We start from the raw sequence: 144,179 nt of genomic DNA on the forward strand, positions 1-144,179 counted from the left end.
TCTGCGGACCGAACCGAAAACATGAAAGTGATGAATCTCCTCTTTAGTACTTACCGAACCGAAAAGTTACTCACATTTACTCAGAGTTACTCACAATTACTCACAGTTACATATTATCAATTCAATTGAATTCAATTCAGATGTAGATCACTTCAGTCTATTCAATTCACTTCAAATAAAATTAAAAATTTCATTCCATTAAATTCGATTCAGAATTCAACAATCCAAACCTCATCAAATTGATGCGTTTGAGAAGAATCATCAAAATCGCACTCATTCAACTGATTTGAAGTTGATTCATTTATTGTTTCAATTCAAAAGTGCAGATCGAAGAAAAAAATGAAGAAGAAGATGAACGACAAAGATAATTGCGTTGAATCAATCCAGATCCATAATGCAGAGAAGAAAAACCCGAAAGAGGAGAACAACGAATTTAATTAGGTTGAAGGAGAAGAAGAAGAAGAAGAACGCGAAAAGAGGTGGTTAACCGGAAACCGGTCAGCTAGCCGGTTCAGTCCACCTACAAAACTGCGCTGCAAAAAATCGGCAGAAAAACTGGCCGAACCGGTGGTTAACCGACGAACCGGGCAAACCGGCTCGGTTTCAGAAAGTACCGGTTCTTCCCCGCAGCTTATGAAACGGTGTCGTTTGGCTTTTTTTTTAAAAAAAAAAGAAGGCTGAAGAAGTTCAACGCGTGATCCAATTTACCCTAAATCCCTAATCCCCCAAGATCTTCGAAGAACACTCCCAGTCTCCCACTCCCAACCCTAAGCTCGAGGCTGGAGCTTCTGCAGACGACGGACAACCGACGCCGTGAATCGAAATAGACGCCGGAGCAAGCTCACTGTTGCGGGTCGTCGCTCACCGTTGCGGGTCATCGCTCACCGTCACGGGTCGTTTTGTTCTCTACTTCGAGGCTCGAGCTTCTGGCCTTCGATTCTCTACTTCTCTTGCGATAAGTTCTGGCCATAATTATCAAACCCGACTCGACCCAGCCGGTTCGACCAAAAATCCGGTCACCCGATCACCTGGCCGGGCCGAGCCACTCGTCGAACCGGACAAACAATGGACCCGGTAAAACCGGTTTGACCCGACCAGTTTTTTATTAGAGAAAATGACAAATAGGTCCCTGATCTTTTGCCCCGCGGACATTTTCGTCCCTGACCATTGAAAAATACTTTTAAGTCCCTGACCTTCACAAAACTTGGACGGATCAGTCCCTCACGGAGACATTTGAACGGATCAGTCCTTGACGGAGGCATTTGGGCGGAGGGACTGATCCGTCCAAGTTTTGTGAAGGTCAGGAACTTAAAAGTATTTTTCAATAATCAGGAACAAAAATGCCCGCAGAACAAAAGGTCAGGGACCTAGTTGTCCTTTTCTCTTTTTATTAAAACCGGTGACCCGGCCGGTTAATTTAACCCGGTCCGGGTCATGGTTTTTTTGTTCAAAATGCCTGAAATGGGGCGTCGTTTCACTCCAGTCCTTCACCCCCTGTTGATTTGCATGAAATGAAAGCATGAACCCTAATGGCTAATGTCCGTAATCTGAATGGAATTGGAATCCCCCTAACCCCCAGCCAGCCTTGTGTCTCTTCTCTCTCGAGCTCGACAGTCCATCACTCATGGCGGCTCACGGTGGCTCACGGCGTCACCTTCACTTCGTCACTCACTCGTCGCTCCCCTCACCTCGTCGGTCGTCACACTCAGTCTCTCACGGCCTTACCTCGTCGCGGTCTCGGTCTCTCACCTCGTCCCCTCACCTCGGTCGTCGTCGCGGTTCCGTGCACCTGCGCTCGCTTCGTCGTCTTCTTGCTTCTCAAGGTCTCTGTCTCGCACCTGGTCTCGATCTCTCCCTTCCATGCGCTCTTCGTCGCCGGTAGCAGAGGCAACAGATCCCGGTGGGCTGATCTTTGTTGTCGGCTTCTTGCTTTGAGCCTTGCCGTCAGCTTCTCCCTCGCCATCAGCTTCTCCTTCGCCGTCAACTTCCTTCGTGCAACACGATTTGGTGAGTTTCCCCTGGTCTTTCTGCTTCAATTTTGGTGCTGCATCAATGCACTTTGATTTTGTTGCTGAAAGTAATTTGTTGCTGAAAGTTGAATGTGCTGCTGAAATTTGTTACTGATTATCATGAACCTTGAATTTGTTGTTGACATGCCAAAATAATCACTTAGCTTAAGTTTGTTCATCGCCGAAAATCATTGCTGAGTTTATTGAACCTTGAATTTGGTGCTGTTTTGCAGAATAATCACTTAGTTAAGTTTTGCTTCATCTCTCTGCCCAGGTGAGTTTCAGCTTTGGCCTTGTTATTTGATGCTGAACATATCATGAATGTGGTTGTTGCTGAAAGTAAAATTTGTTGCTGGATAACTGAGTTGAGTTGAATTTGTTACTGAACCTTGTTGTTGTGTTGCTTAAAAAATGCTAAATCTTTTGTTGATGTATGTTAAGGGATAAGAGATAAGAGAGTTGGTCACTAACAAAATTAGTTTGGTACAGTTAGTTAGGGTTTGTTATTCTGATTTCTAATCTTTCTCTCTTTTCCAACTCTGTTATAAATGAAGCTCTTGCATCCCTCTAAGAGGTATGTAGAATTGATTCATTGATGGAAGAATAAGATGAAATTAATTTAGTTTGCTAGTTTGTTGTAGCTCTCTCTTCAAACTCTTCTTTCTTTGTTTCTGATGTTCTGCATAATGCAGTGTTTCTTATGGAAGATATAGATGTAAATCAAAATGAGAAAAATGTTGATCAAGCTCCAAATTTGTCCTATGAAGATATAGATGTCGATTTTAAGATCACTTGGACTTGATTTATCGATTGTGTTATCTTTTGCTTGTTCTTGTTTATTTAAATGGTGAAAGTATTTTGTACTAGAAACTAGTTTATTATCTCTTTTTGCATCATTAGTTATGTCTAAAAAATAATATTTGATTATTATTATGTTTGTAAAGACTTGCATTTTAAGTTTTAATACTTAATTTTAATTTTATTTATATAATTTGTATTTTTTTAAATTATGACCGGGTCAACCGGGTGAATCAGTGACCTACCGGTTGAACCAGTGACCTGGTGACCCAGTCATATGACCGGGTTGATTGCCGGTTCGGTTCTGATAACTATGAGTTTCTGGGTTTCTGGCTTCTGTTCGTGCTGTTTTCGTTTTTTGTTCTGGGCTTCTGTTCTTCTATTTTTTAATTTTTTAATTTTGTTTTTTATATGATTAATCAAATGTTGAATAAACTTGTTGTATGTTGAATTTGAGAATAAATTTGATGTATGTTGAATTTGAGAAGTTTGCTCTGCTCTGTTCTTCAATTTTTTTTATCTTTTCAATTCTGCTCTGTTCAATTTTTTGTTAATTTCAATTTTGCTCTCTTGAATGCCATATGAATTGTATGAACTATGAATTGATATATTGGTCTGGATTTTGGAAACCCTATCAGAGCTGCAGCCACCTTAAAAAACTTGGCTTGTTATATTGTGGTTGTACTTTACAGAAAGAGTGCATTGTAATCATGGTCCAGTGGCAAAGGCATTTCTTGCCAGTTTTTCGTCAAATTGCACACTTTGCTACCACCTCATCTCCCCAAGGTTGGTGATTTATGTTTTTAACTATTTCCTTCTTGCAAACTATGTGAAGTTGCTCATGCTTTACTCTTATTTTTTTAGGTTTTATTAAATACTTTAGAAAACCTATTTCTGTACATCGTAGGTAAGGGTCTGACGACGTTGACAGCAAGAACAATACTATTGCCCTCAATTTCAATTCGTAGCCCTGTTTATCATTCTTTCCAATCCCAGGTTTTGATTTACATTGTGACTGATCATATCACGTTATAAGCTCTCTACTTAAACTCTATTGAGAGATAGTTGGAGTTTACACGGTTCTTTTGTTTTAGGGAATTTCGGGTTCTACCTGTTTACTTTCTAAGTCATCAGATCTGGAATAAACACCAACTTCCTCCCCGTTAGCCTTAACTTCCTTTTTGGGTAGCAAAGAAGCTCAAGACCAGAAGCAGACACCTGTTAAGAAAGAAAGAGTTCAAGCAGTAATGTCAAAAATAAAGCAGGTTTGTTTTTTTTCCCTTGTGTAATTCTGTTATCTTGTATTTCTTAAGTAATTGCTCAATTTACATTATGGACATGACACAAATCTTTTGATTTCATTGGTTTTCTTTAATTTATGCTAAAGAGTACTTATCATTCAAATAGTTTAATTCCATTTCATTTTAATAAAAAAGCATGTCTATGATTTCTACTTCTGCCTCTGACTCTGTTTTGAAAATGGTACTTCTTCCAAAAGCAACAACAAACAAACCCCTTTATTAAGACAACCCTATTATGAAGTAGTCTAACAGAAAATGAGAGGACTGAGAGATGCTTCTTATAAGAGAAAAAAAAAACAATAAATATGATTGAAGCGCAGGTTTCTAGTGTCTAAAAACGTCTGAGAGAGAAACTCCTATAAAACATCAATCTTTCATCCTGAAAGGTGCTTTTAACAAAACTATTATGATTTAGACAAGGAAATTGTTCCTGCTTAACAGGTTCAGTCACTGCCATTGTGCTGACTGTATTCATTTCTACATCGATTTATCAGTTTTTGTATGTAATATTCTTTATAATAATTATTTCCATTTTATCTTGAAATAAGATTTTCGAAGATTCCTGAACTTTTGAAATGCCTTATAACCATTGGGCACTTCATGCTTGATGATATGATACACAACTCAACTCAACTCAAATGCTTGCACTAACTATGAAATGCCTTTCATGCCATTCACAATTATTGTTATATTATTATGGATAATTCAGTTTTAACAACATAATATTTGGTGCTGCAGTGATTTTGTCAATGCCAAATTGCCAATATATCGTGAATTGCTTATGGATATCATTTTTTCCCCTGTTAATATGGGTCATTCTGAAGTAACTGCTTAAAATACAATGTTAGCTAGTTCAGACTGCAGCATAGCAATAGTTTGAAAACTGAAAAGTATAACATGATCTGTTTCATCCTGAGACTATTGGTTGAGCATCTCTGAACGTGCCCATAGAGAATACCAGGTCACCAAGTCAAATGGTGCCTCTGCCTACTTTTTGAGAAACTTTCTGTGTTTCTTCAGTCAGCATAATTTTCTGGTCAATGAAAAGCCACCCTTGGATTGAATGCTATGGAAACATGATCATAATTTCTGGGTTTCTGTTTTTCTGTGGTCCAGTTAGCATATATGACTGATTACCTTATTTTTCAACGTGCTTTCTCAGAGTCCTAAGAAGGTCAACTTGGTTGCTGCTTTGGTTCGTGGTATGCTGGTTACAGATGCATTGCTGCAATTGCAAGTGACAGTAAAGCGAGCTTCAAGAACTGTATATCAGGTAATAAGTGGTATTACACTGTATTTTCATTTCTGTGTGTAGACAAAACTAAGAGTATTCAATTGCTTCTTCTAGAGCACCATACAGCATCAAGGCTAGGCTGTTGATTTATCTGTCCTCATTGGTTTCTAACCAAGAGTTCGTATTTCCTTAGAACAAGTTCAGCTGTTGGTGTAGTCGGTCATTAAGCCTTGTATCTTAGCAATATATCTGCAACTCTCTAAAGTCACAGATTCATTCATTCACAAAATAGACCATAAAGATCAACTTCTTTCTTACCTTTAGATACTTTCAGTGTTGTTGTGCTTTTTCTCTAGCTACCTTATGTCCTTCTCTATCATTTTCTACATTCTTTTGGCTTTCTGGATTGTCCAATTTTTTCTCCTCCACTTCGGTCCACAATTTCAAGGGCCTTATTGTTGTTGTTGTTGAGTTGTTTCCGTGTGGCCTCAAGGTCACGGTTTCAAGCTGTGGAATTGGCTACTTATGTAATTATCAGGTTAGGCTGTCTACATTACGCCTTTTTGGTGCGGCCTTTCTAGGATCCTGCATTAACACGAGATGCTTGTCTACAGAGCTGCCTTTATTATTATTATTATTATTACGCACTGCACTTGTAGTTTGTTTCCTACATATATTTCAGCTCCCAAATCTCATCACTTCTTCCCCTTAATATTACCATTATCTAATTCTATGGGATTGTTCCTCCTTTTCCATGATCTGTGCTGGTAAATGCAGAATTGGAAACTTATGTTTTAAAGTTATAAGCACTGCAGGGTATTACTCAAGCCCAAGGAAATGCCGTAAATAATCATGGATTGGATGCAGAGCGCCTCATTGTTGGTACGCTTCAAATTTTGCAATTGTGTAACTTAATTTGTTTAGCCACTTTGTTTAAATCCGTGCTGATGCTGTTTCATATTTCTTGCAGCCGAAGCGTTTGTTGGAAAAGGATTATTCCGGAAGAAAGTTTCTTACCATTCCAAAGGAAGAGCCGGCATCAAAGTCAAACCGGAATGCAGGCTAACAGTTGTAGTAAGAGAAATAACTGCTGAAGAAGAGGCGAAGATTGCGAGGTTGAAGGTTCACAATTTCCGCAAGCTCACGAAGCGTGAGAAACGGCTTGTGCCGCATCAGCTTATTGTGTCCAATCCTGTTTGGGGCCGCAAAAACAAATCTAGCGATCGAAACTCGAGTGCCACTGCTGCATGAGCTTCTTAAATATTTCAGAGTTTCAAAATAGTTGTTTAATGGTTGTGGCATATTCTTGTTATCCATCTTCATGTGATAGAAATAGTTGTTAAGAAATATCCTGGCTAGTTTCACATCGAGAGTAACTCCAAATGTTAGGATATGTATGGAGAAATTTGTCTACCCCTTAATTCTAAGGTGGTTACTCCAATGAAGACATTGTGAACTGTTAGATAGTTTAATATATTTGATTGAACTATTTAACGGTTCATAATATCATTTTCACAAAAATGCTTTTATGGAAACAGCCACCTCATTCGAATAATAAAATTGTGTTTGAACAATTCCCCTCTTTTATTATTATTTCCCAATTCATCCTTCTCAAAATATCCCAGGATTCCTTTCTCTTGTCCTTTCGTTTTAACCCAAAAACCAATGGCACAAAAGGCTCTTGCTTTTATTTTGAATTATTTGTAAGGGGTACTATGTAATTTTATTGAACATGAAGTAGCAAATGGCTTTTTTATTTTTTTGTCATGGTAGCAAATGGAGAAATCTTGTTGGACCGTGATGATGGGTTTGCAAAAATACTTTTTGGATCTTTAAAGAAAGTAAAAACATTTTGGAATAGAGGAGTGAACTGACTGGCTATAGAAAGTTTCAAGATACATCTCTTTAATTTTGTTGGTTTGCATAAAAATCTGTTACTTCCTCTCTTCTCAGATTCAGCAAAACCTAAACTCTTTCACAGATTCTCTCCACTTCTATTACCACCGTCCGCCACCCTCCTCCTCCCTCACCGCCGCGCTCTCCCTTCTCACTGCTTCCTGCTTCCCCCTCTCACTCTGAAGGTCACCGCAGCACCGTCGTCGTGCACCTGAGAAACATGTTCGAGGAGAACGTTGTCATCGCGTGCCTCACCCAGCCCGAGGAGAATCGTCATGTCAGAGGAGAATCATCTTCATCGCCGTCAAGCAAGATCGTCAGAGTTAGAATCGTGTTTGTTCGTTCTCTATCGCCGTTGGCAGCCTCTTCTCTGTTGGCCGCTCTTCCTTCCGGTAAGTCAACCTCTGTGATTTTTGTGATTTTCATTTATCTTGAAGTATTTGTTAATTATTATAGCATTGTTGTGATATCTGTCATTTTATATTTCTGTGATTTTTTGTGATTTTATATTAGTTGTTGTCTATGTCCTAATGATGAAAATTCTTGCTTGTGATACCCAATTTCCGACAGATCCGGATCACTGCCAGTCATAAGATGTTACTTCCCAGTAGCCCTATAAAACTCTAGACTCGATAATATTTACTACATATAAGCCTTTCGTATTAACGGAATCGCATATGTTAACTTATTTTTATCATATAGCTTTTTTTAACAAACCTATTAACAAAACCATGAACATCTTCAGAGATATACAATATAAAATAAACACCAGACTAACAGCAAAGTCAAATAACAACAAGATTACAGAAAAGATTTCATACATATATATGTCTTAAGTTAGTTCATACAAACTTGACATGCTTAGATAGATATATATATATACATATAGACTTATATACAACTAACAACTTTCCAGATACCTGGTTCATAAAGAAAACTCCTAAGCTGGTACCCGGGCTAAAAGAAAAGAAAATATCAAGTCCTGTCCCTCAAAAATGCTACAGAAGTGAGGAAAAGCAAAGTCTAAGGAATGAATACCATCTATCGTACATTCTTTCTACCGTCGAGGCACAACTTTGCAACCATCAGCTCAAGACTAGTTTCGAGCATCTCCTGTAGGGTCCGACAACACATGCTCCTCTGGTACCTCTCTGAATATAACTCCTGTGGTGGTGATTAAGTCTGGATCTTCCATCTGTGGGGAAAGGGAAAAGGAAGGGGTGAGAACCTATATGGTTCCCAGTAAGGTGACATCGTGAAAGCGCATCTCTCTCGTGAAACCTAGAGTTTTGTCTCTATCGTAATAACTCGCTTACTAAGTCTCTCGGCTACTTCCGTATCGTGGGCTCTGACATAACTCTTTCTTGGCATCTTTCTTTGGGATGAATGCCGTTCTCACGCTATTCTCTATGACTATTATTCCTAACTCTATTATCTTATTCTAAGCTTTGAGAAGGTTACGTCATAATCTTAAAATACAAACAAGAATCAGAAAATAGAGAATTAACAAGAAGCAGATGACACATTACAGAAAGAATGAACAGTAAACAATCACAATCAAATGTGCAAACAATTTATGATGCATGCCTGTTCCTAGTGCAAGTCATGAGCTCATGCGTCAATTGTCTACCCGCAACCTGACATTACTCGGGGTGAACCCCGAATATGGTTCCTTTACTGTGTCAGTTAGACACCTTGGCATCACGGTTATCCGTGTCAGTTAGGCCTCATCATAATAACATTTTAATGTGTATCACAGTAAGAAACAGTGCTATCAGTTAGGCAAACATTTTCGCATTAGCAATCTCAGAGTATCAGTTAGGCGGACACTTTCGCATTAGCAATTTGGCACAAAGGCCCATTCAACATACAATATGCTATCAGTTAGGCAGACAACCCGTAAGGGTGGTTTTAGTGCTATTTTAGAGGAGATTATGTCCGAATTTCTATAAAAGTTCTGGAACTTAGTTAAATATAAATGTGTAAGTTGTCCCTAAGAAGGTTTAAGGTTAATGGGTGATGCGAAGGTATGTATAATTAGACGGTGGTGCGGAGGTATGTATAGTTAGGCGGTGATACAGAGGTATGTTTTATAGTGTTGGTGATGCGGAGGCATGATAAGAGAAAGTAAATGAGAAACCATGTTTGAAAGAGATAATTGAAATGAATAAGTAAATTATGAAAAGTGTATGTTGAATGGGCCTTGTGCCAAACTGCTAATGCGAAAGTGTCCGCCTAACGGATAGCCTGAGATTGCTAATGCGGGAATGTTCGCCTAACTGATAGCACTGTTCCTTACTGTGATACACATTGAAATGTTATTATAATGAGGCCTAATTGACACGGGTAACCGTGATGCCAAGGTGTCTAATTGACACAGTAAAGGGACCATATTCGGGGTTCTCTCCGAGTAACATCGGGTTGCGGGTAGACAACCGACGCATGAGCTCATGGCCTGCGCTAGGAACAGGCATGCATAATCTTGTTTGCGCATATGAACTTCTTGTGAATTATTTACTGCCAACACCAATTAATAGCACAAGAAACAGATCAACACACAAACAAATTGCAAGAAGACAAACAGCAGAATCATAGAGAAACAAGAAAAGCAAACACAATCGAATGCAAATGTGCAAACAATATGATGCATGCCTGTTCCTAGCGCAGGCCATGAGCTCATGCGTCGGTTGTCTACCCGCAACTCGACGTTACTCGGAGTGAACCTCGAATATGGTTCCTTTACTGTGTCAGTTAGACACCTTGACATCACGGTTACCCGTGTCAGTTAGGCCTCATCATAATGTGCATCACAGTAAGAAACAGTGCTATCAGTTAGGCGAACATTCCCGCATTAACAACCTTAGGCTATCCGTTAGGCGGACACTTTCGCATTAGCAGTTTGGCACAAAGGCCCATTTAAACATACAATATGCTATCAGTTAGGCGGACATTCCTGCATTAGCAGTCTTAGGCTATCAGTTAGGCGGATACTTCTGCATTAGCACTCGGCACAAAGGCCCATTCAATATAATTCTCAACTCTTATTTCATTCCTTGTTCCTCATTTTTCTTTCTTCACTATATCTCTCAATATCATTGTCTTTAATTGAAGCTATAGTATTTGCTTTAATTAATCAATTCTGCACTATTATCCAACTAATTACTAATTCATGCACAGCGGCTGAAGGAAAATTGGAATTGAATGGTTGAAGTTATTGTGGATTTGTAATGACAATTGAGGATTATTTTTTTATTTTAAATTTTTCTGTTTTTTTTTTTCGATTTTCTTTAGCTTTTAAAATACGCGGATAACTTTGGAGACTCCGATCCCCGACGGATACCGACGCCCGATGCCCGATGCCCGATGCCCTAGGCGGGGGCGGGACCGGGGCCGGACTATGGGCTGCATTTGTTTACAGAGACAGGGACACTGAGACACAAAATCGTGTTTGACAGAAGAGACGTGGACAGAGACAATGTGTCCAGAGACACTGAATTAGTGTATTTTGTGTCCATCCTGACAGGAAGGACACATAGACACTAGCAAGGGACACAACTTATTTTTTATTTTTTCTTTCATTATTCTTGTTAATTTTTTATAATTATATTTTTTATTATTATATTTTTCATCTCAAATTTTTTGAATAAAAAAAATGAGAATAAATTGGATTTTCATAATTTGTTTTAGTTTATCACCAAACAGAATACAAGAACACAAAATTTTGTGTCTTTGTCCATTAGTGTCTTGTCCTGTCCTATTCTCAATGTCTTGTCCTGTCCTGTTCTCAGAAACAAACACAGCCATGGGGACGAGACGGAGTATGTCCCCGCCCCCCATGGGACCCATTGCCATCACTAGGTTCTACGGTGCCATTTGAGCCGCTAGTTGCATTAAAAGAAAAAAACTTGATAACGCAAAATAAGGATTCGTTATATAGGTTATAAGAGGTGCGTGTAAAACAAACGGGGTGTCGGGCGTGGAGTGAAAGCTATTTGGATACCATCTATGTAATTTTTACATGGATGTAGAGCTTTTCCCATAATAAAAAATGGTCATGAATTAAAAAATCTCTTTGTTTTTTTATGTGTTAATTTGTTTGAGAGATAAAAAATATGACAGTATTATCTATGTAAATTAGTAATTTTGGAGTTAATAAATTGTGAGTATTATATTTTTAAGAGAAAAATTTTTGAGGATCAATAATTTTTAGTATTTTTAGCTATTATTTGATCAACATAAATACTAAAATTTTTTTAATAAATAAATTTTTACTAATTCATATGTGCAAAATCTGAAAAATTTAAGTACAAACTATATTAATTTATGTGTGTAAAATTTTTGGTAAATATTGGTGTAAATTATATATTTCTTGTGTGTAAAACATTTATAAATATAGCCAATGAGTTATAGTTCAAATGATATAGTCTCCCCATACTCATCTAAGAGATTGCGGGTTCGAGTCTTCTATTTTTGATAATGTATATATATATATATATATATATATATAGATGCAACTGTTGATCAAAAATGATAATATTTACTAACCATGTAGCATTGCTCTTTTTAATATAATAAATCAATAAATTTTTTATTTTTTATTAGATTAAATAATTTTACTATTTAAATCTTATTACAATTTTATAATTTATGCATTTAATTTATTTTATCTAGATTTCCTCTACCTTGCACGTAGATAAAACACTAATAATAGGATAAAGATTAAAGAGAGCATAACAATAGAATAATAGAATAAAATTATTAATTTCAAAAGGAATATATTAACTTTTTGAAAAGGAAAAAAATTTAGAATATTTGACTAAATTTCAAATTGTGTGTTATAACAAGTCTTAGCTCTCTGCTTCTCCCACCATTACTTGCTCTCAGATTCTGATTCTGATTCACTTTGTCTCCAATCCCAATCCCAATCCCTCTCTTCTCTCAACCACTTCTCCGCCTTCGATGTTCGCTTCAATTTCCTTTCTTTCTTTTCTTTCATGTTTCTCTGTTTCACTGCTTTTGGCGACAATTGGCGGGAACCAACTGTGGATTCCTATACCCTTTGATTCCATTCACAAGGTTAGCCTCTAAAGATTCATTCTTGGAATCTTCTAAGAAAAGGGTGCGTTTCGTTTCAATGGCTACCTATCCTCCTTCTTCCTCCTCCTTCTCGCACTTCAGTGCTTGGAACCATGTTGTTCCATCACCATCTTCCTCATGTAGCTATGGCGGGAATTCCATGGCTCCCGCCGCTTCCGCTTCGGCCATAGAGCAGACTCTGAGGCACATTCCTGGTGTAGCAGTTGAATGGAACCTTGAAGAACAAGCTATTCTTGAAGATGGACTTGCTAGGTGAGTGATTATGTTACCCTTTATTGATCATATCTATGGTTTTTTGTTTTTGGTATCATAATTAATATACGTATCTATGTTTAGAATGATTTCCTAATTTATATGCAATTTGGGATTCAAACGTTGGGTATGAAGTTGTGTTTAAACTTGGAGAGAACCAAAAATATATGCAACTTTGTAAGTTATTTTGGCTGCTTAAGATGAATATTGTTGTTTCATGTGACGATGATAGTTAATATCTGTTGAGTGGTTCAATATGTTTGACTAAATTGCGTAATATAATGCGTGTTAACATCTTAATTATCGTCTTTTGTACCCTCCAAGTTTGGATTGCATTTTGAGCTTATGTCAAATTCATTTATTTTGTTGTAGGTATGCTGGTGTTGGTTCTAACGTAACAGTCTATGCGACCATAGCACAACAGCTGCAAGATAAGACAGTTAGGGATGTGGCGCTTCGAGTTCGGTGGATGAAGGAAGTAAGCTATGTAATGTTTTTTTCTGTCAATGGTTTATGTAATTGTGATGTGAATCCCAAGAAATTATGTTGCGTGTTGACAATTTTGATGATGATGATGATCCTTTTTTTAATCAAAGATTGTTATAGAAGGCATGAGAATTTCATGAGATTGCTTTAGAATTACTTTTTGCTGGTTTTTGATTTAATTGATAAGAGCCAGTTCTATAGTGACATGCTTAGTTTATATTTTACAGAAAGAAGAAAACATTCAAAATAGCAAGAAGAGGAAGGATGATCTTAAGTTAACCAAGAAAAGTAGAAATAGAAAGGTATTGCATCACTCGATCCTCTTTTTCATTTTACCTTCTTTTTGTTTGGTTATATAGCGCTAGCTCTTTTTAGTTTTTGTTTTCAGTGGAGACACTGTTAACAAGCAGCATGCATTGTTGTTGTTATTTTGCTTATTTTTCTGAATGTTAAATAAGGGGAAATTTCACATGTTGAGTAATAGAATTACTAAGAAATAGTGTGACAAAAAGGAAGTAAACAGAATATACTTTCATAATTTTATTTTGTAGCAGTGGAAACTCAAGTTTCCCTCTTTTTTTTTTTTTGTTTCTTTTGCAGGAGAAAGTTTCAGGCCGTGCAGTGCCTTCTTCTCGCCTTATTGCTCGATCCGATGTTGCCTCATCAGTGCCACGAATGGCTACGATGAAAAGTACTGATTGTACCTCTTACAAAAGTCTGTTTCCATATCATTTTTCATTTTATTTGCCTCTAGAAATGTTCTGTATTTGCATTCCTTGCTTTAATTTTCAAGCATAAAGAACCTCCTCTGAACTTTGCTCTTTTTTGCAGCAATTGGAGGTCTAATAGGTACACTCATGGAGCAAAATGCACAGGCCTTCAACCAAATCTCAAAAAATCTTGCTTCTCGTATGGTGAGTCAAGGGTGTTTGTAACTTGTTGAACAACCTAAGGTGTCTGAATCCTATGGATAAAAAGGGTTATTAAAGCATTTTTTCTATTTAATGTTTATATCAATGTTTATGTATACTCTAATATATTCCCCTGTGAAAACTGCTGAGAGTTGTAATATAGTTTTATTTATGAGACTTAATTTTCTAGTTGATTAGTTCATCATTTCCATTCTTGTTGGCTGCAAAATTAACATATAATTTTTTTTATTCTTTTCAAATTTGTTTACAGCATGGGAAGAATATTGAGATTTTCCACCAAGTGAGAGAGAACTTCAATAAAATTATGAAAGAGTAAGTTATAAACAGCATTTTGACTATGCTTAAGACCAATGTTACTCATAAACTTTTCTGTTCTGCTTTTATTTTTCATTGCAGTTTGAATGAAACACCAGACCCAATGAGCCTAATGCCGCCCCTTCCGAAGTTGCTTGCGTTAGATGAGATGGAAAAGTTATCCAACCGCAAACCGCCATATACCTCTATTTTTCAAGAAACGGATTTCATTTTGTTATAGTATTACTGTAATTTCGAGAATAAGGTGTATGGGGATAGTTATCTTATGATGAGTTGCCATGTACTTTAGCAAAGTTAAATCATTAAAAGATTAAAATACAACTGTCTCCATGCAGTATTGAACTTTGCTCATTTATCAAACTAATTATGCTAATTTAGGGATGACAGAAATTTGGTCTAATTCTTGGTTAGACATTGTCAGTAAGACAGAAAGTGAGTTAAAAGCCAACTCAGACTTAGACTCGTTAATAGCTCAATAAATTAAGATCATGAGTTTGTGAACTTAACTTTAGTCGGAATTTTAGCTAGTATATTAAATGAGTGGAGTTTTAACTTGGATAAACTCTTATATATTGTTTATTATAATTATTTATATTAATAATATAATATGAATGTATACTTTTAATTTATAGTAATAATATATAATTTTAATTACATATACATATAATTTTTACATATAATTATAATGGATGATATAAATTATAATTGATAGATTGACAATATATATAATTGATAATTTTTTTTATATATGTTATAATTTATTTTTTTTATTTAGATTATATATATATCCGAAAAATCCAAAGATATTAAATTTATTCTGTACAGAATCTAGCAACACTAATCACAAAAGAAAAAGAAGGGGGGTGGTAGGTTGGGTAAATTTGCTAATTAATTATAGAATTTATCTATTATGCATTCACACATTAAAATTATAAAATAAAAATTTTTTATTAAAAATATAAAAAATTTAAATTTTTTATGTATTTATTTTATATTTATTATATAAAAATATTTAAAATTTTCTATTAATAATAAGTTTATTATGTGTTAGCTAAATCCTTAATTATAAAAGAGTATAATAAATTTAAAAAAACTCTTGAGATCAATAATTTTTAGTAATTTTGGTTATTATTTATCTCGCATAAACATTAAAATTGTCTTTAACAAATTAATTTTACTAATTTATGAGTATAAATTTAAAAAAAAATATGAGTACAAATTATATTAATTACTGTATATAAAATTTTAATAAATATAAATATAAATTATATATTTTTTGTATATAAAATATTTATAAATATAAATATAAATTATTATTAATTAAATATTAACAAAAAATAATAATATTTACTAGTTATGGAGCATTGTTCTCAATCTATTGCTTTACCTTTTACAATAAACAATAGAAAACTGGATCTTCACATATTAGATTCCAACTTAGCCGTTATTAACATATTTTCTCCGACGCTCCTGTTTTGTTTTAGTCTTCTAGATCAGAAAAAGGGTATTTGGGGAAACTCACCACGAAATTCGACCGTTACATCTGAATTATATTGAAAAAACCCCTAGCACCCTCTTCCTCCTATAACTTCACAAAACTTTCTTTTCCCTCACACTGTTACACTCTCAAATTCAGAATCCCTCTCTTCCTCTCTCTTCAATGGCTGATACAGAACAGAACAACACAGTAAGAAGAAACGCGTCCATAATGGAGTGGAAGCAAATGCACCCACTCCACCAAATCGCAGAGACACCAACGCACAAACTCCTACTAAAGCAATGGCTGAAAGAAGAAGAACTCATCCATGGCCGAATCGCACTGAAAGAAACCCAAATCGACTCGGTTCGCAAAGAAATCACAATGCTCCACATCTTCTTCTTCCTCTTCCACTCCCTGACCCTCATGCTCCTCTTCACATCCTCTTCCTCTGTGTCTTTCTCAGAATCTGAATCTTCTTCGTCCGCGTGCCAGCGCTGGTGGATCCCTTCGCTGTGCTCCTTCGTGTTCTCATTGGGCCTGGTTTGGGCCGTGAGGTACAAGAGCGACGTGGAGAGTCACATGGAGAAGGCGCTTCAGAGAGAGAAAGAAGACAAGATTCTTTTGGGGAAGTGCGTGGAAGAGCTGAAGAAGAAGGGTCTGGAATTCGATCTGTTGAAAGAAGTTGATGCTCTCAGAAGAGCAAAGAGTTTGAGGGTTGTTGAAGGGAAACATCAAGAGATTCGGAAATGGTCTTCCAGAGATTTCGTCTCCTTTTTCTTGTTTTCTATGGCTTGTTTGGTTCTTGCAGTTACCAAAGTTATCTTGTGCGGTTAATTAAAGCTCGGAAGAACAACCGTGGTTTGTTTTGAACTGCGATTGCTAACAGTGTTTACAATTGGGAAATGTGTGCAGAATTTACTGGTTCTGCATTTTATTTTTTGGTGTATTTTGAAAAGTATCAAGTTAAGTTGATGGAATAAATTTACCTTTTGATTTGTTGTTCTATGTTCTGATTTATATTTGGACTTTGATCTTATATGATCAAAGAAGAAAATTAGCTTTTGTAAGATAAAACAAAGCAATCTGGTGTTGTTCAAGTTTCTTATTTAGGACAGGCAGAGAGGAAATTGTAAACAAATATATGAATATAATAAATTGTAAAGAATATATGAGCAATTCACCTATTACTTGGCGACAAATTAAAGCTTATGTATAAATTGGAGAAAAATTCAGAGTACAATTTTCCTCACATAGATTCTGAATATATTTTATTACATATTTATGTACCAAAATGATAAAAAATGTGGTACATTTACTCATTTAGCCACAACATAATTTTCCAAAAATCAATAAATCATGTAATTGTAAAGATATGAAATTTATAACAAGGTGGGTGGGTCACTCGTTTCATTTTGATTTAATTTCCTCGGAATTTTGTCCTTTCTCATCAATGGCAATTGTTGGAGCTGATTGCATGGTACTAACACTATGTTCCCTCAATGTGTTTGTATCAATAGCAACTTCTAAGTCATCTTTTTCAACCTCATCTTCCTCATCCAAAGCATCAATATTGTTGTTATTATTATTCTCTGAGGAACTCAAATCACCTTCTTCAGAGAGATATGCTGATTGGTTGGATTGGCTCTCATGTAACTCTCCTTCTTCATTGTTAACTACACTCTCTTTTGGTTGCATAGTTGTTTTCTCAATCTCTAGAAGCTTTTGAATTGTTTTAGTGGCTGCATCAATGGCCCATCCATCATTATCTGCATCTCTGGAAAATAACATAATGAAACAAATTTGTTGCTCAAGGTCAAGAAGGTGTGAAGTCTAGTTTGCCTTAAATATCATGATATAACCTCTTTTGATTATTGCATGCTTATCTTTTACACAAGAAATTAAATGGAGTAGTACAAATGTAATCACAATTGCATGAAATAGAATTGAGAAGGACTTGAAAACTTAAATAATAAAGGATGAAATCAAATTAGCGCATTTGAAAATTGTTGGTCCATTTTTACATGAAGCTATATTTCCATTATTTTTTCAGTTTAAGAAACATATGTGGCCTGAGATTTTTAAGTTTAAATTTGCAAAACTATGAACAATAAATGATTCTGAATTTTTCAATCTCTGTAACTAGGAAAGCATTACTTGAAAGGGTCAAGTCCTGCAGAATTAAAGGTTGACTTCATGAGAGTGAGAAGAAGCAAAGGATCATTGGAGAAGTATCCTCCATGCATTCCAATCTCCACCAGGAACTGAACATCCATGACAAACTGTACATGGAACAATGAAATGGATGAGAACCACTTAAAATTAGAGGAAACAAATATTGATATTAGTTGTCTTCCTAATTGCCATGGCTTTAGTTCATAGCCTCTTACTATTTAAACATAACCTTATCAAAAGATTTGTTGCTACTTGCTAGATCACTTAGGCTAATATCAGATAATTAGAGAGACCTATTTTTTATTTGCGAAAACATAAATATTCTCTTGTTAAAGACAACTCTATACTCGAAACTACTGACAAATAGGAGTATTTGCTGCCTTAACCAACCATGTGTTTGTACAAAAATCTATGTTTATTATGTCTAAATAGATAGTTTTCCCATTCAAAATAAATGTTACATTTTTTAAATTCAATTTCATCCAAAATAGTTGTTCATTGAAAATCCTATACAATGTTAATTAATTTTTTTCTACTAGCAACCTTATTAAAAGATGGGGGAGAGAGAGAATAAATGGAAAGAAAAAAGTAAATATAAAAATAAAATAATAGGTGTATTTTAAAATCAATCACTAAAATTAACCAATAATATAAAATATATATTGAAATATAAATACAGATTGAAAATGAAATGAACAACACATGTATTTATACGAAAATACATTGGTGACTAATTTTAGTATACAAATAATATTTTTGTATTTTTTTAAATTTAGGTATGTATGTAATTATAACTATATATTTATTTCAAATGGATTGGAGAAAATACACTCTTTTGAGGAGAAATAGGATAAATTATATCATAGAAATTTCTTCAATGAAGACTAAAGTTGGATAAAAAATGAAGATTGTAACTATATATTTTAGAGAAGTGTGTATATTACTTATGATGTCTTTATTTTTTTGGTTATAAAATGAATAATCTTCACTCTTTTATTAAAATTTACTGTTTTCCATATAATTACCCTTATATAATATGCTATTTTGGAAACTGAAAAGCGTGCAAATTACACTTATGCATTTTCTTCTTTAGCCTGTCAGCAAATACACAAAGATTAGGCTAATGAGTTATAGCTCAAATGGCATAGTCTTCTCATACTCACTTAAGAGGTTGCGGTTCGAGTTTCCCTATCTTCGGTAAAAAATAAAATAAAAAAATACACAAAGATTGGACAGAAAAGAGGGAAATTGAAAAAAAAAAAAAAAAACCTGGTTGGTTTCTTGAGTTGCATAGATGTCTTTGTTGTTGGAAATCCAAATAAACATAGATTCCATCAGCTCTCTCAGTAAGCCTATCAACCAATTCACTTCAAACATATTCTCTTCATCAAGTCTTTCTATTTTCCTCAGTTCCAGAAATAGAACCTGCCAAGGACCAAAATATAAGGGATCTTGCATAAGCATACTAGCAAGCTGATTAAAAATTATATATATATATATATATATATATATATACACACACACATTTGTACTATTTTTCAGTTTCAAACTTGTTTTAAGTAGGAGAACGAGAAATTCTATACACTAAGCAAAAGAACCTATGATTAGCTTCTTCGGAAATTTCCAAATAAACAACTTCAATGAAATCATTCATTGTCTCACTATGTTCAACTCTATGCATTTCAATATTTTTATTATAGAATCACTCTTTTCACACACCTTGAGAAGTCTTAGGATGTTATGTGTAAAGATAATACCTGAAAGATACCAGAGGGCATGGTATATTGGATTCTGTTATCATCAAATTGATCAACATTTTGAATAGCTGAGAAAATCTCATGGCTATGGTAAGTAGCCGATACTTGCGCAATTAATTGCTGGCAAAACACAGTTCTCAGCTTATGTGAGCTCTCTTCAAGAAACAGCATGAACTCTTCAAGTTCTTGACGCTGATCAAAATCTAAATTTTCTTCCATTTCATTAGAATCTTTGCCACCATCATTGCTGCTATATATTCCCTTAACCATGACGAAGAGAAGCTTTGTTAGCGTCGACATATTAGCCAAAATCGAAACCTGCTGCGCAACCGACTCGGCTAACTTGATTCTTGGACTAACTTGATGATCTCCTCCTCTTGTGTCATAGGTAAGAGCTCTTTCAAGAATGGTGACATACTCTGTGATGAGGTTGCTGAGTGCACCAATGATTGAATTTCCCATTTGAAGAGCAACTAAAGGAGAAATATCTTCCACAATGGCCTAACTAACATAGTCACTGAGATATATCATGTCTCATGTGCATAAATAACAAGCTTTATGGTTTTATTTTGGATGATGTTATGAGAAACTATAACAAAATAAAGTTGCACTCTTACTAACAATTATAGCTTTCAGTAATGCTAGAGAGACAATAACCCAAAGTTACTTTATTTAAATTATCATTCATAATTTCATGCATGTAACATCTATAATTACACACTTATTACACCTAAAATTATTCAATTATTCCAGTGGTAACTAAGGTCTAAGGAAAGCAAAATAAGGTAAGCAGTAATTGAGGAATGCAAAATAAGGTCATTTTGAGCTGTTTTGTGCTAATTTTCTATTGTCTCGCAAACATTGTTGTATAGCTTTTGGCCTAGCCGTAATAAGCAACTGATCCAACAAAACTACTTTTCTTTGGTACAAAGAAAAATTTGAGTTGAATCAATGTAATAAGGGCAGGGGAATATTGCCTTTATATGGTAAAAGTAATTGATAAATAATATGTGCAGTTTTAGATTTCTTACCATGTGAAGACATGAATATGATAAACACTCTTAAGAACTGTTGGCATTTATATAGACCAAAGATATAACTTTATGGCTATGGAATTCCATGGCAGTTCCTCTTTTGGTTATACATATCTGATCAAACATATCTTGCCAATGTGGCATTAACATGGTTCAAAATTTCTCATGGCAGTTACTCTTTTTGGTTAGAAAGTAGGTATTTCTCAACTTTTACATATTTTATCAAGGACAAAATTTCTAAATTTACTGGTTCATAAAGTTAGTTGACCAATAATGCACTATGCATTAGTTTCTTTTTGTCTATTTTTATTACATTAGTTTGATTCAGATACATTGATTCAAGAATATACCAAAAGTGACCGAAAAACAATGAAGGTGACAGATAAAGGGAATAGGAGAAGCAGAACATACCTGTAAAAGTGTGAGAAATTTCCGGCCGCTGGTAGTTAGCACGCAATATTCCGGTTGCTCCTCGACATCAAGATTTAAGGATCCTCCACCGAACACTCCAGAAACAAGGTATTTCTCCAGACCCCAAGAATCACTTACTGAGAAGATACCAACAACTTTCTTAAAATGGTTTACATGTGTATTCAGAACCTCTTCAATGCAGGGACATAGAAGCATCACCAAGTAAGGCTGCAAAACCAAACTTTGATCCTCCAACAAGGAACAATACAACACCGCGAACTTCACAGCTTTTATGGCATATGACAAGCTACCATTAGTCGCCGAGATCTTCTTAACATACTCGTCGAACCAAGCAACAAATGACTTTGTTTCCTCACATGACCACATCATAAGTTCTGAGGCATAAGGAGAACTCTCTCCGCATAACATCACAAAGCTCTTAGCTGCTTGTGAAATAATAGAAAACACAAACCTTGCAAGTTCTCTTATATATGCTTCATTCGAAGAAGATTTAGACCACTGCAAATCTTTCGTTCCATCCATAATCCTCGAATGGTAATATTTTAGCAACAATTCTATAGCGAGTTGAGTCTCTCCAAGCCTGCATAGCCCTGATAGCACCTTTTGTAGCTCCGGTCCAGCCATTCTATCATTCTTAGCTATCTGTATCAACCTTTGTTTCAGCATTGACATCTTCTCAGAAATCACAGAGTTGTATAAGTTTATGTCAGAATCCGAGTAGTCTTCAAACTGGATTCCTTGGTAATGTGCATCAGCAGATTCTAGAAGCTCCAAGGCTTCATCTACCTTGTTTTCTGACATGAGAAGATCAAGCTTATCTGAAACATCGGTAATGTGAGCCTCGAATTCACTACGAATTAATGAAGGTTCATTATCTATGTGATCTTCAATGTTTGAGCTTAAGGACAGTATATTTGGATATATACGGTCTATAAGATCCCTCACTAGTCTTTTATGTGAAACAAAATGGTTCTCTAGTTGCACAAGTTCATTTTCCACTCCTGTCACTTCCTCTAGAATTCTACACATATGAGAGCATATATAAATTACAGAACCTCAATAATAATAATAATAAGCAATTCAATTTTGCAATATCAGTATCTAAAAAGTACATCAACAATTATGCTCACTAATTTTTTTTTCCACTTAAATGTATATACTTTCAACAAAAGTTGTTTCTTCGGAATTCTCCACAATATATTTGGTTTCCTACGGAATCCCCAACCTGGGGTCAAGGACTAATCTGTCGCAGATCGGAACTCCATTTAAAGGTTTGCCGCTGTCCAATGAGTTGTTGCATACACAAGGCGGGATTCAAACCCTCCGATATTTGCTTAAGAGGACTAATAAGCTAACCACTAGACCAACCCAAGTTGGCTCTCTCCACAATATATTTGACGTAACCTAACACTAACAATTATTGTTATTTGTTAGAAGTAATCCCTCCTTTGCACAAGATTCAACAAGTATGCCACATTATTTTTGTGATTTTGTAGAATTGTTTAAGATGGAGCAAATATTGTGGAAAATAAAAACAAAACATTACCTAAGGAAGGAAGAATAATTAGCAAAGATGTTTTTCTGCAAATCCTCACTTGCTGCTTCCTTAAGCTCTAAAAGTTCATCACACAGATGCTTGATTCCCTAATCATCAATAAATCAAATTTTTATATTTAAAAAAGAAAAAAGGAAAAATAAAGTGATCAAGAATAACAACAGCAATTAAGTTTTGTTCTACCAACTAAGTTCAACTACATGGATCAGACCACGTTACTATATCTTATATCGACATCATAAAGATTTCGACAAAATCTAAAATTGGCACATTAAGGTTACAAAAAGCGTTTGGACAATTAAAACTACCCTTCCAGTCATGGACTCAATTTCGCGTTCATCAGAATCATGCAGTGAGAGTGCAGAAACATCAGAACTAGGCTCTGATGATGGCACAGAGTTCTGAGATTCAGGTTGGGAGTGGTCTCTGAATCTGAACCTTCTTTGTGTTTTTGATGAAGATTCCATTGAAAGCTCAAAATGAGATATTTCGGAAAATGGAGAAAATGAAAGGGAATCAAGTAACTAAGAAATCTATGAGATATATACAGTGCTTTTTATCGGTGCTTTGGTATTTCCGATTCACACACTGAAGTTTTCATTCTTTATTTTGTCGTTGATGATGTCGTTATTAGAATCAAAACTTGTACTTCAGTTATGAGTAGTATCATTGGTATCTCCACCAAATAGCAATTATCTCAAAGATATTATATAGAGGACACCAAAAAAAAAAGAGAAAGATAATTATATACTCCATCCATCTCAAAATAATTGTTGCTTTCACTTATAAGTTCATACACATTCTTTCAAAACCTTAGCTTAATTATTTCTGGTTTCTCCTATAATGGCGGCAAACAGTGGCAATCGAGATGCCGACTACTTTACAAGTGCCGCCGACAGCATCAACCTCGCACCAACACTTGCGAAAACGTTATCTATGTCCCAACAGTTTGTACCGCCGCTAGATGCTTTTCTGGCTAGGATCGTCTTTGATATCTTGACGAGGCTCCCCGTGAAGTCACTTGGGATATTCAGGTTCATATGGTGGTGAAGGTTGAGAATGAAAATATTGATGTGTAGTGGTGTGTTTGGTGATGGTAGTTTGATTTTGTAAGCCGTGGTGACAGAGGAATTGAATGAGATAATGAAAGTGAAGGAGAAAGATGACAACAAAACAAGAATATAAAAATAAAAACAATGCTAAATAACTAACAAAATTTATCATTTTTTGAGCCAACACCTAACTAACAAACGTATTCTCATACATAATATCTAACAAATATAGTGACCTTAAATTCTAAATTCTAATCTCTAGACCCTAAACCCTAATAGTATAAAAATACTATGTTGGCCTAAAGTGTTGGCTAATAATCTAATATTGATAAAAAAAAGCTAGTTCCATAACTACTAAAACGTACATTTTGAGAATAAAATTAACTCAAATTAAACTAAATATTAAAGTTGTCTCAAACTCTTGCAAAACTTCAGAAACAAAAGCATATTTTACCCCTAAAATTAATGAATACCTCCTTCCAATGCATATGTTGTGTTCTCTAATTATAATCAAACTTGTTATGGTGGCATTTCTTTTTCATGCCAACTTTGAAACATTGGGTTTATCTTGCAGTCACATAGTGGGACCTCAATCATGCTACATTGATAGAGATGCAACACTTTTCTTTATATAAATCATAAAATAAACACACAAATCATAGACATCGAATTTTGTACATAAACAATTTTCAGATTAAGAAAAGCATCTGTTTCAGCTTGTGAAATTGTGTTTTTGCAGATATTTCTTGTTCCTAACATGATTTATCAACCACAGAATAAGCCATCACCAGTTCACCACAGTGCTCATCTTCTATGATTAATAAGCAAGCATACAAGTAATAAAACAATAATGTCACTAAGCAACATCACTAACATGCACTGATGGAATTTCAATATTCAAACTATAAGAATTTTGAGGGAGCATTTTTTTCCTTTTCCAAAATGGGGCATGAATGTGGCAAGAACCAGGGCTAGATGCTCTTTTTGATCTCGAATGAATATTTGAGTTCCATGTGACACCTTCTATCATCATCTTCAAACTGTAACATAGCAAACAAAATTTTACTAAGTTCATCTATCTAGTAGTGCAAATTACACAAAAGAACTTAGACAATACAATTCTATGTGATATAAATCGTAAGCAGACAGATTGAGTTAAAAATGTACCAAATTTCCAAACAGACAGAAAAAATGTACAAGTCAAATTATATAACTAATCCCTACATAGTTGATGCCAGACTAGTTCGATGGTTGTGATGAGGGTGAAAATCTTAGGGATATGTGTTTAAGAAAACAAATTCTACTTTCATTTCACGTTTCAAAGTTTTTTAACTACAAAAAATGGCGTCTTATTTACGTTCCGCGCTTCCGCATCATTTCATGATTTTGTGATGGAAAAACTGAAACCATAATAAAACTTTGCTTTAAATGTTTCATATGGAAAATGTATTACATACAAAAAACACAGACACTGCTAATTCACTTTATAAAGCATAGCATACATGAGTGGTTTTACTTCTCATACCTTAAGTTTGGCTGAGTAAACACCCCTTGCAAGTACACCAGACGGAGTGACCTCTTCTTTCAATGCATGTTCATAAGGTTCTTTTTGAGGCGCGAACGTACCCAACATTCCTTTGCTCTGATCAACTGAAATGCCGAAGAATAATTGAATTGTCGATGCAATGCGCGAAAATTTGAATTGTACTTTATTGACCAATGTCATCTTTCGCGTAAAATATTTCTTATGAAGATAGAGGGAGCCAATAATGCAAATTGACATGAATGTCAATAAATAAAAGTTACATAATGCATTAGCTCCAGAAGCTGAATATCATGTAATTCAGCTTCCAAAAACAAATGAACTTATGTTAGCAAATATCATATGATTATTCTTTGCATTATTCTAAAAGTTAAGAGTCAGATTTATGCAGAATCATGAGATATGACTTTAATAGTTATTAGAACTTCGGTTCTTAGACAACAATTAATTACGAAAACAATAATATTCTGTTTCGAACTCAAGATTATCAAGCAAGGCTTTGACAGAGAAAAAGTTCAAACTAATACCTTGAATCCCTCCTTTCCAAACAGTGTTGAAGTATTTCAAGCCAGACACAATGTTGTGAAGAACACTAAATTTTAGCTTAAGCTGATAATGAGACCCTTCCCGGAGAGTGAATAGAACACGAGCATTTTGATTTTCATTCAATGGTAAAGGAGTCACAACTTCGCCAAAATCCTCAGAGACTATGCCAATGGAGTGGAATTTCACTTCAGGATCCACTTGACCTGTTGATAAAGTAAACAAGTTAAACAAATCCAACTGAAACTTCTGTGATTTATCAACAGTGACAATGATAATAAGCAAGATCAATAAACGAACCGTCAAAATCGCTTTCTAAGCACCCCAACAGCTTCTCCTTCCACCTCCTTAGGCTTTCATCCTCCTGCACAGCACAACCACCATTCATATCAGCAAATCACAAGCATTAACTCACTGTCTTATAAACCATGAATATATTTGAACTTACACAATGTTTTATTAAAAGAACTCTATAAAAGGGTTTGTCAAAATACATTTTTACAAACAGTCCTTCCAGTTAGCTGAACCATCTTATATACAGCTTCTGAAATGCTTCTCTCCCTTTCATCTATTCTAATTTCTACATAGTTAAGGTAGTGAACCTTCCTTTCCCCTTCAGAATTTTTCAAGAATGGTGTGACATGTTCACATATATAAAAGTAGCTCAGACAACTTTTACTTCATCACAAAAATTCTTCTAATTGAGCATTCCGCAATCCCAAAGGGTTTTTTTTTTCCCTTCAACCAAACACATTTTTCTTCAACCCAGTATTTGATTTTCGAAAAGAATACAGCAAAATTTTTTTAAAAAATGAAAAAGAAAAGAAAAAGGAAAACCTTGTCCCGTTCGATTTGGTCCTTGAGAGGAAGAAGAGGGCCAGGTTGAAAGGTGGTATTTTCATGGTGATCAGTTTCAAAGTCTTGTTCATCTTCTTCTTTCTCGTCTTCAGTTTCTTCATCTTCTTCTTCATTTGGGTGATGAGGCATTTCTTGGTTGGTTCCTGCACATGATGGTCCTGCTGCTTCCTCTGCCCTCTTACCACCTTCCATCTTTCTCTCAGTTCTTGTAACTGTAAGCACAAGTGAAGCGTGACGAGCTTTCTATTTTTTTTTTTTTTTTTGTTCCCCTTTTCCTTTTGTATTGACTACTGTGCGTGAGATTTTCTTTTTTGTAATTTGTTTTTGTTTTCCCACAATATTCAAAAAAGGGTGCTGTCTTGGTTGTCAACCATTTCTCAACTACACTCTACACTCTACACTCGATCAAGACTCCAAATCATACACACACTTTCTATGCCTTTAAAACGCCCCCTCCTCCCTATGTCCCAAAAAAAAAAAAAAAAAGACACGCCACCTCCGGCCTCCCCCCTTCTTTTGTTTTTTTTTTTAATAGACAAAAGAAAAATGATATTTGATTGATACCATGAGAATATAGACAAATAATAATAAGTCATATGAAATTTATTTTCTACGTCAGCATCAATTTTTTTTAAAAAGATATATATTATATTATTATTTTTATTAAAATATTTTTATAATTTAATAAAAATAAAAAATATTTTTTATTTAATTTTATAAAAAGACTTAAACATATTTACTCTATTTGATTAAATAAAAATATCATTTTAAATCAATCAAATTTTAAAATTTAACTAATTCTAATGTTATATTTTCAAATAATTTAAACAACAGAATAAAAATATATCTGAGAAACAAGAAAAATCAAAAGATTGTTTTCATTTGAGTTTTAGAAACCCTCTCTTCGATCACTGTCTCTGAAGATTTTCTAGTGTTCTTCATCCTCTCAAGGTTTTCTAGTGTTCTTCTCTCCTCTTTCTATGCTCTCTCTTCTGCTGGAGCTTGATCTCTCTCATCTGTCTCACTGTAACGTCGCATTCAAGCTCTCTCCCTCTCTCCTCTCCGGTCTAGGTCGTCGCCATCTTGTGCGTTTCAGAGAGCGTTGTCGTCTTCCTGGTTCTAAAGAGCGTTGCCATCTTCCTTGCCGTCTTCCTCATTTTTCATCACCACTGTCAGCCTCTTCTTTCCGGTAATTCCCTCACTGTAATTTCTGTAATTTTAATTATTATAGCATTGGTGTGATTTTTGTAATTAGTGTAATTTAGTTTGATTTCTGTGATTTTATATTAGCTGTTGTTAATTTTGACAAAATAAAAAACTTAAAAAATTGTCCGCGGCAATCGACAAAGTTGGACATGAGCTTCATGTGAGATATCTTGGTGGCCAGCCTTTAGTTTTATTTTGGGGGAATGATATGGTTTAGATTTCTCATCCTAATTGAATTCTTATTTTGTCAATAAAAAAGAAAAATTTTTTCTTTTGGAACAATTAAACCAATAGCTACTCTTTTAAAAATTCTTGGTAAATTCTCCGTTTGAACAATTCCTTTCTTTTGACATTAAGAACTATTTTTTTTATTTAATTGTTCTCCAATCTGAACTGCTTTTACCAAGAATTTTCAAGAGTAGTTATTGATTTAATTGTTTCAAAAAGAAGAATTCTTTTTTTTATTGATAAAATAAGAACTTAATTAGAATGAGAAATTTAAACCATATCATTTCCCCAAAATAAAACTAAAGGCTGGCCACCAAGATATCTTACATGAAGCTCATGTCCAACTTTACCGAATGTTGCGTACAATTTTTTTAAGTTTTTCATTTTGTCAAAATTAACATCAACTAATATAAAATCACCAAAATCAAACTAAATTACACTAATTACAAAAATTACATCAATGATATAATAATTAAAATCACTGAAATCACAGGAGGGAATTACCGGAAGGGAGAAGCTGACGATAGTGATGAAGAACGAGGAAGACGACGACGCTCTCTGAAACGCACAAGATCGCGACGCTCTCTGATGTTTGTATGACTGTAGAGGAGAGAGGGAGAGAGCTTGAGTGTGACGCGAGAGAGAGAAGAACACTAGAAAACCTTGACAAGATAAAGAACACTAGAAAATCTTTAGAAACGGTGATCGAAGAGAGAGTTTTTGAAACTCAGATGAAAGAATAATTTTTTTTTGTTTCTCAGATATGTTTTTATTCTGTTGTTTAAATTATTTGAAAATATAAAATTAGAATTAGTTGAATTTTAAAATTTGATTGATTTAGAAGGGTATTTTTATCTAATCGAATAAAGTATGTTTTGTTGGAATAAATTTCAATAACTCAGATCATCCACATTGAATCACCAAAAATATATTATATCATAATGCGGAAGCGTACCTGAATTTATAAACATGAATCATACGATTGGAAGAGTTTGGATCTTGTGGTTCTTTCGATCTTCCTCAACCAAAGCCTTCTGTATTCCTAGGAGGCTGAACTGCAACTCTTTTTTATGGGAAAAGAGTAACAAAGGCGGCTTTGGTATATTGGGGACCGAAACCCTGAAGGTCTATTTATATTTGAGCATGGCACCCATTAAACCCTTAAGCCCAAATAAAATAGTATCTAAAGCCCAAAAGATAATATATCTAAAATCCAAAAAGATAATTATCTAAGGAACAAAAGATAATATCCGGTTTTATTCTCATTTAATTCCAAATTAAAAGTAATAATGACTTATTTAATTAGCATTTATAACAATAAATGAGATCATCATTATATAAGTCATTTAATTCGAAATAGCATAATTTGTGATTACAATTAATATATGTACTGCCCACAAATAAATTAGGAAATTAAAATAATTTCCTAACAATCTCCCACTTGGGCTATACATATATTCTTTCTTGACATAATCACACCTTATAAACTTTATGCGCGCATCTGAATGCTATTTCTCTCATTACTTTAACAATCTGGTCCGTCTCATACATTAGATATGGGACTACCGCAGCTTTTATCACATTAAATACCATGACTAAACCACGCCAATTACCATCCCAATATACTTAACAACATAGATCAAATTTGGATGAGTAATATGGAAATTACATGCCAAGTGATCTCATGCATGTCTATTTCCAGCTGGTCTAACTTTATTGAGATCAAACACAATACAAATATTGCAAAATGAACATTTCACATAACATGAAATAAACCATCAACTTAATTCTGCAGAAAAAATAACTCAATATCTGTCATAGGACATATAGCATAAACTCCCACTAAACCAAAGCATCACAAATATTGACACCCATCCGAGCAGTGTGCTCTTGAAAGACGTTAGGAGTCAATCCCTTGGTAATGGGTCTGCTAGCATATACTCTGTTCCTATATGTCCTATGGAAATCTGTTTTTCTTAAACTTTCTCCTTGACAACTAAGAACTTGATGTCTGTATGCTTCGATTTTGTCAAGCTCTTATTGTTATTGGAGTATAGTACTGCTGACTTATTGTCACAAAATATCTTTAATGGCCTTTCAATGTCATCTACTATATGAAGCTTAGTGACAAAGTTTCGCAACCATATGCCATGAAATCGGAATCAGAGTACCTAATGATCTCGAAATTTTCTGATCTCCGATAAATAAGCATGTAATTTTTTGTTCTCTTTAAATAACGCATTACGCGTTTAACAGCTATCCAATGATCCATGCCCGGATTGCTCAAGTATTTACCCAACACTCCCACTATAAATGATATATCGGGATGTGTGCAGACTTGAGCATACATTAAACTCCCTAGTGCTGATGCATAAGGCTTATCATGCATTGCTGTCCTCTCAAGATCATTTTTAGGGCATTGTTTGAGACTGAACTTGTCTCCTTTAGCTACGGGTGTGTACATTGGTCTACAAATTTTCATGCCATATCTACTTAAAATCTTTTCGATATAGTTCTTTTGTGATAATCCAAGAATACCTTGAGGGCGATCTCTTAGTATCTCGATTCCTAATACAAAAGAGGCATCACCAAGATCTTTCATTTTGAATTTGTTCGATAGAAATTTCTTAGTTTCATGCAACAAGCCTATATCGCTACTGGCAAGTAGAATGTCATCAACATGTAAGACCAAAATGATGTATTTACTCCCACTGAACTTGCGGTATACACACTCATCTATAATATTTACCTCAAAACCATGAGGTAATGACTTAATTAAACTTGTGATACCATTAACGGGAAGCTTGTTTGAGACCATAGATGAATTTTCTCCTTTTTCTATTGGATCTCCTTAATGACACTTCTTGAGGTTGTTGAGCTTGCTGTATGGGTTGGGGTTGATGAGAATTCTCATCATTTTCTTGTACTGTAGCAGTATCTCGAGCAACAACAATATTCTCATTGTTCTCTTGTACTGTAACTGGATCTACAGTAGGATTCTCATTTTGCTCTTGTACTATAACTGTATCTTGAACAACAATAGACACAAGGACCTGATCATTGTCAGTTACAGAATCCTCATCAAAAGCAACATTCCTAATATTTCCTTCCCCCCAAACTCAACATCCTCAAGAAATCTCGCATTTTCCGTCTCAAAAATAGACCTTGATGCGGGATTGTAAAACTTGTACCCTCGTGAACGCTCAGCGTAACCAACAAAGTAGCAACTAATTGTCCTTGAGTCCAATTTTCTTTCATGCGGCCTATAAGGTCGCGTCTCAACTGGACATCCCCAAATATGCAAATGCTTTATACTGGCCTTTTCCCAGTCCAAATTTCATATGGGGTTTTGTTAACTGCTTTGCTTGGCACCCTATTAAGGATGTACATTGCGGTCTTTAAGGCTTCTCCCCAGAGTGATTCAGGCAAGGAAGAATGACTAACCATACTTCTCACCATGTCCTTAAGAGTTCGGTTCCTTCGCTCTGCAACACCATTCATGCTAGATTTGCCTGGCATGGTGTATTGCGGAACAATACCACACTCCTCTAGGAAAAGAGCAAAAGGCCTGGGACGTTGCTCACCTGAACCGTCATATCTTCCGTAGTATTCACCACCACGATCAGATTTGACAGCTTTAATTTTCTTTCCAAGTTGAAGTTCAACTTCAGCTTTGAAAGACTTGAAAACATCCAAGACTTGACACTTTTCATGAATTAAATATAGATACCCATAACGAGAGTAATCATCTATGGACGTAATAAAGTACCGTTGTCCATTCCAAGAGACAGTAGGGAATGGGCCACATATATCAGTATGTATCAGTTCTAAGACATCTTTAGCTCTCTTGGCACCTAATTTCCTTTCATTTGTTCTTTTTCCCTTTATGCACTCAATGCAGACTTCAAAGTCTGCTAAATTTAGGGATCCGAGAATTCCATCCGACACGAGCCTCTGAATTCTCTGTTTAGAGATGTGACCTAGGTGTTTGTGCCATAATGATGCCGAATTCTCAGTTAGTTTTCGTTTTGTACCCGTTTGCAGTATTTCATTATTATATGAATTTAAGTCAAGCCTATATAGATTATCCACCAAATGATCAGAGCAAATATTATTTGAATTATAAAAGAGACTGACTTTATTGTCTTCGAACGAACAAAAATAACCTTATTTGTCCAAACGAGAAACAGAAACCAAATTTTGTCTAAATGACGGTACATAAAATGTCTCTAATAAATCCAAGTAAAATCCACTCGTGGAACATAATCTAAAGGTTCATATAGCTTCGACTGCAACTATATTGCCGTCTGCCACGTAGATGTATCTTTCAGCATCACTTGGCGGTCGGCTCCACAGGCAACCCTGCATAGTGACACTTACATGAGTAGTAGCAGCAGAATCTACCAACCAAGTATCAACAGGTGCATAACTTAAACTAGCCTCAGAACAAACGAAAGTAAGAATTATACCATTCTTTACACGCCATGTGGCATATTTGGTACAATCCTTCTTCATGTGTCCCACCTTCTTACAGAAGAAACAGGTTGAAACTTGATCCTGTTTCTTAGCCTTTTTTTGCTGAGAAGGCGCATCCGCAGTAGTATCACGCTTTCTTTTATACTGAGAAGATAAAGCCATGTGAGCACTGAATTTCTTAGTAAAGAATTTCTCAACATCCTTTAGGAACTGTTTGGCATCTTTATCCTCAGTAATTGAGCCCCAAAACGCCTCAGGAATTGAGCGTTTCATGATCATAATGCTCATTCGATCGGATCTCTCCCACTTCTCTATTTTAACCTCATTGAGGTTTTCCGCAGTGGAAGTGGGTTTCTCCTCTCGAAGAGCTATATCTAGATTCATACAACCGAGGACAATCTCCACGGTATCTTTCTAAACTTTAAAGTTTGAACCATTCAGCATAGGAATACTGCTAATTTGTGCAGAAACATTGGTAGCTAAAGCTATAATTTCTGGATTAGAACAAAAAGAACATGCAGTAAATATTAGTTAATTAATGGGTAAAAAATCCATATTGAGATATCCAGCACAACATTAATTTTCAATCTTTGGATAGAAAAATTAACTGTAAGTGATACTCTCATTGCAGTAATCAAATATTGTCAAAATTCCTGTCACACATTAAGCCTTTCTTTGGACCGACTTAATGCGCACATGGAAACTTAAACTTCGCAACCTATTTATTACCGCATATATTTTCTATTAATTGGCCAAATAATAACCTTCCTTTGGGCCGATTATTGACCGCATAATTAATAGAAAATAAACAAAAGTGTACAATACTTATTATTTGGCCAAACAATAAACTTCCTTTGGGCTGATTATTGTTCGCATAAATAATAAGCATTACTTTATTCTTAATTAGTTACCCAAATATGTATTTACCATCAATATGTGTATGTAATTCGGCCAAATATAGATCTTCCTTTGGACCAACTAATATTCGCATGAATTACATATCACCATATTCCTTATGTTTTGAATAAATCAATTTTCACAAAAGAGGCTACTTTGGCAGCATAATGTTCAATCAATTTTTTCTAAAACCAAATCTTTATAAAATAAGTGGGTATAATAATCCAAATTGTTACTAGTTTCCTTATGTAACAATTTAAATTTTTTTTTTTAACCGCACAAAAATTAAATCTTAAAAAAATTAAGAACGCCGACTAGCTTCGTATATATTATCGGCAACTTATGGTAACTATTTTCTCCAAAAAAAAAAAAACGAATCCATGAAACAGATTATCTACACACATATGTTGCTTTTCTCATATATCAAAGGCGCAGTACATTCACATGTACAAAATTCATTAACAAATAAATCAATACATATAAAGAAGGCACTGCAATTCATAAGGTCAATGTATACACATTAAAAACAAATAACGAATTCACCGGATTCACAAAATTGAATTCGATCCTAACAACGCAAACATGTTTTGATCCGGTGAAATAAAAAAAAAATTAATATTTTTAATGACTCAATTATGGATGGCTCTGATACCACTTGTTGGAATAAATTTCAATAACCCAAATCATTCACATTGAATCACCAAAAATATATATATCATAAGGCGGAAGCGTATCTGAATTCATAAACATGAATCATACGATTGGAAGAGTTTGGATCTTGTGGTTCTTTCGATCTTCCTCAACCAAAGTCTTCTGTATTCTTAGGAGGCTGAACTGCAACTCTTTTTTATGGGAAAAGAGTAACAAAGGCGGCTTTGATATATTGGGGACCGAAACCCTGAAGATGTATTTATATTTGAGCATGACACCCATTAAACCCTTAAACCCAAATAAAATAGTATCTAAAGCCCAAAAGATAATATATCTAAAATCCAAAAAGATAATTATCTAAAGAACAAAAGATAATATCCGATTTTATTCTCATTTAATTCCAAATCAAAAGTAATAATGACTTATTTAATTAGCATTTATAACAATAAATGAGATCATCATTATATAAGTCATTTAATTCGAAATAGCATAATTTGTGATTACAATTAATATATGTATTGCCCACAAATAAATTAGGAAATTAAAATAATTTCCTAACATGTTTAAGTCTTTTTATAAAATTAAATAAAAAAATTTTTTATTTTTATTAAATTATAAGGGTATTTTAGTAAAATTAACGATATGAAATATATTTTAAAAAAAAAAAACTGATGCTAACGTGAAAAATAAATTTCACATAACTTGTTGTTATTTGTTCATATTTTAAACGTATCGGTACGTATAAATTTATTATCGTACCGAAGCAAACACCAAAAAATTATTAGAAGTAATTATCTTTTTAACATTTAAATAAATTTTTAAGTTATTATTTTTAAATTTTTTGAAAAATATATATTAATGTTTTTTCATTTAAAATTAAAAGATAATTAAAAAAATAAATTAAAACCCATTGTCATTGTGTAAAACAAAATAAATACTTGCAGATAAATATACAATCGGTCTAAAATATTTAAAAAATTACAAAATAAATCACAAAATAACAATTAAAACAAACATTAGCTGACTTTTTAAAATTATTTTATTTATTTTAAATTTTATATCTTAAAATTGATTAATGTTAGCTTATTAAAAGTTGATTTTTTATTTTTTTATTTTTGAAATGAACTATTTGATTGCGTATTTTAAAACCTTGATTTATACATACAATTATCAATGTGTAGAGAATTGCACAAAATCCGAACAAGCAGAACATGATATGGCACTGCTGAAAGGGAGGAAAAAATGAAAAATGAAAAATTGAAAACAGTACAGTTATATATTTAAATATTTTTTGCAATCCACTCTTATCAAATTGGCTTAAACACAACAAAAACCATTTTCATCTCATCAGTGTATATAGGTCATTATCAGTAACACCAATATTTTACTAATATCTTTAATGGTTTTTATTTTTTCTAGTGCTATCATTAAATAATTTCGGTTTATTTTTTAGTTTATTTCAATTCATTTGTGAATTAATTGAAATTCACTTGATGCTGCTAAGTATTAACCAAATGTTTTATTCCTTAAATAATTTCAATTTATTTTTTAATTTAATTGAGGTTTATTTGAATTCAAAAATAAATTATATGTGTTTTTGTTGACGATTGAGTCTTTTTGATTACTTATTCAAAACCAAACTAATTTCGGTTCATTTGTGTGTTTATTGAAGTTCACGTGATGCTGGTGATAAATATTGATCAAATTTTTTATTCATTAAGTAATTTCGATTCATTTCTTAGTTTATTTGAGATTCATTTAGATCCAGAAATGAATTCGATGTGTTTGTGTTAATTGAGGTTTACTTGATGTTGCTGATAAATATTGACCAAAGTTTTTAACAAAGAAAAATAAAATTATTCTTTATCACTTTATTTAATAACATTAGATCTCATTCTATTCCATTCAATTAGTTTATATTTGAACAAGTAGTAAAAAAATTCAATCATCAATAAAAATACATCAAATTCATTTTTGAATCCAAATGAATTTTAATTAAACTAGGAAAGGAATAAAAAATTTGGTCAATATTTATCAGCAGCATCAAGTGAACTTCAATTAGCACACAAATGAACCGAAATTAGTTTAGATTTAAACAAAATAATAAAAAAACTCAATCATTAACAAAAACACATCAAATTCATTTCTGGATACAAACCAACCTCAATTAAACTAAGAAATAGCCAAAATTACTTAAGAAATAAAAAATGTGATCAATACTTATTAGCAACATCAAGTAAACTTTAATTAACACACAAATGAACCGAAATAAATTAATAAATGAACCAAAATTATTTAAAGATGGCATCAGAGAAAATCAAAACTACTAAAATGTTTGCAAAATGTTGGTATTTCGGTGACGACAGATAACGAAAAAGGAAAAGAAAAAGAAGTGGCAACATTAGAAGAGAAGAAGAATTTGCATGCGCAAATTTGGAAGAAGAAAAAGAAGAAGAAAGAGGAGGAAGAAAAAGAGAAAGAAAAGGAAAAGAAGGAGAAGGAAAAAGAGAAGAAGGTGCATAATTTAAAAAATTGTTATAATAATTTGGTTAGACTTATTAAATATTTTACTTTGAGGTAGAGCCTTATTGATCCACTCCATATTTTAGTTATGATCTTCATATAAAAGACATGTTCAGGTGAGTAACCACGTTTCTGAAAATATATTTTATGTGGAGTTTTCACATCTCGTGATGCATTTACTTAGGAAAGAGTCACTTACAAGTAAATGAGAAATAACAAGGAGAAGAAAAAGATAGCATCTAAAATTTTCAGATCTATCTAAAAACATTTTTACTCTCCCACTCACTCACCCGTGTCATGTTGCAATCTGAAAATTCATACGAGAGTGTATATTCCATTATGTCCGGATTTTAACTAACGGATTAAACGACACAGGGAGCAGGCATTACCTTCAACCAGCTGAAGACAACAATGGAGGACATGAATTTGAGTCAGTATTTGGCAATAGTGAATCATGGAAGCAATGACTACATAAACAACTATCTATTGTCAGGACTATATTCATCGAGCTTCCTCTACGACCCAAAAACATATGCTGATATACTCATACAGCAATACAAAACGATTAGAAAGGACCCAATCGAACGTTGTTGTTTTTTTTCATGAAGATGCATAACTAACAGAGTAATTAAAAGAGATGCTAGGATATATAACAGAAACTATAAAACAGTCTCTTTAACATGTTCTACATTTATTGTTTAATCTTAACACATGGAAGGTGCTACTATTCTGCAGAGTCTGCATTATTTGGGGCTGAGAAAGTTCTTGCTGGCAGGAGTTGGACCACTCGGTTGCATACCGAATCAAATATCCAGAGGCCTTTTCCCATCAGGAGTGTGCGTGGATAGATTGAGATCCTTGGTTGATGAACTGAACACACAATACAGTGGTTCATCAATTTTTGTTTATGGCAACACTTATGCAGCTCTCATGCAGATTATACAAAACCCAATTGCTTATGGTAGGAAATGTCCTTAATTATATGGTTATTAATCTAGGGAGTGTGTTTTGCTGCCTCTTAATTAATAATGCCACTCCTTTATTATTATTCCTAAATTGTCCTCAATTTCTATGAGCTTTTCTCATTACCGAAAACATAAAATAATGAAAATGGAGGGTAATTTGGACAAATTGCATAAAAAAGTGACATTATTATTTATTATTAGTGTAAACTATATTGAGTTCTCTTGGAGTTAAATGATATTGCACATGTGTGGCTAGGGGAGGTTAGTGTCATGCTTATAAGAAAAGTGATTCTCACATTTTATAAAATCTAATAACACAAAATGCCTTAAAGCTTAAACTGCAAAGGAGGTTAGTGTATATCTTTACAAATAAAAGAATATCATAATTACAGAGGCAAAAATGAGGAAATATCATGTATAGTAGTATCATTTAGTCTTAGAGAATCAACGTTCTTTTCCATTATCAATCATGGCATGATTATGTATTTTTTTCATTTACAGGTTTTGTTGTGACTGGTAGAGCATGCTGTGGAGTTGGAAGTTTTCAAGGACGGATAAGCATGAAGAAACAGAGACTAGTATGTGTTTTGGGATGCTTTTCATCCCTCAGAATCTGTGGACAAAATTCTTGCTCAAGAGCATTCAATGGATTATCCTCTGATTGCTACCCAATTAATGCGTCTCAGATGGCACTATTGTTTTTTAGCTACCTATATTTTTTATTGGACAAATCATAACTTCAATTGGTATACAAATCATAATTATTGAACAAAATTCAAAGTAATATTTTCTAAGGGTGAATTTTAGTATTGATGGAAACATAACATATTTGTGGCTGGGGATTGTTCCCATCCACAAAGCAGCATTATTTTCAGTACTCTATGTACACTGGATCAACAAATTAAAGAACCGATACATTTTTGGCGTAATCTTGATTATGCATTTATTAAGAAACTGACATCCAATCAATGTTTCATAACTCACATTTGGTAAAACCCAACAGAGCAACCATAGGAAATTAAGCTTCTCAATACGCAAATTTGAAGATCAACCAAGTTAAAAACTATTGTTATTAGTACCGCATTAAAGCAAGATCATTTCAAGATTGACATTTCAAACTAAATAAAACCAAAATAAAGTACTAAATCTGTCAGATTCTCAAATAGTCAAATATCTAGAGCACCAAAATCTGAGTTCCCAACATTGAACAGTCATTCTATAAATTGTGATTTATCTTTATCTATTTTTGGTTGTGGTTATCTCGCTGTATGAGTCTATGCATTCCAATCATCAGGTACCACTGGCTTTGGTCTCCGATTGAGACGGCGAATACTTTTCCATGAGTTTTGCAAGTTGTTCATCGAAGTTCTTCTCCATCTGCACCTCTTCCTCCCAATGCCTGCGCTTCATTGCAGCAATGCTTTCTTCATGAGCAAGCAACAACTTCTCCTTTTCAGCGACAAAGTTCTCCATTTCTTTGTCTTGGACCTCAACAAATTTCAGATATTCATCGGCCCTATATCCATAGAAAGATGAAATTCACCATAAGCCATTGGAAAATATAAACGGCACTAACAAATTAATTAGACCACATTCTTTAGTGTATCACATAAACCCTTCACTCCTCAAAACATTCATTTTTCCAGTGTCGTGAAGTTAGGTTTTCTTTCAAATCTATCCCCTTCAACCTTCCGATTTGAATAATCTTAGAGGATACTAACTTCATAAAAATTTACTTTAACACATAATAGCTATACATCAGATGCAAATGGAAAACAAATCTGCTTACTTGAGTCTTCGATCCTCTGCATTTAAAGGAGCGGTACTTGACTGCATCACCTTCTGACGTTCTTCCTGCTGCATCCTCTCAAAATCTTCTTCCCTTGCATTTCTCGTCTCATGAATTGACTTGAGCTGATCCTTGAAAAAATTTTCTTGCATATACATCTTCCAGTTGGGACACAGGATAAGATAGTCAAAAAACATAACATGAAAAAAATACGCTTTGACCTAGAGAAAATTACAGATCGCCTCGCCAGAAGAAAAAGAAATTAAGCATGAAACCAACCACGTACAAAAATCCATAAACAACAATCTCTATTCTTTTCTTTTCCTTTTTTTTGGGAGTGAGAGGAACATGTCATGCACTCTTGTAATGAACTACAAAGTAGTAATTACATATGAAACTTCTCAATAGAACAGTTCATTGCACAATTATATTTGAACCCTCAAGAAACAATCATATGCTAAACATATAACACAAGTAAAGCAAATATGCATCAAGGAACAGTTTAAACACAAGAGCCATAAGGTCTGTATGTGTGATGTTTGTATTACCTCTTCCTTGTTTTCTTCATGTTGCATTTTTGTTCTGAGCCTCACAATGCGATTTTCCTCCATTGTCCTTCGCAGCTTCTCACTCACTATACCAAATGATTCTTCCAGAGCTTTTTTATGCTTTTTCTCTTTCTCAACACGGTTCTTCAAGTAGTTAAGTAGCTGGTTGTCCTCACTCATTTGCTTGATTTGGTTTACAACCATCTCCTGGTATGATCTCAAGTCATATTTGAGCCTAGATTTACCTATAAAATTCACATGGAATCACAAAACATATAAAGAGTCAGCATAAAATTGGTTTCCATTGTACTGACTTCCATAACCTCCAATTCATAGACATCTAACAAACTGCAGAATGCGAGTATGTAGAAGAAAAAAGATCTGAAAGGGGAAATGAAACCTTGGGAATGCCTGTTAAAAACGTCCAGGTCTTCCTTAGTAGCTAAATATCCATAGAGCTGACGATTCCCACCAGGTAGATATAAAATACGACGATGAAACCATGCATCCCTATCAGTTCCTTCATCTTTAAAATGCTTGTGCAGACGCTCTGCCTCTAGATAACCACTAGCTGAGGCTTCAAATATCAAAACACTCATCCCACGATGACCTTGTGGACCATAGGAGTGTCGCGCTTTCACAGCTGCATATGTACTAAAATAATCAAGAAGCTCTTGGTTTCCCATACCTATCCACTAAATACAAAGAACAAAAACCTTGAGTTAATTCAAACTGACAAATGCTTAGGGAATTTTCGAATGGTTTTCTATATTACACTTTTAGAGTACTAGTTATGATTATTACAAGTAATAATTATTCAACAGTTGACACAAGTAAAGGTATGCACATACCTTCTCATTTTCATCCTGTTCAAGCTTTGTATTCTGTATGATAACCATTGGAGGCCAAATTATTTCATGATCTTTCTCCATATCAACTAAACCTTTCCATTTACCAAAAGCTTCCCCGGCCGGAACTACCGTAGTACCCCTTCTACGCAACTCCTCATCCAAAAGTAAAGCAAACTCTCGGTGCATCTTCATCCTTTTAGACCCTTTTGTTTTGGCATGTGTCATTAGAGGCTGCAGCCCTCTGTACCAATCAATGGCACCAGGACCATTTTGACAAGCTGGGCAGTGCCACTGCCTCTCCGGATCATTAATCTGCTCAACAGTCAGGCCATCCAAAATATCAAAGAACTTCGTGAACCATCTACACTTCTTACGTGTCTCATGGCTCTTTTGACTGGTATCTGAATCATAATCATCACTCATTAGATCATCATCAGTATCTTCCATAACATCAGACTCCTCCCCCTCATCGTCATCCTCAACATCATCATTCTTCTCAGGGTCCTCTGGTGGTGGTATTTCATCTACATGGGACTGCACAGCACCAGCTCTAGATTGCCAATTCCAACCCTGCTGCAATGGAGGCCGAATTAAAGGATTTGGAACCACATAGTTGCTTTCATATCCATAGCTAGCTGATTGGAAACTTCCGTTTCCTCTTCCGGCTGGTCTCCTATAGTTAGCATTTTGAGTTTGCTGCCAGGGATTTCCAGAAGCTCGTCCAGTTCCGTAATTTTTATTGCCTTGCTTTTGAGCCATGTCTCTGTTTCCCCGTGCTCTGGGATTAGAATTATGGGATGGAGAATTCCATTGTTTTGTAGCATTGTTTCCACCTTTGCCCTTGGGTTTCCTTGTAAATGTCTCCCACCCACCATCATCTTCTCCTGCATCCAGGGTAGTGTCAGCAACACCTTGAGCCAACTGGTCAATCGTTTGATCATATTCGGATACATTTTTCCCTTTGGACAGCGTATCATCATTGTTAACTGTAGTAGAAGGTCTTCCTCCGCCTCCTCTTGAACTCATTTTATGTGCTCTGTGTATGATTTAAAAAACTCAGTCAAGCATGATTACATTATACATAGATTTAGCAAATTTCATAAAGAATCAGCAAAAATATCAGTCAACACAGTTCAGTATTCATCATCCAGAACAGAAAAGGGAAGACCGCCCAGATATTTGAAGAAATAGAAATATTAACCTACATGACAAACACAAGTATATCTCAAAAGTCTAAAAACTGCAAGAGCATTTGTTTACTCGAACATCGCACTCCCCCAACAAAATGCATAACAACACACCATTATGAACTCAGGTCTTTCACATAATAAAGAGATGCACAATTATTAGAAGATAGTTTACAGAAGAAACAGAGTAAGGGTAAGGCTATTTTCATACAAAACCAGATACAAAACACATGAAGCTTGCCAAATGCCAATTGCCATGATGTGACAATTCATAATCCTATGCTATTGGAAATTAAAGACAATGAAAGTAACAATTAATTTCATTCTTCTGTCATATAAGGCACCGGACAGCATCCACAAATACATTCAGATAACACTTTTATTGTTTGAGTTAACAAATAAATGCATGAACTTAAAATGAAAGCAACTAGATTCTAGAACAAGGGTTTGATAATATTCATCAAGGAAGTTTCGTTTTCTTTCTTTTGGTCAATAAGAGCTTTCGAGGCGGCCATGAAAATCATTCGTCAATAAGAACACCAAATGGAAACCAAAGAAGTAGGGGGAAAGAAATAAAATTATTTAACAAAAAAACACCAGCTATGATCACATGGAACTTGAAACCCTCAATTTCACAAAGCTATAAATAACTCAATATATGGTTATGAGAAACTGAAACTGAAAAAAAAAACCCCACAAACACACAGACACAAAAAATAAAAACAGAATCCAAAAAACCAGAAACTGAAAGTGATAATGAAATGCTTCTACGAAAAAGAAAATGAGCATTCAAAAGAAACACCAACTAACAGCAAAGCGACATCGTTTCGAAGGTAAGAGTGGAATCACCAGGGATCGCTGAAATGTTAATGGCGGAAAATCGAGGAAGATTGATGGTCCAAACGCGCTACAGTGAGAGTGAGAGTGAGAGTGAGTGTCAGAAGAACAAGAGGAGACCTTATGTGAGGTCTTTGCGGACCTGAAAATTTTAATCAAGTTTGATTTATTTTATTTTATTTTGGGTACGAACGAAATAACAAACTTAGCAAAGAAGGCTGTTCAATTTTGTGTCAATTCTTTTGGGGGGTGGGGGGTAAATATATATTGTCTTTGAATTTTTTTCCACTTTTTGTCAAGTTTGTTCAACCCTTCTCTTTCTTTGGGAAAAAATATATTCTTTGAACTTAATTTGGTGATTGGTGTACATTTTTCTTTTAAAATATCATTTTAGTAGGCTAATAATGTGAAAATATAATATATTTATAGAAAATAATAATACTATTTTTATTTTTAATAATATTATTTTACATATAATTTTTTTTATTGTATATTTATATGAATTTATAAAAAAAAAACATCAAGTTATCAAAATAAAAGAGACAATATTTATTTTAAAATTTTAATTTTAGTTTGCAGTTAGTATTATATATTTTTATAAAATGTTTCATTGTTAATATTAAATTGTACTATTATTCAATTAAATTAATTTTTAGGATAACTATTTGAGCATTTAGTTAAATTGTACTAATATTAAATTGTACTATTATTCAATTAAATTAAATTTATATTATTGTAATAATATTTTTTATTTTTTAGTTGCTATAGTTTTAGGTCCAATTTAGGTAAACAGTTTAACTAAACTTCCTTTGAAAAAATAGATTAAATAATAAATGACTATATTAAAAGTAACTTATAAATAAATTATTTTGTATTTAGATTTTTAGTTTTAAAAGTGCTTATTTTATAGAAATGTGATAAAAAATAGTAGTATTATGAGAGAAGTTATTTTTTTTTAACTTCTCTATAAATTCTTAAATAGCTTCTTAAAAAGCTTTAGTTTTGAAAATTACACCAAACATTAATACTAGTATACTACTACTTTTCATAAGTTAAAAACTCAAAAAAAAAATATTTTTGAAGCTTCTCAAACAGACCCTTAATCTTTATTTTTTTGGTGACTGAACATAATACAAAGAAAAAGAACCTAAGAAAAAGAGTAGCACTCCTCTCTGATAATAATGTCTAAATTATTAGGGGGCAGAAACCACTCTAAGTACACCTATTAGTTTAAAGCAGCAGTTTTAGCCATTAAATCAGCCGCTCTGTTTGCTGTGCGCTGGATGAGCACTAAAGTAGCTGTCCAATTGCGCTGGAGTATCTCTTTAATTTTGTCAAGCATATCAGAGTCATTCCTAATCATACTGGTTGTGTCTCGTGAAACAAGAAGAAACGCATCAAGATTATCAGTTTCACATATGACCTCTTTGCACTCACAATCCCAAGCCATAACAAGCCCTCTCCAAATAGCATGAAGCTCAGAACAGAGAACACTAGAAAGAGGTATACTGGCAGAACAACCTTTTATCCAAATTCCCATGCTGTCTCTAATAATACATCCAAAGCCAGCTAATTGCTCATTTTCAAAAACGCTTGCATCGTCACTTTACAGACATTCATTGGAGGTGGTTCCCAGTTATATTGCAAAGAGGAAGGAATAATATGTTTTTGGGTGGTAACAACATTAGAGAAATCTCGAGCAACATGTTTAACTAAGTGAACAATTTTCTCCTTACTCCATGGATCATCTTGATGGAAGATGTCATTGTTCCTATCCCTCCAAATCCACCAAAAGGCCGCTGCAAAGAGAAACTCATTTTTGTTGAGGTTAGAACGAATCCAAGACACAAAATTCAAACTAGAGTCCTCAACGGTCATTCCCAAGTTTAAGCTAATCCAAATCTGACGAGCTTTTTGGCAAGTCCTAAAGCAATATTCTAGAGCAAGATAATATCTCTGACAAAAATAAGAAGTAGCAAGATCTCTTTGAAACCGATAACTAGCTATGAAAACTCCGTTGTTGAGGCAAAGTTAGAGCAGACACTTTATCTTCTCCGGTATTCTCAAGCACCAAAGCCAAAGCCAATTTTCATTATCATTCCATCCAATTTTCTTCTTCAATAGCCATTCATACCCACATTTAGTCGAGTATGTGAGAGTATTTGAGTTTGTCAAAAACCAACCTATTTTATCTCCTGCCTGCTTGATAGGATCAAAGAGTATCAAATCAAGTTTAACTTCTTCCAGAATCATTGTGCAAAGAATATCCCACCGCCAATGTCCATGGTACTAGACATCTTCTAGTTTCAAGTGAGAATAAAAAATGTGCACAAAAAGAACCAAAGGAGCTAGCGTTCCACATGGTCGCCAAGCATGATACCAAAAGGATTGAGACATCTTGCCTGTACACCAATCAAAACTATCACAAAACTTTTCTATTGTCTTATAAATCGCTCGCCAAGTGCTTGAAACATTATTAGAAAAATTGGGTGAAAAGCAAGAACTCCCAAGAAAATATTTTGCCAACATAATTTTTACCCAAAGCTTATCTTTATTATGCAGTAATTGCCAAACAAGCTTTCCTAATAAAGCAAAATTTACATATTGGGTATCTGATAAACCCATATTTTATGATATATTTTGTGCTTAATTTGAGTGATTTATCCAATCCTTCACCCACTTATTCATATTAATTGCATGGTTTTACCTCTCCTTCCTTATTATGTGATGTATATGAAAAACATGTTTCCTATGCTTTAAAACTAATTATTTTAATTACCTTTAATTCCATTCGATGCCGTGACTAGTGTGTTGAGTAGTTTCAGATCTTCTAAGGCAGGAATGACTTAAAGGATGGAAAGGAAACATACAAAAATGGAAGGAAAGCACAAAATAGAGTTTCTAAAGAAACTGGCATCCACGCGATCGCATGGACGACGCGGACGCATGCCAAGCGCGAATCAACAGCGACGCGGCCGCATGACTGATGCGACCGCGCGCCTTAAACAAAACACATATGACGCGGCCGCATGATTGACGCGACCGCGTGACAAGAAAAGCTCCAAATGACGCGACCGCGTGACCCACGCGGACGCGTGACAGAGGCCACGCACCAGAAATTGCAGAAAACGCTCCCAGCGAATTCTGAGGCCCTTTTGGCCCAAATCCAAGTCCAGAAGGCATAGACCAGAGGTTATGAAGTGAGGGAATGCATCCATTCAGAGAGAGCTCGCCAATTTAGTTACTTTCCATGATTTAGATTTAGTTTTGAGAGAGGTTCTCTCCTCTCTCTCTTAGGATTTAGGACTTCTCTTAGTTTTAGGAGTGACTCTCAATCCTAGGTTTAATGTTCCTTTACTTTAAGCTTCCCTTTCACTTTTATTCATTCCATTACTTTAGTTGATTATTTACTTTTGCAAGTTAATTTATGAATTCTTCTATGTTCCAGATTATTTGAATTAATGTTATTTGAGGTATTTCAGTTTAATATTGCTCTCTATTATTTGTGTTACTGTTATTCCCAATTTGAAGATATTTTTATTCCAGTAGATTTATTTATTTTTCCCTTTTGGTCTTGGTTAAGAAATCAGTAACTCAGGAGTTATCGTAGCTCAACATAATTGATAACTGTTATCTTTGCTAGTTGAATTGACTTTTAATAATCCCAATCTTTTCTTAGGAAATAAATAGGATTCGAAGGTCAGACTAATTAGTCTCTTGACTTTCCTTTGCTTTAGCAAAGGTTAACTAAGTGGAGTTAAGATTCAATCTTCTTTATTATTGAGAAGGATAACTAATTTGGACTTTCAATTTCTCATACCTTACCAAAAGTTTGCTTTACAGTATTTATTTATTTTAATTGCCATTTAAATTACTTATTCCTCACTCTCAACCCCGATTTACAATCTCCATAGCCAATAATAAGAACATACTTCCCTGCAGTTCCTTGAGAAGACGACCCGAGATTTGAATACTTCGGTTAACAATTTTAAAGGGGTTTGTTACTTGTGACAACCAAAACGTTTGTACGAAGGGATTTCTGTCGGTTTAGAGACTATATCTACAACGCGACTGTTTTTATGAAATTCTTTACTGGCAAAAAGCCCGACGTCAAAATGGCGCTGTTGCCAGGGAACTGCTAATGTGTGCCTTATTATTGGTTATTGTAAATATTTTTCTTTTACTTAATTCTGCTTTTCATTTTTAATTTTATTTGCTACTATGAACTCTCACCCCTCTCGCTTTGAGTTTGGTTCTAACTTTGTTGAAGGAAATAGAAGCCACAGCAGGAATATGCATCAAGGTCAGACCAATCAAGGATGGATGGAGCCAAGAGGATCTAATCAACCCTTTAGGCAACAACACCCTCCAAGATATCATGGACAACGACCATTATACAATGCACACCCAGCTGATAAATATGGTGGACAACTTTGTAACTACCAACAAGCCCCACCCCGTGCCTATAGACCACCCTCTCAACATAACCTCGAACCACCACACTCACAAGCTTCTCTTCACCATTCGCCACCGCATGATCCCTATTTACCCCAGTTCCAATCCAATCACTCCCAAGCACCACCACTTTCCTATGTATCATGTCCAAATCCATCACCCCGAGAATCAGAGGTTCGCCTCAAGGAAACAGTAAATAAACTTCAAACAACCATTCGACAACTAGAGCAAGTAGTAATTCAATTAGCTTCTAGACGTTCGAACATTCAAGGACCAACCACAGCCCCATGTGGACAATCTAATGAAGAGCGTAGCATGAAGGAGATACTAGAAACTCCAGTGGACAAGACAGAGCATGAATTCGTACTAGAACAAGTGGAAGAAGCTGTCATTGTACAAGAAGAAGAGTTGGTTGAAGATCTAGGAGATGCTGAACCTCCATGGGAGTCCAAAGCTGAGGAGAACTCCGTCAAGGACGTTACAGTTGATGCTAAGGAGAATAGTGCACAATTCCCAAGGCAAGTCGTTTATGAAGAACTAGACGGAATAACCCAGGACACAAATTCCCTTGATGATGATAGTCATAAGTCAAGCTCTCTTAGTAATGAACTTGCATCCGCAAGTGAATTCTCTGAGATCGAAGAATCTTTCCCAAATGAATACAAAGATGATGCAGAGGTAGATTTCTCTCAACCTCCAGTCTATGACTCAAGTGATGAGGAAGACATAGAAGACTTTGACCAGGACACAGATACATTTGAAGAATCTTGCAAGGAAGTGGAGGAATTCACAGAAGAGTACAAGGGAGTAGAACTTACAGAACCACCGGAAACACCTACCCCAAGGCCATTACCACCCAATACAAGCTTCAAGTGGGTACAATCCTTAGCCTTTAACTTTACTTTTTCACTTGAATACGGTTTGCTTGAAACAGATGGCCAGCTTAGAGCTCTCTGCGGCTTTAAAAGTAAGAGGGGAATGGCTCGTACTCAGAGCTGGTGCATAAGGTTCAATAAGGTTCCACGCTTCGAATCGAAGTGCACGGATTGGTCTCATGCTCAATCGAACGGATCACGGAGAACGTTTGGTCACCATGGTGAGAATCTACTTTTTAAACCGCCCGGATGGAAAAATGTAGATCAAGACGGAGGCGGATTTAAAAACAAGGCTTGGGATCATGGATTCTATTCTGACATTCGTCACCCCGGGAGCCTGAGACTCTGTTTGAAGCTGCTCAGGAGCTTTCAATGCCTAGTTTGGGACCCCAGAGGCTATTAGCATTCCAAGCATTGGTGGAGATTTTTGGATGAATTTAAACACAAGCCGCCATAACAGGAAGCTCATCTAATGTCCAACTTAAGGACTTTAACTAAAAGTGCTAGGTGGGAGACAACCCACCATGGTATGATCATTCCTTTTGCTCCTTTAATTTTATTTAGTTTTGTTTGTTTTTGAGTTTTATTTTATTTTGCTAAACCTGGAATCATGTATAGCATTCACATTAAGCATTGCATTCTGCATTGTGCATAAAAAAAAAAGGGTGCGCGACGCGACCGCATCACTCATGCGATCGCGTCATATTGCAAAAAACACTACCCACGTGACCGCGTCATCCATGCGGTCGCGCGATATGGAAATCGGCGTAAGGATCCAATGTCCAGAAAGTTGGGCTGGAATCGTGCGGCCATTGTGCGTTTTGCACAAGATGCCCACGCGATCGCGTGCCCCATGCGATCGCGTCACTTGCACACAACCAATCCCACGCGACCGCGTGAGTGACGCAATCGCGTCGCATGGATTGCACAACACCCCAAAAGGAGATAGAGAGTTGCGCTGAAACGACGCTGGATTCGTGCGTTTAGCACAATTTCCAGCGACGCGATCGCATGCCCCAGGCGATCGCATCATTCCCTCTTTTTACCCCTTCCATGCGATCGCGCGACCCACGCGATTGCGTCAGCCCCGTTTCACCCCAGCCACGCGACCGCGTGCCCCACGCAATCGCGTGGATTCAAATATACTAACCCCCAGCCACGCGAACCCTATCCATCGCCCCCCGAACCCTTCTCTTCCCTCTCTTCTCTCCAACACACCACCACCACCCAGCCACCACCACCGCCACCGCCAGACCCCGCCGCCACCTACCCACCTCCCTCCTTCCCCCTTCTTTCTTCTTCTTTCTTCTTCTTCCCCCCTAACCGCCACTGCCCACGCCGCGCCACCACCCACCACCGCCGCCGTCACCGCCGCCCTGCCCAGCAACAACCACCCACACCCCTTCCTTTCCCTACCCCCTACCCCCAGTACCCCTACTTTCCCTCCCTGCCCCCCGAACAACCGTACCCACCGCCGCACCGCCCTTCTCCGCCGCGCCAGACGCCGTCACCACCATCCCCAGCCACCTTTCTGCCCCACTCTCCTCATTCGCCTACCAGGTTCCGACGAACGCCACCCTTCTATCCTTCGTCGTTAATTCATATTTTTCCTATTTTTGTTCATCATTAGGCTAGTTAGATATGCATGTTGTAGTGGATTTTAGGATGTTAGGTAGCCTAGGATGTGGTTAGTGGATTTAGGTCTGTTTAATTGCGCTGTTCCTGTTTCTTGTTTCATTATTTTCGCAATTCTGCTGTTACTGTGATGATTGTAATATTCATATGCTGTAATTTCTTGTTTCATGTTGCTCTTTACTCTGAATTTTCATGTTTATATTTCTTATATGTAATTGCAGCTTTATTTTTGATTCATATGAACTATTTGACTGCTGTTTCTTTTCCAGGACAATCCAATTTTAGCCGAAATGCTGCCCAAATTTCTGTAAAATATTTTCATTCATGTTTTGGTTTTGGCATTTTGAAATCTGCTTTCCTCTGCTTTACCCAAACCCATTCATGAATGCCAGGGCACGCATTCTTATTCTCTTTGATTTCCTGGTTCATATATTGCATTTTCGATGTTTGATTCCAATTTTTGTTATCTCTATATCTATTTGAATCAGCATCAACCTGTTTTCCTTGTTTGGTTATGAGTTACTTATAGTTCCTACCTGTGAATCCTTGTTACTTGGAATATTTTCATTATGCCACTTACTTTAACCCACTTTTCACTAATTCCCTAATTTTAACTTTCTAAACTCTTTTTTAATTCTAACCAACCTAACCTTTCAAACTTCTCTTCTGATTTTCTTTCACTTTCTTTTAACCTTCTAACCATGGCATAATGATAATTTTTCTATTTAACATGAATTCAATTACATTTTGGATTGTGAATTCTTCTTTTCGGACTTTTAACTCCTATACAATCCTTAATGCACATTTACTTAACTCATTTTCCTTATCCTATTGCTTCTTTGCCACTTTGTGTTTTCTTTTACTATTTGCCTATTTGTTTTCCTATTTTTATTATATCCTGGTTTTCTTTTTTTTTTCTTTTTCAGGATGTCAGATTCCCAGAGAAAAGGAAAAGGAAAGGCTACCACGGACAAACATAAAAGAGGAGAATCATCTATGTCTATCATAGATCTAATGCATGATGCCTCCTGGCGGGAGAAACACTTTACCCCGCAGGAGAAGGCTGACCAACTTCTTCCTGCCACTGATCCAATAAAATTTGCAACCGATACTGTGAGCTAAAGTATCCGGTGTTTGCAACCTCCAGGAACCTATACCTGGAAAGGACCTTGAAGATCCCAGAAGAACTCCAATAATACACCTCTGACCAGATCAAACAAAGAGGCTGGTTCTTCATGGAGAGACCTCTGACTGAGGTCAATGCATCTTGGGTTAGAGAATTCTACTGCAATTACTTAAAGACCTCCCTAGATGCAGTGAACCTCAGAGGGAAGCAGATTCTGGTCACTGAAGATGCAATTGAAGATGTTCTGAAGCTTCTGCCTAAATCTGATCAGCCGGATGGTTATCAGAAAGCTGAGGAAGACATGCGCTTTATGAAGTTTGATTGGGATGCAGTCAAGGCGAGGATTGCCCTTGACCCGACCGTTCCTTGGATCATGGGTCAGAACACCACGATGCCCAAGGGAATCAAGCGGGCGTACTTGAATGATGAGGCTCGGCTATGGCATCAGATACTTAGCAACTTCATTATGCCGAGTACTCATGAGACGGATATACCAGCCGCTATGATCACCCTCCTTTGGTGTGTGATGGAGGGTAAGGACTTGTACCTGCCACGCTTTATCCGGTTCTACATGGCCAGGGTCCACGTCCGAGGCACTCTTCCTTTTCCCTATTTGGTTACACAGCTGGGCCGTCGAGCTGACGTGCCTTGGGAGGATACCGATGATAGGCCACCTGCTGCAGAATGCAAGAAGATTATCCCGCACAGCAGGAACTTTCTGGCCTTGGGCTATAGACCTCCAGTCCTTACTGCTCCTGGTGACACTGCCACACCATTTGCCGGCCCCTCTTCCTCTACAGCTACACCTGCCACCACCACTGCACCTCCACCTGCCCCAGAGCCCATCTATCATCTAGTGCACCGCCTGTTTTGACGGCTTGACCAGATGGAGCATCGCAACAAGCGACAATATGAGCACCTGAAACTGATGATACGTGATGAGCGGATAATTCATACGCTTTTTGGCATTGTTTTTAGTATGTTTTTAGTATATTTTAGTTAGTTTTTATTATGTTTTTATTAGTTTTTAAATAAAAATCACTTTTCTGGACTTTACTATGAGTTTGTGTGTTTTTCTGTGATTTCAGGTATTTTCTGGCTGAAATTGAGGGACCTAAGCAAAAATCTGATTCAGAGGCTGAAAAAGGACTGCAGATGCTGTTGGATTCTGACCTCTCTGCACTCAAAGTGAATTTTCTAGAGCTACAAAAGCCCAATTGGCGCGCTCTCAATTGCGTTGGAAATTAGACATCCTGGGCTTTCCACCAATATGTAATAGTCCATATTTTTTCCGAGATTTGATGGTCCAAACAGGCGTTCCAAGTCAGCTCAAGAATTCTGGCGTTTAACTCCAAAACTGGCACAAAAGCTGGAGTTAAACACCCAAACTGGCACAAAAGCTGGCGTTTAACTCCAAGAAAAATCTCTACACATGGAGGCTTCAATGCTCAGCCCAAGCACACACCAAGTGGGCCCGGAAGAAGATTTCTACATTAATTTCTGATTTCTGTAAACCCTAGGCTACTAGTTCTCTATAAATAGGACCTTTTGCTATTGTATTTTCACACCTTTTCATATAATTTTGATCTTTGAGAGTCTTATGCACGTTTGGAGGCTGGCCTCATGGCCATGCCTAGACCTTGTTCTTATGTATTCTCAACGGTGGAGTTTCTACACACCATAGATTAAGGTGTGGAGCTTTGCTGTTCTTCATGAATTAATACAAGTACTATTGTTTTTCTATTCAACTCAAGTCTATTTCTTCTCTAAGATATTCATTCGTTCTTCAACTTGATGAATGTGATGATCCGTGACACTCATCATCATTCTCACCTATGAACACGTGTCTGACAACCACCTCTGTTCTACTAGCAATGGCTTGAATGCGTATCTCTTGGGTTTCTGATCTAAGATTGGAACCTTCGTGGTATAGGCTAGAATTATTGGCGGCCATTCCTGAGATCCAGAACATCTAAACCTTGTCTGTGGTATTCTGAGTAGGATCTGGGAAGGGATGACTGTGACGAGCTTCAAACTCGCGATTGTGGGGCGTGTGACAGACGCAAAAGGATCAATGGATCCTATTCCGACATGATCGAGAACCGACAGCTGATTAGCCGATGTTGTGACAGAGCATCAGGACCATTTTCACTGAGAGGATGGGATGTAGCCATTGACAACGGTGATGCCCAACATAAAGCTTGCCATGGAAAGGAGTATGAATGATTGGAAGAAGGCAATAGGAAAGCAGAGGTTCAAGGGGAACAAAGCATCTTCATACGCTTATCTGAAATCCACCAATGAATTACATAAGTATCTCTATCTTTATTTTATGTTTATTTTCATTACCTTAAACTCCATAACCATTTGAATCCGTCTGACTAAGATTTACAAGATGACCATAGCTTGCTTCAAGCCGACAATCTCCGTGGGATCGACCCTTACTCACGTAAGGTTTATTACTTGGACGACCCAGTGCACTTGCTGGTTAGTTGTGCGGAATTGTGACAAAGTGTGATTCCCGTTTGAGAGCTCCAATTCTATTGGCGCCATTGTTGATGATCACAATTTCGTGCACCAAGTTTTTGGCACCGTTGCCGGGGATTGTTCGAGTTTGGACAACTGACGGTTCACCTTGTTGCTTAGATTAGGTATCTTTTCTTCAGAATTTTTAAGAATGAATTCTAGAGCTTCAAGGTAATGTTCTTATCATCACAAAAGCTGATTGATTCTCATCAATTTAGCTATTGAATGTAATGTCCTGCTGAAGCTTAGCCAAACATGTCTAATCCTTTTTAGACTGAAGCTTTAGACTAACATTGCATGATTCCTGGAATTCTTATTAAAAGTTTTGATTCTCTTTATTTTCTTTTCTACATAATTTTTGAAAAAATACAAAAAAATTTTAAAATCATAAAACCAAAAATATTTTATGTTTCTTGTTTGAGTCTATTGTCTAATTTTAAGTTTGGTGTCAATTGCATGTTTCTGTTCTTCTTGCATTTTTCGAATTCATGCATGTTCTTCATTGATCTTCAAGTTGTTCTTGATGATTTCATTGCTCTGATCTTTAAATTCTCTTGTTTTGTGTGTTTTGTGGTTTCTCATATGCATTCTCAATTTGTTAGTGTCTTTTATATGAAAATTTTTAAGTTTGGTGTCCTGCATGCATTATTTATTTTATCTTAGTTGCATTCTTATTATTTTTCATCATTAAAAATTCAAAAATATTTTCAAAATTGTGTCTTTTCAAGTCAATAATACAGAGAATTGAAGATTCAGAACATTCAGCAGAGGAATCAAACAGAAAAAGCTGGGTGTTCAAAACGCCCAGTGAAGAAGGAAAACTGGCGTTTAAACGCCAGCCAGGGTACCTGGCTGGGCGTTTAACGCCCAAAAAGGTAGAGATTTGGTCGTTAAACGCCAGAATGGGCACCATTCTGGTCGTTTAACGCCAAGATGACACTAGAGGGAAGATTTTGTTTTTAATTCACATTTTTTTCAAGTTTTCATAATTTTTCAAAATCAAATCTTTTTCAAATCATATCTTTTCAATCATATCTCATTCAAAATTAATTTCTTTCCATTTTATATTTATTTTTACTATTTTCAAAAATCCTTGCTTCAATTCAAGATTTACTTCAAAAATTTTCAAGTTGTTACTTGCCTATTAAGAAAGGATCAAATTTTAAATTTTAGAATCATATCTTTTAATTTCTTATTAGTCAAGTAATCAACTTTAGTTTTAAAATTTTCTTTTTTTAATTTGATTTTCAATCATATCTTTTCAATCATATCTTTTCAATCACATCTTTTTCAAAATTAATTTTCAATCATATCTTTTTAAATTCTGATTTCAAAATCTTTTTCAAAAATCACTTAATTTCTTTCCCAAACTTAATTTTCGAAAATCTCAATCAAATTTTCAAAATTTTCTTTTTATTATTTCAAAATATTTTTAATTTATTTTCGAAAATTCTCCCCCTCTTTTCACATCCTTCTATTTAAGGGACTAACACTCCTCCTCAAGGTGCAATTCGAACCCTATTTCTTTAATAAGTTTGAATTCTCTCATCTCTACCTCCTCCTTCTATTCTTCTTTTCCTCTGACACCTCAAGGAATCTCTATACTGTGACATAGAGGATTCCCTACTTTCTTGTTCTCTTCTCTTTCATATGAGCAGGAACAAAGATAAAGGCATACTTGTTCAAGCTGATCCTGAACCTGAAAGGACCTTGAAGAGAAAGCTAAGAGAAGCAAAAGTACAATTCTCTCTAGAGGGCCTAACAGAGCTTTTCAAGGAAGAAGAAACCATGGCAGCCGAAAACAACAATGCCAACAATGCAAGGGAGGTGCTTGGTAACTTTACTGCACTTACTCCTGACTTCTATGGGAGAAGCATCTCAATCCCTACCATTGGAGCAAACAACTTTGAGCTTAAGCCTCAATTAGTTTCTCTAATGCAACAGAATTGTAAGTTTCATGGACTTCCATTGGAAGATCCTCATCAGTTCTTAGCTGAATTCTTGCAAATCTGTGACACTGTCAAGACCAATGGGGTTAACCCTGAAGTCTACAGACTTATGCTCTTTCCTTTTGCTGTAAGAGACAGAGCTAGGACATGGTTGGATTCACAACCTAAAGAAAGCCTGAACTCTTGGGAAAAGCTAGTTAATGCCTTCTTGGCAAAGTTTTTTCCACCTCAAAAATTGAGCAAGCTTAGAGTGGAAGTCCAAACCTTCAGACAGAAGGAAGGTGAATCCCTCTATGAAGCTTGGGAGAGATACAAGCAATTGATCAGAATGTGCCCTTCTGACATGCTTTCAGAATGGAGCATCATAGGAATCTTCTATGATGGTCTGTCTGAACTATCCAAGATGTCATTGGATAGCTCTGCTGGAGGATCTCTTCATCTGAAGAAGACGCCTGCAAAAGCTCAAGAACTCATTGAAATGGTTGCAAATAACCAATTCATGTACACCTCTGAAAGGAATCATGTGAATAATGGGATAGCTCAGAAGAAAGGAGTTCTTGAGATTGATACTCTGAATGTCATATTGGCTCAGAATAAAATATTGACCCAACAAGTCAATATGATTTCTCAGAGTCTGTCTGGAATGCAAGCAGCAACAGGCAGTACTAAGGAAGCTTCCTCTGAAGAAGAAGCTTATGATCCTGAGAATCCAGCAATGGAAGAGGTGAATTACATGGGAAAACCCTATGGAAACACCTATAACCCTTCATGGAGAAATCATCCAAATCTCTCATGGAAGGATCAACAGAGACCTCAACAAGGTTTCAACAACAATAATGGTGGAAGAAACAGGTTTAGCAATAGCAAGCCTTTTCCATCATCTTCTCAGCAACAGACAGAGAATTCTAAGCAGAGTCCCTCTGACTTAACAACCATTATCTCTGATCTAATCAAAACCACTCAAAGTTTCATGACTGAAACAAGGTCCTCCATTAGAAATTTGGAGGCACAAGTGGGTCAGTTGAGTAAGAAAATTACTGAACTCCCTCCTAGCACTCTCCCTAGCAATACAGAAGAGAATCCAAAAAGAGAGTGCAAGGCCATAACCACATCCCACATGGCCGAAAATGGAGAGGAGGAAGAGGCAGTGATTCCCACTGAGGAAGACCTCAATGGACGTCCACTGACCTCCAAGGAGTTCCCTAATGAGGAACCATGGGAATCTGAGGCTCACACTGAGACCATATAGATTCCATTGAATTTACTTCTGCCATTCATGAGCTCTGATGAGTATTCTTCCTCTGAAGAGGATGAAGATGTTACTGAAGAGCAAGTTGCTAAGTACCTTGGAGCAATCATGAAGCTAAATGCCAAGTTGTTTGGTAATGAGACTTGGGAGAATGAACCTACATTGCTCATCAAAGAACTGAATGACTTGACTAGGCAGAGATTATCTCAAAAGAGACAGGACCTTGGAAAGTTCTCAATCCCTTGTACCATAGGCACCATGACCTTTGAGAAGGCTCTGTGTGACCTAGGATCAAGCATAAACATTATGCCTCTCTCTGTAATGGAGAAGCTAGGGATCATTGAGGTACAAGCTGCTAAAATCTCACTAGAGATGGCTGACAATTCAAAGAAACAGGCTTATGGACTTGTAGAAGATGTCTTGGTAAAGGTTGAAGGCCACTACATCCCTGCTGACTTCATAATCCTAAAGACTGGGAAGTGCATGGATGAATCCATCATCCTTGGCAGACCCTTCCTAGCCACAGTAAAAGCTGTGATTGATGTTGACAGAGTAGAATTAATCATTCAAGTGAATGAAGACTCCCTTGTGTTTAAACCTTAAGGATATCCCTCTGTCACCATGGAGAGGAAGCATGAAGAACTTCTCTCAATACAGAGTCAAACAGAGCCCCCACAGTCAAACTCTAAGTTTGGTGTTGAACCTCCACATTCAAACTCTAAGTTTGGTGTTGGGAGGTTCCAACATTGCTCTGAATATCTGTGAGGCTCCATGAGAGCCATTGTCAAGCTATTGACATTAAAGAAGCACTTGTTGGGAGGCAACCCAATTTTTACTTATCTATGTTAAATTTCTATTTTCTATTGTTATTTTATGTTTTCTGTAGGTTGATGATCATGTGAAGTCACAAAAACAATTGAAAAATCAAAAACAAAGTGAAAAATAGAATGAAAATCAGAACACCCTAGAGGAGATAGTTACTGGCGTTTAAACGCCAGTAAAGGTAGCAGAATGGACGTTAAACGCCCAGTCTGGCACCATTCTGGGTGTTTAACGCCAGAAATGGGCACCAGGCTGGCGTTTAACGCCAGGAATGGGCAAGAAGCTGGCGTTAAACGCCAGAAATGGGCAGCAGCCTGGCGTTTAACGCCAGGATTGGCAGAAAGGGGCGTTTTGCACGCCACTTAGTGCAGGGATGAGATATCCTTGACACCTCAGGATCTGTGGACCCCACAGGATCCCCACCTACCCCACCACTCTCTCTCTTCTTCACCCATTCACCAATCACCTCAATAACTCTTCCCCAAAAACCACTCACCTATCAAATCCCACCATTCTCTTCACCACTCACATCCATCCTTCATAAAACCCCACCTACCTCACCATTCAAATTCAAACCACTTTCCCTCCCAAACCCACCCTCTATAGCCGAACCATACACACCCCTCTCACCCCTATATAAACCCATCTTCACTCCTTCATTTTCACACAACCTAAACAACACTTCTCCCCCTTGGCCGAATCACAAAGCCCACTCCATCTCCTCTATACTTCTTTTGCTCGAGGACGAGCAACCTTCTAAGTTTGGTGTGGTAAAAGCTAAATCTTTTTATTTTTCCATAACCATTTATGGCACCAAAGGCCGGAGAAACCTCTAGAAAGAGGAAAGGGAAGGCAAAAGCTTCCACCTCCGAGTCATGGGAGATGGAGAGATTCCTCTCAAGGGTGCATTAAGACCACTTCTATGAAGTTGTGCCCAAGAAGAAAGTGATCCCCGAGGTCCCTTTCAAACTCAAAAAGAATGAGTATCCGAAGACGAGGTTGGGAAGTTCTCACCAACCCCATTCAACAAGTCGGAATCTTAATGGTTCAAGAGTTCTATGCCAATGCATGGATCACCAAGAACCATGATCAAAGTGTGAACCCGGACCCTAAGAATTGGCTTACAATGGTCCGAGGGAAATACTTGGATTTTAGTCCGGAAAATGTAAGGTTGGCATTCAACTTGCCTATGATGCAAGGAGATGCACACCCCTACACTAGAAGGGTCAACTTTGATCAAAGGTTGGACCAAGTCCTCATGGACATATGTGAGGAGGGTGCTCAATGGAAGAGAGATTCAAGAGGGATGCCGGTTCAACTAAGAAGGCATGACCTTAAGCCCGTGGCTAGGGGATGGTTGGAGTTCATCCAACGCTCAATCATTCCCACTAGCAACCGGTCCGAAGCTACTATAGACCGGGCTATCATGATACATAGCATCATGATTGGAGAGGAAGTGGAAGTTCATGAGGTTATATCCCAAGAACTCTACAAAGTGGCGGATAAGTCCTCTCCTTTGGCAAGGTTAGCCTTTCCTCATCTCAGTTGTCACCTTTGTAATTCGGTTGGAATTGACATAGAGGGAGACATTCTCATTGATGAGGACAAGCCCATCACTAAGAAAAGGATGGAGCAAACAAGAGAACCTCATCAAGAGCATGAGGAAATTCCTCATCATGAAATCCCTGAGATACCTCAAGGGATGCATTTTCCTCCACAAAACTATTGGGAGCAAATCAACACATCCCTAGGAGAATTAAGTTCCAACATGGGACAACTAAGCGTGGAGCACCAAGAGCATTCCATCCTCCTCCATGGAATTAGAGAAGACCAAAGAACCATGAGAGAGGAGCAACAAAGGCAAGGAAGAGACATTGAGGAGCTCAAGCACTCCATAAGATCTTCAAGAGGAAGAACAAGCCATCACTAAGGTGGACCCGTTCTTTAATTTCCTTATTCTTTATTTTCTGTTTTTCGAAAATTGTGCTTTATGTTTATTTATGTTTGTGTCTTTATTACATGATCATTAGTGTCTAAGTGTCTATGCCTCAAAGCTATGAAAATGAATCCATCACCTTTCTTAAATGAAAAATGTTTTTAATTGAAAAAGAAAAAGAAGTGCATGAATTTCAAATTTTAAAACAGTTTAATTATTTTGATATGGTGGCAATACTATTGTTTTTCTGAATGAATGCTTGAACAGTGCATATTTTTGAATTTGATTGTTTATGAATGTTAAAATTGTTGGCTCTTGAAAGAATGAAAGGAAAAGGAGAAATGTTATCTGATGATCTGAAAAATCATAAAATTGATTCTTGAAGCAAGAAAAAGCAGTGAAAGGCTTGCAAAAAAAAAAAAAAAAGAAAAAAGAGAAGGGCAAAAAAAAAAGAAAGAAAGAAAGAAAAAGAAAAGCAAGCAGAAAAAGACAATACCCCTTTAAACCAAAAGGTAAGGGTGATAGAAAGGATCCAAGGCTTTGAGTATCAGTGGAAAGGAGGGCCCACAGGAATAAACTCCTAGCCTAAGCGGCTAAACCAAGCTGTCCCTAACCATGTGCTTGTGGCGTGAAGGTGTCAAGTGAAAACTTGAGACTGAGCGGTTAAAGTCGAGGTCCAAAGCAAAAAGAAGAGTGTGCTTAAGAACCCTGGACACCTCTAATTAGGGACTCTAGCAAAGATGAGTCACAATCTAAAAAGGTTCACCCAGTTATGTGTCTGTGGCATTTATGTAACCGGTGGTAATACTGGAAAACAAAGTGCTTAGGGCCACGGCCAAGACTCATAAAGTAGCTGTGTTCAAGAATCAACATACTTAACTAGGAGAATCAATAACACTATCTGGATTCTGAGTTCCTATAGATGCCAATCATTCTGAACTTCAAGGGATAAAGTGAGATGCCAAAACTGTTCAGAAGCAAAAAGCTAAAAGCCCCGCTCATCTAATTAATACTGATCTTCATAGATGTTTTTGGAATTCATTGTATATTCTCTTCTTTTTATCTTATTTGATTTTTAGTTGCTTGGGGACAAGCAACAATTTAAGTTTGGTGTTGTGATGAGCGGATAATTCATACGCTTTTTGGCATTGTTTTTAGTATGTTTTTAGTATATTTTAGTTAGTTTTTATTATGTTTTTATTAGTTTTTAAATAAAAATCACTTTTCTGGACTTTACTATGAGTTTGTGTGTTTTTCTGTGATTTCAGGTATTTTCTGGCTGAAATTGAGGGACCTGAGCAAAAATCTGATTCAGAGGCTGAAAAAGGACTGCAGATGCTGTTGGATTCTGACCTCCCTGCACTCAAAGTGAATTTTCTGGAGCTATAGAAGCCCAATTGGCGCGCTCTCAATTGCGTTGGAAAGTAGACATCCTGGGCTTTCCAGCAATATATAATAGTCCATACTTTGTTCGAGATTTGATGGCCCAAACAGGCGTTCCAAGTCAGCTCAAGAATTCTGGCGTTTAACTCCAAAACTGGCACAAAAGCTGGAGTTAAACGCCCAAACTGGCACAAAAGCTGGCGTTTAACTCCAAGAAAAGTCTCTACACATGGAAGCTTCAATGCTCAGCCCAAGCACACACCAAGTGGACCCGGAAGAAGATTTCTGCATTAATTTCTGATTTCTGTAAACCCTAGGCTACTAGTTCTCTATAAATAGGACCTTTTGCTATTGTATTTTCACACCTTTTCATATACTTTTGATCTTTGAGAGTCTTATGCATGTTTGGAGGCTGGCCTCACGGCCATGCCTAGACCTTGTTCTTATGTATTCTCAACGGTGGAGTTTCTACACACCATAGATTAAGGTGTGGAGCTCTGCTGTTCTTCATGAATTAATACAAGTACTATTGTTTTTCTATTCAACTCAAGTCTATTTCTTCTCCAAGATATTCATTCGTTCTTCAACTTGATGAATGTGATGATCCGTGACACTCATCATCATTCTCACCTATGAACACGTGCCTGACAACCACCTCTGTTCTACTAGCAATGGCTTGAATGCGTATCTCTTGGGTTTCTGATCTAAGATTGGAACCTTCGTGGTATAGGCTAGAATTATTGGCGGCCATTCCTGAGATCCGGAACGTCTAAACCTTGTCTGTGGTATTCTGAGTAGGATCTGGGAAGGGATGACTGTGACGAGCTTCAAACTCGCGATTGTGGGGCGTGTGACAGACGCAAAAGGATCAATGGATCCTATTCAGACATGATCGAGAACCGACAGCTGATTAGCCGATGTTGTGACAGAGCATCAGAACCATTTTCACTGAGAGGACGGGATGTAGCCATTGACAATGGTGATGCCCAACATAAAGCTTGCCATGGAAAGGAGTATGAATGATTGGAAGAAGGCAATAGGAAAGCAGAGGTTCAAGGGGAACAAAGCATCTTCATACGCTTATCTGAAATCCACCAATGAATTACATAAGTATCTCTATCTTTATTTTATGTTTATTTTCATTACCTTAAACTTCATAACCATTTGAATCCACCTGACTGAGATTTACAAGATGACCATAGCTTGCTTCAAGCCGACAATCTCCGTGGGATCGACCCTTACTCACGTAAGGTTTATTACTTGGACGACTCAGTGCACTTGCTGGTTAGTTGTGCGGAATTGTGACAAAGTGTGATTCACATTTGAGAGCTCCAATTCTATTGGCGCCATTATTGATGATCACAATTTCGTGCACCAATACGCTCTGGCGACATCCCCTCCGAGCCTGACACACCATCCAAGGCATCTGAGGAGGAGGCAGATGCGCCCGAGGCTGCACCCCATCCACAGCAGGAGGCAGCGCAAGCAGGCCCCCAGCAGGCAACATCACATCAGGAGGCTCCACCTCAGATTTAGGCTGTAGACCCCGAGATCCATATCCAGTCAGCACCTCCTCTGCAACAGGCTGATTATCAGACCACCACCACAGAGACCCCAGCTACCCACCATTCCAGTGTGACACCCCTTCACACCCTGCTTGAGTGAGCATCGGGGACGATGCTACATTTTAAGTGTGGGGAGGTCGCCATCTCTGGCGTTCTTTTTTTGGTGAACCACTACATACTCTTTTTATTTATTTTGCTATTTTTCTATATTTTTCTTTTTATTTCTATTTTGCAGTACTTATACATTGCTATTTTCATGTATTTATACTCTATTTCTGCATTTTGCATTTTTAGTTCATATTTTAGCCACTTAGTTTAGTTGCAATTCTAACTTATTAGTTATAGAAATTGTGGATTGATTAGTATAGTTTACCCTTTTTAGCATAAGATAACTCGGAATAGATTGAAAAGAAAAAGGAAGTAAACTAGAGACTTTAACAGAATCAAAACAACCCACACCTTGTATATATAGCATTACATGTTAGTTAGTTAACAACATTTCATCAAGGAGAAACACTAGAACTTTAAAGCCACCTTAAGTTTTACATTGAGAATAATGAGAATTTTTTACTAAACCTGCATGACATACATAACTGATAAATGATTTTTGAGCTAGAGAACACACAGCCTGTGAGTTTTAAGCTTAATTGTATGGTTACATTCAAACCATAATATTTTATTCCTGTCTGTTCCGCCCTTCTTGTTTATTCTGGTGTTCTTTACTTTGTTTTAATCTATATGTCCGATTATAGAATAGAAATACATACCAAGAGAGTGATTGAGGCCATTATTTGATTTTAGCTCACTTATCCCAAAATAGCCTACCCTTTACATCACCCTTGTTAGCCCCTTGAGCCTTTAAACCCCCTTTTATTCTATCAGCCACATTACTAGCCTTAAGCAGAAAGACAAAATAAAAATCCCAAGTTGAATCCTTGGTTAGCTTAAGATAGGAAGTATGTATGGTTTAAATGTGGGAAAACATATTGGGAACATGGATGATAAAAACAAAAGGTAGAAAAGTTGAAAAGAATAAAATAACTCAAATAAAAAGTTTTGGGAAGCATGCTCATGTAAAATCAAAATAATTGAATTACCATGTGCATTAAAAAAAAAGTGTTATGAATAAAGGGGATACAAAAAGAATTCCCCAATTATGAAATAAAGCAATGCACATGGGATAAAAATAAATATTGAGATATGAGCATGTAACATCAAAAGTGAGAAAATATGGAAAATAGGTAAAGAAGCTTTGATTTAGAAAGTATGTATGTTAGGTGAGATCTTAGTCTAATTAAGGATTCACTTATTAGCTCACTTAGCCTTATACATATACCCTTACCTTTACCTTGGCCCCATTACAACCTTACTTAAGACCTCATGATTTTTGGTATGACTATATTCTATGATTGTTGATTGGTTAGATGAAGAACAAAGTTATAGAAAGTAAGAATAAAAAGAAGAATAGAGTGATTAACCCAAGAAACACTGAGTGATTAGAGAGTAAACACAAAATCCAGTGAGGGTTCAATAGCTCATTAACATTTATCTCTGTTTAAATTATTAATTGTCCTGCAAGTTTTTAAAATGTTTTTCTCTCCCATCTCAATTGTAAAGGCACTTCATCACTATCTACGGCTTGGCTATATATATACATGACTCCTTGAGAATGTGAATTAATTTAACTACATGCAAGCTTTATATTCAAGTGAATAAAAATTAGAATTGCATAATGCATCATTCATCTAGGTAGTTGCATTTAGATTAGATTGCATTACATGACATTCCATCACTTTAACCTTACTTTTTACCTTGGATTTAGCATGAGGACATGCTATTGTTTAAGTGTGGGGAGGTTGATAAACCCATATTTTATGATATATTTTGTGCTTAATTTGAGTGATTTATCCATTCCTTCACCCACTTATTCATATTAATTGCATGGTTTTACTTCTCCTTCCTTATTATGTGATGTATGTGAAAAACACGTTTCCTATGCTTTAAAACTAATTATTTTAATTATCTTTAATTCCATTCGATGTTGTGACTAGTGTGTTGAGTAGTTTCAGATCTTCTAAGGCAGGAATGACTTAAAGGATGGAAAGGAAACATACAAAAATGGAAGGAAAGCACAAAACGGAGTTTTTAAAGAAACTGGCATCCACGCGATCGCATGGACGACGCGGACGCATGCCAAGCGCGAATCAATAGCGACGCGGCCGCATGACTGATGCGACTGCGCGCCTTAAGCAAAACACATATGACGCGGCCGCATGACTGACGCGACCGCGTGACAAGAAAAGCTCCAAATGACGCGAGCACGTGACCCACGCGGACGCGTGACAGAGGCCACGCACCAGAAATTGCAGAAAACGCTCCCAGCGAATTCTGAGGCCCTTTTTGGCCCAAATTCAAGTCCAGAAGGCATAGACCAGAGGTTATGAAGTGAGGGAATGCATCCATTCAGAGAGAGCTCGCCAATCTAGTTACTTTCCATGATTTAGATTTAGTTTTGAGAGAGGTTCTCTCCTCTCTCTCTCTTAGGATTTAGGACTTCTCTTAGTTTTAGGAGTGACTCTCAATCCTAGGTTTAATGTTCCTTTACTTTAAGCTTCCCTTTCACTTTTATTCATTCCATTACTTTAGTTGATTATTTACTTTTGCAAGTTAATTTATGAATTCTTCTATGTTCCAGATTATTTGAATTAATGTTATTTGAGGTATTTTAGTTTAATATTGCTCTCTATTATTTGTGTTACTGTTATTCCCAATTTGAAGATATTTTTATTCCAGTAGATTTATTTATTTTCCCCTTTTGGTCTTGGTTAAGAAATCAGTAACTCAGGAGTTATCTTAGCTCAACATAATTGATAACTGTTATCTTTGCTAGTTGAATTGACTTTTAATAATCCCAATCTTTTCTTAGGAAATAAATAGGATTCGAAGGTCAGACTAATTAGTCTCTTGACTTTCCTTCACTTTAGCAAAGGTTAACTAAGTGGAGTTAAGATTCAATCTTCTTTAAGTGCGGAGGGAGAGAACGGTGCAATTGCCCCAGACCAAGTCTCATCCCCCTACTCCAAAGGGCTTCACACTTTGGGAGTTCCTTCTACTTGACCAGCTTATTCGGATTTGAATTACCAGCCCCCTATAGGTATTGTCTTCCAATCAGTGGGTTCATGTCGCACAGAAAGCGAGACCTAAGAAGGAGGCTGTAGGAGAGAGAGAGTCCAGCATAACTGAAATCATCTAAGCTGATCTTTTTATTTTTATAGTTTTCTCTTTTCTCCTACCTTCCGAAGAATAACACATCTACATTAACACTCTCTAATTTTCTGAAAGGTAACTATCTCAATTTCATATATCATTAGCTATCAAGCCAAGAAGCAAGCCAAGCAAGGTATGAAATCGCTCGACGGGACTGACGGCGAGGAATTGAATTATTGAGAAGGATAACTAATTTGGACTTCCAATTTCTCATACCTTACCAAAAGTTTGTTTTACAGTATTTATTTATTTTAATTGCCATTTAAATTATTTGTCATACTTATTCCTCACTCTCAACCCCAATTTACAATCTCCATAGCCAATAATAAGAACATACTTCCCTGCAGTTCCTTGAGAAGATGACCCGAGGTTTGAATACTTCGGTTAACAATTTTAAAGGAGTTTGTTACTTGTGACAACCAAAACGTTTGTACGAAGGGATTTCTGTCGGTTTAGAGACTATATCTACAACGCGACTGTTTTTATGAAATTCTTTACTGGCAAAAAGGCCGACGTCAGTATCTCTAATTGCTAAGCCTCCATATTTTCTTGGAGTGACAACTTTGCTCCACTTGACCAAATTTACCCTTAATCTTTATTTAATAATGCTTCCTTAATATTTTTGCTTATGAAACTTATATTATTCACTTTAGAATAATTTATGCTTTATTGTGTAGTTTTTTTAGTCGTTTTGTCTCGTTATTAATAATAATAATTCAATGTAATTCAACAAATAAAAATAAAAAATAATAATAATTAAAATAATTAAATTAGTTGAAATAATAAATAAATAGATTAGTTACTTCTAATACATTTAACATAGAGCTCTAACACATTTAAGAAAGAGAATGTGGTGCAAAAACTAGTTGATAGTAGTATAGAAAAAGTTATTAATTTAAAATTGAAAATTTGAATGGTTATAATTATAAATCATCAAAATCAATCTAAATAATAAAATATATCAATTTTTATTTATAGAAATATTTTTTACATACAAGTTATTTTTCGATATAAGTTTATAGAAATCTCTTTAATCTAATTCACTTCACGCGCCACTATCTAACCAAATTTTCAATCAACGGACGAATATATAACTGCCTTTTTTGAAAGGATTTCGTTTTCTTTTTTGAATTTTATCAGCGTTTTCGATCTACGTTCTCTTACATCTCTGCGTTTTTCTTCCTTCGTTCTTTGCGTTCTCTTGCTTTAGTTTTCATGATTTTTTTCGTTCTATACATTTTTGAAATCAAGCTCTGAAATTAGTTTTGAACAGTTATCTTTGTTGAAGATAATGAATTATTCAAGTTCAGATTGTCAATTGAACTAGAGCGAAGTAGATTATTGTTTTGAATCCAATGAAGTAGCTGAGGTGTGGTTCGATTCTAGTAGTTGATGATTCTGTAAGTGAATAATGTTTTTGTTTGTGAAAATTATTGTTCATCATTGATGGTTTAAATTGAATATGTTCCATTTCTCGTTTTGGTGTATATCTGAACTCTTTTCGGTGTATTATTGGTTCAGACTTTTAATTGAACGAGGGTGAATTGTATTATTATTTTGAATCAAATCAAGTAGTGAGGTGATTTGAATCTAGATAATGTAGTTTGTTAGTAGTTTATGATTCTGTAGTTGAATCATTTAGGATCTATTTGATGATGAGTTCTGAATCTGATTTTATTATTTTTTATGATGAACTTCAATGATGCTAGCTTTTAATATGGTGTATTGTGAACTATTTTTTATCTATTTTGCAGTTTCTATACGACGTTGATGAGCAGCTTGTTCCAAAGGTTGAGATGACTTTTAACACGCTTGAAAATGCTATAAAATTCTATAAAGATTATTCGAAAATTGTAGGTGTTTCTACAAGAATTCGGAGCACAAATAAGAAGAAAAATAAAATTAAAAACCAATTGATTATATGTAGTAGAGAGAGAAAATGAAAATCGAACATATCTCCAACTAAGAAGATAAATCCCTCAGTTGGATTAAATTGTCCTGCAAGAATTTATAAAAACATATTGAAGGACGTTAGTGTTTGGATCATTTCGAAGGTTATGTTTCATCATTCACATCGCTGTTGTCCAAATCAAGCAGAGATCTTAAACAACACAGGGAATTAAGCATGTCCGTACGACGTACAATAGAGAATAACGAGGAAGTTGGAATCAGACCAAGCAAAACATACCAATCATTTGTCGCAGCAGCGGGGTCATCGTGAATTAAGTTTTATTAAAAAAGATGTGAGAAATTACATCATAAGAGAAGTATAGAATGTTTCGGAACTAGAGGATGCAAAAGAATTTGGGAAATACTTATTAAGAATGAAAGTGAAGAATCAGAATTTTTTTTCGAGCTTGAATTTGAGGTTGATCAATCGATTAAGATTGCTTTTTGGGCCAACACAAGAAGCAGGGCTGCCTATGAGTATTTTGGAGATGTTATTTCATTCGATATTATTTACAATACAAACAGGTAATATGCTGTTCTGGTTTATATGTATTTGGTACCATTTTCGGTGTATAGAGATATTATTTTAGTGTATTAATGATTTTGTTTCTGTGTCGTTGTATTCAGGTATAATTTGGTTTTTGGTTCTTTTGTTGGGGTGAATCACCACGGTCAGTCAACACTATTGGGATGTGCTTTGATGAAAAATGAAGATACTTAATCATTCAAATGATTATGTGAATGTTAGTTTCATTGCATGGTAGGAAATGTTCCGAAAGGCATTCTTATCGATCAATGTGTATCGATCCAAAGGGCTATTGAGGCTTGTATGCCCACAATAATTCAATGGTGGTGTATTTGCCATATCATGAAGAAGATCCCAAGTAAATTAAATGGCTACAAACGACACAAAAAAAATGAACACGAGATGAGTCATGTTGTTCGAAACTCTCTTACAAAAGAATCATTTGATAGGAATTGGAATGATTTTCTGATGAAGTATGGTCTTGGGGACAACAAATGGCTTTCAGGTAATGTTTTTTTCAAGATTAACTGATGTTGTTAATTTTAGTATGTGTTTTTCTTGTGCTGTAGAGGTGTCAAATTGTATGTTTTTCGGTGTATTTTAGTTCTGATTAGGTGTTTATTTAGAGCTTTTCGAAGATCGTCATTTATGGATTCTAGTTTATCTCGATCACTACTTCTGGACCAGGATGAGAAGTACACAAAGGAGTAAAAGCATGCATGCTTTCTTAAACAAGTTTATTGCGCGCACCAGCTTACTTATCCAATTCGTCAAACAGTATGATAATTGCCTAGGAAGTAGAGAGCAAAGAGAAAGAGAATTGGATGCTGCAAATTTTCATACCGTCATACCGTGTGCAACAAAATCCTCAATAGAAGCTCAGTTTCAATATGTGTATACTCTTGAGAAGTTCAGAAAAGTCCAAGCACAATTCAGAGGAAAGGTGAATTGCATCACAATATCAACGCACTCCGCTCTAGGCTATACGGTATATGAAGTTGTAGAACAGGTTTCTAACTCAACATTTAACAAGTTTGCGGTTACATACGATAGGATATCAGCTGAAGTTAAATGTCAGTGCTTATTATTCGAGTCAAGAGGGATATTGTGCCGTCATTCTCTGAGCGTCCTAAGCTTTGAGCGAGTGAATAAAGTGTCACCAAGATATATATTAGAACGATGGAGCAAGAATGTAAAGAGGAGGCACATACATATCAAGAGCGGCCACGATGAGTTTTTGTTGGAGCCAATAAGCAAGAGATTTGACAATTTGGTGTTTCGGTCACAAAATATCTGTAAATTTGCATCAGAATTTGAGAAGTTGACTGCGATTCTGCACCGCGCTTACGATAATGTTATGGTTGAGATGCAAGAATACAAAGCCAAAAGAAAAAAAAATGTTCGTTATCTCACGAAGATGCTTCCTTCGAAGATATTAACGAGCTTCAAAGCCTCCACACGTGAGAACAAGAGGATGTCCTAAAAATAGACTGGGATCAAAGACCGAAAAATAGATTGCAAATGCTTCAAAGAAAAAGAAAGCGAAAGCTCTAAGTGAGGTAAAAGTGATGTTCTTTAAACAGGGGGAATTGAGTTTATTTTTGTTTGTTATTAGTTTTGCTAATATAAGATTTATTTTTTGCAGTTGAACCCTTTTTATGGTGGTTCACTACTGTAGTCAAATTCCAACCAATATCATGGACATGTTATGAATTATCAGTTCAGAGATTTAGTAGCATAGGATAGTTTTTCCGGTGTAGTGTGACACTATTTAACTGTATTGCAAAACAATTTCTATGTATTCTGCATGCTCTTCTTTTTGATATTTTCTTATTTTGTTCCATTTTCTCATATTGTTGTTTGTTTCAAAATTAGTGTCTTCAACTATCTGAAGGGATCTGTTTTTTTAAATATACAATACATAGACAATTCAATATTTAAGGAGAGTAACGATTCAAATTACAGAATTCTCATATCTTCTGGTTATAATTTATAGAAAAATATGTATGCACGTTTTTTGATGTATTTCAAATAGTTTTTGGTGTATTCGTAAAGGAATTTGGTGTATTAGACAATTTAATCTTGTTTTCCTGGATTTTTTTGAACCTGGATTCATTCAGATTAACAGCATTTCAATACAGCATAGACAGTTTCATAGAAGTTTATTTTTGCAAAGAATATTTATAAAAAGCTTGGATTAAATATTCACAAAGATAGAAAATATGTTCTTAAACAGACAATTTAGTACACAATTTTTAACAGTCTACAACATTCAAACTATTCACTGTCGATATCTTCTGAACGCAATTCACAATAAGTCCTCAATAATGCCACAGATGGCTTGGACAATCTTATGGCTTCACAATCTTGAATGGCTTTATCTCTGAGTCAATTGATTTCATCAAATAGAATCAGTAACGCATATTCAACTCCTAAATGATCCACTTCTTCTTACAGTTTAAAAAATTTTATTTTATTAAACTCTGTTAATTTAGTAATATAGAGTTATCTATTTTTAAAGATAGTTACCTGTGTCCAATTCTCCAATTCATATTTGTCCTTTTTGATGTTTTTTGGTTCAATTATCTCGAACCATTTCATCACATAAATGGCATAATTAAAGCTAAAAACAAAAATATATTAGCAAAATAAATTATAACAGTAAAAGAAAAAACACAAAATATCTCAGATAGAAAGATTTATACTGGGTATGTTGCCCAGCGATGTTAACATATGGTGCTTCAATTTCGTCATCCTTGTCTGTTAGAGGTTGTCCTCCAGCAAATTCCCTCATTCTTGAAATCATGTAGCCCTAAAATCCAAAAAAGCAAAATATAAGAAAGACTATATTTAATACCAAATTACACTAAAATGAACCAATAATCCATCTTATTTCAAATAGAACTACACCGAACTTTTATATTGCTTATAATAGACAGAAACCAAGGAATTTATAGAGAAAACAGAAGCAACTTACAACAAATTTATTAAGTGTTGTTCTTTCTTTCTAAGGAGATTTTTTGTGAAATGGGTCAAGGACATTAATTTCTTCTTTTTAACAGCCAGCATCTGTATCCACCAATGTTTTCCGTAACAAACTGGGACAAATATCTGAAGTTTGGCCAAAGAGAATAATTTTTTGGTTTAATTGGCACCTAATGAAAGAATTGTTTAAGAAGCTTTATAAACGAAAACTTACAAATATATGGCATGCCAACTTTTTCTTGTCTAAATATGGGATGAAGTCCTTATAGTCTTGAATATCGAAGGGCTTGTTAGTTCTTGGTTGTTTGAACTTGTCCTGATGATTCCTCAAAGCCAAATTCTATAGAATTTGTATAACACCGAAAGAAACAGTTATAACAAACAATACATTTTAAAAATATACCGAAATTTGAATTTACTACACCTTACCACAATATCAGGGAGTGAGACAATATATTTGTTCTTCAAATCTTTCATTTTTTTTTTGTTCAGAAAAAGACACATTGCAGAGACAACCTAGGAAAACAAAAAACCTAAAGTTATTACATATATGGCACAATAACTCATAAGAAAATAATTAATGTTATTCTAAGATTACCAGATTTTTGACATATGTATTGGCTTTTAAAGATGCAAAGTGCCCTCTTGTTATTTTCAGCAGATATTTATGGTTTAGGGTGAATATTGTGCCCTCTTGTTACTGGGGCTTGTTAGTTCTTGTATCGTCATAGGTCTTGACAGTTGTGGCCCAGAGAAAGCATTTTTCCTTAAAGTTGCAGTTATTTCGCTCCGCCTCACAGGAGTTTTGAACTTGTTAACAAAGCTCATGGTAGGATGCACCTTTTGGCATGGAAAACTTTTATTCTCAGTAAAATTTAATGCCGCTGCAACCCCAGTATTTACAACCTGCTCCACTAACTCTTCTAATTCTTCAACGAATATCGGGCTCTCTTGATATTTTTCCTTTTCAACTACTGGTTGACCCTCCTGAGTAAGTGTATCTTCTTGACTCAATTCAGAAAAGCTAAGGCTGAATGACGGTGCATGAATGTCATGCTTTAGAAATGATGCTGCCTTGGTAACCATCATTAATCCAACATTGGCTTGAGATGGTGGTTGACTGCCTGGTGACATATAAAATAGTATAAGAATAGACAGAAAATATTGAAAGAGAATTATATTATGTAGAACTTATATTAGGAGCTACTGGCTTTGTTGGTGTGTTTTCAGCAGGGTCATGGGGTTGTGGAGTACTGCAGGATTATAGAAAAGGAATTAAATTAAAAAAAGTAATTGCACCTTAATTCACATGAAATTCACCAAAATAAGAACCAAATACACTGGTATTTAAAAAGACATGTAACTTATTATTCCTTACGCATTAATAGTTTCTTCTGTATATTCCTCGCCGGGAGACTTTGCAGCAGTTGGTTGATGGGGCTTGACGAGGCTGTTGTTTCTGATGGAGGTGCACATATTTGAAGTAGAAGTCTAATGAAAACAAAAATAAAAAGTTAATATTGAGTAAACATTCAGGTGGAAATGATTAACTCAAAGCATAGAAGATTGAAAGTAAGTTGGAAAACTCACATGTCGAGTGGTTCTGATTCAGAATGAGTCTCTTTCTAAAGAACAATCATTTTTTTCTTGAGAATCACTACCTATTATTGCTTCTAGAACAAGAGCTGCTTCATTTAATGATTCATCTTGTTCCTTCAACATGAAATACACCGAAACCAATACACCTCAAAGATTCAATATAAACACAACTTCTGTTTTATGAGAACTTACATAGTTGCAGCTTTTTCTTTTTTTTTTTTTGCCATTTTTTTCTTGAGTAAAATCTTAAAGGAATTTTTTCTAAAGAATATATATATGAAATCAAAACTAGAATATGGTAGCAGAAGAATTAAACAAATGATAAGAGAAATAGAGAATACATGTTATCACTCAATTGATTTACACTATTGTGAAGGCTTGTCTGTGTTTGGAACACATCATCATGTTCACTTGCCAAATTTGCAGATGGTATTCTATGGACAAAATAAAAATTATTCAGTAAAACTAGAGTAATTAATTACATCAAGTTTTAGAAAATTTTAGCAAAGAAAGGATTTTACATATTGAATCTTACGTGTCTGAAGGATCATAGTGAGCTTCGGTGGAGTGAAGCCCAGTTTTTGGAAGATCAGTGAATTTTTCTTGCATCTTGAAAAAAGCAAACAATCATCAGGCAACAAAAACACAGTAAAATTTTCCAAATACACCAAAAATTGACAAGCATAGCATTACAATGATGGGTTTTCAATCATACTCATTATCAGAATCAGTTTCTTCGTGGGAGGATGAGTCCTCAACCACCTGTTTCCTTTTTCTAGATTCAGTTTTGGAAAAGCAAGCAATCATCAGGCAACAAAATATATAATAAAATTGCCAAAATACACCAAAAATTGACAAGCATAGCATTAGAATGATAGATTCTCAATCGTACTCATTATCAAAATCAGTTTCTTTGTGGGAGGATGAGCCCTCAACCACCTATTTCTTTTTTTGGATTTAGTTCTGGAAAAGCAAACAATCCTCAAGCAAATCAACATAATAAAATTCACTAAATAAAGGAACACCTACTTTTTTGCAGGTTTTTTTTTCTTCAATTTTCTTTCTCTTATTTTCTCGCTTTCTTCACTTCTAATAATACGTGCAAAAAATTTTGTTAATAAAGAAAATTTTGATAAAAAAAAATAAAGATAGCAATACAATGAAAATTTTGGAATCTTACTCATTCTCAAATTCAGTTTCTTTTTCGGAAGATTCGGTTTCTTTTTCCTAAGATGAATCCTCAATAATCTGTTTTCTTTTTTTGGATTGCATCCTGAAAAAGCAAAAAATTATCAGGCAAATAAACATAATAAAATTGGTCAAAATAATACTTACTTTTTTGCAGGCTTGTGAATTTTTTTCTTCAATCTTTGTTTTCTTATTTTCTCACTTTCTTCGCTTCTGACAATACATTAAAAAAATTTGGTTAATAAATAAAATTTTGACGAAAAACCAAGACATAGTTTCTGAATCTTACACATTATCAGATTCACTTTTTTTTTCAGAAGATGAATCCTCATAAATGTGCTTTCTTTTCTTGGACTCCATCTTGGAAAATGAGTCAATCATCAAGCAAAAATACAAAATAAAACGGTAAAAAATACACTGAAAAAGACTACTTTTTCTTTGCTGCTCTTATAGGTTGTTTTCTTGTTTTTTGTGTGTCCTCCAAGTCATTTTTAAAATTATACTCGAATTCAGCAACAATCATACTCTTCTTTTTCTTCTTTTCTACCTTCTTTCTCTGTTTTAGTTGTTTTCTGACCTATGCTCTTTTCACAATTTCCTAAAACAGAAAAAACATGTATTTACACAATATATCTATAAGAAATACACTGAAATTGAAGAAGGAATTCTCTTCAGTTACCATGTCTTACTTGATCTCAGCTTGTATTCTTCTAACCAGTAATTGCCTAGTCTGATGTTGGACCCATGGTGGTCAAAAAATTGCATCTGCCGATTTATTTGTATGTTGATTCGTAAAAATATATAATCATTAGAGCAAACAAGCAGCCATTAACAACATATTTCTTTTCGACTATGTGCTGTTTGATGCCCTTTATGAGGAAGTTCAGCACATGACCATCCCAATTGTGTTCAAGTATTGCACCCAAGTCAATAATCGGCGGCAAGTGAACTAGAGAAACTTTGTTTACCATTGTCGGCAACAAGAAAGACATCTGAATGTAGAGGATGAATAACCTCTTGAATCTTAGCCGATTTCCTTCCCATCAACACTCATCTCCATCATAGGTGTTGATAATTGGGACAAAGTCTTGCCTTGGAAGCTTCTAAAAACTTTCTTGAAAGTTAATTTTTTTCTGGATAGAGTGGACTTGAAAAAGCAGCAAAAAATATCTCAAAAACACAGAAATAAGTTGAAAATACACTGATAATTGATTTTCACAATTTATTACAAAATTGTTTTTTACCTGATACAGTCAAGCCTAGTGCAGCTGTTATATTTTCTAGGGTGAAGTTGATTATACCATACCGCGTGTCTACTTTGTTATGAGACAGATCAAAAGAATATGCCAACTCTTACAAAAGCTTATGTTGCACATTCATCGGATGGATATGCATTAAACCACTAAATCCCAGTTTTCGAACAATGGCTTTCTTCTCATCGCGCATGTTCTGGAAGTTTTGTGAATTAATCTGGTCGAGCATCTCAAATCATGATTTTTCTGTAAATAAATCAGAATCATGTAAATAAACAACATTTATTCAAAATAAATTGAGTTGTTCAAACATATATATGCTTACATTATATTTTAGTGCTTTATTTTTTTCCATTTCTTTTGTAAGGAATAAAAAGAAGGTTAATAGGTGACAAGAGCAGCAGGTGCACCTCAATTCACACGAAATACACCAAAAAATCTTCCAAATACACCAAAATTACATCATACAATATGAGTTCAAAATAACATGCAATTCAATGAAACAATGCATAAAATAGACAAAAACCATTGCTAATCACTCAAATATGTATAAAAATAACATCAGAAGCAGAATAACAATATTCTTTTCTCTAGTTACAACATAAAATGGACAACAGATATAGTATATCTCAATTCACACGAAATACAACAAAAAAAATTTCCAAATACACCAAAACAGCAACAAAATACACCAAAAGCATTTTCAACAAGTTCTGAGACCAACGTAGTTCGAAATATGCAAACACTCAAACATGCACAAAAATAAATTCAAATGCTTCAAACACATGCAGATATTGGTTAAACTATACGACAAAAACTACGTAATATTTTTATGCCGATCTAACATAACAGTTACACCGACCTAACAATTTTACTTTGAAATGAAGCGTATAATCAAAACAGTAATCATTGAAAGGTAAGAACACGATATGATTGTACTAAATAAAGAGACTTATGAGTATGTAGGGTTTTGGAATCAGAATGAGAGAGAGAAAGTGAGAGAATGCAAGATTAGTGAACATTACCTTCAATAATCTTTCGTGTTTTCTTTCTGTCTTTGTTGCTAAAGATTTTGAATACAGCTTTGAAACTTCCTTGACTTTTTCGCGATGATTTTGAGAGATTTTTGAGAGATTTTGATCTTTGTTTGAATTTTGAGCGTTGTGATTTTGCTTGAGGGAGAAGAACCACATGTCATAATGGTTTTTACGTTATTCAAGAGATGGGGAAGCGCGTGTTTACACGCCATCGAAATTGAGGATTGTTTTTATTGGGATTGAGCCAACTTGTATACCAAAAAAACTTGTATGTATAGCAGGTCTGTATTTTATAAATCGTCATATCTCTCGTTAACAAAATATGCTAAAAAAAGTTAAGCTGTCTTCAATTACGTGATTAAATTTTGGCTCCGCTTTCAATTAAGTTGATTGACTCTGATCACTTCAACCTTTTGGTCAAATCGGTTAACTTTTGCTGGGTTAAAAATAATTTTAGAGTAATTATCCAAATTAATATCCAACGATTTTAAAAGCAGATATTTTAATCTAAAAAAAATCAATACATAGATTAATTTTCAAGATTTTATTCCGACAGATAAAATAGTTATCAGTTTATTTTTTGGCAGAGTAATTATCCAAATTAGTCCCAAAAGATTTTAAAAGTGGACATTTTAGTCCCCAAGAAAAATTAATACACAGATTAATCCCCAACATTTTTTTCTGTCAGACATAACAGTTTCCGATCCATTTTACTTTTACTATATGTCAACCTTTATTATTATTAACTTAGCTTTGTGCATGTAGACGATGACACTAGCATATTAATACACTATTTTCGTTAGAAACAAGTAAAGTGAATAATGATGCTTTGAAATCCAAATTAAAACATTTTCTTTTAATAAAACATGTCTTTTAAAATAGGACATCATTTGATTATAATAAATACAAAAATATCAAATGCTTTTAACCCTGAATTTCTTGTAGAATAATCTCTAATAATTTTATTATTATTATTATTATTATTATTATTATTATTATTATTATTATTATTATTATTATTATTATTATTATTAAGTGAATATATATATGATTTTTTATTTAAATAAATTAAAAAATATTTTATTTACTGAAATAAATAACTTTAAAAATTATTACAAAAATACGTAGCACTACTTATCTCGTTTGCAGTGCAAACGAGATAAGACAGTGCGCATGACAATTGACACGTGTATATCTCGTTTATAGTGTAAACGAGATACGTGCAATCTTATCTCGTTTACATTGTAAAGAGATACATGTTAAATTATAACGTTTATAGTGTAAACGAGATATACTATGACAAATTTTCAACAACTATAAAAGGATGTGCAACCTTTGGCATTCTCCACATACATTTCATATATTCTTCTCCTCGGTTTTTCTTCCAAATAATAGGCAAAAATGTCCAGTAGTAGTAGATATGCAGTTGTCTATGTGTATCCCAATTGTCGTATGAAGAACAGTGACAATGGAGTGATATTTGAGTGTGATAATCTGTTACTATTGCGCACTCGGCGCGTAAGTTCATTGTTCAAGTTGAAGAGTCTGATATTGAGCAATCTTGGTGGTTTAGAGAGAAAAGAGATCGGAAGGATGGTGTATAGGTTGCTAGCACCGTTGGGTAATGGAGTTTTTCGGTTTCGCCTGTTTCGGCTCCAGGGCGACGAGCATGTGCGACTCATGTTTGACATCCATGGGAGAATCATGGCGAAACAATCGATGGAGCTTTCCGCCGAGGTTGGTGATGTTGATGGCAGTGGATTCGTCCACTCGAGTTTTGTGCAGGATGACCTACCTCTAGCACAACCACCGATTTATGTTGCTAGTCCAGTGGAAGACATGGATGTGGGTGATGAAGACATCGACAAAGAGTATGTGGCAGATAGCAACGATAATGATTCCTCTTAAGATGATGATGATGAAGAGTTTATACTGGAGATGCCAGTCGAGGCAGTGGTGCGCTATGTTTTGCCTCTCCCCCACCCGATTCCGACGCTATCAGATGTACCAAGTCACTATCATGCATTAGATCTAGATGCGATGCATGAGAAATCTCCATTTTTCAACACTGGAGAAGACGATCACAACCTAGACGATGGGGTAGAGTTTCGGATCAGCCACAGAGTCAAAAGTAGAGATGCAGTAATGCAGGGTGTGAAGAACTACAGCATTCGTGTTGAGTATCGAGTTTTCAAATCAAACCAATTAAAGTACCATGTGCATTGCTGCCAATCTGCAACTGGATGTCCCTGGAATCTCCGTGTAGCCCTTCAACAGAGCCTCAGATGCTGGTGAAGTCAAGTTTAATTGTAGTGTAGTTTCCAACAATGAATGTTTTATTTTGTTAGAGAGGTTCAGAGGGTTGGTGGAGCGCATACGTGTTTAGCACCCACCATGTCCCAAGACCATTTATAGTTGGACAACGACCTTATTTGCAAGACCATCATGCAGGGTGCAGTTCGACAAAGCTATCACTTCAAACCCTCGTATAGAAAGGTTTGGATGGCGAAGCAAAAGGCAATTGCACAGATATACGGGGACTGGGAGGACTCATACAACAAGGTGCCGAAGCTACTACAAGCACTGTAGAGTTGTTGTCCCGGAACGATATGTAAGCTCAGGGCCTTACTTTACTATGATGGGCACCTTATGTTCCGCAACTGTAGCATGTTCGACAAAGTATTCTGGGCGTTCCCATCCTGTGTTTAGGCTTTTAAGCATTGCAAGCCATTTGTTTCTGTCGATAGCAAGCATTTATATGGTAGATATGATGGTGTGTTGCTTATTGCAGTGGCACAAGACGACAACAGCAATATCCTTTCTATTGCTTTTGCAATTGTAGAGTCCAAGAGTACGGAGTCATGGTCCTTCTTCCTGACTAATCTAATATGGCATGTCACTCCACAAAATGGCCTGTTGATTATTTCCGATAGGTTCCAGGTGATCAAGGTTGCACTGAGGGCCGATGAAAGTGGGTGGCAACCTCCTAGGGCGTTCCATGCTTATTGTGTTAGACACATGGCCGCAAACTTCATGTCTCGTTTCAAGTCCGCCGAGGACAAGCGATACCTCATAAACGCTACTTACAGTCCAAGAAAAGTTGGGTACGAGTGGTACATGGATACCTTGAGAGGTTTGTCGCGAGAGATGGCAGACTGGGCTAGTAGATTCAACAAAGAAATATAGCTACAACACTATGACGGCGGTCACCAGTTTGGTCATATGGCAACAGATCTCTCAGAGTGCATCAATGCAGCACTGAAAGGTACACGATACTTGCTAATTTCTGCCATCGTGCACATCACGTATGAGAGACTGCAGAAGTTGTTCATCACGAAGGGTAGGGAGGCACAGGCATAGTTGGCGGCTGGAAATCGCTTCTTCCAAAGACTGATGTCAGCTGTTGAAAAGAACAAAGAGGGAATCCCAAAGATACGTGTTACCCATTGTGACAGACGAGCTTCAGTGTTTGTCGTTGAGGAGTTAGAGCCGTTCGAGGTTAGTTGCAAGGTTCATTCCATGTTTGGCTAACGACGGGTACGTGTGACAGCGGACTTTTCCAATCTCTCCACTACCCATGCCGATATGCATTTGCCACTTGTGTCGCCGCAAGCATCGAATGGGATCCATATATTCATCCGGTGTACATGCAAAAGGCTGTGTTCAAGGTAAATGGGATGGAGTTTTCACATATATCTGACGAGGCGCTTTGGCCAGAGTGGTGTGGGACTCTGCTTCGTCCTAACCCACTCATGCGCAGAAAGGCTACCGAAACACCTGTCTCTACTGAGTTCCGAAATGACATGGATGAGGTCGAGCGCCAGGAGAAGAGGTATGGTCTATGCAGCGCTCTACGAATACCGTGATTTGGGAGTTATCAAAGACGATGTTTTTGAGAGGCACCGTGTCACCGAATCCAGCCTCCCTCAAATACGGGACGATGGCATCTGATGGAGGAAGTGTGTGACTCACTCGACGAGGCAGAAGTAGGCGAGGCCTCTGACAAAAAATAAGTAATCACAATTAGAAAAAATTTGTATACGTGCATCGACATAACAAACCGAGTTAACTATTATATACATTTATTTAACAGAAATTTACATGTATGTACTAACTGAATTTATGTCAATAAAACTTTTTACGTTAATTTTTACTTAGTTAATTAATAAAAATGTCCTCAATTCTTTACTTAAAATAAAAACATTCACTAAAGTAATTAATAATCTAATTATCAAACTTTTACTTAATAATTTAATTTAGATAAATATAAAATTACATAATTGTTCACTTAACTTAAAAAATAACTTTTATTTGGATAGTTAATAACTAAATTAATAAATTAAGAAACATGTAATCAATAAACTAAGATCAATAGTTGGAAAATATCTACCCAAGTATTTAATATTTAAATTAATAATTATATAATTAGAAACTAAATTACAAAAAAACGAGAACCACATTCTTAGAATTATACCCTATCAGTGATCTGTTGCTAACGATACAAATTGTATTATAATTCTTGGCAAATATCCTAACCATGACTATACATATATAGGATAACATAAATGTCAAGATAACAAAACTAACCGCGAAGTCGGCTGTCCCGACGTAGTGCCATGTCGCGTTCAGTTTATTGAGATTCGGATCACGTGCATCTGCGCGCGCTATCTTCGTTTTACTCAATAATATGGTCAGAAAGGGATAAAAGAGAGGATAAAGTGGTGAAAAAGTTAGAAATGGAGCCCAGAACCTTGTTATAAATGATATCTATATATAGGCATTACCCAGTCTTATCTCGTTTATAGTGTAAATGAGGTAAGCTTGCACATATCTCGTTTACACTGTAAACGAGATATATAAATGTCATGCGCACTGTCTTATCTCGTTTACACTGTACGAGATAAGTAATCCTACGTATTTTCATAATAGTTTTTAAAATTATTTATTTCAATAAATAAAATATTTTTTAATTTATTTAAATAAAAAATCCAACACACTTTTTATATTATAAATATATATAAGAACTTAATAAATAAATTTATTATTACTTTTGCCCAAAAAATACAAAAAACTATGGTGCTGTATTATTGTGGAATAATAATAATAATAATAATAATAATAATAATAATAATAATAATAATAATAATAATAATACTAATAATAATAATTTCATTTTACTTTTTTTTTACGGAGGACTGTTATGTCTAACAAAAAAAATGTTAGAGATTGATTTGTGTATTAATTTTTTTGGGACTAAAATGTCTACTTTTAAAATTCTTAGGGACTGATCTGGGTAATTACTCTCCTAAAAAATGAATTGGAGACTGATTTGTCTGCTGGAGTAAAATCTTGGAGATGTTTGTGTGTATTAATCTTTTTTTTGGAAAATGTCCGCTTTTAAAATTCTTAGGATTGATTTAGGTAATTACTCATCATTTTAACAAAATTTTAGCATAATTTTAATTAACAAATTTTTTCAATGATTAACAATGATTCTCAAGGTTGAATGCTTTCAGCACAATTTTTTTTTAGCACAAAAAAGACAACAAAATAGAGTACATCACAGTAATAGTGAGCAGAGTTATTTGTTCAACAAATCAATCTGAGTAGTCATAGCTGTAACCATAGCAGAATCCTAAACCTAAGAACTAAGAACGAAAAAACCAATTTGAGTAGCACTCACAGAATCCTAAACCTTCGTTCTCATTTTTGAACAGAGCATAAAAAAATGAACAGACACTAGCATTGAGCACTGACCTTCGATTTGAGCAGTTGAGCGCGACGACGAGCAGATGATTGCAAGCAGATGACGACCACACGATAGGTGAATGAGGAGAGGCGTTGGAGAGTTGAAACACGAGACCAAATGACGACGGAAGCTCCTGAGCGCGACGGACGTCGGTGGAATCGACTGAGCAGATGAAGACAATGGACACCAAGCTGATCTCGAGGAAGAAGTTGCGATCAGTGAGAGCGAACAGGGGTCAGAGACTTGGAGCATGCCAACAGGACGAAGAAAGAAGCTTAACGAACCGCAACAGTGTCCCATGCCTTGCGGCAGCGGTAGAGGTTAGATTGCTAGGGGTTTTTTGGTTGAGGGCAGTGCAAGCTTCTGAATTCTGAAGGAAAGAAAAGGAGAAAGGGGCTGGCCGGCTTGGTCACTGGGAGAACAAGGAAGGAATCTGATTGCTTTCCTTTTTTAAACGAAACATAAAACGGCATTGTTTCATGTAAATTGGACGGGTCCCGATTTGGCCCGACCGGATAGGTTTTTGACCGGTTTAACAGTACTCACATGGTTTTTGCAAGTATCCATTTCCATATTTACGCACTTTTTTCTCCACCACAAAGTAGCATTATCAGAAAGTTAGAGAGCTGTAGTGCATACCTTTATTGCTTCTTGGACCACCCCTTGGCCTTCGAAGTACCTCTCCACTTGCCATAGGAAGTTCTCCACCTCTCGAGCGTCCCTCACACCCTTTAACTCCTTTGGCTTAGGGAGATCAATCTTTGTCGTCTCCCTTATAATGGTTGGTTGAGATTTTGCCTTTTCGAACCAAACTCGAACTTCCTCAAATACTTTCAAGGAATTCTCAGGCTTCTCTTTGATTTGGAGGATGCTTTCTTTGAAAGCATCTAGTTCTCCCAACACGTGAACCTCGAGGGTCTCCTTGTCATTTTCTATCCTTTGGAAGCGCTCATCCATAGAGGATAGAACATTCTCCAACATAGAAACTCTCTCTTCTAAGAAGATAGAGTTCTTATTTCTAGGCTCACTTGAAGAGCGCACCTTCTTGTTTCCCCATTGAGAAGGAATAGTATCCCTTCCTCTTTGAGACTCAAAATGCTCCATGGTTACTCTAGAAACCATACCCACAAATCACTTGTGCTCCCTCTCGAACCTTAGCTCTGATACCAAATTGTCACGGCCTTAGACACACTCTAATACTACCGTGCCGGCACTCGGACTTACTCAACCTCTTGAGTTAAGACCAAGTCAGCCTAACCCTCAATATTTAGCAAGAAAACTAAGAATACAAGAAAACACAAGAGAAAAGAAGCTTTGGTGGAGAGAACACTTTATTACTCAAATATTTGTTACAAATTACTTACACATGACTCACAAATACAAACTCTAACTCTCAACCCTATATATAACCATCCACCTCCTCAATGGATGGTTAGGAGTAAATCTAATCAACAGTCTAAATTAATCATCTAGAACCTTCATTACAAGTATCCATCATACCACAACTTTCTAAATACTTCTAGATTATTCCATACTATTCTTCATAATTCTATATACATCTACACTCTTTTAGAATACTCTATGACCTTCTAGAGTCTTCTAGAACCTTCTAGGATATTTCGGGACCTTCTAGGACATTCTAAAACGTTCCGAAACCATCTAGAGTATTCTCAAACACTCCAAAAAACTATACAAACACGGTTAAATTTAACTTTCTAAAATTTACCGTGACAAAAAGCTTCTTATTCACAGTCGGACTGGTTCGACCGGCCAATTTGATCCAGTTTTTAGAACCATGTTATATATAACCAACCCTTCATCCTTCCCTCAAACCATAGATTTCACATCTTCTTAGGCTAACTAGATAGCAAACTAATAATTTGAGCTAACTTCATTCATTTTTTAAGGATATTTGAAACCATGGTTGTTGGTCAGCTTCACTGCTTTAATGAGGAGAAGAGATCACAGAGTGATGGCAACTCAACTCCATTTTTCGGTTTCAAATACGTTTTCCTATTTTGTACAGTTTACAACATAATCAATGAGTTTATCTCAGCTCTCTGGTTTTTTCTTTTGCCTCAAATTCATTATGGTAACTCAAATACATGTTTCGATGAGAAGTTGAGTTCTGGACCTGAGATTTGTCACAATGAGCCAAGTGGCTTCATAGATTTTGGGAAGCTTGAGAGGGATCATGTGAAAATGGTGATGGCAAAAAGAGACTTTCTTGCAGCTCGGAAAGTGAGGAACTTCAAGAACAGTTTGGTTCCAAGAAACTTTCTGCATGTTTGAGGAACAGGAGCCAAGCCTTGAGGAGCTGAAGGATGCTTTCGATGTCTTTCATGAGAACAAAGACGGCTTTATCGATGCAAGCGAGTTGCAGAGAGTTCTCAGAATCTTGAGATGGAAGGAAGCAAGAGAACATGAGAACTGTTAAAAGATGATTAGGAAGTATGATGTGAATCAAGATGGAAGAATAGATTTCAATGAATTTGTAAAAATAATGGAAAACTGCTTTTGCTGATTTATTTGTTCTTGTTTTAACTTTTAAGTATTTGGTAATTCACGTAAAGAAATGAAATGCAAACTAATATTACATGGATGTCCTAAAACCAAATACCTTACTCTATGTCCAAATTTAGAGTCTACAATAGAATAGGTGGGAGATGCAAATTGAATGACCAAGCTTCTTCGATTTAGTGGTTTCGATGTCCCTAATAAATCAAATTTAATGGATTTAATTTACAATGGTAATTTGGATCTAATAGATTCAATCTATACTCCTAACATCCTCTGTAATTCGATTAGTGAGATCATTCGACACCCTTCTTTATACTCGTTGTAGCAAGTATAATATTGACAGTTTGGGATATTAATGTTATATTTTTATTTTTTATTTTTTGAGTTTAATTAAAAAATTAGGAAGTTTTAGTAAATATCAATCAATTTTTTTATTATATTGTTATTATAAAGTTTAAATAATAAACTTTAAATTTTGATTTCTAATTTAAATTCTGAATTTTAATTTAAACTCTAAATTCAATCTCTAAAATTAGAGGATTAAAAAGTAATTTTACAATCTAAATTTTTATTTTTTTAATCGGTATTTTTATATATCAACCCAATTCTTTTAGTCTAATAATTCAATAATACATTTTAAGTCCACATTTTTAAATATTGTTAGCTAATTAATGACAAAAAATAATAAATTTTACTTGCTAGCTAATTAATGTAAATTAATGTAATTCAATTTATTAGGGATATCAAAACCACTGAATTAAAAATTGTTAATTCGATTTGCCTTGGACAACTTCGAGTAGTACTATGGGTTGTATCTCCCCACCTAATAAATCGAAGCTACTTCATTCGACTACACATCATAGTAAATCGAATCTATTCTATTTAATTTACTACGTTGTAGGGTAAATCGACTTTATTTTATTCCATTTACATGGAATGACTCTAAATTGAACTTAATAGTTTCGATTTACATAAAATAGACTCTAAATTCTGACATACATGTAAGGTATTTAATTTTAGGGCATCCATCTAATATTGGTTTGCATCTCATTTCTTTATGTGAATTACCCTCAGTATTTTATATAATATATATTAGTTTGCTTAATATATTTTTCCCTTTGATAGTTCTTGTCTCTCAGCATAAATATTGAAAATAATTTGAAAAGTTGTGATTACATTAACGCTTCATCTCTGATGAAATACTCTACGAATTAAAATACTAGAAGGAAACAAAGATAGAAGTGAAGAATAACTAGTTCATAAAAGTCCAAGAAGATGAGTAAGAAGCATGGAATAGAGAGTTTTGGAAATGAACAAACAAATTTCTTTTCTATGTCAAAAGTTTGCATTATCTGATCAAATAAGATTGTAAGACTATAAAAGAGCTGCAAATGTTTTCAGCAGAAGAAAAGGTAATTCTTACAGACTAAGTACATAGAAGAGCAAGGATTTGGAAACTCATGATGCCAAAGTGCCACTGAAACTGAAATTCTGTCATTTTTCTTGCCACGGATGAGAATCTAATCAATAACATATACAGTAAGAATCCTAGATAAATATTGTACATCAATGTGCAGAAGTGAGGAACTATATTTTGGAACTTAATTGCTTTAAATCTTGGTATTCTATTTTTCTGTAACCGGTAGATGTGCTGTTTAATACCTTGGCAAAAAATGGGTAGAAAAAGATCCTCTAATACCTTGAACAAGATAAAACATTGCTAGATTACAGAATACACTAAACTTATCTCTGTTTCTACCAATGATCCATGCAGGTGCAGAACCCATCTTGAAAATGATGAAAACGATTAGCATCTCTAACAATTATCAGCCTATTTATGGCCTTCGATATCAGTTTCACAGCGGTGTGACAGTCATCACACATCCGAAGGTTCTTCATTATACGAATTGGTGCAGGTGAAGGTATTTTCATGAGGCCATATGCTATAGCTAGCTTCTCACTGTGATAACCAAGACAACCTTCCTTCTGTTCATCCTCTACATCATGCAGCACAGCAGCAACATCCGGCACATACCCAAGTGGCTTGATCATTGCTAACAACTCGTGAACTTTCTCATAAATCTGAACAGATTCCGGATGATTGTCGCCTTCTGAAAGAAAGACATGGATATCGTTTCTTATCTCTAGCCAACTTGCTCCAGGTTCCTTCTTGATGTTTCTATCTCTCATCATCTTCCGAATCTTTGCTACTCCATCCCACCTCCTTGACTTGGCATACATATTTGATAGTAATGTGTAAGTCCCCACATCATGAGGGTCCATCTTTATGGCATATTCTGCAATTCGCTTTCCCAGATCATAATTTCGATGAACATGGCATGCATTAATCAAAGTTCGCCAAGCAACAACATCCCACTTCACCTGAGTTGTCTTCATAAAGTCATCAGCTTCATCAAGCAAACCAGACCTGCTCAAAAGCAAAACCACACAGGTGTAGTGCTCCAATCCTGGTTCAATCTGGAATTTCCTCATCAGATGATTCAAATAGTAAAACCCTTCCTGTACAAGAGACAAATGAGCACAAGCAGAAAGAACCCCAATGAAGGTTACATAGGTAGGACACACTCCAACAGACAACATATCTTGGAACACTAGCAAAGCTTGTTTACCAAGTCCATGATGGGCGTACCCGCAAATCATAGCATTCCAACTGATTATATCTCGATGTATCATATCTGAGAACACATTAGATGAAGACTCAATGCTGCCACTCTTGGAATACATATTGATCAAAGCATTTCTTACAATGATATGATTCTTGAAACCAAACTTCTCAACCTGGGCATGTAATAGATCACCATGTCCCAGTGCAGCTATACCTGCACAAGCATTAATTAAAACTGCAAAAGTGAACTCATTGGGTGGAGTATCTTCTCTATCCATACTGGTAAACAGATTCAGAGTCTCCTCGAAATATCCATTCTGCAAGTAAGTAGCCATGAGAGCAGTCCACACAACCACATTCCTCTCTTGCAAGCTATTGAAAACTTTCCTTGCCTCCGAAGCTTCCCCACATTTGCCATACATGTCGATCAATGCACTACTAACATAGACATCAAACGTCGAACTCCTCAACAACCGAGCATGGACTTGCGAACCCAGTTTCAAATCTCCGATTTGAGCACAAAGGCCCATAACACTAACATATGTAACATTATCCCACACCACACATCGATTCACCATTCTCCCCAAAACCCCAGCAACCTCTTCCGTCTCTCTGGATTCCAGAAGAGCACTCAACACAGAATTATAAGAAAAGACATCACTATCACCATCATCATCATGGTTGGGGACCATATCCAAAACCTTCAATGCTGAGTCCACATGAGAGCACCTTGAATACATGTGAACAAGGGCACTCCTCACATATTTATGAGACACCAATCCACACTTCACCAAATACCCATGAAGTTGCATACCCTCATGGACTCTTCCACTATTAGAACAACAAGATACAATGGTTGTTAAAACGAACTCATTGGGGCACGCTTCTTGCGTTGAAACCATGCTCTTGAAGAGCACAAGGGGTTCCAAATGGTTCCCACTATGGAGATACCCCGCCATCAGAGCACTCCAAGAGACCACATTTCTAAGTGGCATTTCGTTGAACAGTTTTCGGGCAAGGACCAAGTGGCCACATTTGACGTAGAAGTTGATCAAAGAATTGATTTGGAATATGTGAGTGTGGTGTGAAGCTTGGTTCCGAATTAGCAACTGTGCATGTATGGATTTTCCGAAGGGTAAACATTTGGAATCAGCTGAGAGTTTAAGCAGCTTGACAATGTCTTCAAGGGATGGTACAAACTGTTGCTTTGGTGGCAGTTTTTTCACTGCCAGCATCTTTTACCTTAAACTGCATGCACCATATTTAAAAAATAAGAATCAACACAGAAACAGGAGAGTAAATATTTCTTCCAATAAATATTTATTCCCTGACTAAAATAAATTCTAAATTGATTCCCAACTATACAAAAGAGTGTAAAACACACTTGTCATTAGTAATCAACCCGACATTTTTTGAAGTAAAATGGGTTGTTACCTTTAAGGACTGAGTTGTCCTTATTAATCAATATTTACTCATTGTTCCATCGCATTTTAAGTTAGATCATGGAGGACGATGGAAATGAGGAAGGAGGCAGAGAGTAGAGAGATGAGTTTGTTTGGAATACAAAATGAGAAAGACTATTTTGCCCATGGATTGATTTGTGAATAGAATGATACATAGGTTGGTAAGAAGCAATCATGAGAACAATTCTTTTGAAAAATGTTCTATCCATCTCAATTGAGGTTCCTAGATCCTAAATTAGAAACTTAATAATAAAAAGAGAAACAAACATTTCAATAAAGCTTTTTGGCCAGAGTTTTTGATAAATGCTCGTAAAGAGGATAGTTATCCAAAGCATAATAACCAGAAAAAGTAAAAAGTTAAAACCAAAATGTGGATTCAATTGAACAATAGATAATAATACATTTTCCTGTAAAAACACTCAAGATACAGCAGCATTAAAAGTAGAAGAGAAAAGTTACAACATGCCATTCAATTTTCCCAAGAACAGGATATATATGAAATCTTACAGCTCCTTGTTGGCAATACTTCTTTGCACTTGTAAAAGTAGGTCTAAAATTCTAAAGTGATCTTATCAGACAAACTCAAACAGTCCATAAAAAGAGAAACACAATTCCATTTACTAACCAATGAAATTTTAGCATTCCTCGGTGTCCTGAAATATTTGATCTAGGCTTGGGTTGATGCAAGCTTGATAAACATTGAAAGTAGCACAAATTGACTTCTTGCCGATTAATTTGACCAAAAAGAAAAATTTCAAAGACAATATTCATCCATTATAATTTATTTGCAAAACTCAGTAGACAATATTCCATATTTGAATTCTAAATTATGTGTAAATCACTTTAAAAAAAATCAAACTTTATCTGTTGCTCAAACGAATTAAACAAATGACCAGATACCCAATTCAAGCCCTGAATTTAGGAAGAAAAAGACTTTGAGCTTAATGAAAATGAGTCCATTCAGAATTACAAGTGATTTTGTTCTTTGTTCCGAATGGACTCATTTTCCAAATGAACAGCTTAATGTACTTTGTTCCGAATAGACTCATTTTCATTAAGCTGTTTATAAAGCCCTTTGTTTGTTGGCCTCTTGCAGCAGCACAATAGGTTCAAGAGGCACGGGTACCAAAAGGCTTGGCTTTAAACATAGTTTGAAGAATCACTTGTAAAGACAAAATCATATCATTTAAAAAGAACTTGCATACATAAAAATCTAGGGAAATAAATGATAGCTTCAACAAATTAAACGTGTTTTGAAAATATTTTATGAGTAAATTATTCTTTTCGTTCTACTTTTGAGTAAAGTTCTAATTCTATTAAGGGCAATAGAAGGTACTTTCTCTAATTTTTAACTTTTACTAAGGGAATAAGAAATGACAAGAAGCCTCCAAACAAGTATAAACAGAATTCGTGAAAAAATGTAGAATTGAAATATTGACATGACAAAAATAAGCATATTTTGTTTTTTGGCGCATTAATACCTTTGGCTAGTGTAAAATGTATGCATTTTTAAGGAAAATATTTTAAGTCCCAAGCTCAAGATCTTAAGTAGTAAAAATCAATCATTTTACAAATTTGGATAACAAGAATAAGTCTCCTGAATTTTCATGACTATGATCTAAAAAATTATATATCATCTTTGGATAGGATAATTTTATCTTTCATGGCTAATAAATTCAAATCTAACTTTTTATTGAAATACTTAACCTTAGGAAAGAAAAAGCAGTAAGTGATGTAATTAGCAATCAATAATATTTTGCTAAGTTTATACTCTGGGTAATACAATCTTCTGTTATGTTGATAATAATGGTTACAAATTACCTTTTCTTTCTCAAGCACCTGTGCTGAGGCATCTGTAGGAGCTGATGAAGGCCAAACTGCTGGCTTAGGCCAAGGTAGCAAGCTGAGATTAGAACTGCTCATAAGAAAAGAAATCATCATCAAACAATGAAAATAAGGAGTCTAGCCAAGTGTAGTGTAATAAGTATTGGATTATCAACTAATGGAATGACAATTGATCACAATAAGATAACATAAGTATAAAATGTATCTATTGACAGGACTTCTTTCGATTTCAGTTTCATATCCAATTAAATAGGCAAGACTCATGAACTGCAACATATATAAAATTCAGAAAGCAACCCGGACAAAAAAATTATTAATATGGGTCAAAAAGGAGAACATGATGCATTTACCTTCACTCTTGCCAGTGAATATAGGTCGCCTAGAAGATGAAAGAACCTTTGCTCTATGTAAATTGTATATTTATCATACTACTACTTTTTCTTGGTGTTAATATGTGATTATTTGAATGCCAACAGTTTTATGGTACTTAATTACATATATCTTTAATTTGTTGATCCAATGTAGATAGAGTATTGTAAATAATGCTTCTATGTGGGTGGGAACAATCCCCAGCCACAAATATGTTATGTTTCCTCTCAACTTCAATCCAACTGCATCCTGCTGGCTTTTTCAAATCTTTATTCTTCATCATCTTTCTAACCTCCATGACCCCATCCCATCTAGCATCTGCTGCATACAAATTTGATAAAACAATGTAGTTTCCAATGTCATCAGCTTTGATTTTGAACAGATGGCTGGCTACAATGCGCCCCAATTCAACTTCATGATGGATTTTGCAGGCACCAAGCAATGACCCCCAAAGACTGGCATTAGCTTCAATTGGCATCTTGGTGACGAGAGAATATGCTTCCCTAACTCGGCCACCTCGAGCAAGGAGATCCACCACGCAAACATACTGTTCTGCATTTGGCTGCATACCATGGATTTTCTCCATTGAATAAAATATCTTCAGACCTTCGTTTACAAGGCCAGCATGACTGCAAGCTGATAATACAGAAGTGAAGATAACATGATCTGGCTTGATTCCCATTTTAAGCATATCAGAAAAAATTCCAAGTGCTTCTTCACTCATACCATGCATGGCATACCCGCCAATCATAGCAGTAAACATAACCAAGTCCTTAGTAGCACTTGCGCGAAATAGCTTACTCGCACAGCCTATGATACCACATTTTGCATATGCATCTAAGAGGGCTCCTTTTAGGTGAAGATCCTCAAAACAAGAACGAATGATATAGCCGTGACATTGTGTTAGCAAGTGTGCCGATGCCATTTGTGTGCATACCGGAAGGATGCTCATGATAGTCACCTCATCAGGCTTCATCCTTCGAGCTTGTAACTTGTAGAACAGTCTGAGAGCTTGATCCCGACAATCATTTTCGGCATATACTCGAACCATAAGATTCCAGGTGGTAAGATCTGTCTCAGACATCCCACTAAAAATCATATTTGCATCATGATGTGATCCTAAACCCACATAACCTGAAATCATCGAATTGCACGAGACCAGATTCCTTTTCTCTGATAGATTCTGAAACATTCTATTAGCATAGTCCATGTTACCACATTTAGCATATGCATCAAGTATTGCATTTCCAACTGCGGGTGCAATGTCACTAACTAGAAATCCAGCCTTAATTGAATAGGTGTGTATTTCTTTAACCTTTTCTACTCTCAAGAGAGAAGCACAAAAATGGATGGTAGCCAATACTGTAACTGAGTCAGGTCTAATTCCAAGTTTAAGCATTGTATGTAACAAGCTGAGAAATCTTGAATGATGCCTCTTCTCTCCAAAGGCATCAAGAATAGAATTCCATGAAATCAAATCTTTCCTAGGTATCATATTGAAAGTATGATATGCTTTCTCTGTATTGCCACATTTTGCATAGAAACTAACTAAAGCATTCCCAACAGTAGTATCTTCAAAAAGATAATGGTGTCTAAAGATATATGCATGGATCTGTTTCCCTACCTGCAAGTTTCTGAATTGAGCACAAAGTGGAAGTATGCTAACAATAGTCACAGAATCAGGCAATAGCATCTCTTGAGATACTAAATTACTCAATAGATTCAACGCTTTAAACCATTCACCATTTGATGTGAATCCTGCAATAATAGCATTCCAAGAGACCAAGTCCCTTGCATCCATTGCCCAAAATAAAGATTCCGCTTCCATCATCCGACCAACTCTTATGTAGAAGCTAATCAAAGCATTGGACACAGAAACATCAGCCGACAGTTCAGCCCGTTGCAGCACATAAGAGTAGATTTGCCTTCCATACTGGTATGCAACATTCTCACCAAGCAACGCACAAACAGGCAGAATATTTGCTGTAGTGGCATAATTTGGTTGTGTTGGCCCTTTCACCATTGAACTGAACAATGTAAATGCATCTTCAAACAAGAGATTCTCAGCAAGACCTGCAATCATTGCATTCCACGAAACAACATCTTTGTGACCAATGTTGTCAAAAACAGCATATGCATCATGAGATACCAGTCCACACTTTGCATACATTGACATAAGAGCATTCCCAGCAAGAGTGTCCGCCTCAAAACCAGACTTTATAACGTAAGCATGCACACTCCTTCCAGCGTCGACATCCCCTAAACGAGCACAAACAGGAAGGACAATGGCAACAGTAACTGCATTGGGCTTAGCCTCCCCATTGGAGTGCATTGTCTGAAACATCCTCATCACAACCGAATCGTACTTCATGGACCCTGAAAACCCAGATAGAACAATGTTCCAAATGACAGAATCACGGTGGCTGAGCTGATAAAACATCTTATTACATTCAACAAGCTTGCCACATTTTGCATACATGTTAAGCAACGCTTTGTTTGTAACCTGGCAAGCACCATGGCCCTGCTTAACAACATAGCCATGGAGAGCTGTGCCCAATTTGAGAGCCAATAGGGCAGAACAAGACTTGAGAATGGAAGCAACAACACTGTGATTGGGTTTAAAATCTGCATAACCCTTTATGTATTGATGGAAAAGGGACAAGGCTTCCTTGTGCCTGGAATCAACACATAAGGTCCTGATCATGGAGCCTCATTTCTTGAAATCGTGCTGAAACATGCCCTTCTTCAAAGAGGAAGCTACAAACTACGAGGCTTCAACATTATTAGAACACCAAGTGAATACAGCACAGTGAATAGTGAAAGCTACATAAATGTCAAAACTTTAAGGCTTCCGAATTCCTCATTCTCATGCCACAATTGATGAACAAAAAAATATATATTCTTCTTTGGCATTTTCCCAAACAGTTAGCGTGCTCATTGGAAATGTCCTGGTGAGTCCTTACTTGTAGTTGCATTAAATTTTCCTTGAATTTAATTTAAATTTTTTCCCCTCTTGTCAAGTTTTTTTCACTTGAATATCCAACTATCTACTAACAACAGGTTTCTATCAACTTCTTGGAACACCAACTTAAAATTTCATCAACAAAAAAATTGCATAAAAGGAACAAAAAAAGGATAAAGACAAATCAACATCTACCTCCTTTCCAAGTTGACAAAGAGAATCATTTGTCACTTTGTCATTGATGAATAACTGGTTTGTTTGCGCTGAAAAGTCCCAAATATACATCTGCACAATCAACACCAGCAAATTTTACATAACCAAGGTAACATTGAAGCCCATGCACAAAATCAATTAATAGTTAGATAACTCACAGACTATACTCAGAGTCGAATATGTCACAGGCTTTCTTGTAGAATTTGGCCACATGGTATCACACTATCACATAACCTATTAATCAATCAATCAGCAGATTTCAATCATCCAAAAAAAAAAAAGCAATTCACAGCTTATCCAACCATTGCATATTTCAATCAACCAAGGTATATATATATATATATATATATATATATATATATATATATATATATATATATAATGCATCAATCAATAATCAACATTCCCACAATGCCACAAAACAGCAACTACATAAACAAATAAACCCTAAACAGTAACAATCATGAAAAAAACAGCCACAATCATGAAAAAAAAGGGCAAAAATCAATCATTAACCATTTAAACCTACATTAAAAGATATAAACAGCAACAATCACCCAAATCATTAAAAATTAATAGAGAATAATTAAAAAAATTAAAAAAACTCACGTCAGGAAGGTTGACGCCTTGACCGCAGGGAGAGAAGCGAGCCACCGCGAAGCACAGACCGGCGAGGTGACGCAGTGAAGGCGCAGGAGCTGGCGGACGCAGTGAAGGCGCAGGGTCGACGTGACGCGAACGGAGGAGACAGACGCGGACGGAGGTACAGACGACGTGACAACAGTGAAGGCGCAGGAGCTGGCGGACGCAGACGAGCCGGCGACCGTGCGGTGAGAGGGAGAAGGTTGAGGCGCCAAAAGGAGAACTCGCCAAAAAGAAAATGCAAAAAGGAGAAATAAAAAGAAAAAGAAAATGCAGAACCAGATTCCCCGCCACCACTCCTCCTCCGTCGTATCCGCCGCAACCCCAACACACCTTCTTCCTCTTCGACTCCAAGAATCTGAACTTCCTCTTCGCAACCTGGTTTCTCTTCTTCTCTGCACGGGGGCTGCTGCGTTATTCACTTATTCACCGATCGCCTTTTTTCCTGGGTTTTTCAAGGGTTTGAGATTTTTGTTTTATGTTGATTTTGCGGTGAGAAAAAAAAAAGGGATTTTAGTGGTGAGTGATGTGCCACTTTCTGAAATTGAAAACATTAAAACAATCAGCTGGTGTTTTGAATATTTTGTCAAAGGGGATCTGAGTGATGGATTCTGTGGAAGTATTAATTGGCTTTTTTTGGTTGTGTGCAACTTTTGAAATGATTATTTTTGGAGTATTTACCCAAATTGGTCCCTAAAGAATTTTAAAGTGGACGTTTTAATCTCTAACTAAAATTAATTACTTCGTTAGTTCTCAATGTTTTTTGGCATCATATAAATTGATCTTTTTTCTCATCTTCGTTAACCACTAACGGAAGGAGATGATGTGTCGTGTGACTGTGATGAGTCAGCTGTTAAGTTCCACGTGTTACATTAGGACAAATTGGTCTTTGAACAGATTGATACAAAACGCTGCGTTTTGGAATAGGGCACGACGTCGTTTTGTGAGAGGAAGAGTCTATCAAAACTGAAGCATCTCTTTGCCTTCCCTCCACCAAAACGAAATTACTCTGAACTCCCTCTCTTCTCTTAGGTTTTACTAAGGAAGCCACCACCACGTCAACCTGTAGTCCTCCGACCACTTCCATTGACGTTGTCGATGCTAGGGTTTGAACGAGTCAGCATTATTGCAGAAGAAGGTACTGTGGGTGTATCGCTGGCCACTGCCACTGGTCGAGGTTAGTATAGTTATGAGTTTATATATTAAGTTGTTGATGGTATAGTTGATCATTATTGACATTGTTTAACTGTGTGATCATGCAGTTTAGGTTTCTGTTAGAATACCATTAGTTGCTATAAATAAAAGTTGTTTTTGATTCTTTGATACTATTTCACATGGGTTACTGATAAGTGTTGTGGTGTATACATATACGAGGTTAACATGAAAAAGATACAATATTTCATGATAAACATATCGTATTGATGTATTAAGCTGATTATGAAAATTTTATCCAAATAAGAGAAGTTAGGGTAACGTTTAGTATTGATGAAATTTTATCCAAATTTTATCTGATTAAGGGTAACCTTTAGTATTCTGATATTGATAGTGATATTCTATCTTTGTAAATTACAGATGACTAAGTGGGTTACTCCTGTGTTTCAACATGGGGGGAGCTTTGTTAAAGATAACAAGGGTGAACTTCTCTATCTTAATGGCAATGTAAAAAGATTTCCTCCGATGGATCTGGACTTAGTGAATTACTTTGACTTGAAGAAATTGTTTGAAGAGATCGGCTACCTTGAATTCAAAAAGATGTGTTGGTATGATCCAAGAGTTCCTAGCATCGAAGCAGACTTACACCCTATTTATGGAGATAAAGAAATTAGAGAGATGTGTGATGCAAAGAGGGAAGACAAAGAAACTGATGAGTTGTACTTGTTTTTTGACCACCCAATTATGGAAGATGTTGAATGGTCGGAAGAAGATGAGATGAATCTCGGTCAGGGAGATGATGGTAATAACAATATGAAAGAAGAACACACTGATGACGATAGAGAGGCCGAGGTCTTTTCTGATGATCCAATCTCTGATGGTGATAGCTATGATAGCTATGAAAGTGCTGAAGATGAACCCTATAAACCTCCACCTCCAGGCTTTGAGAGTGATACCGAGGATGATGAAGATGAATTGCTCATTAATATAACCAAGAGAAAAGGTGGCAAAGGAACTAAGAAGGCTGGCAAGAAAAAAATTGTGAAAAATGTAAGGAACAATGTTGGTCCTAAAGTCACTACTGGGCCTACCCACACATCCAGGCCCAATAACACAGCTGGTACTTGCTGATCTTATGTTACTGCCTGATAATCTTGAGCAGGAATTCCATGTGTTCATGTGTTGACAACTATACAAAAGAGGTGTGATAGGCCAGAACCTTATGTGCACCCTTGGCTCAAAACGGATGCATTTAGAGCCACGTATGAACATGTAATCAAACCAGCCAACTCAGAGGAATATTGGAAAAAGACTGGTCTCTTGGCTCCAGAGCCACCCACCATTAAGAGACCACCTGGGCGCCCAACCAAGAAAAAGAGAAAACTTGATCCTGTTGAGGATGCATGGGATGCGACAAAAGGAAGAAGGACATTCATGGTCACTTGCCAAAAATGTGGTCAGAGTGGTCACAATGCAAAGACATGCAAGGGACCACCAAGGCCTAAACCACCCCCAAAGGTTAAGGAAAATAAACGGTCAAGAGCTAAGAAAAATACTTCATCTGCTCCACCACCACAAGATGAAGTCCAAGTCTCCCAAATAGCCCCTCAACCACTGCCACGGGTAAAACATCATTACTTGTTGAATTTGTTGTTGTGGTCATATTATTCTCATGCTACTTGCACTTACCGGATCTTCAATGTGATATTGACCTCTTGGCTTAATTTATAGGGATCTATTTGCCTGATAAACCCTTTCAATGGGGATCTATATGTCTGATAAACTGTTTAGTTGGGGATCGAAAAGTCTAATGCTTTGGTTCATTTTTGTTGTATTAGGAGCATACAACTAACATGTCAAGTGGTGCTGCAACTGCATCAGCATTCAGGCCTCCAAGACCTAAACAACCAATTAGGAGGCCACATCCTACTCCAGCACCTACCCCACCATCTGCTCCAGCACCCTCTCTAGGTACACCATCTCCGCACCACCACAGAGGCCTACCCAATCAGCATCACTTGAAACACTTGCTGCTACAAGTCCTGGCACAGCTTCAAGAATCTTCAAGTTCATTCCAATGCTGGACTAAGACTTCCAAAATAGATTTAGTCCTATTATGTCAACATAGTTTTATGAGTTTAATACAACTTTGTCATATTTTGTTATGTTCTTAGTGCATCTTGTTGAGACAATATAGTATGTCTATGTTTGGTTATTATGTTGACAGTGCATGTCACTGCACCTTCTTGGTGGAACATCTTATTAGTCCTAGAAAAAACTTAACGATTAGCTACCCTTTTGTTTAAAACTTTGGTTATATGGAATGATAGTATGGTACTTAGATTTAAGTAAATATGATTTAATTTCATTTCTAATACAACTTTTCTCTATCCAGTAAATACTCATCATTCACCTACTCATTGTTTGTTGCTTGCCAAAACACTTACAGATTAGTGTTTCAAAAAACAATAGCTAACACCGTAATTACTTGTTCAACTATATAACATAAGATACAATCTTCCTCAATCTACATAAATCTTACCTACAAGAAGACAGACCACAAATCCTAGAATGAAAAAGAACACAGGACTGCAGCACCCGAACCATCGTCAATTTTCAGCGGCATTCTTGTTCTTCTTCTCAAATGCATCAAGCAATTCTTTCAGCTTCTTCACCTTCTCCGCCAGAGCATCATTATCTTTTCCACCATGACCATCACATTGAAATACCCTATCAAACCACACAAAGAAATTACAGTGGGGAGTTTTCTCCTTCCCATATAAATAGAAGGGTTTAGGGTACAGCATTATCAGAAATTATGTTTGGAATACAAAAAAAAATTTAAAATCATCCATACATTACCTGTAAAAAAGACAGCCAAAGAAAGGTCTTTTTGGATTTTTCTCCGTTCCGGACTCTACAACTATGGCTTAGGCTCCACAATGACATCTTGGAGTTTCCCCTCTGGTGACTCTAAACCTACCGCTGCGGGCAGAACCACTGCTAACACTTCCGTCACCACTAGCTTTAACTCCCCGCCGATGTGAACTTCCACAACTTTCTCCGGTTGCCATTGTTAACAACTATAGCCTTCTCTGTTGCGTTACTTGCTATTCGATAATTTAGGATTTTGGAAAGAGGAAGAAAAAGAAGTTGATTTTATACGTCGTTTCATGGCTATCTACAGTTTCTCATTGTCATTTTTGTACAATCCGACCCAGGGACCACTTTGTCTGCTTTCATACGTGACACGTTGGATTTCGCTGTTAAGCTTTAACAGCCTAATCTAACGGAAGGATTAATCTGTCTGACGCCAAAAAACGTTGAGGACTAACGGAGTAATTAATTTTAATTGGAGACTAAAACGTCAACTTTGGAATTTCTTAGAGACCAATTTGGGTAAATACTCTTATTTTTAACTTTCATACTGTAAATGAGTTTTATGGTAAATTATGGTTTTATAGATTGATGATGGATGAGTGCTTGGGCTTCATCGGTTTTAATCATAAGTTTCATCATCTTGGCATGTTTTATTGGAAAATGTCTTTCTATTTCAGTTGGGACTTGGGAAAGCAGAATAAACATTGCCATACATGTTATATTTGCAAGGTGGAGCTCGGAGGGAGCCGTATGTGTATATTTTGATAGGATAATAAAATTGACGGTTGGAGAACATTTATATGATATTTTTAAAATAGGGTAAAGTACTAAATTGGTCCCACGGCGTAATCCTATTTTGATTCTTAAGGTTTAAAGTGTTCTATTTGAATCCAAAAAATTTTATTTAGCTTCAATGTAGTCCCACCGTGAGGTTAAAATTAAATAATTAACGAAATATCCTACATGGCAGCAGTACAAGAACAAGATCGATAATCTGGAAAATAAGTACAAGCTCCAGAGACACAAAATCAACCGTAGATGCATCAATATATTTATTTATCATTTTCCTTAGTTCTATAGAAAATATTTCATTTAAATTATAAGAAAAATAATAAATAAATATATTGATGCATCCACGGTTGATTTTGTGCCTCTGGAGCTTGTATTTATTCTCCAAATTATCGACCTTGTTCTTGTACTGCTGCTATGTAGGACATTTCATTAATTATTTAACTTTGACCTTACTGTGGGACTACATTAAAGCTAAATAAAACTTTTTTTTATTCAAATAGGACATTTTAAACTTTAAGGATCAAAATAGGATTACGCCCAAATGTAGGGGACCAATTTAGTACTTTACCCTTTAAAATATTAAAGATAAGTTTGGAACGGTCAAAATTTGGTTTGTAGGAAACAAATTTTTTTATTATTTTAAAATTTATTTTATAAAATTTCGAATCACGGTCCAATAAAAAATAGTGAGATTGTCCAATGGTAAAAATTAAAACGAAAATTAAAGAAAAATGTCATTAATAAAGTCAAAATTGACTTTATGAAGATAATTAATCTTCCTAAGTCAAGTTTGACTAGTAAATAATAAATATTAGTTTGCCATTGGTTTATTTTCCTTACTAGAGTTTTTTTGAGCTGAAAATTTACTTTTAATGATGGTTTTGCGTGTGCCGAAAAAATTTCTTATAACCAAAAACTTTGAAATCAGTGGTAAAAATAATTTCTACTTTGGTAATTGTGTCCCAAAATTAATATTAGCCATCCATTCATGATTTATTTCTTTAAGAATAAATCTTAGCTATTAATTATTTCACCATACAGTAAAATTTACTCCGAACTGAATTTCTGACTAGTATTTCGCAAAAGACTCCTAGAGACCTCAAATCTTCTTGCCACGCAAGTAACTTGTCTCTCCTTCTTAGCTTCTGTGCTGAGACTATCTCAACCTTTTCACCCATCTTTGTATTTTTAACCTCGAGTAACTAACTGTAATTAACTGTGGATAAACTCGACACGCAAGCGCTAACCAAGCTTTCTCGTTTTCACGCTCCTTCTTCATTAAAACCTAGCCCTTGACCATAAAAATTCAGCCTCTTTTAACATCATAAATTCAGCAAGACTTTGATTTTTTTATTTAAGGAAGCATTAGCCACAAAATTCACAAAACACTTTACACATTTTTACACTCTTTTGACCGAATTCTTGAGAGAGAATTAGATAAAATTCTTGCCCTTGTTCTCTGCGCCCCAATCCCTATTTCAAATCTTCTTCCATTATTCTTCATGTGTTTTTCAAGTACTCAATTCATACAAACATAAACTCTTGTCCGTTTTTGCTAATCCTTGTGTTTATACCGAAATTTCAGTTAGGTAAATTCTTGTTATTTCTCTTTTCCTTTTCTAATTTTTAAAACAGCGGCCATGATGAATTCTTACTCTTCTCCATGTATAGAGAACTCCTCTTGAAGCACACATAGATTACACCTAAGGAGTTGGAGAAATTCGAGCTCAAAGCGGTTGAATTTCGACGTTTTTGCGACACTTTCGGCCAAAAACCGAAACTGCACCATCACCAACTGTGCTTCTGTCTTTGTGTGCATGTTTTCTAGTATGTGAAAGGTTTAATAACTGAATTACATGAGGTAATGATTAGGAATAGTTAGAATATGTTTGTGCTTGATTTAGTATTCATATAAGCCAATTTGTGGTGAATTTTGTACTTAATTTTGTAATATGTAAATTCAGTGGTGCTTCTCTATTTTTGTCTTGTTATTTGAGTGATATATGAAGCTTATTTGTCTCTGAAAATTGTATAAAACCACTGAAATTATTTGAAGCACTTGGGATTTAAGTTTCAAGACTTAAAAGTCACTAAAAATGGATAAAAATGAAAAACTGCACCCCTGAAAATTCAACCACTAAATGATCACGAAAGTCATGTATATAAGGGTTAAAAAGAGTTTAGAAAATTGATTTTAATCCTATAGAACAAAGGTGTAAAAGTAAAAAGGGTGTTATGGTCACTTTAAAAAATGGTTAAAAATATAATTTAATTGAAAGATAAGTAAAATTCTGAACTTAATGTCATCAAGGATAAATTAGTAATTATATAAATTAATTGGGTTAAAATTATAATTACAATAAAGTTTCAAGCCTAAATAAAAGCTTTAGTAAAAATTAAAAGTAAAACGATAAAAAGCAGTAATTAGAATAAGTAAATAAATTAATAAAGGGTAAAATGATCTTTTAGGTCTCTAAGGGTAAAATTGACATTAATTAAAAGTATTATGGATAATTTGGTCCTAGAAAAATATTAGGATTAACCCGATAATATGCTAAATCAGGTTAAACGGTAAAACTAGCGTACTTAGGGCATACTAGTAATTTTAGGCATAAAGTCAAAATTAAAAATTATTAATTAACTTAATGAAGGATAAGAAGGTCTTTTAAGAAAAAATATGAGAGTAAAATGGTGAAGTAATAACATTAGTGGTGAAAGTGTCACTAAAAACCTAAAGAAAACTAGAAAAACGAAGTTATGTACAAAAAGGGTAAAATTAGAAATTACAAAAATACCAAGGGCAAAATGATAAAATATGTGACAAGGCTCAGATGTTTTAAGAAAGGACCAGGTATAAGTTTTTATAAAAGAAGGGCAGAGAAGTCCCTTAGAGATAAATTTTATTTAAGATGTGCCGCGAAAAAAAGAACTGTAAACTCCAAGGTGCCAGAGGTTGTTTGGAGGCGGGTATTACCCACTGGCTATTAAAATTCTATTTCCCCTTTTATGCACATATTATGGCATCAAATTTTGCGACAATTGCCTGTTGTCACGGACTGGTGGTATGCTTAACCACATCGAAACGTATGCAACAGACGCAATCGAAAAACCATATCTAGGACTAATTCCTAGGTAATGTCGGGTTGCGGGATGTAAATCGACATGTGAGCTCATGACCTGCATAGGACCAGGCATGCATCATACTCCTTTGCTGCATTTATCTGTGATTGTGATTTATCTCTACTTCTTGTACTTTGTATTTGTTTACTATTCTGCTATATACTTGTGCTTGTACTTGTTTGTGTGACTTACTGACCTAACTACGTGAAGTCTTAGACTTAGGCTACAAAACTTCTTAGGATTCCTGTATAGTACCCTGCTGGAAACCTTAGGTTCTCACCCCTTACTTTCCCGTTCCGCAGATGCAAACCGGCGAGATCTTCTTTGAGTTTCTAGCCTTGAGACTAGCGAGCAGCAGTAGCATTACCGGAAGGTCAGAGCGACTTCTTTGACTTCCACACAGAACTTCCATGTTTCTTTAGTTACCAGGGATCGATGACCAGCAGTGGTAGTAGTAGTAGTAGTCGTCTTTGCCCTCGCTTTGTATAGATTTTTAGAGGGTTAGGTGCTTTTGTAAATACCTATATAAACAAGTTAGAACAAGTCCCAAACTAGTGTTACTCTTATGAGTTGAGGCCTGTTAGTATAAATAAAGAGTTTGTAAATATTTTCATGAATAAGCAACGACGTAACTCGGTGTGAATTATGATGTACTAAATGAGCCTTCGGGCATATATGTATGTTTTCTGTATTTTCTATGCTTCATGTATATATTATCTGTTTAACTATTGCCAATTTCGTTATATCTATATATCTGACATGCGATCTCGACTAGTGCTATAAGCTCATATGTATATATTTAATATAAGGCCTAGAGTCTCTAAAAAAAAGCTGTGTAGTAGCGCCAGGCAACTAGCATTGGTCATGACGTGCTAGAAGTTGGGTCGTTAGAGGGACTTATCTCAAATATTGAGGATAAAAAAAAATACTTTTAGTCTTTTGAAAATTCAAAACCACGTCATTTTAAAGGGGGTTTAAAATAAAATTTAGCCGGTCCAAATTTTTCAAAACTACCAATTTATTGATTTTTATCAAAATCAATCCGGGTCAAACTAATTTTCTTCAATTTTTTTTCGGTCCTATGCTCTGTTTGGACTTGTCCCATAGCTAGGTCACCAGATTTCTAGTCCAATCAGTTAGAGCGGTACGATTTTTACAACTATAATCACTTTGAGATGACATTTGAGTAATCTTTATTCTTTCATTCTTGATAAGCTAAAACATGAAACTTAGATGCATAACTCCAACTTTTTTAAAATGAGTCGTTCCTATGTGAAGATGGACTAATTCGAATTCAAATTACTTGTGGCTCCTATAGCGCAAGATTGGGTGGAACTCTACTACTAATAGGAACTGCGTTTGGGAATTAAGGGTCTCGGAGAATATGAAGTTCTTGATTTGATTGTGCTTTACATGATACATTACCTACTTGCCAGAATGTGGCTACTCCAATGCTACGAGGGCGGCACCTTATGCGTAGGATATGCTTAGCTCGTGAGATTGGTTGCACCATTTTTTATTTGTGAAACCAATTTACCAGAGACATTCTTCCTCATCTCTCATTGGAAGGTTCCCTGGATCATGCAAAAACAAAGGTGATTCATTAAATCTTTGAATTGAAGCTCCTCCCCTAGTTGGCTTATTGACAGACAAGCAAACCAAGTAGCAAATTGGTTGGCCAAGCATAACGCCTTAGTCGTTATTAGCAAAATATTGTGGACGAAGCCTCCAAGATCTTTGCAAAGGATACTGTTACGGACTGCCACGAGCCCAGCCCAATCGGTCGACGGGTCAGAGCCCCACCTCTGACCCAAGCCAAACCCATCCCTCACAACAGGGAAAACCCGATGGGTCGGTTCCCAACACCCGACCCAAAGCGCGCCCAACTCGCCAACTGGGCGGCCCAAGTCACCATGCCCAACGACCGGTCGGGTCGGTACCCCCGGGGCAGCACCCAAAGCCTCGACCCGAAAAACCGGAACAACTTGCTCCCCCCACGTGGACCAGGACAGCTCATGGAAGCTCCTTGGCCAGTGGGCTAGGTCACCTATGGGCCCATCCAGCACAGTATATAAGGGAAGAGGCCAGCTCTTCCCCCAAGGTACGTAACATCTTACCCAAGGAGCGACTCCCCACGTCGGAAGAACTTCGCGAGGGAGGAGGGGCCCGCCTGAGTAGGGCGAGCTCGACAGCTCGTGCCAGCGAACAACCATGATCCTTCATTCAGCCAAACCAACCAATCTACACCAAGACCCCCAAAAGACGTCCCTTCGGAGGGACAGGAGTCAATAGCGCCAAGATTATGCAGGAGCTTAGACACAGAGTACAAAACCTTGAAAGGGAGCTGGCTGCGAGGAGTCGATCCCACGAAGACGTCAGCCGATCCCGCACCCGCTCCCCCTCCCGAAGATATGAAAGCCGAGAAAGGAGTTCGACAAAGCACGAAGACGAAGCGTATACGTAGGCGACCTCCCGGTCTACCCGAGGTAGGTCCGAAAGCCACGGGAAATCCCAAAAGGGAAAAGCCAGGAAACGGCTGGAACCCATTATCATGGGAGCCACTCCTTTCCAACCCTTGATCCTCATGGTCCGGCTTCCGAGGAATTTCGACAAGCCGACGGACATGAGGTACGATGGGACTAAGGACACCCAAGAACACCGCATGACATTTGAAGTAAGAATGAATCTGGAAGGGGTAGGCGACACGGTCAGGTGCCGAGCATTCCCTGTGACGCTGGCTGGCCCAGCGATCCGATGGTTTAATGCACTCCCACAAGGATCCATCGCAACCTTCACGGACATCTCCCAAAGCTTCCTAGCTCGGTTCACGACACGCATAGCCAAGGCGAAACACCCGATCAACTTGCTGGGAGTTACCCAAAAACCCGGAGAGCTGACCAGGAAGTTCCTGGACAGATTCAATGATGAATGTTTAGAAATTGATGGCCTCACTGACTCGGTTGCCAGTCTCTGCCTGACGAACGGCTTGCTAAACGAGGACTTTAGAAAGCACCTCACTACCAATCCCGTCTAGACCATGCAGGAAATTCAAAGCGTGACTAAAGAATACATCAACGATGAGGAGGTAAGCCATGTCGTGGTAGCCAACAAACGGTAGCCCTCGAACCCCCAGCACGGCAGGCCCCTCAGGTCGATAGGTATAAGGAAGCTCCCAGGGACGGAACCTCGGCAAAACAATCAAAACAACTCCCACGAGTAGAGAGATTCACAAACTACATGCCACTCACGGCGCCCATAGTAGAGGTCTACCAGCAGATCGCGGACAAGGGAATCCTGTCCAGTCCCAGACCATTGAAAGAGAGAACAAGAGGAAACAAAAGCCTTTACTATGATTACCATAAGGGGTTCGGTCACAAAACCCAGGACTGCTTTGATCTCAAAGACGCTTTAGAGCAAGCCATCAGGGAAGGAAAGCTGAACGAGTTCTCCTGACTCATCCGAGAACCAAGGAGGCAAGAGCGAGAATGCTCCGAGGAGAACCGCAGCCGAGCTGTCAAACCAAGACAAGAGCCCGCCGGGAGCGCCGACAACCCCCCAACTTTCGTGGTCAACATCGTGGTCGAATGAGATAACCCTCCTAAGTCTAGATCAACAGCAAAGAAGGATACCCGGATCCTATCTATCTTGACGGGAGGCCCCGCCGTTCCTAGCAGGGGATCTCCCATGATATCTTTTGGTCCAGAAGACCAATGGTTTCATGATTTTCCCGAAAACCCCCCATGGTAATCACAGCAATGGTAGGAACAGGCTTAGTCAAGCGAATCCTCGTCAACACCGGGACCGACTCCAATATCCTGTTTAGGAATGTATTCGATGCCATGAGACTCAAGGAATCTGACCTCAAGGGCCACCAGCACGGGGTCATGGGACTAGGCGACAACTATATAAAACCCGACGGGACAATCTCCCTCCCAATCTTCCTAGGAACTGGAGACATCAGGAGGTTGGTTATGGCGAACTTCGTAGTCCTCAGAGACTCCACAGCCTACAACATCATTATAGGGAGAAAGACCATCAACGAGCTCTCAGCCGTGATATGTACTAAATTCCTAACGATGAAGTTCGTAACAGACAAGGGAACCGTTGGCTCCATTGGGGGGGGACTTAGGAGCAGCGGTTGCCTGCGACAATGCCAGTCTCTCCCTAAGGAAAGAGTCTAAGAAGGCAGCTGGCGTGTTCTTGGCAGACTTGGATGTAAGGATGGAGGACAAGCCGAGGCCAGAACCAGAAGGGGACATGGAGAAGTTCCAGATAGGAAAGTCAGCAGAGCAGTTTACCTTCGTAAACAGGAACCTGCCTCACGAACTCAAGGGCCCCCTCATAGAGGTCGTAAGGGTGAACGGTGATCTCTTCGCATGGACACCATCAGACATGCCAAGCTTGGATCCCGAAGTCATGTCTCACCATCTAGCCGTCAAACCGAACGCCAAACCAGTAGCCCAACGGCGAAGAAAGATGTCCCAAGAAAGGGCCGACAAGGTGGCCAAGCAAACAGCTGGGCTACTAGAAGCTGGATTCATCAAAGAGCTCGGTACTCGACGTGGCTGTCTAATGTCGTCTTCGTCAAAAAAGCCAGCGGGAGGTGGAGAATGTGTGTTGACTACTCCGATTTGAACAAAGCATGCCCTAAAGAGTCCTTCCCCCTCCCCAACATTGACACCTTGGTGGATTCGGCAGCAGGATATCACTTCCTCAGCTTCATGGACGCGTACTCCAACTATAACTAAATCCCGATGCACCGACCTGATGAAGACAAAACGGCGTTCATAACGCAGGGGGCACCTACTGCTACAAGGTAATGCCATTCGGACTGAAGAACACAGGAGCCACCTACCAAAGGCTAATGAGCAAGGTCTTCCACGACCTCATCGGCAAAACGGTAGAAGTTTACATCGACGACATCCTGGTGAAGACAGCAGAACCGAATAGTCTTATAGACGACCTCCAAGCTGTCTTCAAGGCAATAAGGAAATTCAAGATGAGGCTCAACCCACTCAAATGCGCATTTGCCATGGAAGCAGGGAAATTCCTAGGCTTCATGATAACGCAAAGAGGGATAGTGGCCAACCCAGACAAGTGCGAAGCCGTCCTCAAGATGACAAGCCCAGGATGCGTCAAAGACGTGCAACGGCTCGCCGGGAAACTTACGGCTTTGTCCTGATTCCTCGGAGCCTCGACAGAAAAGGCCATCCCATTCTTCAATATAATGAAGAAAGGGATCGCCTTCGAGTGGACTCCGGCGTGCGAAGAGGCATTTAGCCATTTCAAAAAGATACTCTCGAAACCTCCCGTGCTCAGTAAACCTAGAGAAGGAGAACCTCTGTACCTATACCTGGCGGTAACCACACAAGCCATGGCAGCAGTCCTTGTCCGAGAAGAAGACGAGACTCAGCACCCAATATACTTCATCAGCAAGGTACTCCAAGGAGCGGAGCTGAAGTACACCAAGCTGGAAAAATTGGCTTACGCCCTACTGACCTCGTCCAGAAGGCTAAAGCAATACTTCCAAGGGCACGTAATCATCCTAAGAACCGACTAGACCATACGACAAGTCCTCCAGAAACCCGACCTTGCGAGGAGAATGATGGCATGGGCAGTAGAGTTGTCTCAGTATGACTTACAGTACGAGCCCAGGCAGGCGATTAAAGCCCAAGCAATGGCCGATTTCGTGGTCAAAGTCACAAGGGAGACAGCCGACATACCGAGCACACGGTGGAAGCTCCACGTTGACGGAGTGATGCGTGGCAGAAGTTAACCAGTTAAGAGAAATGTGTTGCAAGTATAGTTCTCAACCAGCTAAAGTCTGCCTCACCAATTTAAAAAGGGTTGTCACAAAAATTAGAATTAAAAATACTGGGAGTATGAGTCCCAGGTCGTCTCCCAACAAGTTGCAGGAAAGAGTGCTAATTTATTAATTAAAAATTTTCCAGAAGGTTTGAATTGGATAATGAGTAATTAAAATAATTGTAAATTAAAGCAATAACTAAGAATTATTATTAATATTAAAAAGGCCTTGACTGGGAAATTAATTGATTGGAAGTTCTGTCCTTGTTGGAATCTTCTCAAGTGTAATGTAAAGCGGTTGTTGTTTTCACTTAGTTAACCCTTACTGAGTAAAGGAAAGTCAAGTGATTGGACCGATTCTTATCCGTAGATCCTAGTCCTTTCCCTTAGGAAGGTCTAGCGTTAGTAGATATAGAATTAGCCAACAATGTTCAAATTAACTAAGCACTTTGAGCTTTCCAACTCAAGTGTCTCCTCTTAATCAACCCCCATGTCAAGTAGAAAATTTACTCCATTGACATGGAATTAATACTCATAAAAATATAAGAAGACATAATAAATTAAATAAAATAGAATAGAGATTTAAAATTAATTAAAAATAAAAGTAACTCTATATATTAATAAATCCAAAATGCAACATACTTATTTGAATAGGGTCAATGAGTAGCTAATAAAAGTAAAGGAATAAGGAAACAAACTAAAGTAGTGTCTTCACGGAGGTAATGACTCTTCAGCATCCAAAATCCAAAGCAAAAGCATAAACTGGTAATGCAAAGCTAATCTAGATTCAGATCTAAAACTAAGAGTAATCCTAATATCGATGTATCTGAATGTGTGTGGATGCCTGTGGGTGTGTGTTGAGTTTCTGTACATTCCCTAACTTTAATCTGTGTTTCTGGGCCAAAAACTGGGTCAAAATGTGTCCCAAAATTGCCCCAGTGTATTCTGTTATTTTTGCAGATCGCGCAGGTCACGTGTACGCGTCGTCCACGCGTTCGCGTCATTCAGCGAATTTCCTTGTCATGCATTCACGTCGTCCACGCATTCGCATCATTTGTGCAGACTTCAATCCACGCGTTTGCGTCAGGCACGCGTTCGCATCGCTGCAATTTCTTCTTTTCGCGCGTTCGCGTGGGCCATGCGCTTGCGTCATTGTTCGCTGGTCATCTCCTTGATTTCTTGTGTTCCTTCCATTTTTGCAAGCTTCCTCTCCATTCTCTAAGCCATTCTTGCCCTATGAAGCCTGAAACACTTAACACACGGATCACGGCATCGAATGGTATAAAAGGAGAATTAAAATACATAATTAAAGGTCTCTAGGAAGCAAATTTTCAACCATAAACAATACTAGGAAGGCATTATAAAATCATGATAATCATATGAATAAGTGGGTAAAGACTTGATAAAACCACTCAATTAAACACAATATAAATCATAAAATAATGGTTTATCAACCTCCCCACACTTAAACATTAGCATGTCCTCATGCTTAGCTTAAGGAGATAAAATAAATGAGTAGGGAAATGCAAAACTCATATAATGCAATGCAACCTATATATATGAATGCAACTATATGATTCTTGTCTACTTGGTTAAAAATAAATAAGCTCTTCAAGATAAACATAATTTGGATTTCACTAATTCAAATTATATAGTAAAAACAGGTAACATTGTAAGAAGACAGCTCATGAAAGCAGGGAATATAGAATTAAGCACTGAACCCTCACTGATGATGTATATGCACTCTAGTCTCTCAAGTGTATAGGGTAATCACTCAACTCTTCTCTAATCATGCTTTCTAAACTTTGTTTTTCACCTAACCAATCAACAATATTTAATGTACCAATGCAACATCATGAGGTCTTTTTCAAGGTTGTAATGGGGCTAAGGTAAGGGTAAGGGTATACATATGGCTAAGTGAGCTATAAATTGAATCTTTGACTATCCTAAGCTCTTATCTAGCACACATACACTCTATTTAATTCTAATTCATGCCTAGCTACCCATAATTTCCCACTTTTGCACTACATACTCATGCATTAATCTTTCTTTTAATTTTTATCACATATGCATTGATCCTTGAACTTAACTTAGAGTTGGGGTAATTTTGTCCCCTTATTTATTTAAATATTTATTGAGTATTTTTTATTTTTTTTTCAAAAATAAACATAGCTTATCAATGCACATGGATTTTTAATTTTTTTTGTAGTTTCATATGAGTAGGTACCCAAATTTCCATTATTTTATCATGACATATTCCCTTATTAACCCATGTTCCCACAATTTTTCCATACTTAATTAACGCACAATTTCTATCTTAAGCTAACCAAAGATTCAATTTGGAATATTTAATTGTTTTTCCGCTTAAGGCTAGTGATGTGCTAAAGTATAGAACAAATGGGATTAAAAGGCTCAAAGTGGCTAACAAAGGTGATTTAAAGGGCAGGCTTATTTGGGATAAGTGAGCTAAACAATTAATGACCTCAATCATATGCTTGCATATAAATAAATTAAATATTGGATATATAGGATGAAACAAAATAAAGATTACAATCATAGAGAAGTGACCACAAAAAAATAAAATAGTTATGGTTAAATAATGTAACCATGTAATTGGGCTCAAAATCTCACGAATTGTGTGTCCTTAGCTTTTTAAACTATGTTCCAATTACAGCTTCTAACAAATTTAACAAAAAATTTTGATTTAAATTAGTGAAATTTTTCAAAAATAGGGTCTTGAAAAGAAACTTTTTATTTTTCAATCAAGTAGAACATGCATGCAACGAATTATTACTATGTAATTTTATTCTAATAAAAGAAAAAATTATATAAATATCCTATTTTATTGGTGTTTAAGAAAAAGAAATTACCTCCGGAAGTCAGGTACTAACCGACCTCCCCACACTTAAAGCTTTGCACCGTCCTCGGTGCCATCTGTCAGGAACAGAGGGGGATTGTTAGCAGCATCTCCACCATCGGGACCATCATGGCTCCCTGTGCTGGTAAATGAAGTGGAGTCCGGGGTGTCTGGGTCTTCTCTAGGTGGGTGGTTACCAACAAGTAGCTCCTTGAGGTATGTAAATCTGCGCTTGTTACGGCGCTCTCTCTGCTTTCCTTTCCAGTCAAGCCGGTCTAGCTTCTCAAGTATTTGATTGAACAGTTGGTTTGTTGAAGGTGCTTGTGGTGTGGAAGAAGAAAGAATATCTTCTGCTGGTTCTGTGCTCCGGTTGATAGTTGCTGGAGGTCTGATATACTTCCCGTTAGGGACATATTGATCCTCTCGTGGAATCATGGCTTTGGTATCCCCAGCTCTGTAGGAGACTCCTGCTGCTGAGACGAGATCTGAAACCAAGGTGGGGAAAGGTAAGTTGCCCGCAATTTGTACGTGTCCCATAGCATGCCGAATGTGTCTTGGTAAATTGAGGTGCTGGTCTGTAAGGATACACCAGAGTAAAACAACCATGTCTGCAGTGAAGGAGGACTCGTGAGTGCTCAAAAAGACGTAATGGGACATGATCTGTGCCCATACTCGAGCCTCTAAGATGAGTGCTGAAGCCAAGATTCCCTTAGGTCGGGAACGATGGTATCCGTAGATCCATCTGCTGCCAGGTTGTGCGATAACTCTGAGAACAGCGTCCCAGTTAAATTGGTATGTCTGGTGCTTGAATGAGGCTTCTTGGAATGCGTCCAATCCTTCTGGAGTAGGGGGAAGATCTAAAGCTTTTTGAATGGCTTCTTCAGTTATGGGGACTTGCTTTTGACGGACATAGACAGACTGCATGGTTGGCATGTAAAAATTTGAGTAGAATTCGACTACCCATGATAGATTAACCTGCCGTGGCTGTCTCCGTAGGAATTCCCATTGTCTTTGCTCAATGTGGGGCTCAACAATTTCAGCAATGTTGGTTGGGAGGATAAGAAGAAACTCATTGTTATAATTCCTTTCAGCCAAGATGGGGAACATCTTCTCACAGTAGCGGTTAGTGAACCGCGCAGTGTCCTTTGCTAGAAAGGCTTTCTCTTTTTCATCGATCTTGATGATCCTCTTGATTCATTTTGTTGAAGGTTTCACCGCTGTTGAAGATGGTTCTGCCATTAAAGCTCTTTTTGTTCCTCTCCTTGCTGGTGGTTTGGGAGTAGCTTTCTCTTTTCCTTTCTTGGTGGCCATCCTGAAAAAGGAAAAAAAAGTAACTTTAAAAGCTTAAGGGTTAGAGCAAGGGAGCGAACATTAAAGATGGTAATCAATGCACGGTAAAGAAGGATGTCGTTAACACATGGTCTAGACTACATGTGAAATGTTCATTAAAGGTGATAAAGCGGGTGCATGTGATGGCAATTAAATGCAAGATGTTTATTGGCATGCTGGCAAAGGCATGAGTAGCGTAGATCAAGCATTCAATGTCCAAGTTAGATTACCAAGCCTTTCAAACTAATAATCTGTTTGTATTGACAATTATATTTAATTAATAAAATATAAAGGGGTTTTGTGAAAAACAGGCATTAAAGTAGTAGAGTAGAATAATTTAAAATAATGCACAATGCCATATGGGCTTTTTCACAAACACTTGGCATGCATGGTGAATATGTTATTGAAAGTAGTAAATTGAACATGCGCGCAATCCCTTATGAAAAGTAATATATAATTGTCAAACAATTTCACAATAACTCACAAGCTAAAACTTATAAAAGAAAATAATCACCTAGTTAAATTGTTAACACCAATTAAAGGAATAAAAGAAAGAAAAGAAAATATAGATAATAAAAGTGAAAATAAAAAGAAAAACATAAACATAAATAAGAGTAATAAAGGGAAAGTAAAAGAAAAGAAGGAAAGAAAAAGAACCTTGATAATGGTTGTGGAAAATAAGGGAGGAGAAAGTAAAAAGTAAAAAAGAATGAAGAGGGAAGAAGGAGAAAGAAAGAAATAATAAGGAAAAAGAAAAATTAGGATTTGGGGAAGAAAAGATAAGATATTTTGGCTGATCTGGATAAACTGTGCGCCGCATGTGACGCGGACGCGTGGGTCACTGATGAGCGGATAATTTATACGCTTTTTGACATTGTTTTTAGTATGTTTTTAGTAGGATCTAGTTACTTTTAGGGATGTTTTTAATAGATTTTGTGTTAAATTCACATTTCTGGACTTTACTATGAGTTTGTGTGTTTTTCTGTGATTTCAGGTATTTTCTGGCTGAAATTGAGGGACTTGAGCAGAAATCAGATTCGGAGGTTGAAAAAGGACTGCTGATGCTGTTGGATTCTGACCTCTCTGTACTCAAAGTGGATTTTCTGGAGCTACAAAACTCGAAATGGCGCGCTTCCAATTGCGTTGGAAAGTAGACATCCAGGGCTTTCCAGCAATATATAATAGTCCATACTTTGGCCAAGAATAGATGACGTAAACTGGCGTTCAACGCCAGCTTTCTGCCCAAATATGGCGTCCAGCGCCAGAAAAGGAGCCAAAACCAGAGTTGAACGCCCAAACTGGCACAAAAGCTGGCGTTCAACTCTACAAATGGCCTCTGCACGTGCAACACTTAAGCTCAGCCCAAACACACACCAAGTGGTCCCCGGAAGTGGATTTATGCATCAAATACTTACTCATGTAAACCCTAGTAGCTAGTTTATTATAAATAGGACCTCTTACTATTGTATTAGGCATCTTTGGATTACCTTATGATCCTTTGATCACGTTTTGGGGGCTGGCCATCTCGGCCATGCCTGGACCTTTCACTTATGTATTTTCAACGGTAGAGTTTCTACACCCCATAGATTAAGGTGTGGAGCTCTGCTGTTCCTCAAAGATTAATGCAAAGTACTACTGTTTTCTATTCAATTCTTCTTATTTCGCTTCTAAGATATCCATTCGCACCCAAGAACGTGATGAAGGTGATGATTATGTGTGACGCTCATCACCATTCTCCTCTATGAACGCGTGCCTGACAAACACTTCTGTTCTACATGAATTAAGCTAGAATGAGTATCTCTCAGATCTCCTAACCAGAATCTTCGTGGCGTAAGCTAGAATGATGGCGGCATTCAAGAGAATCCGGAAAGTCTAAACCTTGTCTGTGGTATTCCGAGTAGGATTCAATGATTGAATGACTGTGACGAGCTCCTAACTCGCGATTGCAGGGCGTTAGTGACAGACGCAAAAGGATAGTAAATCCTATTCCAGCATGATCGAGAACCGACAGATGAATAGCCGTGCCGTGACAGGGTGCGTGAGCATATTATTCACTGAGAGGATAAGATGAAGCCATTGACAAGGGTGATGCCTCCAGACGATTAGCCGTGCCGTGACAGGGCATTGGATCATTTTCCCGAGAGATGACCGAAAGTAGCCATTGACAGTGGTGATGTATCACATAAAGCCAGCCATGGAAAGGAGTGAGACTGATTGGATGAAGACAGCAGGAAAGCAGAGGTTCAGAGGAACGAAAAGCATCTCCATTCTCTTATCTGAAATTCTCACCAATGAATTACATAAGTATCTCTATCCCTATTCTATTATTAAATTTCGAAAACTCCATTATCACTTTATATCTGCCTGACTGAGATTTGCAAGGTGACCATAGCTTGCTTCATACCAACAATCTCTGTGGGATTCGACCCTTACTCATGTAAGGTATTACTTGGACGACCCAGTGCACTTGCTGGTTAGTTGTATCGAAGTTGTGACAATTATGAATTAAGATCAAAGCACCAAGCTTTGGAGCCATTACCAGGGATTGTTCGAGCCTGGACATCACAATTTCGTGCACCAGTCACGCAGTCGCGTGGTGTGTGATTTTTGTCAAGTGACGCGAACGCGTGGATCACGCGGTCGCGTGACTTGATTTGTGCGAATGGTGCGAGGGCAGCCGCGCGTTCGCACAACTCTCTATCTCAAACTCATTATGCCAAAATTTATGGTGACGCGTTTGCGTAGGTGACTCCATCGCGTGGTAGGCCATATTTTAAACACGACACGGTCACGTGGGGCACGCGGCCGCGTGGTAGGGCTTGTGCTTCCAGTATCATTCCAGCCCTACTCCATCGTAACTTGCTGCCATACACCCGTTTACGTCGATTTTTAGGGGCACGCGTTCGCATGGGTGACGCAGACGCGTGGGAGGCTCGTTTCCGAAATGACGCGGACGCGTCATTGACGCGGTCGCGTCATTGACGCGATCGCGTGGGCATGATTGTGCCTAAGGCACGCCTCCAGCCATGCTTTCGTGTAACTTTCTGTTCAATTCTCTTTTCTTCTTAATGCACCTATGACGCGGACGCATCAGCGACGCTGGCGCGTCGCGTGCCAAATTTTTTTTTAAAGAAAAATAAAATATATGCAGAATGCAAATGCAACTATGAACTATATGCAGCTATATGCGGAGATGATGAGAAGAGCCATTAATAAAATCTAAATAAAATAAAGGAAAATAAAATTAAGACTGAAATGGAACGATCATACCGTGGTGGGTTGTCTCCCACCTAGCACTTTGCTTTTACGTCCTTAAGTTGGACGCTCGTTAGGCTCATTCTGCTTCTGTAGGGGGTCTTCCAAGAGGAAAACCTCTAGTTCTTTGTTATTCTTCATCTTCTCACCATGATAAAGCTTCAGGCGATGTCCATTGACCTTTAAGAATTTGGAGCTAGAAGGATGACGCAAGTGGAAAACTCCGTATGGTTATGCTTTTTCTACTCTGTATGGACCTTCCCATCTTGTCTCAGTTTGCCTGGCATAAGCCTCAGTCTGGAGTTATAAAGAAGAACTAACTCCCCTAGTCTGAATTCTCTCCTTTTTATATGCTTGTCATGGACAGCCTTCATCTTTTCTTTGTATCTCCTGGAGTTGTCATATGCTTCTAGGCGAAGATTCTCCAGTTCTGCTAGTTGCAGCTTTCTTTCAGCACTAGCTTTCTCAAGATTCATGTTGCACTCCCTTACAGCCTAGAAAGCCTTGTGTTCCACCTCTACTGGAAGGTGGCAAGCCTTTCCGTATACTAAGCGGAAGGGGCTCATCCCAATGGGTGTTTTGTACGCTGTTCTATATGCCCAGAGTGCATCTTGTAGCCTGGCACTCCAGTCCTTCCTATGAGGTTTTACTATCTTCTCCAGAATACGCTTTATCTCTCTGTTAGAGATTTCTGCTTGCCCATTGGTCTGGGGATGGTAAGCTGTTGCTACTTTGTGAATTATCCCATGCCTCTTCAATAATCCTGTTAGTCTCCTGTTACAAAAGTGAGTGCCTTGATCGCTCACGATTGCTCGTGGTGATCCAAAACGACAAATAATATGATTTCTAATAAAGGAAACAACAGTGTTAGCATCATCAATACGGGTAGGAATTGCTTCCAACCATTTATAAACATAATCTACAGCTAACAGTATATAAAAGTAACCATTAGAATTTGGAAATGGACCCATGAAGTCAATGCCCCAAACATAAAAAATTTCACAGAAAAGCATAATCTGTTGAGGCATCTCATCCCTCTTGGATATATTACCAAACCTTTGGCATGGGAAACAAGATTTACAAAATTCAGCAGCGTCTTTGAAAAGAGTAGGCCACCAGAATCCACAGTCTAGAATTTTTCTAGCTGTTCTTTGAGGGCCAAAATGTCCTCCACTCTCAGATGAGTGGCAGGCCTCTAAAATGGACTGGAATTCTGATTGAGGCTCACATCTTCTAATTACCTGGTCAGCACCACACCTCCACAAATATGGATCATCCCATATATAATATTTGGACTCGCTTTTCAACTTGTCTCTTTGATGTTTATTAAAATTTGGAGGGAAAGTGTGGCTAACTAGATAATTAGCTACAGGTGCATACCAAGGAACTATTTTAGATACTGCATGCAAGCTATCAAATGGAAAATTATCATTTATAAGAGTGGATTTATCCTTAATGTGCTTAAGGCGACTCAAGTGGTCTGCCACTAAATTCTGGTTACCACTCTATCCTTAATTTCTAAATCAAATTCTTGCAGCAGCAGTATCCAACTTATAAGCCTTGGTTTGGACTCCTTTTTAGCTAATAAATATTTTAGAGCTGCATGGTCTGAGTACACTACTACCTTAGTACCAAGTAAATAGGCTCGGAATTTATCCAGAGCAAAAACAATAGTAAGAAGCTCTTTTTCAGTAGTAGTATAATTAGATTGAGCAGCATCTAAAGTCTTAGATGCATAAGCGATTACAAAAGGATCCTTACCTTCGCGCTGAGCCAGCGCCGCTCCTACTGCATGGTTGGAAGCATCACACATAATTTCAAATGGCTGGCTCTAGTCTGGTCCTCTTACAATTGGAGCTTGAGTCAAGGCGATCTTCAGCTTATCAAATGCTTGCATACAATCCTCACTGAACTCGAACTCAATATCTTTCTGCAGCAATCTGGATAAAGGCAATGCTACCTTACTGAAGTCCTTAATGAATCTCCTGTAAAAACCTGTGTGGCCAAGGAATGAACAGACTTCCCTCACGGAGGAGGGGTAAGGTAAACTAGAAATAACATCTACCTTTGTTGGATCTACAGAAATGCCAGTATTAGACACAACATGTCCTAGTACAATTCCTTGTTTTACCATAAAGTGACATTTTTCAAAATTTAACACGAGGTTTGTGCTAACACACCTGTCTAATACTCTAGATAAGCTATCTAAGCAAAGGCTAAATGAATCACCATATATGCTAAAATAATCCATAAAAACCTCCAGACAGTTCTCAATAAGATCTGAAAAGATACTCATCATGCATCTTTAGAAAGTAGTAGGTGTATTACACAAGCCAAAAGGCATTCTTTTATAAGCATACGTTCCAAAGGGACATGTAAAAGTGGTATTCTCCTGATCTTCAGGAGCTATATGAATTTGAAAATATCCTGTATAACCATCTAAAAAACAGTAATGAGATTTACCTGACAGGCGATCAAGCATCTGATCAATAAATGGCAAGGGGTAATGATCCTTGCGAGTGGCTTGGTTGAGACGCCTATAGTCAATACAAACTCTCCATGAATTCTGCACTCTAGTTGTCAGGAGCTCTCCGTGCTCATTCTTTATTGTTGTGACTCCAGACTTCTTGGGCACTACTTGTACTGGACTGACCCATTCACTGTCCGAGATGGGGTAAATGATATCTACTTCATGTAGCCTGGTCACTTCCTTCTTGACAACTTCTAAAATGGTGGGATTCAATCTTCTTTGAGGCTGACAGATAGGCTTTGCTCCCTCTTCTAAGAATATTCTATGCTCATAAACTTGGGGGCTAATGCCTACTATATCTGCCAAGCTCCATCCAATTGCGTTCTTATGTTTTCTCAGTACACTGAGCAGTTGCTCTTCTTTTTGAGAGGTAAGTTCCCTTGTAATGATAACTGGGAATTTTTGATTATCCTCAAGGTAAGCATACTTGAGGTGTGGAGGAAGGGGCTTTAATTTTAATTTTTGCTCATAGTTAGGTTCTGGATCATCCGGGGCTGGTGATAATGGCAAAGGATTTTCATTGTTTTCAGAAAGTGTTCCCACACTTGGACCTTGCTCCATGTGCTTCTCTTCCATTTCTTCTTGGTAAACTTCAGCTACAGTTTCATTAATAATGTTGCATTGGAAGATAGAATGATCTTCCGGAGGGTGCTTCAAAGTTTCATTTAAACTGAAACTCACTGTTCTTCCATCTATCTCAAAGGAGTAAGTTCCTGAGAATGCATCCAGCTTGAACTTTGAAGTCTTCAAGAATGGTCTTCCAAGCAGGATTGATGATGGTTTTCCTGAGTCATTAGGGGGCATTTCCAGGATATAGAAGTCAATAGGAAACGTGAGCCCCTTAATGCTCACTAGTACATCTTCAGCAATTCCAACTACTGTGATAATGCTTTTATCTACTAACACAAAATGAGCTGCCGACCTTTTTAAGGGAGAGAGCCTCAAGGTATCATATATAGACAATTGCATTATACAAACACATGCTCCTAAATCACATATGCAGTCAGAAAAAATTACACCTCCAATGGTACAGTTAACCATACATGGACCTGGATCACTATATTTTTCAGGTATACCTCCCATCAAAACAGATATAGAATTACCTAAAGGAATAGTTTCTAATTCATTAATTTTATCTTTTTGTATGCATAAATCATTTAGAAACTTTGCGTATTTAGGTACCTGCTGAATAACATAAAAAAGGGGAACATTTACCTCAACCTTTTTGAATATTTCTACCATTTTTGGGATTAAGTTCCATCTGCTTCCTGGATTTCTTTGCCAGGTGTGGAAATGGGATAGGAATGGCATTTTGTACAGCTTCTGCATCCTTTGGTGTTTTGTTCTGTGGTTGAGCTGCTTCTTCTTCAACTATGTCTTGTACGTCCTCTTCCTCTTCAGCATCTTCCACTTCCACTACATCCTCAGTTGGGACGTGTTTTGGTAGGCTTGGCTCCTCCTGGTTCCTCTCATGCAATGTAGTTCCGGACCTTAAAGTGATAGCATTGATGCCACCTTTGGGATTAGGTAGGGGTTGAGAAGGAATTCCACTGGAGCTTGAAGGTTGATTTGTGGAATTAGGTGATGAATCTAACCGGGAGACGAGAGCTTGTAAAGTGGCAGTCATACCATTTAAAGTAGAGTTCAGCTGCATCTGCATGTCTTGTTGCCCTTGTGCAAGAGAACGGAGCATCTCGTCATTTGATGAGGAATTGGAGTAAGTGATCTGAGGAACCTGTTGTTGGTTGTGCTGGGGTCCTTGGGACTATCTTAGGTGAGGTGCTCTGTAAGGTTAGTTCTGATTCTGCTGTTTGTTGTTGTTGTTGTTATTCCACCTCTGATTTTCATTGTTATCTCTACCTCCTCTGTTATAGTTGTCTCTCTAGCCATGGTTAGAATTATCTCTCCAACCATGGTTGGAGTTGTCCTGCCATCCATGGTTATAGTTGCCACCTTGGTTGTAGTTGCTACCTTGTTGATTGTATCCTTGATTCGGGCGGTCATAGAAGTTATAAGTGGCTGCCACAGTGTTGTCTTCCTGTTGGAGCTGCAGACTTTCATCAGTATAATGACTATAATCAGCACAGATTCCACATACTCTTTGGGGAACTAACTGTGGGCTCTGTTGTGGTGGTTGAGGCTGAGCTTGTTGTTGTTGGTTCAACTGCATTTGCTTCAGTAGGTTGGTCATTTCACATATATTCTGTGTAAGAGCAGTAGTCTCAATGCTAGAGGAAACCTCTGCAACAGCTTTTGAGTGGCTATGCCTCGGCCTGTGATTCCTAGTGGACTCAGCTAAATCGCTGATCAGTTGCCATGCTTCATCTGCGATTCTGTACTTTTTCATAGAACCATTACTAGCACCATCTAGTGTAGTCTTATCATGGGGATTCATGCCTTGAGTGAAGTAGCTGATCAACACTAGTCTGTCAATCATGTGATGGGGGCATGCGTCTAGAAGGTTCTTAAAATGCTTCCAGTATTCATAGAGAGTCTCTGAGTCACCTTGAACAATGCAGGAGATTTCTTTTCTCAGTCTATCTATGACTTTAGATGGAAAGTATTTTTCCAAAAATTCTCTCCTGAGCGTATCCCAGTTGGTAACAGTCACTTCAGGTTGGGAGTAGTACCACTCACTTGCCTTTCCCTCAAGAGAAAACGGGAAGACAGTTAACAGAATAGAAGTTTCATCTGCACCATTACGCCTAACAGTAGAACAGGCTGTCTGGAAATCTCTAAGGTGCTTAATAGGCTCTTGAGCAGGTAAGCCATGAAACTTGCGCATCAAGTTGATTAGTGCAGTCTTTAGTTCAAAATCTGCAGCCAGAGTTGGGTGATGCACTTGATACGGCTGCAGGGTAAAATCTGGGACTCCTGCCTCCTGGAGAGTAATCTTCCTAGGTGCTGCCATGCTACTTGCACGTGAATCAACTGAATCAGTAGTAGATGAGCTTGTCTCGCTCTCAGATGGCAGTTCAGAATTTGCCCTCAGATGAGACTGGTGAATCGATAACAATCACTTCACCACCTTCAGAGGCTAACCGACGTCGAGCTCGCCTAATACGTAAAAGAGTTCTTTCAATTTCAGGATCAAAAGCGGCTAAGCTCGGATCAGGCAGTGAACGCGTCATTCAATGAGAAAGACATATAGCTCATGGTAACAGAAATAAAAATAAAATATGCAAATAAAATAAAATATGTACACTAATTAATAATCTAGCACGCTATTCTAACTCTCCGGCAACGGCGCCAAAAATTGATGCGTGGCAGAAGTTAACCAGTTAAGAGAATCTTAATAAGAGAAATGCGTTGCAAGTATAGTTCTCAACCAGCTAAAGTCTGCCTCACCAATTTAAAAAGGGTTGTCACAAAAATTAGAATTAAAAATACTAGGAGTATGAGTCTCAGGTCGTCTCCCAATGAGTTGCAGGAAAGAGTGCTAATTTATTAATTAGAAATTTTCCAAAAGGTTTGAATTGGATAATGAGTAATTAAAATAATTGTAAATTAAAGCAATAACTAAGAATTATTATTAATATTAAAAAGGCCTTGACTGGGGAATTGATTAATTGGAAGTTCTGTCCTTATTGGAATCTTCTCAAGTGTAATGTAAAGTGGTTGTTGTTTTCACTTAGTTAACCCTTACTGAGTAAAGGAAAGTCAAGTGATTGGACCGATTCTTATCCGCAGATCCTAGTCCTTTCCCTTGGGAAGGTCTAGCGTTAGTAGATATAGAATTAGCCAACAATGTTCAAATTAACTAAGCACTTTGAGCATTCCAACTCAAGTGTCTCCTCTTAATCAACCCCATGTCAAGTAGAAAATCTACTCCAGTGACATGGAATTAATACTCATAAAAATATAAGAAGACATAATAAATTAAATAAAATAGAATAGAGATTTAAAATTAATTAAAAATAAAAGTAACTCTATATATTAATAAATCTAAAATGCAACATACTTATTTGAATAGGGTCAATGAGTAGCTAATAAAAGTAAAGGAATAAGGAAACAAACTAAAGTAGTGTCTTCACGGAGGTAATGACTCTTCAGCATCCAAAATCCAAAGCAAAAGCATAAACTGCTAATACAAAGCTAATCTAGATTCAGATCTAAAACTAAGAGTAATCCTAATATCGATGTTTCTGAATGTGTGTGGATGCCTGTGGGTGTGTGTTGAGTTTCTGTACATTCCCTAGCTTTAATCTGTGTTTCTGGACCAAAAACTGGGTCAAAATGCGGCCCGAAATCACCTCCAGCGTATTCTGTTATTTTTGCAGATCACGCAGGTCACGCGTACGCGTCGTCCACGCGTTCGCGTCATCCACGCATTCGCGTCATTCGTGCAGACTTCAATCCACGCGTTTGCGTCAGGCACGTGTTCGTGTCGCTGCGATTTCTTCTTTTTGCGCCCTCGCGTGGGCCATGTGCTCGCGTCATTGTTCGCTGGTCATCTCCTTGGTTTCTTGTGTTCCTTCCATTTTTGCAAGCTTCCTCTCCATTCTCTAAGCCATTCTTACCCTATGAAGCCTGAAACACTTAACACATGGATCACGGCATCGAATGGTATAAAAGGAGAATTAAAATACATAATTAAAGGTCTCTAGGAAGCAAATTTTCAACCATAAATAATACTAGGAAGGCATTATAAAATTATGCTAATCATATGAATAAGTGGATAAAGACTTGATAAAACCACTCAATTAAACACAATATAAATCATAAAATAATGGTTTATTGATTGATGAGATTTGAGAATTGGTCTAGATTTTCTTCTTATAGAAATAAGAACTTCGTTGTAAGCATAGTTCTAAACCAACAAACAATTCCCACATAAAAAATTTGAGTTGTCACAAGTACAAACCCCAAATAAGAATTAACCGAAGTATTTAAACCTCGGGTTGTCTCACAAGGAATTGCAATGAAGTGTTTAATTATTGGCTATGAAGAGGCAAGGGGGTTTGATTTTTGTATTTTTGCAAGAAAGCAAATGACAAGAAAGTAGATAATAAGGACTAATAAAATAAATGGGAAAGAACTCTTGGCTAGACATAGGTAATTGAGATCACCATCCTTGTCTACAAACCATATATTGATAATTATGAGAGGCCAACCTATTAAGTCTACTTCCAAAGCCTTAAGTACGTAATATCTACTTCTAGGCTTGAAGTACGTTAAATAGGCTTGATCACATCAACCCATAAGTCCCAACCTATCTACTAATTAGATTAGTAGTGGGTCGGTATCAATGAGTATCAAATTGATCACCAAGGATTCTCAAATCACCAAATCATTGAGACCAAATGACTCAAGGTCACTCAATTCCCTTGGCCTAGGCCAAGAGTCAAGAAAACTACTCAAGAACGAAAGGAAACATTATATCAAACACCTAGAGTGCAAGAAAAGTAAACATCATCAAATGCAAGAATTAGCAAAACCCATAACTATCATAAGCAAGAAATCAACAATAACAATGAAGATAAACATAGAAGAGCATGGAAACATAAAATTGCATTAAAGAAAAATAAGATCCAACAATTGTTCTTCAACATAAAAGAGAGCAAAACAAGAAATTAACAAGAGAAATAAAATATAATGAGAATTGAAATCAAAACAAGAATTAAAAGACAAATTTGAGAGTGATTAACCTAACTTTATCCTAATTTCTATCCTAAATCTAGAGAGAGGAGAGAGCCTCTCTCTCTAGAATTCTACCCTAAAACATGATGAAAACTAAACTATGACTACTTGGTTCATTCCCCCCTTCAATCATTGGGTTCAATAGCATCAGAAATGAGTTGGATTGGGCCCAAAAATGCTTCAGAAATCGCTGGGGGCGATTTCACTTTAGTGGGCCACGAGCAGCATCAGCGCGCACGCATACATGGCGCGTGCGTGCCCCTGAAAGCGAAGCAACATATGGCAAATTTTATATAATTTCAAAACCCCGGATGTTAGCTTTTCAACGCAACTGGAACCGCCTCATTTGGACCTCTGTAGCTCAAGTTATGGTCGATTGAGTGCGAAGAGGTCAGGCTTGACAGCTTTACAGTTCCTTCATTTCTTCATGAGTTCTCCCACTTTGCATGCTTTTCTCCTCACTTCTTCCATCCAATACTTGCCTTATGGACCTGAAATCACTCAACAAACATATCAAGGCATTGAATGGAATTAAAGTGAATTAAAATCACCAATTTTAGGGCCTAAAAAGCATGTTTTCACATTTAAGCACAAATCAAGGGAGAATTACAAAACCATGCTATTTCATTGAATAAATGTGAGAAAAGTTGATAAAAACCCCCAAAATAAGTACAAGATAAACCACGAAATTGGGGTTTATCAAATCTCCCCACACTTAAACCAAGCATGTCCTCATGCTAAGAATAAAGAAGGACAAGAAAAGGGTTATGAACATTTATTCAATGCAAATAAACTATATGCATCTATCTATATGAATGTAACTAAATGCAAAATGATTCTACCTACTTGGTTAAAAGTAAATCAATCTCCAAGAACATATATAAGCAAGTAGGGAAAAGGTCATATGACGACTCAAAAATTCTACCAATTTGAATATCAAAATAAGGCACAAATAGACTTGCAAGAAGAAAAGCTCATGAAAGCCGGGAACAAGGGATTGAACATCGAACCCTCACCGGAAGTGTATCCGCTCTAATCGCTCCAGTGTATAGGGTTGATTCACTCAATTCTCTTCTACTCATGCTTTCTATGATTTGTTTTTCATCTAACAATCAACAATTATTCAATGCATGCATACATTCATCATGAGGACTTATTCATTAGTTGTAATGGGGTAGGGTAAAGGTAGGGATGCATATGGTCAAGTGAGCTTAGAATTTGAATCTTTGATTAACCTAAGCTCTCACCAAATACATATAACAACCTATACAACTCTAATACACAACCTAGCTACCCATGATTCCCACTTTTTCACATACTCATGCATTCTCTTTAATTCACATTCCATATGCATTGTTATTGTTACTTTACTTTGGGGCATTTTTGTCCCCTTTTTATTTCTTTTTCTCTTTTCTTATTTTCTATATTTTTTTTCTTTTATATATATATATATATATATATACATATATATATATATATATATATATATATATATATACATATATATATATATATATATATATATACATATATATATATATATATATATATATATATATATATATTCTTTATCATTTTTTTTAAAAGTATATTGGTGCACGAAATCGTGATCGTTCATTCCTTGGTAATGGCGCTGAAAACTTAATACGCACGTTCATAATCTTAGTTCTTTGTCACAACTTCGTACAACTAACCAGCAAGTGCACTGGGTCGTCCAAGTAATAAACCTTACGTGAGTAAGGGTCGATCCCACGGAGATTGTCGGCTTGAAGCAAGCTATGGTCATCTTGTAAATCTCAGTCAGGCGGATTCAAATGGTTATGGAGAATTGATAATTAAAATATGAATAAAACATAAAATAAGATAGAGATACTTATGTAATTCATTGGTGAGAATTTCAGATAAGCGTATGGAGATGCTTTGTTCCTTCTGAACCTCTGCTTTCCTATTGCCTTCTTCCAATCAATCATACTCCTTTCCATGGCAAGCTTTATGTTGGGTTTCACCGTTGTCAATGGATACCTCCCATCCTCTCAGTGAAAATGTTCCAAATGCGCTATCACCGCACGGCTAATCAGCTGTTGGTTCTCTATCATGTTGAAATAGGATCCATTGATCCTTTTTCGTCTGTCACTACGCCCAACACTCACGAGTTTGAAGCTCGTCACAGTCATCCCTTTCCTGATCCTACTCGGAATACCACAGACAAGGTTTAGACTTTCTGGATCTCAGGAATGGCCGCCAATTGATTCTAGCATATACCACGAAGGTTCTAATCTTAGATTAGAAACCCAAGAGATACACATTCAAGCTTGTTTGCATGTAGAATGGAAGTGGTTGTCAGGCATGCGTTCATAGGTGAGAATGGTGATGAGTGTCACAAATCATCACATTCATCATGTTGAAGAACGAATGGATATCTTAGAACAGAAATAGGCTTGAGTTGAATAGAAAAACAATAGTACTTTGCATTAATTCATGAGGAACAGCATAGCTCCACACCTTAATCTATGGTGTGTAGAAACTCCACCGTTGAAAATACAAAAGTGATAATGGTGATCATTGGCTTTGGCCCCAGAGAGGAAACCAGAAGAATCAAGATCAAAAGTATGATCAAGTGTGTAAAATACAATAGCAAAAGGTCCTATTTGTAGAAAACTAGTAACCTAGGGTTTACAGAAATGAGTAAATGATGCAGAATCCACTTCAGGGCCCACTTGGTGTGTGCTTGGGCTGAGCGTTGAAGTTTTCACGTGTAGAGGCTTTTCTTGGAGTTAAACGCCAGCTTTTGTGCCAGTTTGGGCGTTTAACTCTAGCTTTTATGCCAGTTCTGGCGTTTTGACGCCAGAATTTCTATGCTGATTTGGAACGCCAGTTTGAGCCATCAAATCTCGGGTAAAGTATGGACTATTATATATTGCTGGAAAGTCCAGGATGTCTACTTTCCAACGCAATTGAGATCACGCCAATTAGGCTTCTGTAGCTTCAGAAAATCCACTTCGAGTGCAGGGAGGTCAGAATCCAACAGCATCTGCAGTCCTTTTTCAGCCTCTGAATCAGATTTTTGCTCAGGTCCCTCAATTTCAGCCAGAAAATACCTGAAATCACAGAAAAACACACAAACTCATAGTAAAGTCCAGAAATGTGATTTTTATTTAAAAACTAATAAAAGCATAATAAAAACTAACTAAAATATACTAAAAACATACTAAAAACAATGCCAAAAAGCGTATAAATTATCCGTTCATCACAACACCAAACTTAAATTGTTTCTTGTCCCCAAGTAACTAAAAATCAAATAGGATAAAAAGAAGAGAATATACTATAAATTCCAAAATATCAATGAAACTTAGCTCCAATTAGATGAGCGGGACTAGTAGCTTTTTGCCTCTGAACAGTTTTGGCATCTCACTTTATCCCTTGAAGTTCAGAATGATTGGCATCTATAGGAACTCAGAATTCAGATAGTATTATTGATTCTCCTAGTTCAGGATGTTGATTCTTGAACACAGCTACTTTATGAGTCTTGGCCGTGACCCTAAGCATTTTGTTTTCCAGTATTACCACCGGATACATAAATGCCACAGACACATAACTGGGTGAACCTTTTCAGATTGTGACTCAGCTTTGCTAGAGTCCCCAATTAGAGGTGTTCAGAGCTCTTAAGCACACTCTTTTTACTTTGGACCACGACTTTAACCGCTCAGTCTCAAGTTTTCACTTGACACCTTCACGCCACAAGCACATGGATAGGGATAGCTTGGTTTAGCCGCTTAGGCCAGGATTTTATTCCTTTAGGCCCTCCTATCCACTGATGCTCAAAGCCTTGGATCCTTTTTATTTTACCCTTGCCTTTTGGTTTAAAGGGCTATTGGCTTTTTTTTTTCGCAATTTTTTTTGCATATTTTTTTTTCTACAAGCTTTGTATTCACTACTTTTTCTTGCTTCAAGAATCAATTATATGATTTTTCAGATTACCAATAACATTTCTCCTTTTTCATTATTCTTTCAAGAGCCAACATTTTTAACATTCATAAACAACAATATAAAAAATATGCACTGTTCAAGCATTCATTCAGAAAACAAAAAGTATTGCCACCACATCAAAATAATTAAACTATTTTAAAATTCGAAATTCATGTACTTCTTTTTCTTTTTCAATTAAAAACATTTTTCATTTAAGGAAGGTGATGGATTCATAGGACATTCATAACTTTAAGGCATAGACACTAAGACACTAGTAATCATGTAATAAAGACACAAACATAGATAAACATAAAGCGTAAAAATTCGAAAAACAGAAAATAAAGAACAAGGAAATTAAAGAACGGGTCCACCTTAGTGATGGCGGCTAGTTCTTCCTCTTGAAGATCTTATGGAGTGCTTGAGCTCCTCAATGTCTCTTCCTTGCCTTTGTTGCTCCTCTCTCATGATTCTTTGATCTTCTCTAATTTCATGAAGGAGGATAGAATGCTCTTGGTGTTCCACCCTTAGTTGTCCCATATTGGAACTTAATTCTCCTAGGGAGGTGTTAATTTACTCCCAATAATTTTGTGGAGGAAAATGCATCCCTTGAGGCATCTCAGGGATTTCATGATGAAGAATTTTCTCATGCTCTTGTCCATGAGTGGGATCTTTTGTTTGCTCCATCCTTTTCTTAGTTATGGGCTTGTCCTCATCAATGAGGATGTCTTCCTCTATGTCAATTCCAGCTGAATTGCAAAGGTGACAAATGAGATGAGGGAAGGCTAACCTTGACAAAGTAGAGGACTTGTCTGCCACCTTGTAGAGTTCTAGGGATATAACCTCATGAACTTCTATTTCCTCTCCAATCATGATGCTATGGATCATGATAGCCCGATCTATAGTAACTTCAAACCGGTTGCTAGTGGGAATGATTGAGCGTTGGATGAATTCCAACCATCCCCTAGCCACGGACTTGAGGTCATGCCTTCTTAGTTGAACCGGCTTCCCTCTTGAATCTCTCTTCCATTGAGCGCCCTCTTCACAAATGTCTATGAGAACTTGGTCCAACCTTTGATCAAAGTTGACCCTTCTAGTATAGGGTGTGCATCTCCTTGCATCATGGGCAAGTTGAATGCCAATCTTACATTTTCCGGACTGAAATATAAGTATTTCCCCCAAACCATTGTAAGCCAATTCTTAGGGTCCGGGTTCACACTTTGATCATGGTTCTTGGTGATCCATGCATTGGCATAGAACTCTTGAACCATTAAGATTTCGACTTGTTGAATGGGGTTGGTGAGAACTTCCCAACCTCTTCTTCGAATCTCATGTCGGATCTCCGGGTATTCACCCTTTTTGAGCTTAAAAGGGACCTCGGGAATCACCTTCTTCTTGGCCACAATTTCATAGAAGTGGTCTTGATGCACTCTTGAGATGAATCTCTCCATCTCCCATGACTCGGAGGTGAAAGCTTTTGCCTTCCCTTTCCTCTTTCTAGAGGTTTCTCTGGCCTTAGGTGCCATAAATGGTTATGGAAAAACAAAAAGCAACACTTTTACCACACCAAACTTAGAAGGTTTGCTCGTCCTCGAGCAAAAGAAGAAGGAAGAGAGTATAGGAAAAAGAAATAGAGGAAATGGAGGGGGGTTAGTGTTTCGGCCAAGGGGGAGAGTTAGTGTTTAAGATGTGTAAAAATGAAGGGGTGAAGATGGATTTATATAGGAGTGGGGAGAGGGTAAGGTTCGGCCAAGTATGGGTGGGTTTGGGAGGGAAAGTGGTTTGAATTTGAGTGGTGAGGTAGGTGGGGTTTTTGATGGATGGATGTGGATTGGTGAAGGGTATTTGGGGAAGATTATTATGAAAAGGTGTGAAGAAGAGAGAGAGTGAGTTGAGGTTGGTGGGGATCCTGTGGGGTCCACAGATCCTGAGGTGTCAAGGATTTCTCATCCCTGCACCAATTAGGCTTGCAAAACGCCCTTTACTGCCAATCCTGGCGTTAAACGCCAGGTTGCTGCTCATTTCTGGCATTTAACGCCAGCTTCTTGCCCTTTTCTGGCGTTAAACGCCAGTCTGGTGCCCATTTCTGGCGTTAAACGCCCAGAATGGTGCCAGACTGGGCGTTTAACGCCCATTCTGCTGTCCTTACTGGCGTTTAAACGCCAGTAGGCTTCTCCTCCAGGGTGTGCTATTTTTCATTCTGTTTTTCAGTTTGTTTTTGCTTTTTCAATTGTTTTTGTGACTTCACATGATCATCAACCTACAGAAAACATAAAATAACAATGGAAAATAGAAATTTAACATAGATAAGTAAAATTGAGTTGCTTCCCAACAAGCGCTTCTTTAATGTCAGTAGCTTGACAGTGGGCTCTCATGGAGCCTCACAGATACTCAGAGCATGATGATGGCCTCTTAACACCAAACTTAGAGTTTAGTTGTGGCCTCCCAACACCAAACTTAGAGTTTGAATGTGGGGGTTTTGTTTGACTCTTTATTGAGAGAAGCTTTTCATGCTTCTTCTCCATGGTTACAGAGGGAGATCCTTGAGCTTTAAACACAAGGGAGTCCTCATTCACTTGAAAGACCAATTCTCCTCTGTCAACATCAATCACAGCTTTTGTTGTGGCTAGGAAGGGTCTGCCAAGGATTATGGATTCATCCATACACTTCCCAGTATCTAGGATTATGAAATTAGCAGGTATGTATTGGTCTTCAACCTTTACCAAGACATCCTCTACAAGTCTATAGGCCTGTTTCCTTGAATTATCTGCCATCTCTAGTGAGATTCTTGCAGCTTGTACCTCAAGGATCCCTAGCTTCTCCATTACAGAGAGAGGCATGAGGTTTATGCTTGACCCTAGGTCACACAGAGCCTTCTCAAAGGTCATGGTGCCTATGGTACAAGGTATTGAGAACTTTCCAGGATCTTGTCTCTTCAGAGGTAATTTCTGCCTAGTCAAGTCATCCAGTTCTTTGGTGAGCAAGAGGGGTTCATCCTCCCAAGTCTCATTACCAAATAGCTTAGCATTTAGCTTCATGATTGCTCCAAGGTACTTAGCAACTTGTTCTTCAGTAACATCTTCATCCTCTTCAGAGGAAGAATACTCATCAGAGCTCATGAATGGCAAAAGTAAATTCAATGGAATCTCTATGGTCTCAGTGTGAGCCTCAGATTCCCATGGTTCCTCATTAGGGAACTCCTTGGAGGCCAGTGGACGTCCATTGAGGTCTTCCTCAGTGGAGATCACTGCCTCTTCCTCCTCTCCAGGTTCGGCCGTGTGGGTTATGTTGATGGCCTTGCACTCTCCTTTTGGATTATCTTCTGTATTGCTTGGAAGAGTACTAGGAGGGAGTTCAGTAACTTTCTTACTCAGTTGATCCACTTGTGCCTCCAAATTTCTAATGGAGGACCTTGTTTCAGTCATGAAACTTTGAGTGGTTTTAATTAAATCAGAGACTACAGTTGCTAATTCAGAGTGGTTCTGCTTGGAATTCTTTGTTTGTTGCTGAGAAGATGATCGAAAAGGTTTGCCATTGCTAAACCTATTTCTTCCACCATTACTGTTGTTGAAGCCTTGTTGAGGCCTCTGTTGGTCCTTCCATGAGAGATTTGGATGATTTCTCCATGAAGGATTATAGGTGTTTCCATAGGATTCTCCCATGTAATTCACCTCTTCCATTGCTGGATTCTCAGGATCATAAGCTTCTTCTTTAGATGAAGCTTCTTTGGTACTGCCTGTTGCTGCTTGCATGCCAGACAGAATCTGAGAAATCATATTGACTTGCTGAGTCAATATTTTATTCTGAGCCAATATGGCATTCAGAGTATCAATCTCAAGAACTCCTTTCTTCTGACTTGTCCCATTATTCACAGGATTCCTTTCAGAGGTGTACATGAATTGGTTATTTGCAACCATTTCAATGAGTTCCTGAGCTTCTGCAGGCGTCTTCTTCAGATGAAGAGATCCTCCAGCAGAGCTGTCCAATGACATCTTAGACAGTTTAGACAGACCATCATAGAAGATACCTATGATGCTCCATTCTGAAAGCATGTCAGAAAGACACCTTCTGATCAATTGCTTGTATCTTTCCCAAGCTTCATAGAGGGATTCACCTTCCTTCTGTCTGAAGGTTTGGACTTCCACTCTAAGCTTGCTCAATTTTTGAGGTGGAAAGAACTTTGCCAAGAAGGCATTGACTAGCTTTTCCCAAGAGTTCAGGCTTTCTTTAGGTTGTGAATCCAACCATGTTCTAGCTCTGTCTCTTACAACAAAGAAAAAGAGCATAAGCTTGTAGACCTCGGGATCAACCCCATTGGTCTTGACAGTGTCGCAGATTTGCAAGAATTCAGCTAAGAATTGATGAGGATCTTCCAATGGAAGTCCATGAAACTTGCAATTCTGTTGCATCAGAGAAACTAATTGAGGCTTAAGCTCAAAGTTGTTTGCTCCAATGGCAGAGATTGAGATGCTTCTCCCATAGAAGTCGGGAGTAGGTGCAGTAAAGTCACCAAGCACCTTCCTTGCATTGTTGGCATTGTTGTTGTTTTCGGCTGCCATGGCTTCTTGTTTGAAAGTTTCTGTTGGTGCACTATAGAGAGTTGTACTTTAGCTTTCTCTTCGAGGTCCTTTCAGGTTTAGGATCAGCTTCAACAAGAATGCCTTTGTCCTTGCTTCTGCTCATATGAAAGAGAGGAGAAGAAAGTATGGAATCCTCTATGTCACATTATAGAGATTTCTTGATGTGTCAGAGAAAAAGAAGAATGGAAGGAGGAGGCAGAAAGGAGAGAATTCGAACTTATAGAGAGAGGGAGTCCGAATTGCACATTGAGGAAGAGTGCTAGTCCCTTAAATAGAAGAAGGTGAGAAGGGGGAAAAGAATTTTCGAAATTAAATTTTGAAAGATTTTGAAATAATTAAAAGAAATTTTGAAAAATTGATCGATGATTTTCGAAAATTAAAATTGAGAAAGTAGTTAAGTGATTTTGAAAAAGATTTTGAAATTAGAAATAAAAAAGATATGATTGAAAATTAATTTTGAAAAAGATGTGATTGAAAAGATATGATTGAGAAGATATGATTGAAAATCAAATTAAAAAGAGAAATTTTTAAAATTAAAGTTGATTACTTGACTAACAGGAAATTAAAAGATATGATTCTAGAATTAAAATTTGATCCTTTCTTAATAGGCAAGTAACAACTTGAAAATTTTGAATTAAATCATTAATTGTAATAAGGATTTTTGAAAATAATAATAATTTTAAAAAAATGAAAAGAAATTGATTTTGAAAAGATATGATTGAAGAGATATGATTTGAAAAAGATTTGAATTAAAAACAAAATCTTCCCTCTAGTGTCCTAAACCTCCTTGTCAAGCACAACCAATTCCATTAAAAAATTGGAGTTACTCTGTCCATATGAGGGTACCCTCCACATCTTTAAAATCCTGACTCTAAGACACCAATTTTTCTTGGGAATAGGAGAGATGTCTTTAATAGCATCAAAAGTCTGTTCCATATGGTCCATATCCGTCATGGTGCAACTTGAATTAAGATTATGAGATAACAACCTTATAAACCCTGGTCAACTTGTAGAAAGATATAAAGAATATATTAAAAAGTTTGAATCTAAATATAGAATAGGAAGAAATAAAACAGATTATATTTCAATAAGAATAAGAATAATAATAAATTTTCAAAGAAAAAAGTATAATAATAATAATAATAATAATAATAATAATAATAATAATAATAATAATAATAATAATAACACAATGGTATACATTCGACAGATGATTAGCAGTAAGGTATAGAGCATATACGGCACAATACAAATCACGTTAGGGAGGGAATAAAAATTATAAGAAATAATAATAATAATAATAATAATAATAATAATAATAATAATTGCAGTATCCCCCATTATCGATAATAACAATAGTAATATCAATATATATCAATATATTAATATATTAATAACTATCATAGTTACTGTCATAATAACAGGAGCAAAACAGACGCAAATAATTGTGATGGCAATGAAAATAAAATATGTATAACATATAATCATAATAAGATGAATAAATTGTTAATTTAATTGGGTTGTAATCCTATAAACCTTAAGATATATTATGACATGTAACCAAAAATAATAGTTCACTTCTGAACTTATATATATATATAATGTCATAATATACTGTAGAATACACAATATAAGAAACTTTAGTTCTTATTACATTACCATCATAACAGGCTAAGACATATAAAAAAGAAAAATAAAAAAAAGCAAAAAAATTATTCAAATTGAAGTATTTCATTCAATGTTGTAATTATGTTATTATAGATAACGCAGTGAAGCATAAGCTATTACTTGTGTTTATCGTAATAACCATAACCAAATACACAACCGATAAGCAAGTAAATATGTAAAATTGACTAGTATCAAAGTGTTGGAGGAAGTCGTTGTGGATGCATGATGCAGAGGATCGGATAATTTATAGGGACGAAGGTGACGCATTAATGAAGGTGCATCCACCTAACTGTGACAGAGCTCGGCGAACGCAATGTTTGACACTGAGAACAAATTAAATGCACCGTCGAACGAAACTGTTGACAAAATGACTTGTGGTTAAGTTTGAATTTCTTATTTACTTTGACTCAGCACTAAACTCTTTGATTTCAGAAAATTAGAAAAATATGATACCTATATTACCTATTACCTATATATAATCTATCTAATCTATTTGAATTTCTTATTTACTTTGAATAGTCATTAACTTAGTAGAACACAGCATTCGAAATGCTCGGGAGGTGAATACAATATTAACACCCTTGTCACTGTATTGATTTTGAAGCTTTTATGAATGTATTTTGATTTTGATTGTAGGTTCAGATGGCTACCGATGTGAAGGCAATTTGCGTGCCAAAGATTACGTGATCATGTGATGACTTTATCCCAACTGAATATATTTAAATTTAATGAATGTTAGACATATTGTATATATATTTGTCTTATTTCTTACTAAATTCATAGTGAGTGCGTGTATAGTATTAATAGTATTAATAAATATAATAACCATTCACGACGGCGGTCACCATTGTGAAATTAGTTAAGTTTTTTGGTAGATTATTGTTTGCACTGCATTGCAACAGATTTTGTTATAATAATTGTGTATCGATCTAAGTGGACGTAGGTTAATTATGCGATAGTAAATTTAAACTGGAACGATAGAAATTTGTTCCTGGTTTTTTATATGTTAATATGCTTCGAGTTTTGTTTACTTGCAATAAGAAACATATGTGCTTAATTCTCCCATGGAACTTTAATTTAATACGACAGCAATAATTTGGTTAGAAATGAGTTAATAAAATAATTAAAACGTGTTTCAACCACTAACAATATTAAAAGTGATTTAGATTAGCACCTGTTTAAGCAATTTTCATATATAAGTCATTTTGATTTCTATAAACAACACATTGATTCTATTATAAATATATTGAACTTAAACACTAAAATGGAAAACATGGACCAGGTTAAAATAAACTCACTTTCAATCGTGTTTAATTTGCAGTTTGAGGTTGATGAAAAGAAGATTTTTTGCTAAGTATGGCCTAACACACACACGGTGGATGGTCCGAACCTCACTATGAATAAACCAAACACCAATCTGTGACCCAAACCCACAACAACAGTATCCACAGTTAATGTTGTGTACATAGTTTTCTGTATTACTCAACAAAATATCAAATAGATAACACACGACAATGCACACGCCAGTACTTTAGGGAATAAACCATTAGTCTGATTATGCTCCCTATTTGAAGCATATAGTGGTGACAAAAAGACCTCCATCCCTTTCCAAGATAGCACTCTTGGGGCCAACTGGATTTGGAGCGAACATCCACCGTGTAACAAACTCCGGCCTCGTCAACCACATCGACTTGAGCAGGTTTCACACAAAAAGCCCTTTCGACAAAACTGATGGAGAGAGTCTACAAAACAAAGTAAACAAAATGTGTTTTCTTGAAGAAAATAATGACTTCCTAACATGCGACAGTGAGAGAGTAACAGAAATCATGGACAAAACAAACACGGGATGCAAGGACTGTCAACAACAATTATAGGATATTATACTATACAATAATAATGTCGCTATCTAGACTTTAAACACGAAAGTGAAGAAAAACTCAGACACAAAGCAACGGAATCATGCAAGAAAAGCTCACCAGAATATACTCATCGGCTTGATATTTAGAAATTTTTTTGTCAACAACAACAACCTCCCAATTTGGTAGCAATCTGGGCAGAATTCCTGGGTAAACAACTGAATAACGACCAAAGATTGAACTAAGAGCACGATAATCAAAAGATGCAAGGACAAACGCAGTCCAGGGGGTCAAATATAACTCCAGAATAACCAAAAGGTTGGCATGTTTTCTACGCTAGATGCTAACTGGATCGAGTATGCATCACCATTGAGGTGTAAAGGAGAAACCAAATACAAATGAAACTCATTGGATAGCAAAAATCCTCATCATCACCTACCATGGATTTAAAAGAATCGGGAAAATTACATATTTCCCCTAGAATTTCATTAACAGAAAATGGTTCGTCCACCGATAGGACATCATCAACCAAATGTGCGTGAGCGCGCAACACATGAATGATAAGAAACTCCGCGTTGCCAACATAAGCCAGGAAAAACCAACAAACCTCCCTTAATGTTATAAGCATGAATTAACTAAGTCAATCCCCCAACTATGAGACAAAGAGAAGGAGTCTTTCGGAGCGCCATGGTGAATTGATGACCTGAGTAATTAATGAATTTAACCTCGGCGGAAAGTTCATCCCGGAATTGACTATTAAAATTATGTGGAAGAGCGACGGTGGCCTGAAAAAAAATTTGTTGTTACTACAAAAAGTTGTTCATATATGATCTGATAATCCCTGGAACAGACGCTAATATCATGTTAGAGTAAAAAAAGAACCAAAATTGGGTCCACACGAAAAACCATGCATCTGCATGCAAGGCCTAACGCAGAAGAGTTGGACATGTTTCCTGAAATAGAAAACTGGCAGATGAGAGAGAGTTATGCCCCAACGAAAGCAAAATCATGTGAATCGTCAACAACAAAAAAAAGCAGATCGCAATTGCAGAGCTAATTCCAACATAATATTAAGCAACATCTTCAACATGAAACCAGTTGACACGAAGCATCCAGCTAGGCCAAACGGCGTGTGCACGATGATGGATAACAAAATTAAGTTTATGGTACCACCAAGAAAGTTAGAAAGAAAGTTTATCCCAGCCAACACAAAATAATAGATTGCATAAGCGCGGAGAAATCACAACAATAGCTGACACATGAGATATGAAAAGTTAGAGCACTCACCGTTTGTGAAAAGAAATGCAAGATCAGAGAAGAATCCTACGAAGGCAATTTGGGAAGCGCACCAATTGGCTTATTCTTGTTCTTTGGTAAAAAAGACTCGGCGCAGAAGCATGCATAAGTCAAACGAAATTGAGCATTAATTGAATGACACAGGTTGTTAAGGTGATGTATTTATTAGTATTAACTTGTGCATTGAATATAATAAAATGAAAGCATGATGAGACACACAAAAAAATAGAATCCATTAAAAAAACCAATAAAAAAGTTAAAAAGATTTGAGGGATCATTAGTTGCACACATAGATATACAGATAGATTGCTAGCGAAATACATAAGCTAATTAAATAGATTGATAACAACATAGGTAAGCTTATTAGATACCAAGAGTTTATAGATAAGACATAAATACAAATTAAAAATAAAAAAATAAATAATAAGTAACGAATCAAGAAATAACAAAAATAAAAAATAGTTTTACGGAAATAGATAAAAGTTAAAAGACGAATGTGGACATATAAAGATAAAGCTATGATATTAATATATATAATAAATAAAATAAATTTACATTTATGCAAAGAAACAATGATATAAATTGCTGGGAGGTAACCCCATCCGCTGTATCTATTATGCAACCAAGTACAGCAACAGTTGCATCTCCATAAATGCTGCGTATGCCACCCATAAAATTAGTAATCAATTATGTCTCATCTGCATTTCTGTTGTTGATAAGGAGGATTAAAATAATATTTAATTAAAGAGAAATAAACCAAATTTCAAAAAATCCAAGATAGGCAGATTAATCACACATTTTTTGTGGGCATATGTAACAACAAAACCGCGTGTGCACACCACCGGATCAATATAATTAGGTGGAGCCTCTAAATATAATACTGGCGACAAATTTGGTCAACGTTGCCAACGATTTCAGTTGCATTGAAAACAACTGATATCAAAGATACGAGCGAACCATGAAAAAAAAATAAAAGTTAACATTATAACAAAAAACGGGGGCGTCGCATTTAGTTAAGGACATTGGACGCCAATTTGTTAGCACTCACAATCAAAATTACTGAAGCTGAACACAATGACGTTAATGCATTAGTTATATATATATATATATATATATCAATATTTAAATCTGACTATAATTAAATCTGTATGTATATGTATATAGATATAAGGATTCATATATTTATATCTACGTGTAGGCGTGTAGCCCATGTATAAATAACTTACATGCAATACTATTATCCGAGTCATTGGAACTATACAGTGTTTAAACAGCTCTAATCAATCTACCAGCTTAATGTCCTGCATCAAGATTGCACTGCACGCACAAATGTTGCAACATCCAAATAACAAAACAATGCTTCAAGATAACAAAGCATGTAATCACATCCACAATAACCACAACACAACCTAAGCATGAACCTGAGGACGAAAGCCAAAAAACATTAACCATAACAAAGCAAAGTATCAAGTTGGCAAGAACTAAAAGTAGTAAAGGAAAATAACTACGACATTAAACATGCTTCGGAGCATCATTCAGCAACCACGGAAGGAATTTTACAGACGAATCCACTCAGAAAAACTCCCCGGATCTGCATCTAAACACATAATCAATAAACGAAAGGACTTAGATAATCCCAACCGAAAAAATAGTAATTGCATATAAGCGTTATAAAGAACTATGACAGGCACATACACGAACGCAGTTGCCGGTTGATAAAGATAACTCACTGCGGCACTTACCTTGTATAATCGGTGGACTTTGTGCTCGCCTTGGTGACATGATGTCATCACGGCTAACCGGACTTGTTCGGGAACCAGTTGATGCACAGTATATAGGACATCCAAAGCTGTTGGCTCGGTAGTCCGAACTGCCATTTCTGTTGCTCAATGCAGGCGACGGGAGAGGAGTATATTCGAGAGCAAATGGAGGTATCACGTCACCCGTACGAAACACATCACGAGAAAGGGCGTCTGGGCGACGTTGATCCATTCTTACCGGCCTCGGAACAGTTGAGTTGCTATGTGTGTGTGGTTTCGGATAAACAATCTGGATTCCATCAAGGTTGCTTATAGAAATTTAAAGAGTTCCAACACCTTGGTAGTATGCGTGCAACTAAGTCCCGTGCCTAATATTATAGGCGGCAACCATCAAACCGAATCCCTCAGAAAAAAACGTATTGTGTCCTACCTTATCTAACATAACGCGAAACTCATTTCCATGATTATTCTTAAATATCATGAAATTACCCAGTTCATGATGAAAGGCGCGCGCACACACACATGAATAAATTATTTTATAAATTTACAATTGATAAATAGATGTAAACACGTTTGCAAAAAAAAATATAAATGTAAATAGAAACATGTATTTGAGCATAAGATATATATATATATGATTTAGAGCATATAATTATATCTATATGTATTTTTTATATATAAGCTATTGCATATTAATATATAATTAAATGAACCTGAAAACCAATATGCAAGAAGATATTGCCGGAAAATAAATGAAAAACAATGGAACCCATGAAAGTATCGGCGTAATCAGCAGTTTTGAAAATCTATATAACGGATGAGATTTAGGCAAAAGAAAACATACGGCAACAGGGTCTAATGTAAGAAAGAGAAGTCTATAGAAATCGTGGTTTGGATCGCCATTCTCACCAGCCTGTGTAGAGGGACAAAGGCACATCCATGACATAATGAAAGTAAGAATATCAGAAGTTCAGTATGAAAATGGACCTTCCAAATTAGGTAAAAGCATCACCACGAACTGTTAACAACATGCAGCAATATACGTGTGTGTATGCACATAAATGTGTATCAATATGAAATTTAGTTGGTTTAATTATTCTGTTGGTCATATAGTTTCGCGAAATTTTCAATTAGGTCCTTATACTTTTTTTCCTTTTAATCGGATCCCTACACTAATTTATTTTTTCAATTAGGTCCCTCTCAGCAGTAATCGGCTTAATTTTATAAGGACCCAACTAAAAAAAAATTAGTACAGGGACTTAAATAAAAGGAAAAAATTGTAGGACCCAATTAAAAAAATTGGTGCAAGGACTCGATTAAAAAGAAAAAAAGTATAGGGACCTAATTGAAAATTTCGCGAAACTATAGGGACCAACAGAATAATTAAACCAATTTAGTTACTTACCCATGGTCCACTAATATGAAAAAAAAACTTTTGAATTATGGAAGAAAGCGACCGCATGATAAAAGATAAATCGAAAAGTCTGGGGAAACAGAAAAGGGTGGGGAATGGTGGGGAATATTTGGGATGAGAAAGCGATAGAGTTTAGACTGATATTTAATTGCTATAGGTAACAATGATATTTATAATAAAGCATAACCAAGGGGTTTGAAATTGTAAAAAAAATGAGTAATTACCCAAATTAGTCCCTAAGAATTTTAAAATCGGACATTTTAGTCTCCAAGAAAAATCAATACACAAATCAATCCCCAAGGTTTTACTCCAGCAGACAAATCAGTCCCCATTTCATTTTTCGGCAAAGTAATTACCCAGATCAGTCCCAAAGATTTTAAAAATGGACATTTTAGTCCCCAAGAAAAATTAATGTATAACGTTTCTCTCTATTAGACATAACAGTCCTCCATCCAAAAATAAAATAATTATTATTATTATTATTTGTACAATAATACTGTACTATATTTTTTTGCATTTTTTGGACAAAAATAATGATAAATTTATTCATTATATATATATATATATAGTCACTCAATAATAATAATAATAATATCAATAATAATAATAAAATTATTAGAGATTATTTTACAAAAAATTCAAGGTTAAAACTATTTAATATTTTTATATTTAATATAATTAAAAGATGTGCTATGTAAAAAAAATATGTTTGTACTAAAAAATATGTATTAAAAAAATATTTTAATTTGGATTTATATTAAATACATATTTTTTTTAATAGAAACATATTTTTTAAAATAGTATATCTTTTGATTATATTAAATACAAAAATATCAAATGATTTTAACCTTAAATTTCTTGTAAAATAATCTCTAATAATTCTATTATTATTATTATTATTATTATTATTATTATTATTATTATTATTATTATTATTATTATTATTATTATTATTATTATTATTATTATTGAGTGACTATATAAATATAAATACAAATATAAGAATCTAATGAATAAATTTATCATTATTTTTATCTAGAAAATACAAAAAATTATGGTACAATATTATTATGTAATTAATAATAATAATAATAATAATAATAATAATAATAATAATAATAATAATAATAATAATAATAATAATAATAATAATAATAATAATCAATAAAATTATTAGAGATTATCTTACAAGAAATCTAAGGTTAAAATCATTTGATATTTTTGTATTTAATATAATCAAAAGATGTACTATTTTAAAAAATATGTTTGTATTAAGAAAAATATGTATTTAATATAAATTCAAATTAAAATATTTTTTTAATACATATTTTTTAATACAAACATATATATTTTTTTTACATAGGACATCTTTTAATTTTATTAAATAAAAAAATATCAAATGGTTTTAACCTTAAATTTTTTGTAAAATAATCTCTAATTATTATTATTATTATTATTATTATTATTATTATTATTATTATTGAGTGACTATATATATATTTAATGAATAAATTTATTATTATTTTTTTTCAAAAAATACAAAAAAAATAGTATAATATTATTGTGCAATTAATAATAATAATTTATTCATTAAATTCTTATATATATATATATATATATATATATATATATAAGAATTTAATGAATAAATTTATTATTATTTTTTTTCAAAAAATACAAAAAAATAGTACAATATTATTGTGCAATTAATAATAATAATTTTATTTTATTTATTTTATTTTTGGACGGAGGACTGTTATGTCTAACAGAGAGAAACGTTGGAGATTGATTTGTACATTAGTTTTTCTTGGAGACTAAAATGTCCATTTTTAAAATCTTTAGGGACTGATATGGGTAATTACTCTGCCAAAAAATGAACTGGAGACTGATTTGTCTGCCGGAGTAAAATCTTGAGAATTGATCTGTGTATTAATTTTTCTTAGGGACTTGAATGTCCAATTCTAAAATCTTTGGGGACTGATTTAAATAATTAATACCATCAAACTATCAAGTTACGAAATTACCAAATGTTATAATAAAATATAGTTAATGGATAAAACTGGTAGATAGAATTATTGGGCCCACCAGGGCCATATACACACATCACCACAGAGGAATGACTATTCAATAAAAAAAATAATTAATGGATTAATGGCTGAACATCAGGGGATAATGATAATAAACAAAACAAAAATACACAGTTTATCCCTTTAAATAATAATTGATAATTGATGGATCACTTTTAAATCATCGTTGGCACTACTATATGTAACGACTCAATTCTCAGTACGTCATGATCATACTGGAAATCGAGTGTCACTAACTTGCTTACCCAAAACTTTAACTATTTACTATTAAGTCTGTAATCAAATTAGCGCACTATCAAATTTTTTGAAAAACTTTTACTTTATAAAAAGATTTACGAGGACAGCTAATTAAACATACACAAACCATGGTAAGGAATCAAATAAAGCATACACAAGGCCAACATTATATATAAACATAACATATATCATAGATCATACATACATATAAAGGTGCTACTATATATATCATGAGTTAGCATACAACCCTTCATATCTTGCTACTATATACATAATTAACACTCCGGGTCCCTGGTCCATAAAGGAAGCCCCTAAGCTGGCGCCCAAAACTAGCCTAGCCAGTAGTTACAGTTCCTAATCTCTCGGTGGATCTATCCAAAAGAGAGAGACTAAACTAAAATTTCTACGCTACACTATAAGTGCCACCCAAAATACGCTACCAACTCTTACTGTCTCTGATCGATCATTGCAGCCAAAAGGCGAGATCTCTATCACCTTCATATTCTTCGCTGGGTCCTCGTATGTATAGGGGTAATCTTAACTAGAGCTCCTGTTTCCATCCGAAGGGGGAAGAGCAGGGGTAAGAACTGAGGAATTCTTAGTAGGGTCGGGGTGGTTAGTTAAGTCCGTTTTAATACTATACCCAGTCAGCAGCAACAACCGAATCACGCATCAAACATAATAACTAAAGAACATAAAGAGAAAACAAACACAACACATACACAATCACAGAAAACAGAATTCATAGAAGATATGCTCAAACAATCATGATGCATGTCTATCCCTAGTGCATGTAATGAGCTCATCTGTCGGTTTCGACCCGCTCCCAACGTAACTCAGCAACCTTTGTCTGAGTTTGGTTTCCAGTGTCATAACCTCTATAAGCAACCTCTGTCTTACAGGTGCGACTCTCTTGAGCCGATGTATGCAAACATAATCTCTGTAAGCAACCTCTGTCTTACAGGTGAGGCTCTCTCTAGCAAATGTATGTAGCGATAACCTCTGTAAGCAACCTCTGTCTTACAGGTGCAACCATCCCCTGGATTGGCTGATGTATCTCTGGAAAGCAAATCACGGTGGACTCACCACCATATCTTTGCTCATTTTCAGTAGGTAAACAATCATCTCTGCTTCTCTCCTTTTCTTTTTGTTCTTTCTTTCTTTTCTTTTCTATTCTCTGCTCTCCTGTGGCAGAGGTTCTTTAGATTCTTTTAATCTTTGCTCTCTACTCTTCTGTGGTAGAGGTTTCTTTAATATTTTTCTTTTCTTTTCTTTTCTTTCTTCTTTTTTCTTTCTTATCGTTCATAAATCATCCTCACATTATTCCCTCGCCTTTTCC

General features: G+C 36.4%; 10 protein-coding genes, 1 non-coding gene and 2 pseudogenes across 15 annotated transcripts; 7 read left to right on the plus strand and 6 right to left on the minus strand.

Annotated features, from left to right (window-relative positions):
* The first annotated feature begins 1,483 nt into the window (after positions 1-1,483).
* Positions 1,484-6,916, plus strand: LOC107625015 (uncharacterized). The gene is made up of 8 exons (XM_088503420.1): positions 1,484-2,007; positions 2,243-2,283; positions 3,500-3,593; positions 3,715-3,803; positions 3,902-4,072; positions 5,271-5,381; positions 6,158-6,224; positions 6,313-6,916. Exons 5-8 carry the CDS (start codon positions 4,055-4,057, stop codon positions 6,591-6,593), a joined length of 477 nt encoding a protein of 158 aa, XP_088359546.1. The 5' UTR covers positions 1,484-2,007; positions 2,243-2,283; positions 3,500-3,593; positions 3,715-3,803; positions 3,902-4,054; the 3' UTR covers positions 6,594-6,916.
* A 5,237-nt stretch (positions 6,917-12,153) lies between these two features.
* LOC107628212 (uncharacterized) lies at positions 12,154-14,675 on the plus strand. Of its 3 annotated transcripts, none has more exons than XM_016330987.3 (7): positions 12,154-12,587; positions 12,960-13,074; positions 13,301-13,375; positions 13,674-13,788; positions 13,905-13,987; positions 14,256-14,317; positions 14,402-14,675. In XM_016330987.3, the coding sequence occupies exons 1-7, from the start codon at positions 12,373-12,375 to the stop codon at positions 14,538-14,540; spliced, it is 804 nt and encodes a 267-aa protein (XP_016186473.1). In that variant the 5' UTR covers positions 12,154-12,372; the 3' UTR covers positions 14,541-14,675. The 3 variants fall into 3 exon arrangements, with proteins under 3 accessions (XP_016186473.1, XP_016186472.1, XP_016186471.1); XM_016330986.3 differs by having other exon boundaries at positions 13,674-13,764; XM_016330985.3 differs by having other exon boundaries at positions 12,960-13,065.
* A 1,245-nt stretch (positions 14,676-15,920) lies between these two features.
* LOC107628211 (uncharacterized) lies at positions 15,921-16,803 on the plus strand. Its single transcript, XM_016330984.3, has one exon. The coding sequence runs from the start codon at positions 15,981-15,983 to the stop codon at positions 16,632-16,634; it is 654 nt and encodes a 217-aa protein (XP_016186470.1). The 5' UTR covers positions 15,921-15,980; the 3' UTR covers positions 16,635-16,803.
* Positions 16,804-17,106: 303 nt separating this feature from the next.
* On the minus strand, positions 17,107-23,830 carry LOC107626934 (exocyst complex component EXO84B-like). Of its 2 annotated transcripts, none has more exons than XM_088505312.1 (7): positions 23,563-23,830; positions 22,742-22,839; positions 21,175-22,216; positions 19,730-20,230; positions 19,242-19,397; positions 17,955-18,079; positions 17,107-17,574 (listed from the first exon to the last, which is right to left on the minus strand). In XM_088505312.1, exons 3-7 carry the CDS (start codon positions 21,994-21,996, stop codon positions 17,208-17,210), a joined length of 1,971 nt encoding a protein of 656 aa, XP_088361438.1. In that variant the 5' UTR covers positions 21,997-22,216; positions 22,742-22,839; positions 23,563-23,830; the 3' UTR covers positions 17,107-17,207. The 2 variants fall into 2 exon arrangements, with proteins under 2 accessions (XP_088361438.1, XP_088361437.1); XM_088505311.1 differs by lacking the exon at positions 23,563-23,830 and adding an exon at positions 23,059-23,358.
* Positions 23,831-24,472: 642 nt separating this feature from the next.
* On the minus strand, positions 24,473-27,246 carry LOC107625014 (rho GDP-dissociation inhibitor 1). The gene is made up of 5 exons (XM_016327525.3): positions 26,726-27,246; positions 26,189-26,252; positions 25,873-26,094; positions 25,328-25,452; positions 24,473-24,842 (listed from the first exon to the last, which is right to left on the minus strand). The coding sequence occupies exons 1-5, from the start codon at positions 26,936-26,938 to the stop codon at positions 24,774-24,776; spliced, it is 693 nt and encodes a 230-aa protein (XP_016183011.1). The 5' UTR covers positions 26,939-27,246; the 3' UTR covers positions 24,473-24,773.
* A 9,892-nt stretch (positions 27,247-37,138) lies between these two features.
* On the plus strand, positions 37,139-37,705 carry LOC107626933 (GDSL esterase/lipase At1g71250 pseudogene; annotated as a pseudogene).
* A 1,026-nt stretch (positions 37,706-38,731) lies between these two features.
* On the minus strand, positions 38,732-43,139 carry SGS3 (XS domain-containing protein / XS zinc finger domain-containing protein-like protein). Of its 2 annotated transcripts, none has more exons than XM_016327523.3 (6): positions 42,917-43,139; positions 40,881-41,916; positions 40,430-40,724; positions 40,030-40,274; positions 39,482-39,639; positions 38,732-39,208 (listed from the first exon to the last, which is right to left on the minus strand). In XM_016327523.3, the coding sequence occupies exons 2-6, from the start codon at positions 41,904-41,906 to the stop codon at positions 38,983-38,985; spliced, it is 1,950 nt and encodes a 649-aa protein (XP_016183009.1). In that variant the 5' UTR covers positions 41,907-41,916; positions 42,917-43,139; the 3' UTR covers positions 38,732-38,982. The 2 variants fall into 2 exon arrangements, with proteins under 2 accessions (XP_016183009.1, XP_016183010.1); XM_016327524.3 differs by having other exon boundaries at positions 42,878-43,048.
* LOC107626932 (protein FAR1-RELATED SEQUENCE 6-like) lies at positions 42,937-69,651 on the plus strand. The gene is made up of 6 exons (XM_016329818.1): positions 42,937-43,029; positions 67,447-67,545; positions 68,016-68,167; positions 68,270-68,286; positions 68,407-68,673; positions 68,963-69,651. Exons 1-6 carry the CDS (start codon positions 42,937-42,939, stop codon positions 69,649-69,651), a joined length of 1,317 nt encoding a protein of 438 aa, XP_016185304.1.
* Positions 55,712-55,819, minus strand: LOC148573216 (small nucleolar RNA R71). The gene has a single exon (XR_015906792.1). It is a non-coding gene; the product is annotated as a small nucleolar RNA R71 (small nucleolar RNA).
* An 8,517-nt stretch (positions 69,652-78,168) lies between the features above and the next one.
* Positions 78,169-79,416, plus strand: LOC148573217 (uncharacterized). The gene is made up of 3 exons (XM_088505716.1): positions 78,169-78,521; positions 78,682-78,841; positions 78,940-79,416. Exons 1-3 carry the CDS (start codon positions 78,169-78,171, stop codon positions 79,414-79,416), a joined length of 990 nt encoding a protein of 329 aa, XP_088361842.1.
* Positions 79,417-83,899: 4,483 nt separating this feature from the next.
* Positions 83,900-84,503, plus strand: LOC107626931 (putative calcium-binding protein CML46 pseudogene; annotated as a pseudogene).
* Positions 84,504-85,971: 1,468 nt separating this feature from the next.
* Positions 85,972-88,360, minus strand: EMB2744 (Pentatricopeptide repeat (PPR) superfamily protein). The gene has a single exon (XM_088504981.1). The coding sequence runs from the start codon at positions 88,358-88,360 to the stop codon at positions 86,255-86,257; it is 2,106 nt and encodes a 701-aa protein (XP_088361107.1). The 3' UTR covers positions 85,972-86,254.
* Positions 85,972-93,506, minus strand: LOC107625012 (putative pentatricopeptide repeat-containing protein At5g08490). The gene is made up of 3 exons (XM_016327522.3): positions 90,784-93,506; positions 90,410-90,503; positions 85,972-88,373 (listed from the first exon to the last, which is right to left on the minus strand). The coding sequence occupies exon 1, from the start codon at positions 93,504-93,506 to the stop codon at positions 90,921-90,923; it is 2,586 nt and encodes an 861-aa protein (XP_016183008.2). The 3' UTR covers positions 85,972-88,373; positions 90,410-90,503; positions 90,784-90,920.
* Between the last annotated feature and the right edge of the window lie 50,673 nt (positions 93,507-144,179).

This window comes from Arachis ipaensis, chromosome B2 (genome assembly GCF_059453495.1).
Source record: "Arachis ipaensis isolate K30076 ecotype BB chromosome B2, ASM5945349v1, whole genome shotgun sequence".
In the NCBI taxonomy this organism is placed as follows: Eukaryota; Viridiplantae; Streptophyta; class Magnoliopsida; order Fabales; family Fabaceae; genus Arachis; species Arachis ipaensis.

Coding starts and splice junctions, on each gene's coding strand:
- LOC107628212 (XM_016330987.3), top strand. CDS start 12,373: ATGGCTACCTATCCTCCTTCTTCCTCCTCCTTCTCGCACTTCAGTGCT. Junction 13,789..13,904: donor TGATTGTACCTCTTACAAAA/GTCTGTTTCCAT, acceptor TCTTTTTTGCAG/CAATTGGAGGTCTAATAGGT. Junction 13,988..14,255: donor AAAATCTTGCTTCTCGTATG/GTGAGTCAAGGG, acceptor ATTTGTTTACAG/CATGGGAAGAATATTGAGAT.
- LOC107625012 (XM_016327522.3), bottom strand. CDS start 93,506: ATGATCAGGACCTTATGTGTTGATTCCAGGCACAAGGAAGCCTTGTCC.
- EMB2744 (XM_088504981.1), bottom strand. CDS start 88,360: ATGCTGGCAGTGAAAAAACTGCCACCAAAGCAACAGTTTGTACCATCC.
- LOC107625015 (XM_088503420.1), top strand. Junction 5,382..6,157: donor CTTCAAGAACTGTATATCAG/GTAATAAGTGGT, acceptor TAAGCACTGCAG/GGTATTACTCAAGCCCAAGG. Junction 6,225..6,312: donor TGCAGAGCGCCTCATTGTTG/GTACGCTTCAAA, acceptor TATTTCTTGCAG/CCGAAGCGTTTGTTGGAAAA.
- LOC107626934 (XM_088505311.1), bottom strand. CDS start 23,217: ATGGAATCTTCATCAAAAACACAAAGAAGGTTCAGATTCAGAGACCAC. Junction 20,231..21,174: donor AATTTCTCACACTTTTACAG/GTATGTTCTGCT, acceptor TATGTTAGTTAG/GCCATTGTGGAAGATATTTC. Junction 17,575..17,954: donor GCAGGACTTGACCCTTTCAA/GTAATGCTTTCC, acceptor GTTATTTTCCAG/AGATGCAGATAATGATGGAT.
- LOC107625014 (XM_016327525.3), bottom strand. CDS start 26,938: ATGGAAGGTGGTAAGAGGGCAGAGGAAGCAGCAGGACCATCATGTGCA. Junction 26,095..26,188: donor CTTAGAAAGCGATTTTGACG/GTTCGTTTATTG, acceptor CTTTATCAACAG/GTCAAGTGGATCCTGAAGTG. Junction 24,843..25,327: donor TTTACTCAGCCAAACTTAAG/GTATGAGAAGTA, acceptor GCTATGTTACAG/TTTGAAGATGATGATAGAAG.
- SGS3 (XM_016327523.3), bottom strand. CDS start 41,906: ATGAGTTCAAGAGGAGGCGGAGGAAGACCTTCTACTACAGTTAACAAT. Junction 40,275..40,429: donor TTTTAACAGGCATTCCCAAG/GTTTCATTTCCC, acceptor TGAATTTTATAG/GTAAATCTAGGCTCAAATAT. Junction 39,209..39,481: donor GCAGAGGATCGAAGACTCAA/GTAAGCAGATTT, acceptor CTATGGATATAG/GGCCGATGAATATCTGAAAT.
- LOC107628211 (XM_016330984.3), top strand. CDS start 15,981: ATGGCTGATACAGAACAGAACAACACAGTAAGAAGAAACGCGTCCATA.
- LOC148573217 (XM_088505716.1), top strand. CDS start 78,169: ATGCCAGTCGAGGCAGTGGTGCGCTATGTTTTGCCTCTCCCCCACCCG. Junction 78,522..78,681: donor CAACAGAGCCTCAGATGCTG/GTGAAGTCAAGT, acceptor ACCATCATGCAG/GGTGCAGTTCGACAAAGCTA. Junction 78,842..78,939: donor TTGTTGTCCCGGAACGATAT/GTAAGCTCAGGG, acceptor TCCTGTGTTTAG/GCTTTTAAGCATTGCAAGCC.
- LOC107626932 (XM_016329818.1), top strand. CDS start 42,937: ATGGCGGAAAATCGAGGAAGATTGATGGTCCAAACGCGCTACAGTGAG. Junction 43,030..67,446: donor AGAACAAGAGGAGACCTTAT/GTGAGGTCTTTG, acceptor TCTATTTTGCAG/TTTCTATACGACGTTGATGA. Junction 67,546..68,015: donor ATAAAGATTATTCGAAAATT/GTAGGTGTTTCT, acceptor ATACTTATTAAG/AATGAAAGTGAAGAATCAGA.